Source organism: Mchenga conophoros, linkage group LG3 (assembly GCF_057382185.1).
Source record: "Mchenga conophoros isolate Kocher_MC1m ecotype Shallow Benthic linkage group LG3, M_conophoros_male_GT1.1, whole genome shotgun sequence".
Taxonomy (NCBI): domain Eukaryota; kingdom Metazoa; phylum Chordata; class Actinopteri; order Cichliformes; family Cichlidae; genus Mchenga; species Mchenga conophoros.
In genome coordinates, this window is record NC_140528.1 from 35,036,949 (window position 1) to 35,181,127 (window position 144,179).

General features: G+C 42.8%; 5 protein-coding genes across 8 annotated transcripts in view; 1 reads left to right on the forward strand and 4 right to left on the reverse strand.

Moving 5' to 3' along the window:
- Positions 1 to 2,583: 2,583 nt before the first annotated feature.
- Positions 2,584 to 50,326, reverse strand: LOC146578354 (uncharacterized). The gene is made up of 7 exons (XM_085267806.1): positions 50,273 to 50,326; positions 49,666 to 50,103; positions 48,197 to 48,395; positions 27,634 to 28,017; positions 7,190 to 7,534; positions 7,016 to 7,104; positions 2,584 to 2,709 (listed from the first exon to the last, which is right to left on the reverse strand). Exons 1-7 carry the CDS (start codon positions 50,324 to 50,326, stop codon positions 2,584 to 2,586), a joined length of 1,635 nt encoding a protein of 544 aa, XP_085123932.1.
- On the reverse strand, positions 19,039 to 22,210 carry LOC146578355 (uncharacterized). 4 transcript variants are annotated; one of them, XM_085258640.1, is made up of 6 exons: positions 21,542 to 22,210; positions 21,082 to 21,159; positions 20,843 to 20,967; positions 20,468 to 20,567; positions 20,253 to 20,362; positions 19,039 to 20,020 (listed from the first exon to the last, which is right to left on the reverse strand). In XM_085258640.1, the coding sequence occupies exons 2-6, from the start codon at positions 21,092 to 21,094 to the stop codon at positions 19,832 to 19,834; spliced, it is 537 nt and encodes a 178-aa protein (XP_085114766.1). In that variant the 5' UTR covers positions 21,095 to 21,159; positions 21,542 to 22,210; the 3' UTR covers positions 19,039 to 19,831. The 4 variants fall into 4 exon arrangements, 2 of the variants coding, with proteins under 2 accessions (XP_085114766.1, XP_085114757.1); XR_014890107.1 differs by lacking the exon at positions 20,468 to 20,567 and having other exon boundaries at positions 21,542 to 22,200; XM_085258631.1 differs by lacking the exon at positions 21,082 to 21,159 and having other exon boundaries at positions 21,542 to 22,207.
- Positions 50,327 to 54,090: 3,764 nt separating the features above from the next.
- Positions 54,091 to 84,511, forward strand: LOC146578356 (NACHT, LRR and PYD domains-containing protein 3-like). Its single transcript, XM_085258272.1, has 15 exons — positions 54,091 to 54,162; positions 57,204 to 57,285; positions 58,177 to 58,308; positions 58,393 to 58,494; positions 58,622 to 58,762; positions 58,878 to 59,021; positions 60,717 to 60,795; positions 63,880 to 64,090; positions 64,267 to 66,040; positions 71,127 to 71,288; positions 71,432 to 71,605; positions 71,792 to 71,965; positions 77,952 to 78,113; positions 79,331 to 79,377; positions 79,522 to 84,511. Exons 3-15 carry the CDS (start codon positions 58,220 to 58,222, stop codon positions 80,094 to 80,096), a joined length of 3,834 nt encoding a protein of 1,277 aa, XP_085114398.1. The 5' UTR covers positions 54,091 to 54,162; positions 57,204 to 57,285; positions 58,177 to 58,219; the 3' UTR covers positions 80,097 to 84,511.
- Positions 84,512 to 110,829: 26,318 nt separating this feature from the next.
- LOC146578357 (putative C-type lectin domain family 20 member A) lies at positions 110,830 to 111,978 on the reverse strand. The gene is made up of 4 exons (XM_085258587.1): positions 111,651 to 111,978; positions 111,213 to 111,554; positions 111,039 to 111,127; positions 110,830 to 110,955 (listed from the first exon to the last, which is right to left on the reverse strand). Exons 1-4 carry the CDS (start codon positions 111,976 to 111,978, stop codon positions 110,830 to 110,832), a joined length of 885 nt encoding a protein of 294 aa, XP_085114713.1.
- A 28,990-nt stretch (positions 111,979 to 140,968) lies between these two features.
- LOC146578358 (E3 ubiquitin-protein ligase TRIM39-like) overlaps positions 140,969 to 144,179 on the reverse strand; it is a 5,413-nt gene continuing 2,202 nt past the window's right edge. The window contains exon 3 of the mRNA XM_085269441.1: positions 140,969 to 144,130. Within this exon, the coding sequence (XP_085125567.1) occupies positions 142,964 to 144,130 (1,167 nt within the window). The 3' untranslated portion in view covers positions 140,969 to 142,963. The remainder of the gene's footprint in view (positions 144,131 to 144,179) is intronic.

A 144,179-nucleotide genomic window follows, 5' to 3' on the forward strand; every position in this document is an offset into this window, starting at 1 on the left:
CGATCTTTGATCAAAGCCGAAACCAGTTAATTGTTACTTTACCTTATCTGTTTCATCTTATTCTCTCTATAAACTTCACAAGATGCTCAGTTGAACTTTCCCTCCTCCAAGGTAAACTTTTATTAAACTCTTAATAAACAGTCATGAGTCTCTGCTTCTCACCTTCCGGTGTTACACTCTGCAGACTCCGGGTGGAACACACAGGTAAATGCAATTCCCATTGCTACATTATCTTCTCTGATATGCTGAATGGGAAAATGTTTCAACTTAATGCTAAATAAATGTTAACACTTGTTTTAACACAGAGAGCAGCAGACTAGGGCTGGCTGTTGTCACTGATTTCTACAACTGATTCAATTCTGATTCACAAGGTCAAATTCCATCCCAGATTTAATTCAATTCAATGGATTAAAATCAGTCAGAAATATTATGATTATGACCATTTATCATTACCTATATGGTAATTAACTGGTTCTTATCCATTGAGCACACAATCCTGCACAATCTATCTCACCCATGCGCATGATTGCTTTCTATCTATGTATTTGCACACACATTCATATTTCAATGGATACGTCAGAGAGCAACTTGGGGTTAGTATCTTGTATCTTGCCCAAGTATATTTGGCATGCAGACTGGAGCAAACCAGTCAGTAGGTGGAGGGTTGGTTCATGGATGGATGAGCTACATCCATCCATGAAAAATGTTTTGTGACCGCTGCATATCCTGTTTGTTCCCCTGGGTTGTGTGATGCTGAATCATCCACAAAGACCCTCAGAGTTAGTCGGTAGTGCATGGGTCAGCTCTGGGTAGACAGATTCCAGAAATTTCTCCTATAAAATCATATGGTTAATCATCTGCTACTGTGGGAGAAGTGATAATCTTTTAACTGTGACATTTGGCTTTTTACAATAATAAAATAATGTGATGTTGAGATTGTGTAATGATTGGAGACTAAATACACCTTACTGTTTCTGTTATTAATGTTTTACAAAGAATGAAAGTATTTACAAATGGCACAAATCAGCTCTGAAAAATACGACACAGTTTCCCGAGTGTTCACTGAAGCCGTTTAGTGTTTAGCTCTCTGCATAAGCCAGACAGAGTCAGATGAGGTCAAAAGGTCTGTGTACTAATTTAATTTATTTAATGTCTTACTCTTGGTCTGTTTGATTCTGATGTGTTGCTGAGTCACTGATGGAAATGCAGATAACACAGAATAAACATCACACTTTTCAGCCAATTATTTTCAATCCACTTTGAACTGTGACAAACTGAAGCATTCATGTCTTTGGATTTTACAATAGCAGTCTAACGCAACGTTAGACTGCTATATTTTTATGTTCTTTGTACTGTCGATTTTTCAGTGAAATAGTTGCCAATAATAAGGATCCTTTTCTGTAGAAGAGCATGATGATAACCTGCTGTGTGTGAACGTTTATCATGTTAGGGTCAGTGAATCGAGGTAATGGAAAGATATCCTGGATATGCTGAACTTACCCCGTGGTATACAGGACCCATGCTGATTATTGAAAAGAAAACCACAAACATCAGATGTTAATAAGATTTCATTTTTATTCTACTAATAATCACAAATATTACACAAAGACTTCAAAACTTATAACAGCCAGCTGGTGTTTAGAATACAGCTGAATAAATGATTTTAAAAGAGATAATTGAATCTTTTCCGAAGCAGGTTTGACACCAGACTTTCGAATCTATGAACAGACAACATGCTGTGACCAAAATGTTCTCTTTCCTCCTTAAACAAGTTTTCCATGTTGGTTTATTTCAAAATTCATGTTTGAAACGAGTATAACACGAATGAACATCAGGGAGTAAAGATCTGATAGAAATAACCTATAATTGAGTCTGGTGTTCGACATACAGCGCAGGTTGTGCAATCTATATAACTTGAAGAAATGTGAAAGACCCAAAAACAAAAGTACACAAAAATGATAGCGTAGCTGGGAGAAAAATTACAAAACTAAGATTCCAACAGTAACTATGGCAACATCAGTGCAAGCTTTGCTCTCTTATTTATAAGTTGGCTTCTTGTGTCTTTGTTTGCTCCTCCAACATTAATCAAGTTTAAGTGTCAGATATGAGGACATCCAGCATGCACTGCAACTACAGTCCCTTGAAAGGGATCATCCATATTAAAATCAAGTAAGGCTTGGCACTTCTGTGGTGCCATTTACGGCTGCCATTGAAATGGTTGTCAAACATTTAAAGCAGAACCAGGACATAAACAGTGCAATGTTTTGTTGTCCACACTTTAAGCCAACCGAGGCCACTCTCAATGAAACAGATCTATGGTTCCTATTAAACATCCTGCACAAATCGCCTGTGCGGTTTCTTACATAGGACAGTGTCTAAAATGATGAATCCAAGCTTTTCATGAAAATGTCAAGATTAACCACAAAACTATTGGCCAGATCTAATAATTTCTGCCAAACTACAACCTAAACTAACTAAATTGGTTTTAGTAGAACTTTACACTCTGAAACAGATTTATATACAAAACAGCTCAGCACAGCATGTTATTAACTTCACACATGAAGTCTGACTGGTTCAGTCCAGTCAGTCTTCAGTTTTGCAGTCATCGTCCACATCCTGCTTCTTCAACTGGTCGTCACGGTAACTCTGGACTTTCCTCCAACGAATCCTGAAGTCTGTCAGTCCTTCTGACAGCATGAGGCCTGACAGCTGGACAAAATGTGCAGATGATGAAAAACATGAAGCATAGTTTGAACTTTCTACCAGCATGTTTTGTGTCCAATGAGAGGGGATCGTATTTTGGATCACTGCTACACGCCATACAAGCAGGGCTACAAAGCTGTCTCACACCCGGCTTTTGGGAAGTCTGACCACAACGCCATCTTCCTCATTCCCCAGTATAAACAAAACATGCGGAGGGAAGACGTGACCACGAGGGAGGTAAAACGGTGGACTGCCCAATCAGAAGCTACGCTACAGGACGCACTCAACGACGTCGACTGGGACATGTTCAGAGCATGCGCAGTCGACATCAACGAGTTTACGGAAGTAGCAGTATGCTTCGTCAATATGCTAGCCAGGAGATTATCCCCACTGCGAGAGTCACCACATTCCCAAACCAGAAACCGTGGGTGGACAGATCGATCCACACTGCAGTAAACGCCAGGACCGCCTCCTACAACGCGGGTCAACGCCACTGGTGATGTGAGCGCCTACAAAGCGGCCTCATACGGCGTGCGGTGAGAGATGCCAAACGGCGGTACCGGGAATGTGTAGAGTCCCACTTCCACCAGGGCGACACACGGAGTATGTGGCACGGACTACGCACTACAAAGCCAGGGACACTGCGCCGATCAACGCCGACTCTGCATTCACCAACGAGCTGAATCCGTTCTATGCCCGTTTCGAGGTTAGCCAGGCAGCTAATGCTATCTACCGCCTGACTACCGAGGACAGTGACATCATCAGCGAAAGACCAGTGACCAGCATCGCGGAGCATGACGTCCGAGCGGCATTGAGGAGAGTGAACACAAGGAAAGTGGCGGGGCCAGATGGCATCACCGGCCGTCTGCTGCGCTGCTGTGCTAGCAGGTGTGTTCACTTACATCTTCAACGAGTCCCTGGCGAAGTCTGTGGTCCCCACATGCTTCAAAAGATCCACCATCATCCCTGCGCCCAAGAACAGCAAACCCTCATCCCTGAACGATTACCGGCCAGTTGCACTGATCTCGGTAGTAATGAAGGTGTTTGAGAGGCTGCTGAAGAACATCATCTCATCCTCCATCCCAGACACCACAGATCCGCTGCAGTTCGCCTACCGATCCAACACATCCACAGAGGATGCCATCGCCCACGTCCTGCACACCACTCTCAGCCACGTGGACAAGAAACAGGGTAACTATGTGCGAATGCTGTTTGTTGATTACAGTTCAGCGTTTAACACAATAGTGCCCTGCAGACTGTTCACAAAGCTGAGGGATCTGGGACTCAACAGCCGTCTGTGTGCATGGGTGTTGGACTTCCTCACTGGCAGAACTCAGGTGGTGAGGGTAGGTAGATGCGTCTCTAACAGCATCACCATCAACACAGGAGCACCTCAGGGATGTGTCCTCTCGCCACTGCTCTACTCCCTCTACACTTCAGACTGTGTGGCCACCCATGGCTCCAACACCATTGTGAAGTTTGCTGACGACACAGTGGTGTTGGGTGCCATCTCCAACAACGATGAGGCGGCCTACATGGATGAAGTGAAGAATCTGGCATCGTGGTGCCAGGACAACCACCTCCAGCTGAACGTCAGCAAGACCAAGGAGCTGGTGGTGGACTTCAGAAGGGGTCAGCACAGAGACTACAAGCCCATTATCATCCATGGAGCTCCAGTGGAGAGGGTGCAGTCCTTCAAGTATCTTGGTGTCCACATCTCCTCAGACCTGACATGGGCTGCCCACATTCAGGTCCAGACCAAAAAGGCTAGGCAGCACCTGTATCACCTACGACAACTGAGGAAGTTCAGGGTCTCTCCAAAGATCCTCAGGATTTTCTATACAGGCGCTGTGGAGAGCATCCTCACACAGAACATGACATCGTGGTTTGGGAAGAGCTGTGTGAAGGACCATAAAGCTCTCCAGAGAGTGATCCGTACAGCAGAACGCTGCTGCAGGATTGCTCTCCCCCCGCTTCAGGACACCTACACCAGGAGATGCCAGACTAGAGCAGCGCAGATACTGAAGGACTCGTCCCATCCTGGCAACAAACTGTTCCAACTTCTGCAATCTGGTAGAAGGTTCCGCATCATCCGGGCAAGGACAGAGAGACTCAAGAGGAGCTTCTATCGCCAAGCCATCCGGGCCCTAAACACACACACCCGCCCTCTCACATCATCTATAACTGACTGAGACAGGACTCTCTTCCAGACACTCTAAACCAAGGCACAATGTACATTTCAAATTCCTTTAATTGTAAATATGTCAATATTGTCTATCCTGTAAGATCGTCAGATGTCTATTCATATTATTGTACAGAATTCACCTGGTTGCTGCTACTACTGCACATTCACCCAATGTACATATTCATATATATATATATATATATATATATATATATATATATATATATATATATATATTAGGGGTGCAACGATACACAAAATTCACAGTTCGGTTCGGTTTGATACTTTGGTGTCACGGTTCGATATTTTTTCGATACAAAAAATTTGTCATTTATTAAGATTATAAATATATATTTTAACTCAAAAGTACAGTTTTTAAATTTAACCCTGACCCTTGTGCGTGTTTTTTATTTTGACAGCGAATGCGCACCTGCGGACCACTTATGTGCAGCCCTGGTTATTTAGCTCGTCATATTGCAGCCACAGAAATTCCTTTGTCCATGAAACCATAAAGCTGCACTTTCTTTTTGCCTTATAGTCTGATTTGTCATAACTTCTCCGTTTTGTGGTAAGCTTTTCTTTGGCTGTCACTTCTTCACCCTGACCTGTCTTATTTGGCTCAGCAGAACTAAAATATATGTCCTGCTGCTTTTACACACACACTCACATAAGCTCAGCGATTATCTGTGCGATCAACCTCTCACATGTTTAAGCTTGCTGCGGGAGATTTCACTTGTCATGTTTGCATAGTAAGCTAACGATTAATAAGACGATGTCAGAGGAATTGGTGCACAAATTATCATCACTCACAGATCAGTGCTGTCGCTCTCTATACACAGTTCACACGATTGCAAAGTGAAAACAAATTCAAACGCGATTTCAATATGTCACATATTGACAGTGGCTCACCGATGCCAATGACATAATTACCCAGCTACATTTCTGAAAGAATGCAAAAGCATTGACATATATTTTTCCTTCCTACAATAGCCCGACGGGCAGGGAAGAGATAGATTTGGGTAGCCTGACTGAAAAAAATCGCTAGCCCCGGGACGTCGGGCTAGCGATATTGCGAGCCCTGTATCTGATTGAGGAATCACTCATCTTTGGAAAAGAGAGTTTATTACAGAGAAATGTCTCTTTCCAAAATAAAAGCTATACTATCCGCTTCTTCTGGGCTATATTCTCAGCAGCATAAGGAGAATCATGTGCTAACAGCTGTCTAAATGACTCGGCTAAAGTTAGTAGCATGCTTGCTTGTTTTTGTCTGCTTCCACTTGTCTTTGCACTAGGATGATGTCGGCGTAAATGTGCAGTCATATTCGTTGTGTTCCCACTAGTGCTTTCAGGTTAATCTCATTGAAATGACCTCAACGCCACAACACGGCAAATCTCTGTTAACGAGCTACCGCCGATCGCCCCATGCATGGGGCTAGACAGCCAACACGTTAACGAGCTAACTGCGCTAACACACTAGCTCCCACCCATGTAATTGAGCATTGCATGGCACATCCAACATACTGTTTTACTTTAGTCCATGACTCGCTTACCTTCAGGGTCATACGTCACATGAAAACCAAAATAAATAATTCCAAACGCCAGATCTGAATGAGGGTGGGGGAGGTCCATGTTGCAAGGCGAGCTTAACTTCTGTCTCGCTAGCTTGCCCTGCGCTCTTCCTTCTGACGATGCTGTCTGTGTTGAGCGCTCAGTGGATCTGCGCTGGACAGTGCAGCCTAGGCAGAGTAGTCGAACGCAGATTCACTGAGCGCTCAACACAGACAGCATCGTCAAAAGGAAAATTGATAAAATAAATTACAAATTTTGTATTGTTCGATACATATGCGTACCGAACCGAAAGCACTGTATCGAACGGTTCAATATCGATACGAATATCGTTGCACCCCTAATATACCCCTACACCCCTAATATATATATATATATATATATATATGTATATATAATGTTCTTCCTCTACCCCCCCCCCCCCCCCCCCCCCATTTTTGCACATGTTGAGGAGCGTGTCAGGCTACATTTCACTGTGTGTTATACTTGTATGACTATGCATATGACAAATAAAGAAACTTGAACTTGTGTCAAGTTTGTGTTGGTGACTGAACTGCTGACCTGCTGTGAAACCTGCTGCTGGATCTCTGTGCTGTGCATGTCTGCCTCTGACTGAAGCTTCATTTTCAGCACTGTTTGCTTTGTCACTGCTAAAAATGAATCACATATAAAAACACAAACATTAGTGTTTTACATGATGACAGGATCTTACAGTGTTTGCATTCTGGACCTCACCTCTGAAACAGAAAAAATAGCTTTTGTAGTTACAGGAGCCATCAGCCCATTTCCCTGACATTAAATTAAATGCTCCACAGTACTGATTCGAATTGAGGTTATCAGGCTGACCAGACATCCAGTTAGTAAATGTGGAGGTTGTGTTGTCAGACCAGGAGGCCCAGGGATCCCTGTAGAGACCAATCCACACATACTGAACCCCTGATCCGTTCAAAGTGAGGATGATGTTGGATTTCTCCTCTTTGCTTCTTATACTGGTCAGGTCTGTGTGGTATGTCCTGCAGTACGACTGAGCCGCTGACCAGGTTTGGTTCTCCATCACTAAGATGTAACTTGTGTTTTTGGCTGTGAATGAATAAAAAGGATGAATTTTCAAACACACATTATGAATCTCATAAAATTGTAGGGATATCAAGAGCAAGAAATCTTTTTTCCTACCATTGTAACACAGGAAAGGGTAAGAATCTCCACAGGGTCTATCATTAATCTGTGTTTGTCCCTGAAGAGCCACACAGTATTCCTTTGCATTTACAGAGTCTGGTTGGCCGTTAGCCCAGATCAAAAATTCATGTGTACTGCCAACATAAAAAAGTTTTGCCTCCATGGACCACTTCCAGCTGTAACGATCATCATAGAGTCCTATCCAAGCCCAATCATTAATTTTGTTTGCCATTGCGACAAAGAGTTGGTTGATGTTGCTGTTGTAGATGGTGGCCAAGTCAGTGAAATTTGCTCTGCAATAATTTTGAGCTACAGTCCAGGTCACTGTCTGGTTCACAAAGTGGTATTCTCTGGAGTGGGGAGGAAGAGTGGAAAGTCCTCCTGAGAGAAATAATTTTTTTTGGTGAAACTGGGTTTCTAAACAAATCACAGAAAAAGGCAAATTCACAAACATAAAAATTTGAAATATAAACCAATTACCTTGCTTCTGTACAATAAAAAGATATCTGTACTTTTACTCCTAACATTTCCAACATAGGGCTCATTACTTTTGGTTTAACACATTTGAGGAAGTTTGTATTTTCACATTACTCTGAGCCTTCAAATATCAAACTTACTATGGTGTATCCATCAGTAGCGCTTATCACACTCATCACATTCAAAGACATAAAGGAGGCAAGAACTTATAATTCATGGTTACATTTTGAACATATTTTTAAAGAAAGAAAAAAAATACAACCATATTATTAATTCTATTTCCTAATATTTCACTTAACATTGTTCAAGCTGAGTACATAAATTATTATTAAAGTTTAGAGTGATATTGTTTGTAGCCTCAGTGGAGGTGCTGAACATAATCATATAAAACTGAATCAAATGGAAATGTCTCTTTTAAAGAATTGTTTCATTTGTTTTAATCTTTTAACTTCATACACATTGGTTCTAGCAAAAATGTAATTATATGCAACAGTCTTTGACTTGAAGAAATTTGTTGAACATTTAAACCTATTTTCTGCACATTCCAGCATATAAAATAAAGATTTTTGTGTTTACACTCACTCTTTCAAATAGATGCAAGTAAAACACAGCAGAAAATAAAATAAAATCAAAGACTCAGTGGCACTAAATCCTGTCTCTCTTAAACCTATTTTCACCCGTTTAACTGAAGTGGGGCAGTTGGAGGTTTGACCGGTGCCACAGCTGTCATGTCAGCGTCTGGGATTCCGGGGTTTCTCTGTGAATTTCCCATTCCCGTGGCAGAGTACTCGGTGCTTGCTTGGAAGTTTAGGGGTTTTTTTCGCTGTAAAAAGAAGTTTTCTTCCCACGCAGTGAACAGCAGTCGCTAATGTTTTTGTCACTTTTTACGGAATCAACCTCAAAGTAAGGTCAGTACTTCCACGCTTTAAATGCTGCACGCTCATACTCTCTCCTGCACTCGATATTATCCATTGTTGAGCTGCATGTCTGTTACCATTAACGTTGCATGTGCTTACGTTATTGCCATGAGACACTCTCAAAAACAAAATCACGGTTTGGTAACTCGGTAACGCAGCATGCGTACAGGAGTTGTGCCTTTCTCTTCAGCTTTAATCACCCTCGAGCTCTCGGCTAGCTATAGAGCAGGTGGATAACAGACATCTCTGAAAACGTCGGAGCACTTTTACAAATATGTGATACTCTCGCCTGAAAATATGTTAAAAGTTTATTTTGTGATCCAGAAAGATTAATAAGAGTAATATTAAAAACTTAGTAGCGGCCGCCATTGTTGAAAACTGGAATTGCCTGAGCCGCGCTATGAATTCTAGGATATGGTGGGCCACAACGGACACTCCCAACCCCTCCCGCCTGGCTCATCTTATTCATCTTCTTCTTCTTGGTTTACAACCAATATTAAGGTGCATTAGTGGCCCCTGGCTCACAGCACAGTGGACGCTCGTGCTGCATACAACTCACTCACCCCTCGCTCCCGGTTCTCAGCTGCTGAGCGCGTTACCGTGGAGAGTCGCTCCTTCACCTGAGATAAAATCTAATAGTCTGACTGATGCAATATTACATTCAGTCTACACTTTGGTTTTTTTTGCAAAGATTATAAGTAGACAAAAGGAAAAAATATATGAACTCAGTTCCAAAACTATTAAAACAAACAATTTCATTGATATTCTACAGAAAAAAAATAAATGTTCCCTTTACAAATCTTAATTTTCTTGCTCTTTTTTGCTCTATATAATAGTTTTCTTTTTCAATCAATCGTCTTAGCAGTAGCATTTACATGAAAAGAGAAACAAATGAAGCTTGAGTGAAAATGTACAGTTTTTGCACTCTCTGGGCAACTGATTCAGTGACTCAGATGATTCAAAAAAACAGATTTATTTTGCTGAGTGACTCATTCAAACTGGATTTAGTAAAAGGAATCAAATCTACCATCACTACAGCACACACTGAACGGTACAGAAAGCTCTTATGAGCCAAGCTGCTTTATTGGGGAACATGATTAAGCTTAATGAGCCAATTGAAAGCAAAATTAATTCCTCTTCTCACATCCAAATTTGGTATTAAAATTTCCTTCTTATCTACAATTTGATCTGACAAAGACTTGATGCCAGGTGCCAATCCTGACACAACTCTCCTATCCGGGCTAACCGACACTAGGACTGTATTGTGATTGATGACAGTAAAAATGAAAATGAGGAGAAAAAGAAGTAGAAGGAGGAAAAAGAATTATAACTGTGCTATAGCATTCAAAACATGAACAACTATTTAGTTTGATATATGATCATAGAAACTATAACACGTTTTTCGCTTCATCAAAATATAAATATTGTACAAAAAACCCTTGCATTTAAAATAAATGTAGTTATTGTGATATGAAATAAATGCCTGTTCATGTAAACGGATGACCCAAATGTCTCTTCCAGTATATTTATAGGCTACGGTTTCAATTTCAAGATATTACAATTACTGACCTGAGAGCAGCAGGATGATCAATAAACAGGCTTTTTCCATTCTTGGCTTCTCTGTAATGAATAGAGTCATCATGATTATTACTGTATCATAATTATAATCCATAGTATAATATGTTATTTAGTTTATAGTTTAGTGCACATCTCTAAAATAATTATTTGCAATATTTATTCAACTCTATCATGTCTTTAAAAAAATCAGAAACCAAAAACATGATCGTGTTCATATTTTAAAATGTTTAAGTCTCATTAATTGAAAGATAAATGAGGAGTAACTTACCCGACAGCCTCTCTTGTCAAGTGGTGAGTGAAACTGACTTTTAAAGAAGTCTGTGTTTGATCCCTTCATATATTTCACTATCAAATGAGGACACCCGAAGGAAGTGAATTTCAATAGAAAGCATGGTAACATACAGTGAAGATGAGTTAGTGTGTGAGGGGAAGTAAAAATAATTTAGTGAAAGAGAACTGCGTACTTTATTTGTCTATGTTTTAAGCTTGTGTGGAATACTGTATATGTCAGCTTTGATATCCTGTGTAAGTGAGCCAGTATTTAACTTTCTATGATATATTGACCTACAGTCAAAGGATACTGAAGGACCCGTCCCATCCTGGCAACGAACTGTTCTGGCAAGGACAGAGAGACTCAAGAGGAGCTTCTATCCCCAAGCCATCCGGGCCCTAAACCAACCCCCCTTTATTTAGATAAAACTTGATGATTTAAGACTTTTCCTGACAAATAAACCAACATGTAATTTTGGAAGTGTGGTCAGGGCCAAAACCAAATATCATGGTATTTTTGGTTATGTGACCATACAAAAAAAATGGCCTGCATTTGTATAGCGCTTTACCTATGGAAACATACATTTTGTAAATGAAATGCCTCAGACAAGGTTACCAAAATCATCCACACCTCTAAACCTGACCAAGAGCCAAAACCCTTACTTTCCACTTTCTCCATGTAAAGTTTAGCTACGATGGCTGACACTAGGGAGCCTATGGCACATCAATGTTTTTGTCTGTAGGATCTCTCCACTGAAGCAAAGCTTCTTGGATGGGAGCCGAAAACTTCTTCAACAAGCTCAAAGAAGTACAGAAACTTTTCTTTCCAAGCTCCTTAGAGATATCTAAGAGATATAGCGAATAAAGAAATATAACAGATGATTTTCAAAATTACAATTTCTATATATGACATGTTGACAAGTATTTTTAATTATTTCATGTTTCTGAGATATTGACCAACAAATGTATGCATTTCATTGACTTAAAGATTAAAAATAAACCAACATCTACTTCTGGATGTGGTGCGACTGCCACAACTGAATGTGGTGGTATATTTGTTCAAGTGACCTGTTTCTATCAAACATAAATCCTGTAAATAATGTGCTTAAAGGCTTAAATAACAATAAGCCAGGTTACACAAAGGTGATTTTACTTCACCAACATGCAAATCAAATGAAAATCTAAGCTCAGACCAGTTTCTGAGGAAGAGACAACAGAGGTGAAAATATTCATAAGCAAATAAGCTCAAATGTGGTTCTTGGAACACACAACATGAGAAAAACAGAGAAAAAACGCATGCAAATGACTAGTTTTCAAAATGTGTTCACACAGGTATTATTACTGACATGCGGGTCCCGGGTCATGTGGTCGACCGGCCAGTCAGCGGAGCAGTTTTGTGTTCTTTTACTAGCTTTAATGCTCTTTTTGTTGTTGTATTCTTTTCCTTTTTTCCTCATTTTTTGATTTTGTTGTTTCCGACACTTCGACATCACCCCAAGGCTCACCTACACCAGGGGCTCCCTCATCCAGCTGTGGCCACAGCTGTCATGGTCCTGGGTCGGTGACCCAGCGCTTTAAGTTTATTATTATCATTTTCTAGTTTATTATTATGATGATTATTATTGTTTGAGTTCTCTTCGGTCTGCCTCTGAGTCTGCGTCTGTATCTCTGTCTGTCTATGGTGTCACCCCGTCTGTTTGTGAATCTGTCTGTTCAGTTCAGCGTCTTGTCTGGTTCCCTGTGTCTGAGTTTCCTGTTTTATTGTGAAGGTCTGTGTCTTACGTGAGTGTGCTTAGTTTCGTCTGTGTTTCTCCGTGTCAGTCTGCGTTCCTTGGTGTGCTGCTTTTCCTCTGCCTCTCTGCCTCTCATCCCTTTGTTGTATGCTCCCAGGTCTGTTTTTTTAGTTCTCCCAGTTTAGGTGTCTTCAGTTATTTTGTCATGCCCCACTGCTTGTTTGCCACTACACCTTGTAAATAAACTTCACTAGTATTTTCATCCACTGCTTGCATCTTGGGTCCTCCTTCCTCCACACCACACGGCTCGCCTCCCCAGCCGTGACACCGGCTTTTCCGCTCCGCTTCCACGGAACTTGGTTCAGGAAGAGTGAAACTCCACTCCAGGCAAACACCTGGATTTGATTGCATATTAAAACATTAATAAGGTTGTTTTTATTTCTTTTTGAAGCTTTCTCTCAGATTAATGGAAAGGCGTGAAGGTTTCAGAGAAGCTAACAATTCTGCTTTGGGACTTGATGTTTCTGATAAACTTACACTTGTAATGTCTCCTCAGTGACAGTGCTGTATATTGGTCCTAAACATCAGCACACTCACACTTTGATGTGTGGGTCAAGGTGTGGTGTGGGAGAGAGTAAGAGGAAGAAAATGTAACCAAGCAAACATGTAAGAAAGCCACTCATAAACATCAAGCAAACAGAAGTTCACAAGAAATCAGTGGACCATATTATGCAATTAGTTTGTAAATCCATGTTTGTGACAGTTTTTGCCTAATGATCATTTAATTGATCACTTGATCATTTCTTCTTGCGAAAGCCTGGAACGTGTTCAGATCAGACAGGCGGTTCCTTAAGATCCTTGATCATGAAGAAAATAAAATAAATAAATATAAGTAGCAAATGTATAATTGTTCCAAATCCATAATGAAAAAATAAAACAATCAAAGCTTCTCTGGAAATGAGCAGAACATAAACTGAAGCTATAACTAAATCCAAACGAGAATAGCTCCCAGCCCTGATGTTAACATAATTATAGATCACAAACAGCTGCATGAGAGTCGTTACTGTTTCAGCATCTCATCAGTTATTCAGGGTCAAAGCAGAACATCCTCCTTGCAACCCTCGGATCATCAGGGTGTCATTTATCTGAAGATCTGAATAAGTGATTGTTGTAAAATGCTCCACAGTTTTCTTTTATTACTATTTGAGTGGGAATGTTGTATTTCTGTTTGTTTTTTTTAATGTTCATGAGTTTATTGTAATAAGCTGAGATGATTTTGTCTGAATGCTTTTACTCAGTTACTGTGAGATGAATTGTGATGTAAAAGTGTTTACCGGGGAATCTTAGTTACAGATCAGAGTCTATAGAACCATGAAATCAGTGTCTTGTAGTGACTTTTACAGAAACATGTGACTCCCTTGCCTGAGGCCAAAAACATCTATAAATCTGTGTTGCAGTAAACACAGTAGTCTTTCCTCTGTATGTTTGACTTCATAATTTGATTTATTGTAAGCAACACCAATGCTAACAGAGGGGGAAGTTTGCTGAAGCACACTGATCACTACAATTACATCTTCCTGGCTTTAGCAGTCTGATTATTTTTATTTCCTTGTTTGAGGATTTCTATAAAACCTGTGATGATCACAGTTATTAACAGTCTAGTATAATAAATAGATTAGTTCTGAATTTTGCAGGTTCGTCTGTGTCACTGTTTCACAGAACAGCATCATCAAGATGTGGCGATGCCAAAGTGTCCAGCAGGCATCACTGTGGAGATGGTTTCAGGTTGTTTCAACCTCAATACGATTCTGGCACAAATGCTTCGAATTTTTCAGCATTTCACAAAGTCTTGCCTTGCCCATCACTAGAAACAGGTGAGTGGAAGCAGAGGAAGAGAAAGGTTATAGCATAAAAGGTAATACAAGGAAACTTGGCTTAGCCTACTTATCGCACTATGATGGCAGATAATCTTGCAAAGACTGTTGTTGGTGAGGCTGATGAGTTACAGGTGGACTGACTGTGAGCGGGAAATGCAGAGCACCACCCCAAAAGGATGGAGTCTGCCTGCACGACCCAACCTGGACTTGGAGAGTTAGTCCATAACCTGATATTGTTGCCATACTCTTAAGGTTATGTTGGGAGACACAGAAAACCCTGTTGCAAGTAACTAATTAAGGAAATCATTATTTAGGGAAATTTTTATATTTTTCATGATTAAAATGACATGTATGTGTAAATTTACATATCTAAAACACATATTACATTGGATGTCATCAAATGCCTTGCAAATGATGTTATTTATTTAAATATAACTGGAATGTGCAAGATTTAATAAAATTCAAATCAAAGAATAAAACACACATAGCACCACTTTTCTGACATTTTAAGCCTGATTATAATGACATTTGCATTAACCACACTGACGATGCAAACAGTAAATACTTTCCCTTCTACAGATAGGGAAAATCTCTGGGCTGATGTGGATCTGGTCCAAACAGGTGTAGAAACACATGGTTGTTATGGGATACAGTGTGAATCTAATGTTTTTAATCTCTCTTGGCTAGGTGATGTCATTTAAGTCAGTGAGGGTTTACTGATTAATGATCTTATGCTGCACATTGGGACTGGACCAAAAACTAAACCTGTGAAAAATAAAGAATAAAGCAGAAATACATCGTCTTAAATTTACATTGCGTTAATATTTTTTCTATCACTGTGTGTAGAGATATTGTGTTTTAGTGTGTGAGTTCAGTGCTTTGATATATCACGGGATGTTAGCAACCAAAAAAATTATTTCTCATTGCAGATTTGTATTTTTTCTTTTCTGCTTTTTCTTTTCTCTCCAAACTATTTAAGGGAGAGTCTGATACGAATGTCTTCTGGCTGGAAAATAGCCAACAGTCAAAAAACAACAAAAAACTGACAGGATGTGAAATGTTTCACCACTAGGTGTGAGTAGACTACAGTCATGTGGGATCTATATTCTTACCCCAATTCGACTGCACAGTCCTAGAATAGATATCCAGCCCACTGGTGTTTTTCTACTACTGTGGGGACCAGATCTGGATCCACACCGGAGTTTTTCTAATCTGATGAAGGCTCATATTTTTTCAACTCTCTTTGAAGTGGATGTAACGGTGCTGGACTCTGACAAACAGTTTCATTACTTTCTAACAGTATGTGAGTTCATTGACAAAGTGTCAAAGGGAGAGTGTTAAGCTGGGATAATGTTAACTTTAAACCAGGTGTTGTTGTTTAGCCTGCTCTTGTTAGCTGTCCAGAGACATCCAGAGATCCTATTCCTCAAAGTCAGCAATTTGAAATGGGGACAGCTTTAATGTGTCAGTCTGTGAGTAAGATGGTTGTAATGGTGGTTGTAGGGATTGCTGTGCTAACTCTCCAGAGCCATGTCAAAGTGCAACAATACATTTGTTTCTGTTAGTGATGGTAAATTTGATTTTTTTTACTGAATCGAGTTTTAATGAGTCACTCACCAAAGTGAATCAGGTATTTTGAGTCATTTGATTCACTGAGTCAGTTGACCAGAGAGTGCAAAAAATGTACATTTTCACTCAAACTTAATTTGTTTCTCTTTTCATGTAAATCCTACTGCTAAGATGAGTGATTCTAAAAGAAAACAACAAACATTTTCTAAAGGGAATATCTATTTTGTTTATTTTTATTTTATTAGTATTGTTATAACCCGGCTCTGCTAGGCGACACGGGATGTAACATAAATGAGTCCAGAGGCAGGAGGGTTAGATAAAAAAAGAAAATAGAAGGTTTATTACCACAACTGAACACCATTAGTGAAACAACTCACAATGGGGGTGATTGAAACAAACACAACAAATAACTCATGTATTCAAATAACACTATTAAAACACTAATAATCTAAACATCTCACAGGCAGCTACTCAAAAACAAAGGTGCAGAGGAAGGAGGGACAGTCTGCACAGTCTATTCAAATCAACAAGTCCCCCACGAAGGAAGACTCCTCAGCCTTTTGTACTTCCCAGTAAATGCAGGCAGGCGTGTCATTGGTCCGTCGTGTTCAAGGCTCCTGCAGCAGCCAATGGTGTGTGTGGACTGGCACACTCTGATCTGCATGAAGTTGGGCGGGCATAGGTCCCTGGCCAGCCAATCACCTGTGAGTCCTGGAACACTTTGATTTCCATAGAGGAAGGTGGGGCCACCCGAGGCCAGAGGCCGTAACAGTATTTTCCTTAAATGTGTTAAATATATATTTTCTCATCTAAATGTCCACTGAGCTGTGAGCCAGGTGGCAGTAATGCGCCTTAACATTGGTTGCCAAGCAAGAAGAAGAAGAAGCTGTGTACCAGGAGGGAGGGGGTTAGTGAGTCGTGAGTGATTCGCTTACGCTACGATTCAGCACAGGAAATGAGGGGGTGAGTAGGTCAAATGTGCTGTTAGCATGTTAGCAGAGCAATGCTACTTTGAACCGAGGAGCTATTGTCTTGATGTGAGCTTCTACTCGGGGTTTTTTTCTTCCAGTTCAGAGCAGAAATGTTTTTGTTAAGATACTGGATGTTGTGTTTTTCTCCACAATTTTAATTATAAGCTAGATATATTTCTACTAATGAAATTAGTTTGCTAACAGCAACAGGGATGAGTCAGTTGGGCTTGTGCATCATGATTCATGAGTCAGTAAAGTGATTCTCGAGTACTGAACGATTCGTTCATGATTCGCGCATCACTAGTTTCTGCAGTCTTCTGTCCTATACCTTCTCTCATGTGAATTACAAGCTGAAAAAGATCAAATGTAAAAAAAGAACAGTTCAAGCCCTCTATCTTATTTTATTGATGATCAGTGACGTACAGCAATGCATTTTTATATCTGTTAAATTTTATTTTTTCCATGTTTAGAGGACGTGTTCAGATCTGCATTGATTCTAAGAAACATGTCTGAGAATTTACCAACCTTTCGCTGATGACGGTGTTATGACCCAGTGATGTGTTTGTTGGTATTGTGCCTCCCACCGGAGGATGGCTGGTGGTATTTTCCCTTTTCTTTTTTTCTCTCTCCTAGGAGGTGGACACCTGGGCGTGGCTGCTAGGTATCCGGGTGGAGTCTTTACCTATCCTCGGACTGGATAATTGATGGACCACCTCCAGTACTTAATGTCCGGATGACAGTCACCTGGCAGCGCTTTTGGGAACCCCGTTGACTCGATCACGGAGTTGTGTGTTGTGTTATTGTAGTGCAGGCTGGAGTATTCACGTGTACCTCTAGCCTTGCCATGTAAATAATTATAAATAGGTTAACAAGTGGCGGTCACTTTTTGTTCCTTTGCTGTATAACTTTCACTGTCGCAGCCTAGTAGGCGTGAGAAGCCGTTTTCTTTTGTTGAACAAGTTTTCTCCTGTTTATCGTTAGATAGTTAGGTAAGTGACTTGTCTTTTGTTTTTATTTTTATTTTTGTGTAGGGAAGTGTAGGGAGTGTGTTTTAGGGGGTTTTGTTTATTGTTTTGGCATTGCTCACTGCCGATGAAAATAAATGGCTGCTTAAATACTTGAAAAAGGTGTCTTTGTTGGGGTTTGTGCGTGGGTGGGAAGTGAGTGGGGCAAAACTTTTGTTGCGTTCGATTACTTGCCGGGACCAGAACGTAACAACGGAGACAGCGTTCATCTATAACCACAAATTCTCTGTAACCACCAAGGCGGTGTCCATTGTTTATTCTGTGTCTTTTAATTGCACATATACAAACATGTCAAATGTGTCTTGCCATGCAACTTAGTGTTCTGCCAGCCACTTAACCATCGATCATATCTATTTGCCTGAGCCTGAGCACTCTGGCAGAAATTGAGAGAATTATTTCACAAGTCTTGTATTGGTGTTCATTTATGAAAGGTGCATTGCTATTCATGTCTACATCTACATATACCTGTAAATGAACTTCATCCAACTGAAAGAGATGATTTTGATTCCTCTAAGAGGGAGCCAGTTCTAATTGTCTGGAAATTTTCCTGTGACTTGCTCATTTGGCAGCACCTGAGAACATACCAATGAGTCAAGTAAATTGGACCCTTAAACATCAACATTATTTGAAAAGATAATCACAAAATTAAGTATGAAGAAAATAATAATAAAGGAAAAGGGGTTAATGCTGCCTCTTGCCTTGATAATATAGAACTATTTTGTTATATTTACTACATGCACTACACTGCAAAAACAGCTATACTTGAAACAAGCCAAATATTCTTAAATCTGACAAATTTTTCTTGTTTTGAGCAAAAAAATCTGCCAATGGGGTAAGCAAAAGTTGCTTGACTAGAATTCTTAAAACTAGCAAATTAATCTAACTGCCATATGCCTTTTAACTAGACAAAATTGTCTAAAATGTATGCTTATTTGAAGAAAATGTGACTTATTATAAGTAAAAGACACTTTGATATTAAGAAAATCTGCACCTAAAATGAGTATTATGCTTTCTTGAACAAGCTGTTTTCAAGAATTATTTGCTTACTTTAAGATTCTACACCTTAATTTAGATTTTTCACATTAAAAAAAACACCTTACTATAGGACAAATTTTCTTAAAACTGAATTGTTTCTTTCTTGATTGAGCTAACTATAAGAATTATGTTTCGACTCTGAGAACAATAATCAGCAAAAATTCCTGAGAATAAGACACCATCTCTTCAAAAAGCTACTAAAAATAAGGGAATTCATCTTAAATTAAGACAGCAAAAGCACTCTTAGATTTTGCGCTTTTATTGACACAGCAATGGGTCAGTAACTCACTGAGGTCTGTTCCAGGAGAATCATGCCTAAAATTATACATTTCAGCAGGGTACTGTGTAACATGGCCAATATAAGAAGTGCATATTCCAGATACTCTTAAAATGAATAATAACAGTATAACACACTCATGGCTGGTATCAAAAATAAATTTTGCTGAAGCTTAAAACAATCACTATTTCAAATCCTATATTACATAACATTTTAGAAGAACAAGTTTAACGACCACACAAACAAACATGTGTTTTACATTTGAACAACTTTTCTATAGAAAAAAAAACAACCTCACTGACTAACACTGAGTCTGATAAACAAGGCAGATGGAGTCTGTCATCTGGGAGACTCACTCAATGAATGACTTCCACTCACCAAGCGCCTTCTTGTAAGAGGGGGTTGAATCTCGGTCATGGATGGAGTCTTTGAGTATTTCAGTTTGCAAGACAGACAGCAGCGTGGAAATGCACTATGGATATGTGAGGTGGAGGGCATAGTAATATGCCATCAGATAGAGCAGTCCCTCATTAAGATCCTTCCGGTCAAAAGTGCTCACCGGTGTGGTTCCAACAGCTATCATGCAGTTGCCTTCAGAGACAAGCAGAACTGGACAAGCCAGGGGTCGCTGACGCAGGTAGCCTTCAGGGTCTTCTGAAGTCTACATGACAGAAAAAAAGAGTATTAGAACAAGACTGTAAGAAACACAATTTTTGAGTTGCATTACAGTTTAAAATAGATCAACTTTTTTTGTAGGTTTTATTAACATCAACATGTTATGGGGATCTGAACTTTAAGAATATTTGACTGACTCCACAGTAAAATATATAAAATGAAAACATGAGTAACTGCAAAATTCAACAATATATACACATAGAATATTGCAGCCTTACCTTTAGGACATGGAAAAAAGCCTCACTACAGATGCCCAGCTTCTTAGGTGGTACTGTGCTGGAAGGGAAAAGCATGGGAAGGGCTCTGAACACAGCTGCTGCATGTTCCACTGGTTTGAAAAAAGAAAAATAAGACAGGGCAACACCATTAAACATTGCAAATAATGTAATCTGCAAAGCATAAATGTAGACAAATCAAGATACTGTAGCATTACCTCCATCCAAAGTTTTTGGATGGAGGTAAGTGCTGGGTTCCTCTCTGAAGAAGTCACCATCTCCAGTAGTTGTTAGCGTTTTTTCAGCAGCAGTCTTGTTCTAAAATACAGTGTACATAGGGCTAATTTCACATAAAATTGCACAAGAACTTTAGGTCTCTAAATATGAAAGATAGTACAACAAAATATCAGTAAAGTGTTGAACAATAAAAAATATGTATATTTAATAAATGTGTAGGCCACTTGATTTAAATCAAAACTAAAGAAGATTCTACTGTCTATCTGTTAAGTGAGTATTGGTGGAATTATTTGAAACTGCATAAAACAAGCTGGTGTGTTCTCAGTTTTGTCACACAGCGATAGGACAGAACTTACTTCTTCACATTTGTGCACTGCAAGCCATAGAGCCCGACGCCTGAGGCAATGTTCAGGACCAGGAAACAGATCTTTGATGTCATCTCGTGAAAGTGATGAGAGCAGGTCTTCTCCAACATTTGCTTCTGCAATACGAGTTTCCAATTATCACTACATTGCATTATCCTCATGTGCAAGCCAGCTGACAGCTTTGCTTGGGTAACAGACAGGATACATAGGAAACATAATTTAATATTTACCATTTAAAACCATGACTCTATTCCATTATTCTCCCTCCTCACTGCTCCACAGGTTCTAAATTACCTTCCTCCTATTGACTGGTAAAAGTAATATATTTATGATACATCAATTAAATGCATGTATACATATAAATGTATTTTTTTTTTTTGCTTCCTGGGCTAAAGTATATAATGAAATAACTTCACTAATAGAAATTTGAAACTCCCACAATTTCTGTAAAACTGGCATTAACTTATGGCACTTTGCACACTTGTTGAATAAATTCACAGACACTGAAACTAATAACTGGACATGAATTCTTTCATAACTTTCTGCACTAGCATATTTAAAAATGCTAATGCAACTAAGCTAACCGCACAGCTAAGCTAAGCTAACAACCGGGTATAGCCTGCCATGCTAGCGACTTAACATGCAACATACCAGAACACAAAACATAGAAAAAACAAAACAGTCACATACCTTTCAGGTTGGCAATTGTTATTTCGTCCAGTTTTTCCATAGCGTGCCTTAATTTCTTCACACTGTACCAACTGTATCGCATCTACACCCAGACCCCAAAATCCTGCAATCCAACCGCTTAGGCACGGAGCTAGAGGCGGGAAGGTGGGCTGTACCAACTCAGGAGTATGGGGTTGTGTACGGAAATGGTTTAGTTCGCTCTTTTATACCTATAAAATGATATATATTTAAATATTTGACTATTTAGTTAGATTATGTTCTGTAAATACTGACGTGTGGGTGCTGTTACTTACTACAGCTGTTATAAGGCACTGAATTAGGATAGCCATTCCTACCCCATAATGGAATAATCCTGGTTATCTTGACTTTATGGGAAAAGTAGTTCACAGACCAGTAAAACAAAATGATTTGGCGCTGTGTTATCTACATCGTTTTTGTGGGTCTGACCCTCAAATCCCTACTGAGTCATATTAATTCTGCACATAGCCATAGTCCAGATTTCCGTGAAGATTGTGGCATAGATGGATGTGTCAAAGAATATCGTGTTTACAGCTAATTTTGGTATCACATTCTTCGAACACACTCCGACCACCTTGCCAATGGACGATGCAGCGGATCGATTAGGACACAAAAATCTGTAAGGTGAGACTGACTATATACTTTAATATCTTTGAAAATAATCATATAAAATATTCATGTTAGATTCCTACTTGTTTTTACAGCTTAACAGTAGATATGTTAATGCTTATTCCTTATAATCCACAACAATGCTATCTATTTATAAAGAATATTCTGATAGTGTTTAATTTCTTCTACTAGAGAAAACAACATTTTGTATTTTTTTAAACTTTTGTTTTAAATAAACCGATTGTCATGGTCCGCAGTCTCCTTGGTTGTTTGTGTTTATTAATATTCATTGTGTCAGTTAGTTTCCTAGTTATTTGTTAATTATTTCCAGTGTTTAGGTGTTCTCTGTACCTCCCTTGTCTTCAGTGTATTGTCCCTGGTTCGATATTCGTGTTTATTCCTGTTTTACTTTGATAGTCCCTGCCCTGCATCGGTGTATTCTGTTTTGCTTCCTCCTGGTCTCTTCTCATCTGATTAGTGTCAGCTGTGTTTCGTGCCTGTCTGCCAATTCCTCGTTTCCTTTTGTGTGTGTATATTTAGTGTGTTCTTTGTCGGATCGTCTGTATTCTCTCCTGTGTTATCATCTGTGTTCCCTCCCTGATGTTTTCATGTCTTATGTTCCTTGTTCAAGGTTGTAAGGTTTTTGCAACATTTTCCATGTTTCCTGTGTTCTTTAGTTTAGCTTTCCCATTTTAGGTTTTTGAGGATTTTTCAAGGCTTTTAAACTACAGTTAAGCTGCCAAATAGCAATGAGCATTAAATGAATATCCATTTATTAAACTCAGCTTGAAAACATGCATATTTTAGAGTAAATTATAAAATGCAGTATATTTCTGACATTAAAATTTTTTAGAAATTATCAGTGTACCTTGTATTTAATTTCCTTATCCGCAACTAGTCAATTAATCAACCAATCTCAATTGCAGTTCTAGGAGGGAACCCTCATCAGCAGTGAACAGAAATCTGAGTAACATGTGGGCATACAGGACTGATTCAGTGGTGGAAAGCCAGCCAACAATGATATGATATGAGATTCCATTCCATATTACAGTTTCACACACAAAGATATGACATGTGCGGTCATGAAATATTACCTGGGTGATGTAATTGGACTACACGTGAGGTCAACATATGTTTTATAAAAGGTACACTGCTTTACATGCATGAACTGTATTTTCAGGTTATTGTTTTGGACAGTTTTGTGACAATTTTTAAAATGAAGTTGTTGTTTTCCTATAAATTCTGACAGTTGAATGCGATTTTAGCATTGCCATAGTATAGATATACTGATGCTGATCTATTATTCTGTTTGACATGGCCTAAAGTGAATGAGTTGTGCTGTTTCTGTTTTTCAAATGGGCCTGTATTTCATGTTTACCATGTGCTTTTAGTTCCTGCCTTTGTTCATATACTGCATATTGTGTCAAACTTGACAGCAATTATATTAAACTTTAGTGTCAATAAATACATTTCTTAAACTGAGCAGCTGTTTAAATGCCCTTACTCTTGAAATGAGAAAAATAATCTTATTTTTATTCTGGAAATTCAACCAAACCATTGTCATGCCTTGTAACTGGTAAATAAAGCTCAAGATGAGCTGAAATATCCTTTTAAGGAAAAGTTAGACATATTTTCCTAGAATAAGCTTTATTTTCTTGTCCAAAACTTGCTTGTTAAGAATATATTTTCTTTTTAGGCAAAAAATAAGAAAAAATGTCCATAAACAAGGTTTTTTTTACTTTCTTGAAAATCGTTTTTTGCAGTGTACATTATCATGCATTATAAATTCTTTCTTAACCACGGAAATCATTTTCATCTTATAGTAACAAACAGGGCATCTAAGCTTCTTCTTTAGCAGGTGCTTCTTCTGCAGCCATTTAATGAGCCTCAGTGCCTTATATTTAGTTTGCTTTCCTTCCATTCTGGTGTGCAATCTTATTCCCAAAGACATTCAGGTGGAAATAATGAGTAATTTAAAGTGGCTTGGAATAGTATTCGGCCCCCTTGAACCTTTCCACATTTTGTCACATTACAGCCACAAACATGAATCATTTTTATTGGAATTCCACGTGAAAGACCAACACAAAGTGGTGCACACGTGAGAAGTGGAACGAAAATCATACATGATTCCAAACATTTTTTACAAATAAATAACTGCAAAGTGGGGTGTGCGTAATTATTCAGCCCCCCTTTGGTCTGAGTGCAGTCCTGCTAATGACTAAACAGAGTGCACCTGTGTGTAATCTAATGTCAGTGTAAGGGCACATATTTACGACCCTTAGAAAATGGTCACGGGGTTGTTTACAGCCTGAATCAGCCAAGAGGAAGCGACGTAGCGTGAAGAGGACGAGCATGCGCAGTGAGAGAGAAGATGAGCGGAGCAAAACAAAGCACATGTGTCCGGACAAGAGAAGACGCTAGGAAAGGGCCGCAGTCAGGGAAAGACCCGAACAAAGTGTAAACGGGAGGTTAGCGAGACAGTGTACAATACCGCAGCGAGTCTAGGCTGGGTTTCCGCCCATGTATGAACTCTGACTCCGGCTACAGCGGCCTTACGGGTGCATCGCCGGGGCGAAGTGTCGGCGGAGATAGCGCTAGCAGAGGGGCTAATCGAGAGCTAAGGCTAGCGGCCGCTCCCCTCCAATCTGCCTCAGTTTCCTGGCGTTACCGGTAGAGTTTGGCGGTTAAGAACGTTCAGAAAGCGAGACAGCACGGCTGGCTGTCTGGCGAAGGACCAGCGAGTTTCCGGGAGAAGAATTTTGGGCCTCAACGTCGGCGGTGTTTGGAGTACCCTGCCACCCAGACGACGCTCCGGTTGTTCACCCTGCTTCAGCTGGCTGTATGCAAAAGCTTCACCTACCCGTGGGTTCAGCACGCTCCATTTCAGGAGGGGCGAAGGTACAGTTTCTGTGTTTTATTTCCTTGTTTTGTGTGGACCGGAGAATGGACATTCTATTCCGGCTGTGGAAGTTCTGGACAGCCTAGCAGACTGTAACTCCAGTTCACGACACCTACCCCTTGAACTATCTATCCGTCCCACCCCAGAGACAATTTACTGGATTAAACTGTAAAGACTGGAAATGTTCTTTTGGTGTGTCTGACATTGTAAATGATGCGATGAGATTGTGTCAACAATTCTAGACAGGATAATTGCTGTGTTAACCTTTACTGTTCTTCTGTATTGTGAGTGCTTTTCCTGTGACTAGGGTGGGTTGTGCGGAGTCGAGGACTCCCAACACTGGGTCTCACCAGCCTGTTTTGATTTATTTTACCTCATTTTATTTCTTTCATTTCTTTGGTCCTGGGGAGGCTCCTTGCTGTTTTCCCTTTGCTCTCCAGGGCCCTGTGGACATTGTTAACCAAGTTTGGGTTTTTTTTTTTGAGGGCTCTCCAGACAAATATAAGGAGCCACGTTGCTTAAAAGGTCGTTGTTGAATGCTTTTGTCCGACCCAGGTTGCCTTGGAGTAGGGGCACCCGAGTTATTTGGTTAGGCACAGGACGATGGAGTTAAGTGGGACCGTGCTAGTATTCCGTGTGCAGGTGCTGCTATCATTGCAGGTCCGAGCCTGGAGTCTTCCTTTTGTACCTACTGTTACCAGGTAACTAACCCCATTCTTACAGAAGTAAGTGTCCGGGTCAATTGTGCTAGAGGGGGTTACGGACTTAGATCCCACCACCCGCTAGTCGTTCAAGGCAGCCTGTGCGCCCCTCTACCCCTACATAGCCGGGCTAGTAGCCCCTCACAATTGGCGTCACGAACAGGATTCATCAGTACCAGAGATGGGCAGTAACGCGTTAACGCGTATATCGATTGTGGGAGAGAGTATGAGCGTGCAGCGTTTAAAGCGTGGAAGTACTGACCTTACTTTAAGTTTGATTCCATAAAAAGTGACAAAAACATTAGTGTCCGTTGTGCGTGGGAAGAAAACTTCTTTTTACTGCAAAAAAACCCCCTAAACTTTCAAGCAAGCACCGAGTGCGCAATGACGTAATGGGAAACTCACAGAGAAACTCGCGGATTCTTCCACTGACCGCTGCGGCACACCTGCACCAGGGTAAACCTCCGCCTACCCTGCTCCTGCTTTACAGGAGAAAATAGAGCGACAGGACCGCTAGTCTTTGACTTAATTTATTTTCTGCTGTGTTTTACTTGCATCTATTTGAAAGACTGAGTGTAAACACAAAAAATATATATATTTTATGTGCTGGAATGTGCAGAAAATAGGTTTAAATATTAAACAAATTTCTTCCAGTCAGAGAATGTTGTGTATATAGTTAAATTTTTGCTTGATGCATAAAGTTAAAAGATTAAAACTAATAAAACAAGTTTTAAAAAGAGACTTTTCCATTTGATTACATTTTGTATGATGGATTATGTAGAAAAAGTAGAATTGGGCTGAAAGATCTATCGCTTTATCACCTATTCAGGTTGTAAATCATGTTTTTAAAAAGTAACTAAGTAACTAAGTAATTAATTACTTTTGAAAATTAGTAATCAGTAAAGTAACGGGATTACCTTTTTGGGGAAGTAATCAGTAATTAGTTACTGATTACTTTTTTCAAGTAACTTGACCAACACTGGTCAGTACAAATACAGCTGCTCTGTGACGCCTCAGAGGTTGTCTAAGAGAATATTGGGAGCAACAACACCATGAAGTCCAAAGAACACACCAGACAGGTCAGGGATAAAGTTATTGAGAAATTTAAAGCAGGCTTAGGCTACAAAAAGATTTCCCAAGCCTTGAACATCCCACGGAGCACTGTTCAAGCCATCATTCAGAAATGGAAGGAGTATGTGTAGGAGTGTTTAGCTTATTTTAGAGTTTAGAAATGTGTAAACATAGAATGTAGAACTATTGTAGAGACATTGACACTGCCCTCAATATAATAAAGGCTGACTGTGTCGTGAACTTAGGTGTAGATTGTAGGAGACCCCTCCCCCACTTGAACTGTGAATGTAAAACAGAGTGTCTGTGAAGGTTCTCAGTCATCCAGGTCATCGTAGTCAAAGGAGCTTGCAAAGAAAGACAAAACGCCAAAACACAGACTTAACAATGTGGTGTATGCTGTACAGTGCAGCGAGGAATGCCCAGACCTCTACATTGGAGAGACCAAACAGCCACTTCACAAGCGCATGGCACAACATAGAAGAGCCACCTCCACAGGACAAGACTCAGCAGTCCATCTGCATCTAAAGGTCAAAGGTCACTCTTTCAAGGATGCCAATGTTCACATTTTGGACAGAGAGGACAGATGGTTTGAAAGAGGAGTGAAAGAAGCCATGTATGTCCACTGCGAGCGACCATCTTTGAACAGAGGCGGCTCTGTTCAAAGATGGCTCTCCTTCACTAAGATATAACTTGTGTTTTTTGCTGTGAAAGATTAAAAAGGATGAATTTTCAAACACACATTATGAATCTCCTAAAATTGTAGGATAACTATGGCAACAAGTCATTTTTCCTACCATTGTAACACAGGAAAGGGTAAGAAGCTCCACAGGGTCTATCATTCATCTGTGTTTGTCCCTCAAGAGCCACACAGTATTCATTTGTATTTTCATTGTTTGGTTGGCCGTTAGCCCAGATCAAAAATTCATGTGTGCTACCAACATAAAAAAGTTTTCCCTCCATGGACCACTTCCAGCTGTAAGGATCATCATAGAGCCCTATCCAAGCAAAAGCATTGATCCTTGGTGACATTGAGAAAAGCAGTTGGTTGATGTTGCTGTTGTAGATGGTGACAAAGTCAGTGAAGTGTTCTCTGCAGTAACTCTGAGCTTCAGTCCAGGTCTTCAGCTGGTTCACAAAGTGGTATTCTCTGGAGTGGGGAGGAAGAGTGGAAAGTCCTCCTGAGAGAAATGAAAAGGTTTTATTGTGGAAACTGAATCACTGAAAAAGACTGAAAACTTACAACCATTGAAATAGTCACATAGTGTTTTGTTTAGTATTCAACCTTATTGTCATTACACAGCGAAATACAGTTTGCAACTAATCAGAAGTGCAAGTGCAATAAGAGAAGATCATATGCAGATAAGAAGAGAGCAAATATACAGATGTACTAAGGGCAAATCTATAGATATACTGATATATACAGATAAGGTTAGAATAATGGTATAGTTATGAACAGATTATGGGGCAGGGATAGCTCTTTAGGTAGAGTGGTGGCCCCATGATCGGAAGGTCGGGGGTTCAACTCCACTGAACAGCTACCCTGAGGTACCCCTGAGCAAGGTACCGTCCCTACACGCTGCTCCCCGGGCGCTGCATTGGTGGCTGCCCACTGCTTCACTGGGTGAATGGGTTAAATGCAGAGGAACTATTTCCCTATGGGGACTAACACGCACACTTTACACTTTACAGAGAGACGAATTATACAGATGAACTACAGAGTAATGTACGGATGTGCAGCTGTATACAAATGTACAGATATACAGATATCTGTATAGCATAGAGATGTTCTATATTGCTATACAGATGGGCACATATACGGATGTTCTATGAACAAATATACACATGTGCTGCATATATACAGATGTACCATGTGTGTGTTAAACAGATCTACAAAGTCCTATGAATAAATCTGCAGTAGTTGAAGTGAAACGCTCTGAACAGTGTACGCACTATAACAGACACTATGCTATGTCGGTATCCTAAAACTATAGAAATAACCAATGTGAGCATGAATGTTGAGAATGAATGGCAGTCATGATCACAGGCATTGGGAGGGATAAGGGGGAAGAGGAGTGTAGAAGTGCTAATGATCGTGGAAGGAAAGGCGGGAGACACAGGGGATACAGTTGGGTGACAGCTGTGGGGAAGACGCTGTTCCTAAATTTGCTGGCTTTAGTCAGTGGGGTCCTGCAGCGTCTTCCAGAGGAAAGGAGCTGGAAGAGTTTATTGTCAGGATGGGAGAAGTTCCTTAGAATGATGCATGCTCAGCGTAGATGTCTCTTCTTGTGGACATCCTCAATAGCAGGAAGTGGAGTCCCTGTGATGTGTTGGGTGGTTTTCACCACCCACTGCAGTGTCTTTCAATCAGCAACAGAGAAATTCCCATACTTGTAACACAGTTGGTCAGGATGCTCTCTGCACACAGCGGTAGAAGTTACCAGAATGTCAGTATATAGGTGGCTCTTCTTCAGTGTCCTCAAGAAAAAGAGGCGCTGATGAGCCTTGACCAGGATAGGCTCTCAGATATGTGGATCCCCAAGAAGTTGAAGGTGGAGACCCATTCAACAGCTGTGCCCTTTACGTAGATGGAGACATGGGTGTCTCTCTTCTTTCTCCTGAAGTCCACAATGAGCTCTTTGGTTTTTCTGGTATTCAGGAGCAGGTCATTGTCAGCGCACCACATAGCTAATTGCTTTACCTTTTCCCTGTAGCCAGACTCATCATTGTCACTGATGAAACCAATCACTGTCATGTGATCTGCACAACTGATGAATGAGTTAGATCCATCCCTAGGTCTGCAGTCATGGGTGAAAAGGTGATAGAGGAATGAGCTCAGCACACAGCTCTGTGGAGTGCCAGTGTGATGGTGGTAGAGCAGTTATGGGCTGACCTAAGATGCACATAACTTAACACGACATTACAATTCATAAGTGTCCTGTTGTCAGTGATCCACAGTTGTAACTCATCCATTTTATTCACCAGGGGCTGCATGTTAGCAAGCAAAATGCTGGGTAGAGAAATGCGGCATGGTGTTAGCCTTAGCTTAGCTGTTAGCTGTCCGCATTTCCCCTGCCTTTGTTTATGATCCCTGTGCTGTCTTCGAGCACTTCCAGTCGACGGAGCAGCCTGCGAAGCATCTGGTGTTCTTCATATTTCAGGGATAAGCCAAAGGTTACTGATAAAACAGTTCAAGTTTTGTAGTCCTAATGTCACGGCTGGGCGGGGTGAGCCGTGTGGTGTAGGAGGAAAAGGACCCAAAATGCAGGCAAGCGACTGGTGATGAGAGAGCCTCTATCTATTGCCAGTAACTTAAACACTTTCTTTATTTCATCTGTTAAGGAGATCAGTCAGAGCTTTGACTCAGTCGTATGCTCTGATAATGTGAATGATGTTGTCAAAATTTGTTCACCATAACTTTCAGACACTGAAGTTGCTAAACTAATTACAGGTTTAAAACAATCAAAAGCACTTGATGTATATGGTATTAACACAAACTTCCTAAAGGAACATATGGATTTGCTTGTATGTCCAACAACTCATGTTTTGAATATGTCTTTCAAACACTCCATTGTTCCAACAGATTGGAAAATTGCTGCAGTTACACCAATTTTCAAAGCAGGTGTGAAGACTGACATGGCTAATTATTGCCCCATAAGCATACATCCCGGTCGTATCTAAAATAGCTGAGAAGTGGGTGGTTAAACTCCTCACTGCTCACCTAGAAAACACCCAACCCTCATTACATCCATTGCAGTTTGGCTTTCGGGCACATCACTCCACAGATACTGCCCTGTGTATGTTAGTGGAGAACTTGAAGAGCTTGCTGGACAAGAGTCCCTGTGTTGGAGCTGTATTTTTAGATCTGAGGAAGGCTTTCGACTCTGTAAACCATCAGATATTGTTGTCCAGATTGACTCGGTTTAATATGTCCAGTTAGGCTCTTCAGTGGTTTGCCTCATATCTCTCACACAGGAAACAGTGTGTGGTGTTGGATGTGGTTAAATCTCCATATTTAGACTGTGATACAGGGGTTCCTCAAGGATCTGTTCTTGGGCCCTTATTGTTCTCTCTTTTTATCAATAACTTACCTGAAGTCTGTCCAAATATATTTACTCAAATGTATGCAGATGATGCAGTTATATATACGCAAGCAAATAGTGTCCAGCAGGTGGCAAAAGATCTTACAGCTGCTTTAGCATTAATGCATAGCTGGCTGGAGGACTCATGCCTAATGTTGAACACCTCAAAAACTGTCTGTATGTATTTTTCAAAACGCCCCTTAAACTTGAAGCAGTCAAACATATTCCTGGATGGAGTAGAGCTTGAATTAGCTCCAGAATTTAAATATCTTGGGGTCATTCTAGACCCAACATTATCCTTCAAGAGTCAAATAAATAAAATGTCCCAGGTACTTAAATTTAATAATCGAAATTTTAATCATATACGTAATAATTTAAATATGAATGTTGCAAAAACTTATTTTTACTCAATGATCATCTCTCATATGGACTATTGTTTGACGTCCTGGTCACTTGCTTGTCCAACAACACTTAAAACTATTGAAAAAATTTATAAATGAAGTTTAAAACTACTTGACAAAAAACCGACTTCCCACCACCACTGTCATGTGTTAAAAAAAACATAAATTACTGAACTTCAATAACTTAGTGAAACTTAAAAGAGTGAGTTTAATATATAAAGTCTTACACTCCCTTGCTCCACCACCACTAAAGCAGTTCATTAGGCATAAAGAAATCTCAGACAGGACCACTCGAGCTTCAATCCGAGGAGACTTGTTTATACCCCACAGACGGAAAGCATTTGGGCAGAACGTCCTTTCTGTCCAGGGTGGCCATCTGTGGAACAGTCTTCCTCAATCCATAAGAGAATGCTCTACACTCAATTTGTTTAAGGCAAAGGTTAAAAACTGGTTATGGACAAATCAAGTGTGTGATCATGTATGAGTTGTATAGTTTTAATGTTTTATTTGGGAACACAATGGTGTGTATGTGTAAGTTTGGTGATGGACAACAGATGGAAATTAGCCCTTGGCTATAATCTGGTATGTTTACATTCATGTAATTTTTTCTTTACATTTATGTTCATTAACATCCACTGTCCTAAATAAATAAATAAATATAAATATTTACAAAGTGGCAGTGGCAGAAACAGGTAACGAAGCATGAGAAATTACTAATGGAAACCTAAACTGGGAAAAACTAAAGAGCAAACCTGAAATCATAACGGAGCAGAGAGACGCAGACTAAGGAACAGGATACCAATGAACGTAGACGAGCCAACAATGAACACAGACCGACATACACACACAAGGTAATCGGGTAATCACACACAGGAGGGAAGAACAGCTGAACCCAATACACATGAGGACTGGAGGAGACAAGCTGAACACAATGACAACAGACACAGACTTTCAGAACAAAACAGGAAATCTAGAACCCAAACCGGACACAAGGAGGGAGGACACAGAATAACTAGAACAGAGGAAAATAATCACAAAACACAAAACGCTGGGTCAATGACCCAGGACCATGACACCTAAATCCAAAAGCTCTTGTCAGGTGTAATATGTAAAAGTTCTGAATGAGCAGACACGAAATGAGCGGGAAAAACACAGCAAATCGGTACAATCTGAAGAGACGCTGGGCCTCACATGATGTACATGTGGCCATCTTGGTGTAAGGCTAACCAGAGGCAGGAAGTAAAAGTAACTAAAAAAAGTAACAAAGTATAAGTAATTTGTTATTGTACTTAAGTAGAATTCAGGTATTTTGCTTTTACTCCTTACTGTTTTAGATAGATTTCTGCCCTTTTTGTTATAGCCTTTGATCTATCACATTTCTTTGTTCAACATATTTGGGGGAAGTTTGTATTTCACATCACGGCGCGCCTTCAGACATCAAGCTTCTTTGAGTCTAAATGGAGGGAAAATAACATAAAAAAGTCTCCTGGTGAGTGACCTATACTTTTAATTATATTTTAGTTCTATTTCTTTTTCTCTTCTCTGTAGTTAAACTGCAACAACTATGTGTAGTGCAACCATGTACAACTAATATAGTACAAATAATAATACAAGTATTACAGCATTTTTGGAACATAACTTAAAAGGATTGAGTCATTTTTTTGTTTAGCAAAACTCAATATTTCTTTTTCACTTTTGTATTTTTTTTTTAATTACACAAAAATCAAAGATCTGGACATGAAAAAATTCAAGAAACATGTCAGAGAAAAGGTCAAAATTTTAAGGCAATCAATTGCTTCAGTACCCCACCAACCAATCTGTTCTGTTCAAAAATGTTTTGATTGAACAATCAGCTGAAAGGAGGAAAAATTGGGTCAAAATTCGTACTGGTAAGCTTATTTACAAGTACAAAATATTTATGACCACACTTTGAGCCCATAAGGTTGATCTGGCCAGCAACCCGACCTAAGGCTTCGCAGATGTCACGGCTGGATAGCCGGTGTGTTTAAGGTACGGACCCAAACAGCAGACACAGGACAACTGAACTGAAGTTAAACAAAAAGCGAGCCTTTATTGTGGCTGTTAAAATGAACATCAAAACTCAAACAAAAGTAATCAAGCGGAGAGCTTTTTTTTTTACAATGTTTATGTAATATTTCAAAAAAGAAAACCAATAAAAACAAAAACTAGAAGGTACTTGGGTGCAAAATAGTTGAAGTTGATCAAAAATAATAAGTTGAACTATCTCAAATGAAGGAAAATAGATGATCTTGAATATAATTACAACATTTTAATTAATTAAAACAATTTTATTCAGCAGCATTGTTTTTTAAATTAAGTTTACATCGTTAATTTATTTAATGCCAGTACCAATGTTTGTACCTTTATTGTCTGCAACACACCAGCCAGTTCTTTCCATTTACAGTCAAAGTCACTATATTCAAAATCCCTACTCTCACCATCATACTGCCTTTCCTTTACACACATTCACCTATCCTCCTCCTGTGCCAGCACCAAGCTCATCAACAGCACTGGTGTTGGCAAGTGTTAACTCGGGGTGCTAACAATCCAGTATGGAAATGTAATTATTCTATCTGGGCTTAGGACTGGCAAGAGGGATAAACTGGCTGTTGTTCATGACAGTAATTCACAGTAACTATTTGGTTCAATAGCTATCATAGAAATAGCTGTAAAAAAGTAAATAAATAAATAAAATACACCCAAATAAATAAATAAATAAATCCAATATTTATTTTTTTATATGTAACATAACTTAAAATGAATATAAGAATCATGGTATGGTGAGGCAAAGACTTTCTCTCTGTTCTTGTGGTTGATGTGTTAATGAATAGACGTTTTTTTTTTAACTCTACATGTAATCTGATTACCTAAATCACATCAGTGTTCTTTAGTGTGTTTAAAAGCTATATTTCAAATGTTGAAGATATTAATATTACTGACCTGAGAGCAGCAGGATGAACAGTGAACACCTTCCATCCATTCTTGGAATCTGTATAACAGATATAGTCATAATTATTATTGTACCAACATTTTTATCACACATTTTTAACATTAAGGTTTCTTATCTCCAGTCTATTAAGTTTTTTAGTTAAGCTCACAGTAAAGCAGCTCATCTGATCATCTGCTGACTGGGGCTGACGTTTAACAAGGTGTTTATTTGATGTGCGGTGCTCTGAACGGATAATTGGAGGTGAGCTTCCCTCCCTCCAAGACATCTACAGGAAGCGCTGCCTGAGGAAAGCGGGGAGGATCATCAAGGACTCCAGTCACCCCAGCCATAAACTGTTCAGACTGCTTCCATCAGGAAGGAGGTTCTGCAGCATCCGGTCCCGTACCAGCAGACTGAGAGACAGCTTTTTCCATCAGGCCATCAGACTGCTGAACACGTCATAGACACCTCAGCTTCACTACTGGAACTTCAACATTATGCACTCCATACTGTATATAAATGCCACTTGTTTTGCACATATTCAACTCTGTATATTTTATATATTTTATTATTATTATTATTATTATTATTATTATTTTATTTTTTTTTATTTTATTTTTTTACTATTTAATTTGTAAAAATGTGTATACACACACACACACACACACACACACGTAGGAAAATATTTAGTATACACATCCAGAAATGCATACACTATTATATATTGTACATATATTTATTAGTTTCAGGTTGGCCATTCTTGTATTTTGCTCGTTTGTGTTGTTGTGTTTGCACATCTCTGTTGCTTGTGGGGCTCGCACACAAGAATTTCACTCGCATGTGCTGTGCCAGTGTGCCTGCACATGTGATGTGACAATAAAAGTGATTTGATTTGATTTGATTTGATCTCTTAATATATTTTACTGTCAAATGAGGACATCAGGAGGGAGTGAACTTTCTGTGGAAAGTGAAGACGTGTGGAGTTATGAAAATGGTATGGTAATAAAAATGTTTTAAGAAATGCTAATTAATAATATTATTGTATTCGTGTAGATAAGCAAATGCTATAAACACTTTAATCTAAACTATTGCAGTATTATGTTTAGTGCATTTTCTGAACTTTGATCAAAGGCAAAACCAGTTTATTGATTATCACCTTACCTTTTCTAATTCTGGCCTATCTGTAATTTTTAAAAAGGTAACAAGTGGACTTGCAGATGTTCTATAAAGCCAACAGGTTTTTTATGTCATTAAATGTTTTCGCAGTGGCACCAAAGCAAACTTTAAGCTTTTATTTAACGTGTTTCTATGATATATTGACCAATAAAGCATTCTATAATGCTCATGTTTCAAAGAGTTTTATTGACAATAAAACAACTACATGTAGTTGTGTTGCTCTGAAAACTAAATATAGTGGTATTATTGCCCATGTGTTCATACCTGTGCTTCTCCAAAAGAAAACATATCTGGAAATGACGCACCTCTGGGCTAAAAAGAAACACAAGCAAGGTTATCAAAGGTGAACCTACTTCACCAACATGCAAATCATTAGGGAAATCAAGCTGTTAAAGCAGGTAAAATCCTAAAAGCAAATAAGGTAGACGTGTTTCTAGGAACAGACAACATGGTGTGAGTAGCAAGAAGTGGGGAAGGATTATGGAGTCTGTGCTTGTCATTTGTCTTTATGATTCATTGCACTGTACAGTTTATTAGGGGGAATTCATTGTTTTCATCTTTATGTCTTGTTTTCAGCAGCAGCCAATGACTATGATTGTGCCAGAACACATTTGAATCAACACCTTGAGCATTTCAGATTTCACACAGGTGGTTAGTTGTTACACTCTGTAAATGGAATGAAGGTGAGTGTAATTGACCCTCTTTGTGCTGCATCTCCAAATCACATCACTGATTTGAGCTGACATAGCAACAAGCTGCAGCAGAGGACCCGAGTTTGAAGGATAAACCGCCCGCAGGGGCGTGCTGGGTGTTGTTTATATATATATAAAAACAACACCCAGCACGCCCCTGTGGGCGGTTTATCCTTCAAGCTCGGGTCCTCTACCAGAGGCCTGGGAGCTTGAGAGTCCTGCGCAGTATCTTAGCTGTTCCCAGGACTGCGCTCTTCTGGACAGAGATCTCCGATGTTATTCCCGGGATCTGCTGGAGCAACCCGTTCTCACTCCCAAAGCGTAACATTTTACGCTAGGTGACAAATCGTCACCATATTACGTTTTCGGCTACCCACCACGGTCCTAAATGACGACCTCGGAAAAAGAGGAAATATGAGAACCGTCTGGACTGAACCTACACATGTTCGCTCTTATTCTTCAAATCGCTTAGAAACACGCTATTTAACATCATTAAAGTCCTGGTTAAGGTCAGGAATAAGGTTATGGTCAGGGCTAGGGATAAGGTTAGGTTTAGGGCTGGAATACAGGGCTGGAACGTCTACTCCCGCGGGAGCGCCATTGCACTGGATTCCAGCCATAACCCGCCGCGTACCATAAGAACGCCGAAGGTCTCCTTTCGCGTTCCTCAGGAACGCCGCGGGACGTGACAAAACGTCGACATGTTACGCCTCGGGAGTGAGAACGCTCTGGCTGGAGCCACTCGCCTAGCTTGGGAGTCACCGCACCTAGTGCTCCGATTACCACGGGGACCACCGTTACCTTCACCCTCCACATCCTCTCGAGCTCTTCTCTGAGCCCTTGGTATTTCTCCAGCTTCTCGTGTTCCTTCTTCCTGATATTGCTGTCATTCGGAACCGCTACATCGATCACTACGGCCGTCTTCTTCTGTTTGTCTACCACCACTATGTCCGGTTGGTTAGCCACCACCATTTTGTCCGTCTGTATCTGGAAGTCCCACAGGATCTTAGCTCGGTCATTCTCCACCACCCTTGGGGGCATCTCCCATTTTGACCTCAGGACTTCCAGGTTATACTCGGCACAGATGTTCCTGTACACTATGCCGGCCACTTGGTTATGGCGTTCCATGTATGCCTTGCCTGCTAGCATCTTGCACCCTGCTGTTATGTGCTGGATTGTCTCTGGGGCATCTTTACACAGCCTGCACCTGGGGTCTTGCCTGGTGTGATAGACCCCAGCCTCTAAGGATCTTGTGCTCAGAGCTTGTTCTTGTGCTGCCATGATTAGTGCGTCTGTGCTGTCTTTCAGTCCAGCTTTGTCCAGCCACTGGTAGGATTTCTGGATATCAGCCACCTCCTCTATCTGCTAGTGGTACATACCGTGCAGGGGCCTGTCCTTCCATGATGGTTCCTAGTCTCCCTCCTCTTTCTTGGGTTTCTGCTGCCTGAGGTATTCACTGAGCACTCGGTCAGTTGGGGCCATCTTCCCAATGTACAGGGAGTGCAGAATTATTAGGCAAATGAGTATTTTGTCCACATCATCCTCTTCATGCATGTTGTCTTACTCCAAGCTGTGTAGGCTCGAAAGCCTACTACCAATTAAGCATATTAGGTGATGTGCATCTCTGTAATGAGAAGGGGTGTGGTCTAATGACATCAACACCCTATATCAGGTGTGCATAATTATTAGGCAACTTCCTTTCCTTTGGCAAAATGGGTCAAAAGAAGGACTTGACAGGCTCAGAAAAGTCAAAAATAGTGAGATATCTTGCAGAGGGATGCAGCAGTCTCAAAATTGCAAAGCTTCTGAAGCGTGATCATCGAACAATCAAGCGTTTCATTCAAAATAGTCAACAGGGTCGCAAGAAGCGTGTGGAAAAACCAAGGCGCAAAATAACTGCCCATGAACTGAGAAAAGTCAAGCGTGCAGCTGCCAAGATGCCCCTTGCCACCAGTTTGGCCATATTTCAGAGCTGCAACATCACTGGAGTGCCCAAAAGCACAAGGTGTGCAATACTCAGAGACATGGCCAAGGGAAGAAAGGCTGAAAGACGACCACCACTGAACAAGACACACAAGCTGAAACGTCAAGACTGGGCCAAGAAATATCTCAAGACTGATTTTTCTAAGGTTTTATGGACTGATGAAATGAAAGTGAGTCTTGATGGGCCAGATGGATGGGCCCGTGGCTGGATTGGTAAAGGGCAGAGAGCTCCAGTCTGACTCAGACGCCAGCAAGGTGGAGGTGGAGTACTGGTTTGGGCTGGTATCATCAAAGATGAGCTTGTGGGGCCTTTTCGGGTTGAGGATGGAGTCAAGTAGGACTCCCAGTCCTACTTCCAGTTTCTGGAAGACACCTTCTTCAAGCAGTGGTACAGGAAGAAGTCTGCATCCTTCAAGGAAAACATGATTTTCATGCAGGACAATGCTCCATCACACGCGTCCAAGTACTCCACAGCGTGGCTGGCAAGAAAGGGTATAAAAGAAGAAAAACTAATGACATGGCCTCCTTGTTCACCTGATCTGAACCCCATTGAGAACCTGTGGTCCATCATCAAATGTGAGATTTACAAGGAGGGAAAACAGTACACCTCTCTGAACAGTGTCTGGGAGGCTGTGGTTGCTGTTGCACGCAATGTTGATGGTGAACAGATCAAAACACTGACAGAATCCATGGATGGCAGGCTTTTGAGTGTCCTTGCAAAGAAAGGTGGCTATATTGGTCGCTGATTTGTTTTTGTTTTGTTTTTGAATGTCAGAAATGTATATTTGTGAATGTGGAGATGTTATATTGGTGTCACTGGTAAAAATAAATAATTGAAATGGGTATATATATATATTTTTTGTTGAGTTGCCTAATAATTATGCACAGTAATAGTCACCTGCACACACAGATATCCCCCTAAAATAGCTAAAACTAAAAACAAACTAAGAACTACTTCCACAAACATTCAGCTTTGATATTAATGAGTTTTTTGGGTTCATTGAAAACATGGTTGTTGTTCAATAATAAAATTATTCCTCAAAAATACAACTTGCCTAAGAATTCTGCACTCCCTGTATTAGGGGTGCAACGATACACAAAATTCACATTTCGGATCGGTTCGACACTTTGGTGTCACGGTTAGATATTTTTAATAAATTTGTCATTTATTGAAATTATAAATATATATTTTAACTCAAAAGTACAGTTTTTAGATTTAATGTTGCTAAAACAACAAAGTAATAAAATAAATAAATCTATCTGATCGAGGAATCACTCATCTTTGGAAAAGAGGGTGAATGAATGAGGGTGGGGGAGGTTCAATTTGCCATGTTGCAATGAGAGCTTAACTTCATTCTCGCTAGCTTGCCCTGTGCTCAGTGAATCTCCGTTCGACTACTCCGCCTAGGCTGCACTGTCGAGCACAGATCCACTGAGCGCTCAACACAGACAGCACTGTATCGAACGGTTCAATATCGATACGAATATCGTTGCACCCCTAAAATATATATACAGTGGGGCAAAAAATATTTAGTCAGCCACCGATTGTGCAAGTTCCCCCACTTAAAATGATGACAGAGGTCAGTAATTTGCACCAGAGGTACACTTCAACTGTGAGAGACAGAATGTGAAAAAAAAATCCATGAATTCACATGGTAGGATTTGTAAAGAATTTATTCGTAAATCAGGGTGGAAAATAAGTATTTGGTCACCTCAAACATGGAAAATCTCTGGCTCTCACAGACCTGTGACGTCTTCTGTAAGACGCTTTTCTGTCCCCCACTCGTTACCTGTATGAATGGCACCTGTCCACAGCCTCAAACAGTCAGACTCCAAACTCCGCCATGGCCAAGACCAAAGAGCTTTCGAAGGACACCAGGAAAAGTATTGTAGACCTGCACCAGACTGGGAAGAGTGAATCTACAATAGGCAAGCAGCTTGGTGTGAAAAAATCAACTGTGGGAGCAATCATCAGAAAATGGAAGACATACAAGACCACTGATAATCTCCCACGATCTGGGGCTCCACGCAAGATCTCATCCCGTGGGGTCAAAATGATCATGAGAACGGTTAGCAAAGATCCCAGAACCACACGGGGGGATCTGGTGAATGACCTGCAGAGAGCTGGGACCAAAGTAACAAAGGTCACCATCAGTAACACACTACAACAGCAGGGAATCAAATCCCGCAGTGCCAGACATGTTCAAAGTAGAACTTTTTGGTATAAACTCAACTCGTCGTGTTTGGAGGACGAAGAATACTGATTTGCATCACAAGAACACCATACCTACTGTGAAGCATGGGGGTGGAAACATCATGCTATGGGGCTGTTTTTCTGCCAAGGGGACAGGACGACTGATCCGTGTTAAGGACAGAATGAATGGGGCCATGTATCGTGAGATTTTGAGCCAAAACCTCCTTCCATCATTGAGAACTTTGAAGATGAAACGAGGCTGGGTCTTCCAACATGACAATGATCCAAAACACACTGCCCGGGCAACAAAGGAGTGGCTCCGTAAGAAGCATTTGAAAGTCCTGGAGTGGCCTAGCCAGTCTCCAGACCTCAACCCCATAGACAATCTGTGGCGGGAGTTGAAAGTCCGTGTTGCTCGGCGACAGCCCCAAAACATCACTGCTCTCGAGAAGATCTGCATGGAGGAATGGGCCAAAATACCAGCTACTGTGTGTGCAAACCTGGTAAAGACCTATATTAAACGTTTGACCTCTGTTATTGCCAACAAAGGTTATGTTACAAAGTATTGAGTTGTATTTTTGTTATTGACCAAATACTTATTTGCCACCCTGATTTACGAATAAATTCTTTACAAATCCTACCATGTGAATTCATGGATTTTTTTTTCACATTCTGTCTCTCACAGTTGAAGTGTACCTCTGGTGCAAATTACTGACCTCTGTCATCATTTTAGGTGGGGGAACTTGCACAATCGGTGGCTGACTAAATACTTTTTTTCCCCAAGTTGAACAGCCACAAGGGGCAGTACCCTCCATGGAGAAGGAGGCTAGAGGGCAAGATCAAAGTAGCATGGAGGGAGGTTAGCCAACTAACGGAGTTGCAGAAAGGTGCGACAAATAAGGTGCATAAGAAATACAGCAAGCTGTCCATACCTGAGGCCTTGGAAACTGCCAAGCAAAGACTCACAGCCTTGGCCAGCCGCTTGAGGAGGTACACCAGAGAGATAGAAGGCAGGAGAATAAACCAGCTGTTCTTCACAGAACCAGCAAAGGTGTACTCTCAGTGGCAAGGGAACAATAATAAGAGAACAGCACCACCAAGGCTGGAGACGGAGCAATACTGGAAGAATAGGGGAGAAGGACGCAACCCATAACGGCAATGCTCAGTGGCTAGTGGATCTGAGGGCAGACCACAGCGACCTCCCTGAACAGGGTCCAGTAACCATCACAGTGGCAGATGTCCAAGAAAGGGTCTCCAGTATGAAGAGTTGGACAGCACCAGGGCCCGACATGGTTCACGCCTACTGGCTAAAGAAGCTGACTGCACTCCACGAGCGTCTGGCAGCACAAATGAACCAGCTGCTAGTTAACGAGAGACACCCGGAATGGCAAACCGAAGGTCGGACGGTCCCGATCCCAAGAAGGGACCGGTCCCCTCCAACTACCGACCAATAACCTGCCTCAGTACCACATGGAAGCTCCTGTCAGGCATCATATCGGCTAAGATGAACAGGCACGTGGGTCAATACATGAGCGGGACACAGAAAGGAATTGGCAAAAATACCAGAGGCGCAAAACACCAGCTACTGGTAGACAGAACAGTCAGCCGAGACTGCAAGACCAGACTGACCAACCTGTGCACTGCCTGGATTGATTACAAGAAGGCCTATGACTCAATGCCCCACAGCTGGATACTGGAATGCCTAGAATTGTACAAGATCAATGGGACCCTAAGAGCCTTCATCAGGAACTCAATGGGGATGTGGCGTACAACACTAGAGGCCAACTCCAAGCCCATAGCACAAGTCACCATCAAGTGCGGGATCTACCAAGGAGATGCTCTGTCCCCACTGCTGTTCTGCATAGGCCTGAACCCCCTCAGTGAGATCATTAACAAGACTGGCTACGGATACCTGAGCAGTTGTCAGCCACCTCCAGTACATGGATGACATCAAGCTGTATGCCAAGAGTGAACGAGACATCGATTCACTGATCGACACTACCAGGCTATACAGCAATGACATTGGAATGTCGTTCGGACTGGAGAAGTGTAGTCGGGTGGTAACAAAGAGAGGGAAGGTAGTCAGAACTGAGGGGATTGAACTACCAGAAGGCAACATTGCAGACATAGAGGACAGTTACAAGTACCTGAGGATCCCGCAGGCAAATGGGAACCATGAAGAGGCCGCTAGAAAGGCTGCAACCACCAAGTACCTGCAGAGGGTCAGGCAAGTCCTGAGGAGTCAGCTGAATGGTAAGAACAAGATCCGGGCCATCAACACGTACGGCTGGCCAAAGGAGGAGATAGAAGCCACTGACATAAAGACAAGAAAGCTCCTTACCATGCATGGAGGGTTTCACCCCAAGTCCAGCACATATACATACATATATATATATATATATACATACACATATATATATATATATATATATACATACACATATATATATATATATATATATATATATATATATATATATATATATATATATATATATATATATATATATATATATGTATATATGGCAATACTTGGGTTGCTACCTTCTTATATATGTTCCCTTCTTGTAATGAAACATGCTGGTCGGTATTCTCTTCATCCACATGGTTACTTCTTGCTTTCTGTTTAATTTGCCTGAACTGAATTTGGTAAAAGACCTTTTGTTCATTTAGCACCCTTTGCTTGGAACAACCTGCATGAATGGAAAATGACTGAATTCATTTTATTAAGTGCTTTTAAATCTAAACTATGAATCCTTGAGCCAAGTCCATAACATGCAACCGTTTCAATTAGATTGATTGTCATTTTAACTGCTTTTTAATGTTTATTTGAATTTTACTGAGTTTTATTGAATTGTATTTTTATTTTATTTATTTATTTCATTTATTTTTTGCATGTGTGTTGTTGCAGCCTGTGTTTAATTGAGTAAGGTGTAAGGAGGTAGGAAGGAGGTGGCTCTCTATGAAAGCATGGCGAGGGCGTTAAGACCAAGGTTATTATCGTTAACGAAAACTAGAAGTGAAAAAACATTTTCGTTAACGGAAATAAAAATAAAAACAAAAAAAGGAAAACTAACTAAAACTGTAATGAGTGTTCACAAAACTAACTAAAATTAACTGAATTTATAGCAAAAATGTGTTTAGTTTTCATTGATGTGTGCGTGTCATACAATAGTCAAGGGTGAAAATGAAGTTTAGTTTCCAGAGTTTTTTGTTGCTGTCTAATTATGCCAGCAGGTGGCAGTACGTTAGTCGAGTTGTCATGTCAGGAAAAGTCAGGAGAAAGTGCCATGGCCAATTTGGGATTACTTTGAATATGACTGTGTTTTGGATAAAGCAAGTGTCTTGTAGTGGAAAGAGACAAATTATGAGAGACATTTCTAAAGGGAAAAAAATCCCACAAACCTTAAAGTGCACTTTAAAAGCTCACACAAGAAGGCTAACCTAGCTTACCTTGAGAAGGTAAGGGAGCACACTTGTTAGAGGAAAAATGATTCTATGTTTCTTTACCTTCTTTTAAATGTACAAAGATGCCCTTTGTCTGTGTTTAGATTAGTTTAGAAGTGTCTTTTTAGACTTTCCCAGCAAGGACATATTGTTTCAGATTGTTTTATCTATCCCAGCTCTCTGCTGACGAGACTAGCACCATATATGGAGTTGTTTATTTTATCTGTTTATTATTTTCTTATCCTGTTCTCACTGTCTCTGTGATTTGTGCCTATAAAAATGCCAAGCCACTGTCCATGGGTGTGGGTTGTTTTCAGCAGCTCACCCGTGTACACGTTAAGCATAAAAAAGTAACTTTGTCTCATTGTGTCTTTATTCCTCCTGGGTTTATTTTGCAGGGTTTTCTCCCAACAACACTCAACCCTCATCCCCAGAAAACAGAAGCTAACCCCAGGCAAGGCAGCGTGATGCATCCCGAGACAACAGGACTGGGATATCGACATAACTGTGTGAGTCAATTGCCTTCAAAAAGTTTATCAATTCACTTGAACCAAAATTACGAACACCCGGTGCTGCGAGAGTTAATAGTCTCATTGGGGCCAAGATATACATTTTATAGTTGCCTGGTATCAATGGTTGTTCATCTGCCTTTATTTATTTATTTAAAGAACCCATAGGTGGGTGTTACGTCCCCTGGCTAGTCTAGGGGGTTGAAGGGATGAACATAAATGTGGATAGAGAAGGAGGAGCCAAGATGGTAATTTTAGAAGGTTTATTTAATACTGGTGATGGGATTTGGGTTCAGACCGAGGTATAACGTCAGGGAGAGCCAAGGCCAACATAACAAACAAAACATCCCTGACGTAGAAATAAAAGAAACTTACCTAGCTCCAAAGAAACAAAAATATACAACCTATAACCATAACCTACCTAACAACACATAAACAGGAGAAAACAGGGTGTCAAAACAAAAGGCAGCTCTCCCCTACAAGCAGTCTGAACATGAAGAAAACAACAATGCTCATACAAGATACAAAGGCCTACACAAGTATGGCAACCAAAATGGCCAGAGGGCCCAGAAACACAGCTCCGCAGGCCTTAAATAGTGCTCTGCTGATTACCAATTAGCCGGACTCTGCGCAGCATCCAATCAGGACAGAGGAGGTGGAGCCTGGACAAAACAAAGGGTTAATAGGGAGGAGAGACATCCTCCTGGGGATGTAACAGTGGGAATGTGAGTTGTCTGTCTCTGCGTGTTAGCCCTGCGACAGACAGGCGACCTGTCCAGGGTGCAGGGTATGGTAGCTGGAATAGCAAAATATCCAAGGATAAGCAGAAGAGAATGACTGATATGATGAAACTGGGATTTTGTTACACTTAATTATTGCAAACACAGCAATTATTGCAAAAGCAGAAAGCTTTTGACGTGGTTCAGCACACACTTCTGGAGCTGAAATTGGTTCTCAATGCAGAAAAGACAAAGCTAATGCTGTTTTCAAACATGAAGAGATTTCCTCAAACTGTCCCTTTGGTGTCCACTCTTGAGGGAAACCTCATAGAAGTGGTGCATACGTATAAATATCTTGGCTTTTTAATTGATGAGTCTCTGACCTTTAAATCTCACATAGACAATCTTGTGAAAAAACTCTTTCGAAACAAATTTTGCTTTTTTTTTGAGACAAAAAAGCCTCTTGTAAATGCCACATTTTTATCTGTTTTAGATTATGGTGATCTGCTGTACATGAATGCTTCCGCCCAGTGTCTTCATAAGATCAGTATATCATGCCTCTTTATGGTTTATTACAAACTGCAGGGCCTTGACCCATTGTTGTGATCTGTACGCTCGAGTGGGATGGCCTTCGTTGTCCTCCAGGAGGTTTGTTCACTGGTGCATCTTTATTTATAAGGCCCTGCTTGGACAAATGCCCACCTACATTTGCGATCTGCTCACACGGAGAAGTACTGCTTCTTACAGCCTGCGTTCAAGCGATCTTTTTTTGCTCAATGTTCCATTTGTCAGAACTGAACTGGGAAAGAGGGCTTTTACTTATGCTGCCCCTTTCATATGGAACATGATGCAAAAAGACTGGAAGATAGCAGATCTTATTTCATTAAATACTTTTAAGTCCAGATTGAGAGAGTCAGAGAAAAATGTTTTTAAAATGTAATTGTTACTTATAATATGTATATAACTTTGTAATTTCAACATGTTGTCACCTCTTGGCCAGGACTCCCTTGAAAAAGAGGTTTTTAATCTCAATGGGACTTTTCCTGGTTAAATAAAGGTTAATAATAAAAAACACAACTAAAACTATAACTGAAACTAATCAAAACTAAACTGAAACAAAGGATTTTCAAAAAAATAAAAACTAAACTAGCAAACAATTGGTAAATACTAATTAAGACTGATATAAAATTGAAAATCTGAAGTCAAAACTAAATAAAAATAAAAACTAATGAAAATTGCAAAACTATTAAAATGAGCTTCAACAGGTGTCATTAGAGTGAAGATGAGGATGTTAAACAGTCCCTGTGTTAGAGGAAGTCTCCTGGAGGTGGTCCTTACTGAGGTCACATGACTTATTTTCGATGATGGGACTGGTTGGACTTGTTTCTTTGGAGAACACACAAAGACTTGTTTCATCTCCGACATCTTCTTAAAGTCACGGATCACTAACATCTCGTATGATTTCAGTTCCCCGCCTACCCTGTAGGTGGCCTCATTATGTTCCCACTGTTTCCAGTCACCTGATCCCTCCTCCATCAGCACACCTGTTCCCTGCTCCTCCTCCTGCATGTACAGGAAATCTAAACACTCTGTGGTAGTGATGGCCAAATGTAGCTTTCTGAAGCATTGAAACTTGTGTTAAAAACGGTTCATTACCCGAGACTTTTTAATACAGTCCTCTCTGGTGACATCTGGTGACCAACACATGAATAACAGCTTGAATCTTCAAATAAAAGTGTACTGCTTCATTATGCCTGCCCACTCTACAGAGTAGAGTTCACAATTCTGTCTGATACTGTCACGGTCCGCTGTGACGGACCGAGTGGAGAGTGCGTGGAGGACTCAGGTGCAGACATGAGTGATAAGGAAGTGAACTTAAACAAAAGCGAGCCTTTTATTGTGGCTGATGAATACAAAAGAAGCAAACCAGAATAAGGGCAGCACAAGAGCAATAACTAAACAGAAACCTAAACTGGGAATAAACTAAGGTAAGGCTATGACTTGGAATACAATAGACCGGGCATGGAAACACGGAGGGTGGGAACACAGACGACGCGACACAGACTGTACGAAACACAGAGACTAAATACACATGAGGGATGATCAGGGGAAGTGGATGCACACGGGGAACACAGGTGACACTGATAATCATAACAAGACACGGCAGGAGTGAACGTAACACTGATGGGAGATGGGCAAAGTAAAGCAGGAAGTACACAGAGGTTCAAACAGGAGGAGAGAGAGCACGGGGAGAACGCAGACATAACGGGCTGGGGAAAACATAGAATAAAGCACAAAGAGAGACGAGGGCTCATAAATACACAGAGGGGCACACAGGGGGTAAGAGTCACGAAGGGAAAACACATAAGGAACAACGTAACAGATCAACCCAGGAAGCATGGCCTAAATAAAGAACAAAATACAAAAATACATGAAAACTAAGAATACTGGGCCCACATGGCCCAGGACCATGACACCACCCCCCCCTAAAGGGCTGGCTCCCGACAGCCCAAACCCGAGAAACAAAACACAAGCGAAACAGAAAACACCCCACCCAGGGCGGGAGGCGGGGGACCAGGACGGAGGGAACAAAACGAACCAAAAACAAGGAGCACGAGAACAAAACTGAGTCCACAAATACACAAAAGAGTCCAGAACAGGAAGGCGAATGTCCAAAGAGGCCCGAAGGCCAACCCGAGAGGCGACAACACAAAAGTCCAGTCCAACCGTTCCGGAGGCCGGCCACGGGAAAGGTGGCCACGGTGACAGAACAGATCCGGAGGCCGACCGCGCGGAAGGCAGCGGCGGCGGCGGCGGCGAAGCAGTTCGGGGGGCCGGCAGTGCGCAAGGCGGCGGCGAAGCAGTTCAGGGGGCCGGCAGTGCGCAAGGCGGCGGCGAAGCAGTTCAGGGGGCCGGCAGTGCGCAAGGCGGCGGCGAAGCAGTTCAGGGGGCCGGCAGTGCGCAAGGCAGCGGCGGCTCTCCAGTGTCAGGCGTACTGGCCGAGGCCCGGTGGGCACGGGACCAGTCGAGGCGGGACCAGACGAAGTACAGGCTGAGGCGGGACCAGACGAAGCACAGGCTGAGGCGGGACCAGACGAAGCACAGGCTGAGGCGGGACCAGACGAAGACTCTGAGGCAGACGAAGACTCTGAGGCAGACGAAGACTCTGAGGCTGCGGCAGACGAAGACTCTGAGGCTGCGGCTGACGAAGACTCTGAGGCTGCGGCTGGCGACGACTCTGAGGCTGGAGCTGTGGCTGGCGACGACTCTGGGGCTGGAGCTGCGGCTGGCGACGACTCTGGGGCTGGAGCTGCGGCTGGCGACGACTCTGGGGCTGGAGCTGCGGCTGGCGACGACTCTGGGGCTGGGCCAGGCGACGACTCTGGGGCTGGGCCAGGCGACGACTCTGAGGCTGCAGCAGGCGAAGCACAGGCTGGAGCTGCAGCAGGCGAAGCAGAGGCGGAGGCTGGACCAGGCGTGGCCGAAGCAGGAGCTGGTGCTGAGGCTGGACCAGGCGTAGCAGAAGCAGAAGGTGGCTGGATGGGCGGCTCGGGCCCTCCAGCTGACGTGGCATGGTGCTGGACGGGCTCCTCGGGCCCCCCAGCTGACGTGGCATGGTGCTGGACGGGCTCCTCGGGCCCTCCAGCTGACGTGGCATGGTGCTGGACGGGCCCCTCGGACCCTCCAGCGGAGACAGGCGGCTGAACGGGCCCCTCGGACCCTCCAGCGGAGACAGGCGGCTGAACGGGCCCCTCGGACCCTCCAGCTGACGTGGCGTGGGACTGGACGGGCTCCTCGGGCCCCCCAGCTGACGTGGCATGAGGCTGAACGGGCCCCTCGGACCCTCCAGCGGAGACGGGAGGCTGAACGGGCCCCTCGGACCCTCCAGCGGAGACGGGAGGCTGAACGGGCCCCTCGGACCCTCCAGCTGACGTGGCATCTGAGGAGGCCCTGGGGAGAGTCTTAAGCTCAGAAGCGACTGGTGAGGCAGCACATAGAACACTGTTAGCATGACAAGCTTTGAAAACATAATTTCTCAGGTCATGAACACTTTCGGTAACTAGAGTAGTAGATGCCAACTCCCTGTCGGTATTGTCAACACAATAGTTCATGGTAGGATTGCACATAAGTCCGTAGCTGGATTCAGAGTCACATAAAGAGACAGGCATGCTTATGGCTGGCCTAACAGTCTGCGACTGAGAAGCAGTAGCATCAGAGCTCACGTTCCTGTGCATTTGGTCTTGAGCACTGTCTGCAATCCCACCATAAGGGAATACGGAACTAGACTCCACTACGATCTGCACGCGGGGGTAACACTCCGTCTCGGCTGTACGAGTTTGCTGCAGTAGATAACAGTCTGAGGCGGAGAGAAAGCTCACGCCATTCCTAGCAAGCTCAGAAGCAGACTGTACAGCCGACGTGTGAACCCCTTTCGCTGTCTCATGAACCTGGGCTTCATGTGGTACGACTATGAGAGCAACGCTAGAAAAAGTCCTGGATTCTACAGAGACAAGAACATGGTCTGTGGTTTCGTTGTGTGCTCCTTCAAAACAGTTACACACAGTTCTTTCAGCTCTGGAGCCCAATTCCGTTATAGTCTCCGGTCCCGGCAAATCAACACTCATCTCACTCTGCTTCATAGAAGGGACGTGAGGCGCAAAAACGCAGTCACTCACCGGAGTTAGTGCGGTGCAACGGCGGCGCCGGCGCCGCCCCCTTCTGGTAGCTGGCGCGATGGGCGCTGATGCCACCACTGCAGAGGGTGGCGTAGCGGCAACATCCTCCTCTGCCCATATCCTCGCTAACGGCGAGGCAGGGGAAGCGAAGTCTGAGCGGGTTGGAGACGGCGAGCGGCTGGTAGGCAGTGCAGCAGGTGAGAGTTCCTCCTCTGGGATGAGCCAGGGTTTCCACCGGAGCTCGTCCTCCCGATAAGCCCGTAACACCTGCTGACGCTCATCGTCCCCGAAGTCTATGGCCTCCACCGCCTCCGTGTGCCGGTTAGTGCAGCATGACGGTGGCGGAAACGAGGAAGCCGATCCACGGTGAGGCGATGGCTGAGTGGAAGTGGGCCTCAGCGTTCCCCCTGTCGCAGCCTCTGGCTCATGAGGCAGCGGCTGCGACAGGAACCTTTAATGTAACCCGACACAACCAGATCCATATTTGGATATTTACATCATTTCATTCACACAACAACATCTTCAATAACAGAGTCTGAATGAAGGTCAGGTGTTGATGCTGCTTGCTGATTGAATGGTTGGTTTCAGCTCTCCTCTCAGTCTTTACTGCACAGGTGAAGGTAGAAAGTTTGACTGTCTCTGACTGGAAACAGAGAAACATGCTGAACATTTAAGCTTTGCAGTAGAAATGTTCATATTACAAATAAAGCAAACAGTTTGTCAGCAATGTGCTCACACTGGCAGCTAAAACGAGATTTCGTATCTTCACTGTGAATCACTGTGAATATTTGCAGTTTAAAGATTTATGTTCCAAATAAAGTGAATAGTGTGGTTGTGTCAGAGCTGTGATCAGTGTGTTCAGCTACAACAGAGATTGATGTTTTCACACATCAGGGCCCTATTTCAGGAAGCCGGTTTAGAAAACTCAGAGTGAAAAACGATACGCAGGGTTGAGTAACCCCGAACTGTCCAACTCGGAATATTCGGTTTCAGAAAGGCTGATAACAATTAGTTCAATCAACGCGGAGTTGCTTTAACCCCAAGTTAAGTGCGCGCACGAGGATACATAAAGCCCTGATTAGTGGAGCACAGATTAAGCGAGTCACCATGGAGACGGAGGGAAAGAAGGCGCGGTCAATGTATCTTACAGCGCTTGAGGCCGAAATTCTGATGGCAGCATATGCCGATAACATGCAAATTTTGCAGAAAAAAGTAACACAGCCTCAGATGCCAAAGAAAGGGAGCATGCATGGCAAAACATAGCCGACAGAGTCAATGCGTGAGTGTTAATTTAAACATTGATCTAGGGATTTCCACCCATTTAACACATTATTTTATTATATTTTATTTTATTTTTTATTTTATACATTTTATTTTGTGATGTGATGTGAGCGCAGGTGCAACCCAACAGGCCCCAAACGTGCCTGGCAGCAAGTAAAAATGAAATATAAAAATATAGTCCAAACAGGTAAGGTGTAATTGTATTATGAGCCATAGTGCTTGGTCTGTTTGTCCCATGTAAATCAATTGCAGTTAGAGGCTACATTAATTTTCTTTCTGTAAGCACTTATTGAAATTATCTGAGCACATTACAAGTACATATTTGCTTACTCTGTATGCTCAAATGTGGCCCGTTATAGCCAACAGAAAAAAAGCGGAGGCCCGAAAAACAGGTGGGGGTCCTCCACCACCACCACTCACAGAGGCTGAGCAGTTGGCCCTCAGCCAAAACAGTGGGCGCCCTGTGGCCGAAGGCATCTCTGCGGGGACATCCTCTGAGTCAATAACCCCACAAGACACAAGTGCCTACATAAGAGGTAAATTCAAAATAATACATGATGTGCATACATCCTTTCTTCACAGTCACCTTTGCAGTGCTACTCATTCATTTGATAAACTCTTTACCATAATGAATTATTTTGTAGTGAAGTTATTTTCCTACTCTTTTGCCTTCCCTCAGTCTTGGTTGTCTTTGAGAGCATAATGACAATGAAGTGTAAGGTGATTGGTATGTTTGTTAATTGCCATTTGGTCCCTTGTAAGTTATAAGTGACCTGTATAAACCTCATATTCTATCAGTTGATGGTGATGGTGTACTGCATCTGGTGCAGCCTCCTGTTGAGCCAGACCAACATGCAGTTGTGAGTAATACTCCACAGATTATATGAGGTTACAGTAGAACAGCAATGTTGTTTATTTCTTTACTACAGGAAAATAATGAAGAAACATTGACAGCTGTTACAGAGGAGGAAGCAACAGAGACACTTTATGAGGTTTACATCTTACAACGGAAAATATAACAATTGAATAAAATGTGGTACTATAATAAAACCATGGACTTTCTATGTCTCTAACAGAGTGATGATGGAAATGAAGAGGAAGAGGGTCCAGCCACTTCTCCAACAAACCTTTCCTCAGTAAGATGTTCAGCACTGATTTACAACCAACCTAAGTAGGCATGTACTATGAATGCCAGTGCTATTTTCTGTGTTTCAATAACTCCCTGTAAAGCAGCTGTACAAGACCTATTTGATCAAGAAAATAAAAAAAAATGCGACTTGGATTTGGAACACTTCAAGCAGCAGATCCAAAAGACCAAGATTGAGATTTTACTGCTGGAACATCAGTTAAGGGTGGGTGAAGTGGTCAGAGATGGACGAATTATTTCAGTGTTTGAACAACATAATAATATACTTATTAATACTTTGTGTACAGGAAACACAGGCGACCAACAAAGCCAGTTGAACAAAAAATCTGTTTATTCTTCTTTCAACATGTTGAGGTGATGGGTCAAAGGAAATGATTGTGACATATGGTGTCTCTGACTGCGCTTCCATCTTGTATGTCCATGGGAGGGTCAGGATGTTCATGGTTTGGATCACTGCTGATGTTTGGTTCAGAAGGACAGTGTTCTCCTCTAATTGTGGCAATGTTGTGAAGAATCACACATGCCACAATAATGTCACATGCCCTTTCTGGGGTGACCCTGAGTCTTTGAAGGCACTGGAACCGGGCCTTAAGCAATCCGATAGTCATTTCAACTCTGGCTCTTGTCCTGCAATGAGCCAGATTATATCGCTGCTGTGGGCCCGGTTCAGGGTCAGGGTAAGGGGTAAGCAAATAGGGTAAACATGGATACCCCCTATCACCAAGCAAGTAGCCAGTGAACTCTCCTAAGACAGAAGGATACACTTCAGTTCAAATGTCCCTGTAGCAATTGGTCTTTATATATTTTAAAGTATTTTCAACTCACCATGTCCAAATTTTGTGCTCAGTGTACATTCACGGAATATTTGTGAGTCATGAACAGAGCCTGGCCACTTGGCTTCCACATTTGTGATAATGTTGGCAGCATCACATATGATCTTCACAGTGCAGAGAACACAAATTAGCATCCATTACTATAATGAAATAATTTGTTAGTTTGAAATTCTACAGGGAACTATGTACCTGTACATTAATGCTGTGGAAAGACTTCCTGTTCACATAGTCTCCTTCATTTACTGAAGGAGCAATGATTGGAATGTGAGTGCCATCTGTACAGCCAATCACGCCTGGGAACCCTGAAAATAAATGTAAAATTTAAGTAATAGTTCAAGTATCACCACATGAATTAAGTTTTGTTCATCCTGCTACCTGCAATTTTGTGGAATCCCTCTTTGATGAATCTTGTGGGTCTATGACCGGGGAACACCACAGACGAGTACAGGAGACGTTTCAGTGCAACTGTAACATTCCTGACTGCCCGACAGACGGTAGCCTCGGAAACGTGCTCAGCGTCACCAATATTATACAGGAAGCTCCCGTTTGCAAAAAACTGAAGTGCAATACAAATAATATGTACAGAACTCAGAGGATGTCCGCGATGTGTCACATGAGCAATATTAGGCCTGAGGATGTTATTCAAATGAATTATAGATTGTGCTGAAAAACGGTAACGTTCACACAGGAAATCATCAGGAAATGATAAAATGTCCAAACGCGCTCTAATCACTCTCTCCCGGCGGAGAGCTCTGCGGAGAATTTGGGCTTCAACATCTACTGGCTCTTCAAGGAAGGGGCACGCCATGTCTGACACTTCCTACAGTCAGGTTTCCGACAAAGCGGCGGAGAAAGTCAGGGTTAGTTGAAGTAAACCTGCTAGGGGGCAGGTTAGCTTCACGGAGTGTGTCGTCATAGTAACTCACTCAGAATTAATCTAAACTCGCTTTGTGAAACCGAAAACCCAGAGTTTTCGTTAACTCAGGGTATACTTACTCAGAGTTTGCACTAAACCGGCTTCCTGAAACAGGGCCCAGCTTGTGAACTTTACTCTGACTTAGACTCACTCTGAGCAGTCAGGCAACATATTTGTAAATCAGCACATGGAGGTGTGGCCCTCTCACACTCTTCAGGTTTAGTTCCGCCTCCTTCCAGGAAGCAGCTCACCTGTGTGTCTGTGTTTATTGTCCAAGTGTGGATTGGAGCTTGTTGTTCGAGTATCTGTTTGAAGAAACTGTAAGTTTGCTTTGTGTCGTCCTTTAACAGTTTGTCTTTAGGAACTTTACTGTTTGTTTCTGCTCTGTAATATTAGGACCAGATGTTTAGCTCTTATTTCAGGACAAACTTTGGATCACTCTTGTACTTGAAGATAAATCCACATGATTATAGATTATTGATTGAGTGGAATCCATACTGGTTAACTCTGCACTGAAACATTTGTTACTGTGATAAAGAGTTTAAATGAATCTGTTTGACACTGATCATCACTCATGGGACGTTTTTCCTTCTTTAACTGGAAACAATCAGATATAATCATTCTGTTCTTAGAAGTCGACTTTCAGGTTTTACTGAAGTGACATTGAAAAACAGAAAGTGAATCATCTCCAGCTCAGGTCAGGTTTACTGCAAACAAAGTTAATGAAAATGAAATCTAGAAGTTTACAAACAACATGAACAATTACTGCATTTTTTTTAAATGAACTTTATAATATCTGCATGTGGAGGCTGGGATATTGTGCAGGAAAGTATTTGGATTTGTTTTTGCGTTGTGTCGCTGTCATGTTCACTTTGTACTTTGTGTTTTAATCAGTGGATTTGAGTTTTCGTCTTCTAGTGTTTGAAGTTTTTAGTCATTAATCGTTGGTCAGAGTGTGGTCTCTTGTGTTTTCCTGTTTGTTGCCCTCTTTTATAGTCGTTGGATTTTTTGATAAACATTTTGAATTTTGTTCCTCGTGAACAGTTTTAAGTCTGAATGAACGTGTGCTGTAAGTTATTTGAGCCAGTTGTCCTGGATTTGGCTTCAAAACTCTGCCGGCTAATGAAAATAGTCTTTTGTTACATTTATAGAGTCACTCAGTGGTACGTTTTCATGAAATAAAACACTGAACAGATACATGTTAAAATTATGTCAGTTGTATTAAAATAAACACAAGTAACTGTTGATAGATGATTTTTGGTGGTTTTGTGTCCCTTTGTGAATTTTATTTCTTAGATAAGACCAGAGGCCCACTGACTCTTTGCACCTCTAGTCTGGTCTCAGTAGTCAGTTCATTATTCTGTAAAAGACTGTTGTTGTTTTAGAGCAGGTAGTCATGTAAAGGTTAACATCGTCACACAGGATGCAATCAGAAGCTCAAGTAATGAAAATTAAGCATCACTCAGTACTGATTATCTGATATCAGAGTCATTATACATCAGACACTTGGTGAACTCGGTAACATCACACAAAACATTTTAATTCCTCATGTATATGATGAAAGCCAGTGAGGGAACTAATGCTGACTTAAATGAACAGCTCAGGATCCACTTCTACTCTTCTTTTCTATTGTAAACAATATTATGGGGATTGTATGTAAATATTATAAGGATCTTTCTAATGTTTTATACCTTAAAGGTTTTTGAAACATCTCTTTATGCCTGTGTCTGTGAAAGAACTGATGTCTGCACATGGATTCTTTTTCTATCAGTAAAGACTATTAATTCTGATGATATTATAGCTACTCTTCGTCGGTCTGTCTGTCAGCTTTATATTTAGCTACCTCCACCCTCAACCAGTTAATGTTGCTAAAGGCAATATTTCCAATCAAGGATGGTGGAATAGAACACAGCCAAAACTCGGTCTCCTCCTCTCTGATGTGTTCAAAGGTGCTCGTCAATCATCTGTAATTCTTCTGTGCCTTTAAAAAAAAAAAACAACAACATAGATTTAACAATAGAGAAAAACTTTTGTTCATTTGACTGAATATCCACCGAAGTGGGTGGACGAGATGGCGTCTTCAAGCACCAGATTCTGTTTTAAACCAACAATCAGAAGACGTTGGATTAGAGACAAGGAGGGGAACTGAACTGGCTTCCAGACAGAGGATGAACTGGATTAGAATAAAGACAGAAAATAAATTATTATTTTGAACTTATAATCACATAAATTTATTCTAATCACTAAATTCACAAAAAGTATACACTAAAATATAAACCCCAGTTACAAAAGAAAAATCAAACAATAACAGAAGTTTTCACAAAAAAAGCAAAGCTTTTTTGCTCAGCTAGAGCAAGTGAGAACAGGAAAAAAAGATATTGCAATATTATGCAGCTCTTACATAAAAGGCTAAATATTATGAGTCACCAACAGAAACATCTCTTCTTTTAAGCCCAAATATGTACTTACTCCAGTGAGTAACTAAGTAATGTTCTGCATTACTTTTAAGAAAAGGAACCAGTAATGTGTAATATTTTCTTTTCTTTTTGAGTGACCACCCTAACAAAGCATGTGAACTTTACTCTGACTTAAGTCTGAGTAGTCAGACAGCTTTTTTCTGGAGTGAACACACACACACACACACACACACACACACACACACACACACACACACACACACACACACTTTATTCTGGGCTGATAGACTATGAGGTCTTTTATTTATTATTCATTGCTGTTGAACAGCGGTGTGGACAGAGCCTCTTCTTGGTGGGTCCCACTCTTGATGATGACTTATGCCATTGGCTTGAAGTTGACCTCTACTGTTATTCATCACATTCACATTGAGTTCCTGGTGAAGAGTCTTGGGTTCCTGTTGTACAGTTTTAGGCATTCCAAGCTCCAAGTGTGGGGCATTGAGTCAGGCCTTGTAATAAATCCAGGCAGTGCACAGGTTGGTCAGTCTGGCCTTGCAGTTTCGGGCAACGGCTCTGTCTACCAGGAGCTGGTGTTTTGTTCCTCTGGTAATCCTACAATTCGATTTTTGTGCCTCGCTCATGTATTAACTGTAAATGTTGAAAAAAAATATTCGTTGAGCAGCTCTTGGAGCTTTTTTGTTTCAACAGTTTTCTGAATTCTCATCCTGATCACCAGCTTCATGCAGTTCTGTCTGGTGTTCATGGGCTTACAACAACATAATAAATCGATTATTTTTCAGGGTTAGTAATTATCACTTTATTGAAAGATACAAACTCATTATGTTATTTTAATAATAACCAAAACTGCTCGGTGAATAATTGAATTAAATGATACAAGTTGAATTCGACTTTAAATCTGCCTCCTCCAACCTGTTCTACTTCAGGTAGAGTCCCTCCCCCTTCCATGAAACAGCTCACCCGTGTGTCTGTGCCTGAGCTTGTTCTTCGTGTGTCTGTGAAGAACCTGTAAGTTTTATTTTTTTCCTCTTTTAACAGTTTGTCTTTAGTAACTTAAGCTTTAAATCTGTGGACTCTGTAGAAAACAACTCACAACTCTATTGTGTTTGGTTACCTTTTTTCTGATTGCCAAACTCCTGATGTCTCTTTTCCTTTCTACAGCTCTTTAATAACCTTTTGTTTCTGTTAATGCTTCGAAAAGATTGTGCGTGCTGCAAACTGAAACTGTGCTGCATGCAGTTTCTAGTTTTTCTAGTTTAAACATGTGAGGAATGTTTCCCTAGCTGCAAACATTGATAATCAGCTTTAATGTCTGCATGTGATTCCTACTCTTTAAACTCGAGGTTGTGAACTCTGCAGATTGGGAGTTTTGCTTTTCTCTGTTAAAATCCCAGAACCAGAAATGTGTGAGGCTCTGCTCTGAGATCCAGAACCAGATCACATCTGGGTAGATTTTGGCATAGAAAAAGTGTTCATGTGAATTTGTGAGAACCCCTGATGTACTCATTTCTAATTTACTCACTTGGCCTCGCTCAGTGAAAATTTTACTACACTTAGTTGTCACTAAATGTTTCCTTCAGTCTAAATTAAAGCTACACAGTCAAAAAACACCAGTCTGGCATGAACTGAATTCAAGACCAGTTCTCTTACTGTGAAGTTCTGGCTTCTCCTTTCTCTGACTGGCTGTTCACATTAACCCTGAACTGACAGAGTGTTACTGGATGGAAGAAGATTGGTATTACCAGTGAATCAGTGTGTGTATAGCTCTCTGCAAACTCAGCAGGAATAGTTAGTCTGAAGCTTTTAGCTCTAATGATCCTAAAGGTTTTTATCATGGATCGGCAGAAATGTTTGAAAATGTTGTTATGTGCACATGAATGATTTGTGTTTCCTCTGCAGGTGAAGGCAGAAAGTGTGTGTGAGCTTATGTGAATTCAGCAACATGGATCAGTGTGAGGACAGAGAGGAGGGAGTCCCTCCCTCTAAAACCACTCTGTGTGGGGAACATGAGATTCAGACCAAAGCGCAGAGGTGAGATGACCATCTCTAACTGTCCATGACTCTTCTCCATGTCACAGCTCAGCACTCACATCACTGCTCCATCATTATTCACAGGAACCAACCTGGACCTCCACCCAGCTGTGTGTCCTTAATGAGTGACCAGTCTAAAGATGAAACCATTGAATTTAAACACCAGCAGGTGTCTGCTGCAGAGAGGTGAGCAGTTATTAACATGAACTATTTGAATGTCAGCTCGGTGTCTGAATTAAATGGTGATGCTTGTTGTATTTTATTTTTTTTTTTTTTATTAATCTTTCATGGTTTCATAAATGCATCTCTGTAGGAGACCACTGGCTAAAAGGACATACACAAAAAAACAAGGAACTAAATGTAAACATGAGCCTGAACTCAGCTGTTTGTCCTTAAGGAGTAAACAGTCAAAAAGTGACCCCATTGAATTTCAACAGCCGCCTGCTGCAGAGAGGTGAGCTGTTAGTAACACTCTTTCATGTCAGTACAGTGTCTGATTTAAATGATGATGCTTATTTTATTTTTTATTTTTATTAATCCTTCATGGTTTCAAAAATGTATCTCTGTAGGAGACCATTGACTCAAACAACATGCAGGAGAAAACGAGGAACTAAACGTATAAATAAACCTGGACCCAGCTGTATGTCCTTAAGGAGTAAACAGTCAAAACATGACCCCATTGAATTTAAACATCATGGGTCTGCAGCATACAGGTGAGCTGTTAGTAACATGAAGTCTTTGAGAGGTATCCTGATGCATACTCAGTCATCCATTTAAGTTAATCCCAAAAAGTTGATTCTGTTCATCTGGATGTTGTGTTTTCAGTGGTAGAAACATGTTGTCACTCATACAAGTGACTCTTTTTGGATTTACTTTCTTGGATTATTGACTGTGCATCAAGACATTTTAACCCACTTTGTCAAGTACTGGCTTAAGGTAACATGACTATGAGCAAACAGCACTGAACCACCTGTTGTTCAGCCTGAGATGCAGACAAAACAGGATTACTCCTAGAAGTCTGCAGATGAGCTCTTCAGTTAAGGGCCTTGGAGCAGCAAGAAATCTTTAGGGAGACGCAGAACTAGCTCCTCAATGAATGTTTCAAAGAAACAAATTTTATCATTAATGTGCTAAAATCTGAAGAGGAGTGGATGCCACAGAGACTTACAATGCTTCTAGATGAGGATACTCCTCAAAGGGTGTTTGAATTCAGTAAGACGATTGAACTAGCACAGCATGAAAAGTCCAAGACCAACAAAGGACATTTTACTTAATTGTTGTTTATCAGAAACCACAACAAATTGAGTACTGAGAGACTTCCTGATCAATGGTTCTTGGTCAATGGTCATGACATTTTGCATATAAATGATCAAGTAACTGACCTCACAGCCCATTGTTCATTCTGTGGACATTTCAGTCATTGTACAAAGGTATTGTTTATAAGGCTTAGGAAACCTGCAGTCAGCTGAGACTGAAGTATGAGTGACGAAATGTTTCTCCCATTGAAAATGCTACATCCAGATGAACAAAATCAACTTTTTGGGATCTTTGAGAGGTAAATAACTACCTGATGTTGTTGAAAAGAAGACTGTAACTGGGTGTAAATTTACACAAATGTGAGAGTTCTAAAAAAAGTGATACATTTAACTCTGTCTCTTAAGCTGGATGTAAACAAAAAATAAATGTTCAAAGTTTTAGAACATGTTTAGTGCCATCTTTGAACATTTGAGCCTGCTGCTAATAGACTTGCATTACATTATTTCCTGACTAGTTACAGAATCAACAACAATAAAACTAAATATCAAGTTCAATGCTGAGTTGCTGAAACAATGAATTTATGTTCATAACAAGGATATACTCTCCACTTTCACTTGTTTTTCACTGCGATATCAGTTTTGCCAGTAGTTAGCTAACATTATGTTTTGTAAATCTATTGGCAGCAACCTACATGGTGACATCTTCTGTAACAGCAAAAGATGGCACTAAATACTTCTAAATCTAGTGTTTCAAACAGTATTTAAATCTAGGACAGTATTTAGAGCAGGGCTCTGACAAAAAAAAAGTAGAGACGAAAAGCCCTGAGGAACTAAACATGAAAGAAATTAACTCCACAGAAAAATAAGCTTAATCATGGGCAAAACAAACTCAACAGGCACACAGGAATCACACAGGAGCTTATATTCAAAATAGCAGCTGGATACACTACAAGCTCTAATTTACTTTGCTCTTGGAATATAAGCCAGCAGATTGGCTACTTTTTTCCTGGACTGGATGAACAGCTAAATATTGTTTAAGAGTTAAATTATATTGATGAGATAAACGTCACTAGAAGTATCTGTGTCTTTTCCTTTCCTTGTCTCTCTGGAGACAGATTTCATGGGGACTAACTCTTCATGATTCCTCCACAGAGTGGATCAGGAGAGCTCAGAGGTTCCGAGGGGTCACTCTGCCCAGCAGCATCAAACACAGCTGGACTCCATATTTATGGTCCGTACATGTACAACACTTACTTTTGTCTGTGAAGGTTCTCAGTCATCCAGGTCATCGTAGTCAAAGGAGCTTGCAAAGAAAAGCGTCTGGACTTCTTTAAGTTGCTTGAAGACGTTTCACCTCTCATCCGAGAAGCTTCTTCAGTTTTAAGGTCAAATGGTGGGGAGTCCCAGATTTAAACCTAGTGGGAGAATATCCCCCCAAAGAGGGAAAAAAGGAGCCCCTGATGATCCTCCAATCGCCTGAGCCAAGGTGTGAAAATGGGTGTGGGTCCCAATCAGCCAGAGTTTCGGGTAAGCTCATTGTGAAACCTGGCCCAGGATGTGAGTGGGCGTTAAGGCGTCTGGGGAGGGCACTCAAAACTGGATTATAGATGGCAGAGAGTTGGTGTCGTAAACCCCCGCCTCTGTTCAAAGATGGTCGCTCACAGTGGACATAGATGACTTCTTTCACTCCTCTTTCAAACCATCTGTCCTCTCTGTCCAAAATGTGAACATTGGTATCCTCGAAAGAGTGACCTTTGACCTTTAGATGCAGATGGACTGCTGAGATGAGATGATGAGATAGCCTTTATTTGTCAGTTGCAGGTCTTTTGCCCACAACCGAGATGACAGACCTTGCCGACCATACATACAATACACAAACATCACATTGGGGAGACAGGTCAGGTTAGGTAGCAAGGAAAAAAAACATCAAAATGTGTAACACAAAAGGATAATACAGGAATGCACAGATATCAACACACCATAGCACAATAAACACAGACAAGCAACATGGGAAAGAGTTCCAGTGTGTACATCTGATCTGGGACCACTGCAATCTTTCGACTGCGCCTCCAACTGACCCGATGTCCACATCAGAGGGGAGGTAAGCGTTGGAGGTGGCGTTGGATCCGGGGTAGGGAGGGTGATGCGTCGGTGAGTCCTTATCAGTATCAGTATATGTATGTGTGTGCATGTCCATAGTTCAGCTGAGACAGTGTCCTTCACCCTGCCAGGCAAAGTAAACAGTCTTCCAGCCAACCCAGGTGGCCTTGCATGGAATGGGAAGGAACAGACTAAACACAGTCGTTATCAGGGAGTTGTTGTTCAGCTCCGGCCTTGCAGCTGGCGCCGAAGGGGTATCTGCATAAGTGATGTTATTTTTTACTTTAGTGCGAACAGCTCATATGAATTTCAAAGCAGTTCTACAGTCCAACACTGGTCTCTCAATCTCCCGTTGGAGAGCCGCGAGTTTCGCCATACTTGCGTTCTGTGATGTTGTCATTTCTTGTGCTCAAGGAGCCAATTTCTGAGAACTCCACAGCGTGGCTGGCAAGAAAGGGTATAAAAGAAGAAAAACTAATGACATGGCCTCCTTGTTCACCTGATCGGAACCCCATTGAGAACCTGTGGTCCATCATCAAATGTCAGATTTACAAGAAGGGAAAACAGTACACCTCTCTGAACAGTGTCTGGGGGGCTGTGGTTGCTGCTGCACGCAATGTTGATGGTGAACAGATCAAAACACTGACAGAATCCATGGATGGCAGGCTTTTGAGTGTCCTTGCAAAGAAAGGTGGCTATATTGGTCGCTGATTTGTTTTTGTTTTGTTTTTGAATGTCAGAAATGTATATTTGTGAATGTGGAGATGTTATATTGGTTTCACTGGTAAAAATAAATAATTGAAATGGGTATATATTTGTTTTTTGTTAAGTTGCCTAATAATTATGCACAGTAATAGTCACCTGCACACACAGATACCCCCCTAAAATAGCTAAAACTAAAAACAAACTAAAAACTACTTCCAAAAACATTCAGCTTTGATATTAATGAGTTTTTTGGGTTCATTGAGAACATGGTTGTTGTTCAATAATAAAATTATTCCTCAAAAATACAACTTGCCTAATAATTCTGCACTCCCTGTACAAGAAAAGAAGGCCGTCGCTTCCCTGAGCCAAGACTACAGCATCACTGTTTTACCAGCTGATAAGGGAAGATGCACCATGGTCCTAAACACTACAGATTACCACACAAAACACCTTGCTACCATCCTTGCACCTCTCGTGGGGAACGCCCCACACCACATCAAGAACTCCACCGACTTCACCGAAAAGGTCCAGAAACTTACCCTTGATTCAGATGAAACCATGGTGTCCTTTGATGCAGTCTCTCTTCACTTGCATACCCACCACAGAGGCCGTGGAGACTGTCAGAAAACGACTACAAGATGACAGCTCCTTGGAAGACAGGACCAACTTCACACCCGATCAGATCTGCACACTGTTAGACCTCTGCCTTACCACAACATACTTCAAATACAACGAAGGCTTCTACAGACAAAAACATGGCTGCACCATGGGCTCCCCCGTGTCACCTATTGTAGCCCAGACCTCTACATTGGAGAGACCAAACAGCCACTTCACAAGTGCATGGCACAACATAGAGGAGCCACCTCCACAGGACAAGACTCAGCAGTCCATCTGCATCTTAAGGATAAAGGACACTCTTTCGAGGATACCAATGTTCACATTTTGGACAGAGAGGACAGATTGTTTGAAAGAGGAGTGAAAGAAGCCATCTATGTCCACTGTGAGTGACCATCTTTGAACAGAGGCGGTGGTTTACGACACCAACTGTCTGCCATCTATAATCCAGTTTTTAGATCCCTCCCCAGACGCCTTAACGCCCACTCACATCCTGGGTCATCTGACCTCAGGAATTCGCACGATAAGGTGGGGCCAGGTTTCTCAATACGCTCACCCAAAACCCTGGCTGATTGGGACCCACGCCCGTTTTCACACCTTGGCTCAGGCGATTAGAGGATCATCAAGGGGTCCTTTTGTCCCTCTTTGGGGCGATACTCCCACTAGGTTTAAATCTGGGACTCCCCACCATTTGACCTTAAAACTGAAGAAGCTTCTCGGATGAGAGGTGAAACGTCTTCAAGCAACTTAAAGAAGTCCAGACGCTTTTCTTTGCAAGCTCCTTTGAACACTTTCTTTTACATCTTCATGCTGCTCTTTATGCAACAGTGGATAATCCGTATTTGGCTCCATGATTTCAGTATAATTGGGTCATTCATGAAGTATTCTGTTCCAGCTGCTGGAGGACAACATCATCAGCTTTGTGAAGAAAGAGCTGAAGAAGATCCAGAAGGTTCTGAGTCCAGGCTACCCAGAATGCTTAGAGAGTCAGAGGGAGGAGGAAGAGGAAGAGCAGAGGAGGAGCAGCAGAGAGGCATTTGTGAAAATCACCCTGGACTTCATGAGAACAATGAAGCTTGATGAGCTGGCTGACCGTCTGCAGAGAAGTAAGTGGATTTCACTAAAGATTTAAGTTGCTGGTGTAAAGAATTTACTAATTTCAAAATACATAGAACAACACATAATAATGATGATATATGGAATTTAAATTGTCTATACATTTTTTTTTTAAACAGTACCTTATGTTGTACATTTTTTTTGTTTTTTCTCTGAAAACTTCTAGATGCCATTTGTCCTCACAAACTTAAATCTACACTAAAGGAGAGGTTCCAGTGTGTGTTTGAGGGGATCGCTAAAGCCGGAAACCCAACCCTTCTGAATCAGATCTACACAGATCTCTACATCACAGAGGGAGGGACTGCAGAGGTCAATGATGAACATGAGGTCAGACAGATTGAAAAGGTATGCAGGAAACGAGACAGACCAGAAACATCAATCAGAGAAGAAGACATCTTTAAAGCCTCACCTGGACGACTTGAACCAATCAGAACAGTGCTGACAAAAGGAGTGACTGGTATTGGAAAAACAGTCTTAACTCAGAAATACATTCTTGACTGGGCAGAAGACAAAGCCAACCAGGACATCCAGTTCATATTTCCATTCACTTTCAGAGAGCTGAATGTGATGAAAGAGAAAACGTTCAGCTTGGTGGAACTTGTTCATCACTTCTTTACTGAAACCAAAGAAGCAGGAATCTGCAGCTTTGAAGAGTTCCAGGTTGTTTTCATCTTTGATGGTCTGGATGAGTGTCGACTTCCTCTGGACTTCCACAAAACTACAATCCTAACTGACCCTAGAAAGTCCACCTCAGTGGATGTGCTGCTGATAAACCTCATCAGGGGGAAACTGCTTCCTTCTGCTCACCTCTGGATAACCACACGACCTGCAGCAGCAAATCAGATCCCTCCACAGTGTGTTGACATGGTGACAGAGGTCAGAGGGTTCACTGACCCACAGAAAGAAGAGTATTTCAGGAAGAGATTCGGAGATGAGGAGCAGGCCAGCAGAATCCTTTCTCACGTCAAGACATCACGAAGCCTCCACATCATGTGCCACATCCCAGTCTTCTGCTGGATGACTGCTACAGTTTTGGAGAATGTGCTGAAAACCAGAGAGGGACGTCTGCCGAAGAACCTGACTGAGATGTACATCCACTTCCTGGTGGTTCAGGCCAAAGTGAAGAAGGTCAAGTTTGATGAAGGAGCCCAAACAGATTCACACTGGAGTCCAGAGAGCAGGGAGATGATTGAGTCTCTGGGAAAACTAGCTTTTGATCATCTGCAGAAAGGAAACCTGATCTTCTATGAATCAGACCTGACAGAGTGCGGCATCGATATCAAAGCAGCCACAGTGTTTGCAGGAGTGTTCACACAGATCTTTAAAGAGGAGAGAGGACTGTACCAGGACAAGGTGTTCTGCTTCATCCATCTGAGTGTTCAGGAGTTTCTGGCTGCTCTTCATGTCCATCTGACCTTCATCAACTCTGGACTCAATCTGCTGGAAGAGCAACAAACCACCCCCCAGAAGTCTGAAACAACAGAATCGACTCACTTCTACCAGAGTGCTGTGGACAAGGCCTTACAGAGTCCAAACGGACACCTGGACCTGTTCCTCCGCTTCCTCCTGGGTCTTTCACTGCAGACCAGTCAGAGTCTCCTACAAGGTTTGCAGACACAGACACGTACAGAAGGTAGTTCACTGACCATTCAGGAAACCATCCAGTACATCAAGAAGAAGCTCAGTGAGAATCAGTCTGGAGAGAAAAGTATCAATCTGTTCCACTGTCTGAATGAACTGAATGATCGTTCTCTAGTGGAGGAGGTCCAGCGGTACATGAGTTTAGGAAGTCCCTCAATACGTAATCTTTCCCCTGCTCAGTGGTCAGCTCTGCTCTTAATCTTAGTCTCATCAAAAAAAGATGCAGACCCAAAGACATTTTCTTCAGAGGACGCTCTTCTGGAGCTGCTGCCAGAGGTCAATGCCTCTAATAAATCTCTGTAAGTAAATATGTGCTGATGCCTTTATTTAGTAAATGGTTATTCTAGTTAACATCAGTGTTGGGTAAGTTACTTTAAATTAGTAACTTAGTTACATTACTAGTTACTTCTATCAAAAGTAACTCAGTTACTTCAAGTTACTCGTTACCTTCAGAGTAACTAGTTACTAGGGAAAGTAACTTTGGTTTTACTCATAATTCTCTTGTTAATGTGTTGCTTCCGTAACTGGATACCCAGCAAGATTGCCAGTCTTCTAGCTTGCTTACTTGCCACAAGTGCACTGTGCCACCTATAGAAAGGAAAAAATAATGTGCACATTTCCAAGAGAGAAATCCCACACCTGATTCTATCCTAGCCATTCTATCCTCGCTTTTTACATCCAACACAAAAACTGCAGTCGTGGTGCTTTGATTGTACTCAGAACTCGGAAATTCTGCCTTCTGAATAGGAAGATGTAGGTAACACCAGACTGCAGATGAGCTGCATACAGAGCTGGACTGGGACAAAAAAATCGTCCCGGGCATTTTGACTAGAGACCGGCCCACCATTATAGCAAAGATCATAAAGCCTTTGAATGAAAACAAACGCTGTTGTGACAGTGATGTACACTGTTCTGATGGTATATATGTATCAATCTATCAATTGTTTGTTGTAAGACTCAGATAATTATTTTTTTTAAAGTGAGACATTTTAAATGAGAATAAGAAAGTATTTCTTTGTGCCCCCCTCTCCCTTTTAATGCCCTACATGGACCCCTGGCAACACTTTGCTAGACCCGCCCCTGCACAGTTACCAGCTGTCAGCTACTTAGAAAAGGATCCTGGTGTTATTTGTCTCTCAGAAACAGTTCATAACTTCCCTTCAACTCATTCATGTCACCTAAAAGGTAAACCTGTTTCTCCATCACAGCTCTGATGATTCAGTAAGGACATCTCCTGGTTTCATCTTCATGTTTCCCTCTCATCACATAACCAAACAGACATCATGACCAGCAGGTTTACAGCTGTGGCTCCAGCAAACATCAGCTGATACTAGAAATTAATATTAAATAAATTCTAACAACAGCTGATCAAGCTTAAAAGTGCTGCTGTTGTGTAACGCGACATCCGCTGGTTTCCTCTTTCTGGCGCAAAGTGGGCGATAAATAAACGAGAGAGAAAAGCCAATCAGCTGATCATTGATCAGTTTCATGATTGAAGTAGAAACAGGAGAGGGAGGGTGAGAGGATGAGAGAAGAAGAGGCAACTGTGCAGCATAAAGACGCAGAAAAACTCTAGCTTTGTGTCTTTTCCATTGTAGCTGAAGTCCGGGACAAACTGTTCCTTTTCACCTCAATACAAAACGCGTAATATTTTCTCTGAATACGAGACGATTCCGTTTTTTACGGGATGGTTGGCAACTCTAATAATTAACCTTATGAACAAAATAAAGTTCAACATCAGTAACATAGCACCCACCCAGCTGTATAGAAACTCCGTCATGCTAGCTAGCACGCAGTACGAAAAAGTCAGCATAACGAAAATAAACTCCACCTAAACTTGGTTTATATCTGACCCAGATGGACTGCAGGTTATAACTTCTTACCTGAAGTTCAGTTCACCTGACACTCTCGGACCGGCGGTGTTAGGATGTCTGGGTCGTTGACCCAGGGTTTTTGAGTTTATTATATTATTTATAATTTCTAGTCTTTGGTTTCTTTGAGTTCTGTCTTATGGTTTATGTCTCTGTCTTCTCTAGTTGCTTTGTCTCCCCTGTCAGCTGTATCCCCTTGTCTAGTTCGCGTCTCTGTGTATCCTTAGTTGCTATATCCCCGTGTCCAGTCAGTGTCTGTGTTTGCCCTGGTCCCACGTCTCTGTTCCCTCTGTTGTAGGGCCTGCATGTGAGTCTGTGTCTTTTGTTCAGTCTGTGTTATGGGTTGCCTGTTTTACTTTGAAAGTCCATGTCTGATGTTAATGTGTCTGGTTTTGCTTCCCCTTGTCTCGTTAGGCCTGATTTGCCCCAGCTGTGTTTCCCTCCTGTTACACATTCCCTGATTGCTCCCTCTGTGTATTTGAGCCCTGTGTTTCTTTGTGTCTGGGTCGCGATCTACCGTTTACCTAGCTGTGTGTTCTGTCAATCCTCCGGTTTAAGTTTATTTTGATTTTTTACAGTTATTTTATAATTTGAGTTTTACATTAAAGCTGTTTTGAGTTCACGACTGTCTCCGGAGTCTGCACCTTGGGTCCTATTCCTGTCTGCACACAGCCACTCATAACAGGCGGCCGCTTCGGGTCTCTCCTCTTGCCTCCCTTTTCCTTCATCTACCTGCTGGCTTCCACCACTTGCTAATGTTATTGAATCTGTGGAAGCTCCGCGATAGCCACCACACGAAGTAACGAATAACGAGCCTATCTAAATCCCAGTAACGAGTAACGCGTTCCCGGTTTTGGCATAATAACTAGTTACCGTGCTCGTTACCACAATAATAACGTAGTTACTGTAACGCGTTACTTAATAATGCGTTAGTCCCAACACTGGTTAGCATAAAGCAGTTTTAAAAAAACTAATGGTTCAGGGGTTTGAAAAATATATAAAACATTTACATTGTCATCAGTATTCAAACCAACTGTTAATGCATATGAAGCAGCAACAATTGTCAGCATTTCTGACAAAAAACTAGGTGCAGTTGTTATTAAAGTAATGTGCAGACCCACCCTGTACTGAATACACAAGTGCTAAACATAAACTCTTCAAAAACAAATACAAAAAAAGAAAAAAATAATCACACATTTTTTTCATACCAAAACCACATAGACTAAAACAGTGTTCTGTTACTGCATTGTTCACTCATCAGTTCTACCTCATTTCCAAAATACTGCTCTGCTACAATCGGCCTTGCTTGTACAATCACCCAAATTTCACCAGCTGCTGATGAACTGAATCATTTTCCTCATGTTGCTTGTGGTTCCTGGTTCCAGTTCTAAGAATAAAATCTCACTGTCTTTATTTTCTACAACTTTGCCTCATTTCCCTCACCCTTGATTCCTCTACGCTGACTAGTCCTGTCCTCCCTTTCAGTCTTTGTTGTGGTTTTGTATTCAGTTTGATATTTAATTTCTTACTGACTTCTATCAGTCAGTGAATTGCTTGCTTGTTTAGCCTGTATGTCCTCTGCATCCTGCACTTTGGGTCAGTCCTGGTTCCACAAACTGTGCGATTCTTGACAGATTGGGACAGAATGCCATGACCAGTATGGACCTGTGAAAAGGTACCATTAACACTTTGGATAATAAGGCACTAGACTGCTGAATTTATCTTGCTCCTCTGTGGATGACCCTCATGTAAGCATTTTGGTCATTGCTCTATCTGCTTCTGCAGGAATAATTGCCAAGAAGTCTTTACTACTCCTAACCTTGGAGCCTTGAGTGGAGGTCACACTCTCTGGCTTTGTCCACACTAGCCCGAATAAAAACACGTAGGTTCCAGTCCTGCGCATGCAAAAAATTGAGTGAGAATTAAAGAATTTGAAGAATCTGGAGCATGTACAAACCGATATTAATCTGATATTAATCTTTTTTAGGGTTGTCAAAATTGAGAGCAATCAAAACAACCGCTGTAACAAATGCCCTCCACTATCTTTGTTTATTTGGTCACATGACTGCATCAAATGACTAAAATACGTCATTGTTTTAGAAAGTCTGCATTTCCGTGTGTCTCACTGCAACATGACAGCTCAGTTTTGAAATGTATGTGTTTTCCGAGTGTCCACACTGTGACGGGACAGCTGCATTTTGTAATGCATGCGTTTTCTAGAGCGTTTTTAAAATGCTGCGGTTTTCCTTGACAAAAGCGCCATCTCAGTGTGGACAGGAGGCCAAAACGGAGAGAAAACAATGCATTTTCGTTTGAAAAACTTTGAAAAAGTACACAGCAGTTGTTAGCGTGACGTAGCCTTAAATTGGTACTAATGTGCCATTTTGTCCACTCCTGTCAACAACTCGGCCAGCAGGTTTCAGAAACTGTGGCAGAGCACTACAAAGGATGCCTTATTGTAAGGCTAAAAAAAACTAATTCTCATACAAATACATTTTACTTGCTGCTTTACTTTTGGTTTTGCCTGAGAACAATAATTTCCCTCTTAAGTTGATATTTTTGCTAATTTTCTTGATGTAAACATTTTAATCGGTACACTGTTTATATGAAGTGATTTAGTTTAATCAGTTCAGTTCAGTTCAGTTCATTTTTATTTCAAACATTTCAAACATGTGCCTTCACAATCATTACAAAATATCATTCCATTATTTGTTTGAAAAGGAGTAGGCTGAAGTATTTACTTATTTGTCCCTACCCCCACAAGTTTTACCTCTCATTCATTTAATTTTTTTTGTCTTAAATTAAACAAACAACATATGAAACATATGAAGTAAAACAAAACATAACATACATAAATCAAAACAAGAAATTAGCAAGCCCCACCACAGTATATTTTCTTTCATATGAAAAATACAGAATATGTATATTTGCAGATACACAAGTTATGGAAAAACAACAAACCAAAACAAAACAAAAAAACCAAAAAAGAACCGCAACACCATTTCCAGCAACATTACCGTCCTGGGTTAACCCCGTTTTCTTCATTCTTATACTTATTTAAAATTTGGTTTTTATATTTTACTTTAAACTGTTTTATGTTTTGACTGTCTTTTATTTCTTCTGTTAGACTGTTCCATAATTTAACTCCTGCAATTGAGATAGACATAGTTCTTAAAGTTGTTCTAGCACTTTGTATTTTTAAATTCCATCTCCCTCTTAAGTTATACCCACCTTCTCTTTCTATGAACAATTTACAGATTTCTTTGGGAAGCAGTTTATTTCTTACTTTATACATTATCTGCGCTGTTTTAAGCTTCACCAAGTCTTGGAATTTGATAGCTTGCATTTTGACAAAGAGTGCATTTGTATGGTCCCTGTACCCTACATTATTTATTAATCTAATGGCCCTTTTCTGTATTATAGTTATTGTTTGTGTGTTACTTTTGTATGTGTTTCCCCAGACCTCTACACAGTAGCTCATATATCAAAATCACAAACTGCATTACTTTTTCAGACTGAGTCTCTGTAACCTGTCAGAGACAAACTGTGAAGCTCTGTCCTCAGTCCTCAGCTCCCAGACCTCCAGTCTCAGAGAGCTGGGCCTGAGTAACAGCAAGGATTCAGGAGTGGAGCCTCTGTCTGATGGACTGAAGAGTCCACAGTGTAAAACTCTCAGGTCAGATCAAGTGAAAAAAATATATATTATGAATTGTCAAAATGACTTTGAGATCAAAGAAAAATAATAAAATTTACATTGCCAAATGTCGTAGTTCTTTAGTCCTGATGACTCTTAAGCAGTTTTGTTTGTTTGTTTTTCAGAGTGATGGGCTGTAACCTCTCAGAAAGAAGCTGTGAAGCTTTGTCCTTGGTTCTTAAATCTCAGTCCTCTAGTTTAGGAGAGCTGGACCTGAGTAACTCCAACCTGCCGGATTCAGGAGTGAAGTGTCTTTGTGATGGACTAAAGAGTCCAAACTGTAAACTAAATACTCTTAGGTCAGACCGAGCTATATGTTTTTTTTTTTTCAATCTGATGACAGAATTAATAAGTTAAATGTTTTAGCTAAAGGAATTACAAGGTAAAGAGAAGAAGCAGGATTAGATATTTCTAAAATAATAATACAGCATTTCACTTTAACAAAAATGTTATTTTATCATGTTTGTTAATCTGTTATCTTTCAGACTGAGTCACTGTAGCCTCTCAGATGGAGATTGTGAAGCTCTGTCCTCAGTTCTCAGCTCCCAGTCCTGCAGTCTGAAAGAGCTGGACCTGAGTAACTCTGACCTGCAGGATTCAGGAGTGAAGCTTTTGTCTGTTGGAGTAAAGAGTGGAAACTTTAAACTGGAAACTCTCAGGTCAGGTTTTAAACTTTTCCACCGATTATCATTTAGAATCTATATTCTATTGTTCTATAAAAAAAGTGAACTTTTAAAGAATTTTATTAGACTTTCAATTATTGTTTGAGATTTTTCAGAGTCACATTTCTTTAGTGATGTATTCAAAGAAAATTACTTAACACTGGTAAAGTTAGACATTTAGGGTCATTTGTCCATATTATATTTTTATTAAGAAAATATCCAAATCAGATGTTTAGGGGTCTATTAGTTTCCTTAATGCGGAAAAATCTATTTATTAATGCCACATCTGCACATTTAGATGTAAAACATTAAGAAACTAGACATCTTAACGCTCTATTCCCCATAAAGTTCTCAAAAATCAATCATCATTATAATAAAATTCTAACAGAAATCTGAGCAGCATAAACTCTTAAATATAGCTTTTAAAAAAACACTGGAGAATGTTGGTTATGAGTTTGTTTTAGATTGGATGTAAATTGTCATCTTTTTTCAGCAGATAAGATTCAAATCAAATCTAATCACTTTTATTGTCCCATCACATGTGTAGGTACACTGGTACAGTACATGTGAGTGAAATTCTTGTGTGCGAGCTTCACAAGCAACAGAGTTGTGCAAAGTACAATAACATAAGAACAAGCAAATATAATGGCTAAATCTGAGAATTATATGAATAAATATATGTACAATATAAGAGTGTATGCATATTACTGAATGTGTATACTAAATATGTATGTCTACGTGTGTGTGTGTGTGTGTGTGTGTGTGTGTGTGTGTGTATACATATTTTACAAATTAAATAGAGTAAAAATAAAATACATGTATAAAATATACAGAGGTTGGTAGTTGGATATTGTGCAAAACAAGTGGCATTCATATACAGTATGTAGTGCATAATGTTGAAGTTCCAGTAGTGGAGGTGAGGTGTCTATGACGTGTTCGTGGCCTGATGGAAAAAGCTGTCTCTCAGTCTGCTGGTACGGGACCGGATGCTGCAGAACCTCCTTCCTGATGGAAGTAGTCTGAACAGATTATGTCTGGAGTGACTGGAGTCCTTGATGATCCTCCCCGCTTTCCTCAGGCACCGCTTCCTGTAGATGTCCTGGAGGGAGGGAAGCTCACGTCCAATTATCCATTCAGAGCACCGCACTACTCTCTGGAGAGCTTTGCGGTTGTAAGCGGTGCTGTTGTACCAGGTGGTGATGCATCCAGTGAGGATGCTCTCAATGGCACAGTGATAGAAGGTCCTGAGAATGCGGGGGCTCATGCTGAATCTTTTCAGTCTCCTGAGAAAGAAGAGGCGCTGCTGCGCCTTCTTCACTGTTTTGTTTATGTGTACTGACCACGTAAGATCCTCAGACAGATGTACACCAAGGAAGCAGAAGCTGCTCACTCTCTCCACAGCAGCGCCATTGATGGTGATGGGGGTGTGTACTTCTTTGCACCTCCGGAAGTCCACTATCAACTCCTTTGTCTTTGCGACGTTGAGGGTGAGATGGTTGTCTTGACACCAGTGGGTCAGGGCGCTGACCTCCTCCCTGTACGCCATCTCATCACCGTTGGTGATAAGACCCACCACTGTAGTGTCGTCCGCAAACTTTACAATGATGTTGGAGTTGTTAGTGGCCGTGCAGTCGTAGGTGTAGAGTGAGTACAGGAGAGAGCTGAGTACACACCCCTGTGGTGCACCAGTGTTCAGTGTGATGGGGGATGAGGTGATGCTGCCCAGTCTGACCACTTGGCGTCTGTCAGACAGGAAGCTAAGGATCCAGCTGCAGAGGGAGCTGCTCAGTCCTAGATCCTGCAGTTTCCTTTCCAGCTTCGAGGGAACGATGGTATTGAATGCTGAGCTGTAATCTACAAACAGCATTCTCACATACAGTGGGGCGAAAAAGTATTTAGTCAGCCACCAATTGTGCAAGTTCCCCCACTTAAAATGATGACAGAGGTCAGTAATTTGCACCAGAGGTACACTTCAACTGTGAGAGACAGAATGTGAAAAAAAATCCATGAATTCACATGGTAGGATTTGTAAAGAATTTATTCGTAAATTAGGGTGGAAAATTAGTATTTGGTCACATAAAACAAGGAAAATCTCTGGCTCTCACAGACCTGTAACGTCTTCTGTAAGAAGCTTTTCTGTCCCCCACGAGTTACCTGTATGAATGGCACCTGTTTGAACTCATCATCTGTATAAAAGACACCTGTCCACAGCCTCAAACAGTCAGACTCCAAACTCCGCCATGGCCAAGACCGAAGAGCTTTCGAAGGACACCAGGAAAAGTATTGTAGACCTGCACCAGACTGGGAAGAGTGAATCTACAATAGGCAAGCAGCTTGGTGTGAAAAACCAACTGTGGGAGCAATCATCAGAAAATGGAAGACATAAAAGACCACTGATAATCTCCCTCGATCTGGGGCTCCACACAAGATCTCATCCTGTGGGGTCAAAATGATCATGAGAACGGTGAGCAAAGATCCCAGAGCCACACGGGGGGACCTGGTGAATGACCTGCAGAGAGCTGGGACCAAAGTAACAAAGGTCACCATCAGTAACACACTACAACGGCAGGGAATCAAATCCCGCAGTGCCAGACGTGTTCCGCTGCTGAAGCCAGTGCATGTCCAGGCCCGTCTGAAGTTTGCCAGAGAGCACATGGATGATACAGCAGAGGATTGGGAGAATGTCATGTGGTCAGATGAAACCAAAGTAGAACTTTTTGGTATAAACTCAACTCGTCGTGTTTGGAGGAAGAAGAATACTGAGTTGCATCCCAAGAACACCATACCTACTGTGAAGCATGGGGGTGGAAACATCATGCTATGGGGCTGTTTTTCTGCCAAGGGGACAGGACAACTGATCCGTGTTAAGGACAGAATGAATGGGGCCATGTATCGTGAGATTTTGAGCCAAAACCTCCTTCCATCAGTGAGAACTTTGAAGATGAAACGAGGCTGGGTCTTCCAACATGACAATGATCCAAAACACACCGGCCGGGCATCAAAGGAGTGGCTCCGTAAGGAGCATTTGAAAGTCCTGGAGTGGCCTAGCCAGTCTCCAGACCTCAACCCAATAGAAAATCTGTGGCGGGAGTTGAAAGTCCGTGTTGCTCGGCGACAGCCCCAAAACATCACTGCTCTTGAGAAGATCTCCATGGAGGAATGGGCCAAAATACCAGCTACTGTGTGTGCAAACCTGGTAAAGACCTATAGTAAACGTTTGACCTCTGTTATTGCCAACAAAGTCTGTGTCTGTGAAGGTTCTCAGTCATCCAGGTCATCGTAGTCAAAGGAGCTTGCAAAGAAAAGCGTCTGGACTTCTTTAAGTTGCTTGAAGACGTTTCACCTCTCATCTGAGAAGCTTCTTCAGTTCTAAGGTCAAATGGTGGAGAGTCCCAGATATAAACCTAGTGGGAGAAACCCCCCACAGAGGGACAAAAGGACCCCCTGATGATCCTCTAATCGCCTGAGCCAAGGTGTGAAACTGGGCGTGGGTCCCAATCAGCCAGAGTTTCGGGTGTGTTCATTGTGAAACCTGGCCCCACCTTATCATGCGAATTCCTGAGGTCAGATGGCCCAGGATGTGAGTGGGCGTTAAGGCGTCTGGGAAGGGATCTAAAAACTGGATTATAGATGGCAGAGTTGGTGTCGTAAACCCCCGCCTCTGTTCAAAGATGGTCGCTCACAGTGGACATAGATGGCTTCTTTCACTCCTCTTTCAAACCATCTGTCCTCTCTGTCCAAAATGTGAACATTGGCATCCTCGAAAGAGTGTCCTTTAGCCTTAAGATGCAGATGGACTGCTGAGTCTTGTCCTGTGGAGGTGGCTCTTCTGTGTTGTGCCATGCGCTTGTGAAGTGGCTGTTTGGTCTCTCCAATGTAGAGGTCTGAGCATTCCTCGCTGCACTGTACAGCATACACCACATTGTTAAGTCTGTGTTTTGGCGTTTTGTCTTTCGGGTGAACCAGTTTCTGTCTGAGCGTGTTGCTGGGTCTGAAATGCACCGGGATGTCATGCTTGGAGAAAACTCTCCTGAGTTTCTCTGATACACTGGCTACATAGGGGATGACAATGTTGTTGCGTCTGTCCTTCTTATCCTCCCTCGCTGGTGTCTGATCTTCTTTTCTGTGCCTCTTTGCTGACTTTAAGAACGCCCATTTAGGATAGCCGCACGTTTTGAGTGCTTTCTTTACATGTGTGTGTTCCTTCTTTTTTCCTTCAGGCTTAGAGGGAACATGTTCTGCCCGGTGGTGTAGGGTCCTGATTACTCCAAGTTTGTGTTCCAGAGGGTGATGGGAGTCAAAGAGGAGGTACTGGTCCGTGTGTGTGGGCTTCCGGTAAACTTCGATGTTGAGTTTGCCGTTCTCTTCAATGTGCACAGCGCAGTCCAGGAAAGGCAAACAGTCGTCCTTTGTGTCTTCCCTGGTGAACTTGATGTTTTTATCCACAGCGTTAATGTGCGCAGTGAAGGATTCCACTTCTTGTGTCTTGATTTTGACCCAGGTGTCGTCTACATATCTGTACCAGTGGCTGGGTACTCTTCCTTGGAAAAGCCAAGAGCCTTCCTTTCCACTTCCTCCATGTAAAGGTTGGCTACAATAGGTGACACGGGGGAGCCCATGGCACAGCCATGTTTTTGTCTGTAAAGCCTTCGTTGTACTTGAAATATGTAGTGGTGAGGCAGAGGTCTAACAGTGTACAGATCTGATCGGGTGTGACTCTCCACCATTTGACCTTAGAACTGAAGAAGCTTCTCGGATGAGAGGTGAAACGTCTTCAAGCAACTTAAAGAAGTCCAGACGCTTTTCTTTGCAAGCTCCTTTGGCCAACAAAGGTTATGTTACAAAGTATTGAGTTGTATTTTTGTTATTGACCAAATACTTATTTTCCACCCTGATTTACGAATAAATTCTTTACAAATCCTACCATGCGAATTCGTGGATTTTTTTTTCACATTCTGTCTCTCACAGTTGAAGTGTACCTCTGGTGTAAATTACTGACCTCTGTCATCATTTTAGGTGGGGGAACTTGCACAATCGGTGGCTGACTAAATACTTTTTTGCCCCACTGTACGTGTCTCTCTTCTCTAGCTGTGACAGGGCAGTATGTAGTGTCAGGGCTATGGCATCATCAGTAGACCTGTTGTGGCGGTATGCAAATTGTAGAGGGTCCAGTGAGTCGGGTAGTGCAGAGCAAACAAAGTCCCTGACCAGCTTCTCGAAGCATTTGGTCACGATGGGGGTCAGGGCTACAGGTCACCAGTCATTCAATGAAGACATGGTGGAGGTTTTGGGTACAGGGATGATGGTGGCCATTTTGAAGCAGGCTGGGACTACAGACAGAGAGAGGAAAGGTTGAAGATGTGTGTAAACACTCCAGCCAGCTGAGCCGTGCATGACTTGAGGAAACGGCCGGGAATCCCGTCCAGACCAGTAGCTTTGTGCGCGTTCACCTTCCTGAAGCACTTCCGCACATCCTCCTCAGACACAGTGTGCACTCTGATGTCATCCGCGGCGCGCACACTGTCCGGTCTCATGGTGTTCGCTGTGTTTCACAATGTCCTTGAACGTGGATTTAAAAAATGTGAGCGTGGATGGATTCGTTGACACTGAATCATCCCTTAGTTATGCTGCTTTAGTGTCAGGCTTTTAGTAGAGTTCCCATGGTGCTCTGCTTTCTTCTCCATTCCCCCATTTTCACCCCTGATGCTTTTATGTGCCACTGGTGCATGTGCTTATCTCTTTCCTTAATTTGTATTTTGTTTATTGGGGTTTTTTCTCTCTCTCATCTCTTCTTTTTGCCCTCACTCTGCCACCAGTCATGGGAGATGGTCCTTTTGGAGAATGTTTTTATTGGGAATATATTTGTGTATAAATAAAGCAAAATTAAATACTACACAAAGAAGTAAATACTGAATAATGTTATTGTGTCTGAAAAACAGAAATTTGTTGTTCACAGATGGATTGTTGTTTTGTGTGTCTGCAGTCTGTCAGGCTGTCTGATCACAGAGGAAGGCTGTACTTCTCTGGCCTCAGCTCTGAGCTCCAACCCCTCCCATCTGAGAGAGCTGGACCTGAGCTACAATCATCCGGGTCACTCAGGAATGGCTGGATTGAAGGACCCACCCTGGAGACTGGACACTCTCAGGTATGGAGGGAATGTCTGATAGAGGAGGAACAGCTGGAAACATTTCATGTGTCCTTCACTCACTTCCTGTTTGTTTCATACACACATCACATGAAACGATCCATAAAGGTTAGAGATGTAGGAGACCTACATGTTTCAGTATTATTAACAGTTCAGATTACAGAAATATTTATCCCTGAACAAAACAACTGCTGGAACTGTTAGAATAAAATCATTCTTCTATTTTTGAGCTGTGGTAGAAACTGACAACTACAGGGAGATGGACAAAGGTCGCAATGGGATTTTAAAAGCCAATACACAATATACAATAATTGAACTGGAAACAGTCCAATATCTTGACACAAAGCAAATCATCCAGGTAAGTAAATCTCCAAAATATGATTCCACTGATCAATGGCCATGAGTAGCATTCACAAAGAGTTGGGGAATGGCTGCAATCACAGCATTGTAAGATGGTGACAGATTATGCCCCCTCCTTGATTCAGAGATGGTCTTTCCCTTTTCACGTAAATGGCCTGCATGACTCTGTGCTCAAACCAGCGTTCCTGCCTGTCCAGGATGTGTACATCCTCATGAAAACAACCCAGTAGAAATGCTCATTTGGAGAAGAGCCCAGTGAAAGCTGTAGAGGCAGGAAGGAAGTGAAAAAGTGAAGCATGGTGGGATCAAGAATGTAACACAGCAGTAAAGGACAGAAACAGTATTCAGAGATCTTACAGGAAGCACAATATAACAAAGGTCATCACATTGAAATGTTAAATCTGAAATATCCTGGAGAAGAAGATGGTTCAAAGCAGCTCTTAAATCTATGACAATTATTTCCTGTGGGAAGGATCATGATGCTACATCATGATGAAGCGTTTTGAGAGTGATGACTGAATATTCTGCTGCTCTTCTACAATTGAATATGGCAGGACATAAACTATTCACAAACAAATACATGGCTCACTGTTTGTGTGACACAGGCAGACATTTTTCTGTGAGAGAAATAGGATCAGAACATGAATAGTTTTCATATTTCATTCAACACAGTGGCATACTGACAGATCCAGGATCAGTAGAAATCATCATCAGTTTGATCCACGTATGGATTGAAGTGAATTTTTAAAAATGTTGGACTGTTCCTTTATCAGTGTCTAACAGTATGTGTGTGAGAGCCGTGTAATGTCCATGTGTGCATGCTGATTGTGCTGGTCTGACCCTCCTCCTCCTTTCAGGGTGGAGCCTGCTGGAGCCCGATGGTTGAGACCAGGTCTGAGGAAGTGTAAGTGTGTTTTTAATGTGATGCATGAAAACAAAGCAGCACTCATTCACATCTCTGATGTCAGGAGTCGTCATCAAAGTGTCAATCAATGAACAGATGATGGATCAATAACTGCAGCTGGATTGTGTTTGTTCTCTCCATCAGATTCCTGTCAACTCATAATCGACACAAACACAGTGAACAGACACATTAAACTGTCTGACAACAACAGGAAGATGACACATGTGGAAGAGGTTCAGTCATATCCTGATCATCCAGACAGATTTGATTATTTTTATCAGCTGATGTGTAGTAATGGTCTGACTGGTCGCTGTTACTGGGAGGTTGAGTGGAAAGAAACGGTTGAGATATCAGTGAGTTACAGAAGAATCAGAAGAAAAGGAGATAGTTATGACTGCGTGTATGGATGGAACAATCATTCCTGGAGTCTGATCTGCTCTGAAGATGATCCTCATTATGTCATGTACAATAACAGAGTGACATCCATCTCCCCCTCCCCTCCCTCCTCCTCCTCCTCATCCTCATCCCCCACCTCCCCCCCCTCCTCCTCTGTCTCTAACAGAGTAGCAGTGTATGTGGACTGTCCTGCTGGCACTCTTTCTTTCTACAGAGTCTCCTCTGAGACTCTGATCCACCTCCACACCTTCAACACCACATTCACTGAAACTCTTTATCCTGGGTTTGGGTTCAATCCTGGTTGCTCGGTGCATCTGTGCTGAGTTGAGTGTAAAGAGTGTCCTTTTGTTAGAGAGACACTCTGACTGTTGAACAGTTCAGTCTGTACATGTTTGTCTGTTTCACTCAGAAACATGTTTTCAGATTCATGGATTCAATCAGTGGATGTTTTAAACTGTTCTAAATGATTGCTTGTAAACTTCTTCCTCTTCAGTCCTTTAGCAAACAAATGTTAATATGTAGATACTAGACTAAGATGAAGCATTTCATCTGAATTCAGTGAATGTGAACTTAGAGTTTTAGGAAATTAACTTTTTTCCAATCGTCATTTTACAAAATTTGAATATTTCAAATCAATCAAGTGTAATTGAAATGTCAGATATAAAATGAAATTCTTGAAATGTTTGTTCCAGGTTGTAAAAAGTCTAATGTAAGATGTGCATTTCAGGAAAACTGAGTGGAGTGCATTAAGCTCTATATGTACTTTAATATTAATGTTAAACCCATGATTCAAAATCCTGCTCCTCACATACAAGGTCTTAAATAATCAGGCCCCATCTTATCTTAATGACCTTGTAGTACCATATCACCCTATTAGAGCACTTCGCTCTCGCACTGCAGGCCTACTTGTTGTTCCTAGAGTATTTAAAAGTAGAATGGGAGGGAGAGCCTTCAGTTTTCAGGCCCCTCTTCTGTGGAACCAGCTTCCAGTTTGGATTCAGGAGACAGACACTATCTCTACCCCTCTGAGTACTATCCTGGCCATTTGTGGCCACTTTGCTTTTCGCTTTTCAACCATTTTTGTTCTGTTAATGCAAGTGGAATGAAACTTCCCAAAGGTGTGTATTTTTGTCAGATTTTTTAATTTTCAACATCAGCTCCTTAATAATGTCAATAATATTCACTATACACTGAATAGTTCCTCTTGGTTCTATCGTGGCCATTTGTGGCCAATTGAAACCCATTATAACCACCTTTTTTGATTCCTTGTTACTGACAGTACTATATCATGCAATTTAGGTAAAATTGCTTTCATTCTAAAGTCAACACATGAAAATTGTAGTTTTTAATGTTTTTTACCAAATGACATCATTTACCCATTTTTGGCCAAGCAAGCAATTTCATGTAATATTCTGAGTTTCTAGTAGCAGCCTTTGATGGTCTACCACACTCCAATGGACCAAAATAATGAAACAATTTTGACATAGGTTTGATCTTAAGGATCTAATAGTTTGTGTTTATGCATGACATTGCAGTACAAACATGTATTTGCAAGATAGACTGGAATAAATTCAAACATTACATAGGCTGCAGTGAATTTCTGTGGATGCAGGATATTGAGCTTTGAGGTTCCCAGTCACTTAGCTTTGAAGCACATGCTAAAAGCACTTTTACTCTTGTATTTTTCATCAAAAGATACCATACCCAAAATATCAACTCTAGAAATAAAAACAAAAACAAAAAAAACCCCAATCACAGGACATTTTGCAGAGTTCAAACCTGCAGCTGCAGCTGGAGCGCAAACAACAACAAACACTGTTTGTAAACGTGTCCTGGAGTTTCTGCAGGTGCAGACAGAGCTACTGCTGTAAGTAAGCCTAACAGCTTCCAGATCATTTATTCTGGCAATATGGCAAGAAGGTCATCACTGCTTCAAGCACTGCCTATATGATCTGGTCAGAGAGCAAGGACAGCAGCAGTCATCTGTCCTTGATGAAAATACATCTGCCCAAGATGAAGAAACCTCCTCTCCAGAAGATGAGGGGACAATCTTCAAAGAGGCTGACTGCATCACCACTGATGTTGAGTTCTAGCCAGTGCCCGAATCCTCTTCTTTGGGGGAGGATTGGGGTTGGGGGGCATGGAGGTGGAGCCCCCCCCCCAATGATTGGAGGGCTCCACTCACTCCACTCCACTCAAGACCACTGGAGGGCTCCACTCACACCCAGTTCTCAGGAAGTGTTGTTGTTGTGTTTTGGAGTGAAAGTGTTGAGTTCTGTGGTGATGAGCAATAAACGAGCAGTGTTTATCGAGAGCTCTCGTGTCGTCTGTGTTTACCTCCACATTGGTGACCCCTGACTCGAACATGCTGCAGTCCGCTGGTGGCACCGACTCCGCTCTGGATGCATCAGCAGCCGCCAGCCCTCTGCCTCTGGCTGCAGCTACGTTTGCTGTGGAGCTGCCGGACCTTTGGCTTCACGATCCCCCGTTGTGGTTCGTGCACGTGGAGGCCCAGTTCGCCCTTCGTGGCATCTCGGCTGACGACACGAAATATCACCATGTGGTGGCTTCTCTCGACCCGCTAGCAACCCGTCGTGCATTGACGCTCCTCCGGGACCCACCCACCCGAGTACGCCGCCCCTAAGGAGCTGCTTCTTCGGCGCTATGCCCTCACCGACGCAGAGCGAGCCGAGAAGCTCCTCTCCCTCTCAGGCCTGGGTGGTCGTACGGCTCTCGAACTGATGGAGCACATGCTATCCTTTCTCGGACCGGACGACGGGGGATTCCTCTTCGCCCACATTTTCTTCAGACAGCTGCCGGCGGCCGTGAGAGCCGGCCTCGCCAACTCTCCGCTTCCGGGCACGAAGGATTATCGCTCCCTGGCTGAGGACGCGGATCGTATTCTCCGGCTCAATATTGAGCTCCTTTATTTGGTCATTAAATTGCCTCACTGGCCACTAACACACAATGTGTGACATTGCTTTTGGCCATTCATCTCTCTCCCCCCCCCCCAAAAAAAGAAAGAATAAATAAATAAAGTAAAAATAAATCATTGTAACAGTTACTGTTACTGACCTGCAATGATGATAAAAAAAAACATATTAGGTTTCACCATTTATATGCTAAAAGATGTGAACTTTATTACTATTTTTACTATAATAATACATAACCTGACTGGTATTCAAAGGGTATAATATCAGAATTTGAATTATATTTTGGTTTTTATGACTAGAAGCGGTGCTAATTTAAAAAATCAAGTCAATGAAAGTAGAAAAATGTTTTAATATATGAATTTTATAGCATTTTGTAAATGTAAACAGGGGGTGGCCATTTTTGGCCACGAACAAGCTGAGAGGGATTTTTTTTTTGTTTTTCTCTCACTGCACAAAAAAACAAAGATGCATAAAACTCATTGATACTTTTAATTATTGCTATGCATCTAACCTTCATCATGGTTAGAAAATAAATCAGTTTGCATGTATTATTTAGAAAAAAATGGGGATTTTATGCTTTTATCCCTATGTAAATCATTACAATTATGTGATTTAACTGGTATTTAAAGGGTTAAAATTATGAATTTGATTGAAATTTTGATTTTCATGAACAGCCCTGATGCTAATCTAAAAAATCATGTAAAAAAAACTGGACATTTATAGCATTTTGTAAATGTAAACAAGGGGTGGCCACTTTTGGCCACAAACAGTCTGAAAGGGTTTTTTTATGTTTTTCTGCCACTGCAGAAAAAAACAATGTTGCATAAATGTCATTGATGGTGTTAATTATTGCTATGCATCTAACCTTCATCATGGTTAGCAAATAAATCAGATGGCATGTATTATTTAGAAAAAAAAACTGGGATTTTATGATTTTCTCTATTTATGAGTTGTTATGATTATGTGCTCTAACTGGTATTTAAAGGGTTAAATTTCAGAATTTTAATGAAATTTTGATTTTGATGAACAGCCCTGATGCTAATCTAAAAAATCATGTAAAAAAAACTGGACATTTTTTCTTAATATATAATAATTTTATAGCATTTTGTAAATGTAAACAAGGGGTGGCCATTTATGGCCACGAACAGTCTGAAAGGGGTTTTTTATGTTTTTGCTCTCTCTGCACTAAAATAACAATGCATTATAATCAATGTTGATGTGAATCAATTACATGCCCCAGACTACTATTAATAATACAAGAAATTTCAGTAGCAATGCAATTATATAAAATTGCGAGATTTGAGGTTGTCGTCCAGCTGGTGCAGTGGACAAACAAACTGGTGTTTAAAGGGTTAAAATATAAAAAAGTAATAATTATTTTATATTTATGGAAAGAACTGAAGTTACTTAAAAGCTTTATGCAAAAAAAAAAAGGCAAAAAAACAAAAATAATAAAAAATTACAGACCTAATCTGTAGGTGGCCACTTGTGGCCACGAACAAGCTGAAAGGGTGGTGATTTTGAACAGATTCAGAGGGCTACTTTTAAGATTAGGCTTAAAACTTTCCTTTTTGCTAAAGCATATAGTTAGGGCTGGACCAGGTGACCCTGAATCCTCCCTTAGTTATGCTGCAATAGGTGTAGGCTGCTGGTGACTGAGTGTTTCTTCTTCATTCACCATGTTTGTATACAACTCTCTGCCTTTAATTATGAGTTACTGTATTATTGTCTTTACCTTATAATATAAGATATAAATATAAAACACCTTTAGTTAATTGCTGTGCTATATGAATAAAATTGAACTGAAGGCAACACTGTAATGTGTGTGTCTGTGTGTGTCCTGGAACTACCTGCTGTACTGTAAGACAAATATGAAAGCTACTGGACCAGTTCTAGGTTGGCAGGAGTGGTGGAGCAAAGCACCGTGAAAAGACCAGAACTGGAAACCTTTAAACGAAAAGCCGGCATATTTAATAAAACACAAAGAGAGAAACTGTCATGGTTCTCAAGATCTGGAGAGGTCGTGGTGTGTGTATTGTTTGTCTTAACCTCTCCCACCAGGGCGGAACTGGACCTTGGTTCCCCGCCTCTGAACCCACCCTGAACACACACCTGTGGCTCATTCACACTGATCCTGGCAGACTACTTAAGATGGCAAGAGAGGCTGCTTCCTCGCTGGATCGTCACATTACCAAGTGTCAGTGTAGTGTAACCTATGAAAATGTTCCTTTGATCCCCTAGAGTTTCCTCCTGACTTTGTTTTTTCCTCTGTGTACAGGCCTTCTAGACTCCCTGCCCGTCTTCCCTGCCGTCTGGATTTCTGTGGATGTGTGTGAGTGAGCGTGAGCTTCTTAGTGTGGACATTTTTGAGTTACGGATCGAGTGGAAGAAGAGCGTGTGTGTACCCCCGTCTTGGACCTTCCCTTCGGACCCCGCCCTACTCCCTGGAGCCCCGTGTTATCTGTTCCACTGTATATATGTATATATTCTCACTTGGTGTCACATTTCAAATAAACCCTCACCCTCTCTCTAAACTTCAGAGTCCTGCAAGTGAGTCCTCTGCCTACTAATCTGTGACAGAAACAAGACAAATCAGTGACAGTTGAGTAAGTCACACTTAACCTTCCATGGATAAAGATCATTTTAGTTATTCCGATGAGCAGGTTCTGTCTTTCCTTGCATGAGCTCTAAATTGTTCTCAAACCCAGTTTGGTGCATTGGTGCTTAAACACAGAGTTCCTATAGAAAAAATATTTCAGCTCAAAACAAGAAAATATCATCATCATATAACATGAGTCAACAGTCCAAATAATCACACTTTTACACAGTTTAGTTCTTTGTCACTGTGATCAGATCAAATCCACAGTTTTTCTTTGAGTAAGAAGACCTTTGTGATTTCCAAATCCCGGATTTTTCTCTCTGGAGTCACTAGATTTATTTATTTATTTATTTTTTCACAAAGCTAACTCTCTCTTACAAGAAGAAGTGGAAAAGGTTCCATTAAAGGAGCAAACATAGCAAACACAAAACACTCGTTCAATCAGAACCTGTTTTCTAGTTTTAACAAGAATTTTTACACACGTTTGTTCAATTGTTTACAGCATGAATGTGACTCACGATGACTTTCTGTTTAATCATATTTATTCTTATTTTTTGTATTGTATCATTTCCTGTTGTATTATTGTAACAGTTTTATCCATGGTTACATGTGCGCCTCATAAGTTCCACACTGTGAAACAGCGTCCCATCCCTTTTTCGTGTTTCCTTCCTTCTCAAAGTTCCTCTCTTCTGAACTTGGTCTCCCAGGTGATGATCTCTGTGTGATCCTACATGTGAAGCTGTTGGGAGGAGTTTCAGCTGCTTTCTCTTCATCTTTTCTTGATTTCACTTCTGCACTCACTTCAACTCAGAGGTCGCCTCACACTTTCTCCTTATCGTCTTTTTGATGGACAGGGTGGGAAAAATTCCCTCATGATGTAATTTTATCTCCATTTCAAAGTCAAAGTCAACTTTATTGCCATCTCTGCTATGTGTATTACAGTATATAGAGAGATGAGACAACAAGGCACCAGTTCCATTCAGTGCAAAAAACCCCAAAAAACAATAAATATAATATATAATATAAGAAGAGTAAGAAATAAATATGCACTTTAAGACTAGGGTAAGGCAAAGGGAGTAAATAAATATACACTTTAAAAAGGATCAATAACAGTTCTGAATTTACAATTTACAGTTGAATTAATATTTTTAACAAAAGTTGTTTAAAAGCATTATCATTTGAAAATAAGTGATGTACAAACAGAGTGAGCATTTCTGAGGCCACAGAGAGAAAAGAGGAGCACAAACACTGTGAGCTCACCAACACACACATTTACACTTGGTTTGTCTTCACAAAGAAAAATACACTTCCTGCTGCTAATGTTTCACAATAAAAGCCTCGATAAGAAACAGAAAAACTGTAAAAACATTTGATTCTATTGGGGAAAATGTCTCAATGTGTCTAGTATTAAAATAAGTATGTATAACTATAACGAGTGTCTAACTTGTATAAGGATGATTTACTAAATGTGAATATAACATTTCCATGGTGACGAAGCACCATCATAACAACGAAAAAGAAACCCACACAGTTATACCTGAAGTTATGTCGCTGAGTAACTAAGAGAGTGGTCACTGTCAGTAACTACAACTCTCCACATAAGATAATACTGACATTAGGACACATTCACTGCAGCGTTTCACCACTACTGTTAGTCAGTGTGATAATGATGCTTTACATGTGAACTGTGGAGATCAGGGAAATATTTTACTGCTACTATTCATAACATCATCATTACCATTACATTAAATATCATTTCATCAAAGCATTTATTTAATAGATCACACATGTTCTTAGTTAAGATTGTTACACCTATCACAGAGAGCTTCTGTCTGGTAAAAGGTTAGAAGCGCCGACGGGCGGGGTGAGGCTGAGTGCGTTGGAGGTTGAGAGACACACACACACAAACAGTAGTTAGACTCATATTTGGGTAAGAGTTCAAATAATAGTTGGCAAACGCTTGTGACTGCAAAATTGTGTCTGCCTAAGGGACAGTTTGTTCCAGGAGATAAGCGAGAGTTAGAAGATTAACAGGAAGCACCTGGCCTCGAGACGGAGAAGATGTCCTTTTAAATGTGTCAAAAGTCGTCAACAGAACATTTGTGGTTTTGAAACTTATGAATGTATTGTATCTGCTTTGACGCATGAGGGGGCGTCATAAATAATATCCCGATGTTATAAAAAAAACTGCTTGTGTATCATTGGGCGGAGATCGATGCTGTCTGCGTACAGTGTTCATCTGCCACGCGTGCGTTAATTAAAATCATTGTTTGACCAACTCTCCTGGACCAGTTGTTGTTTCTGTGCTCACCCTCAATATTTGAACTCGTAACAGAACACAAAAATTATTAAACTGATAGAAACACTGACACTGTCAGCAGAGACATACTGTCTGAAGACGGCCTTCTGCCCTCAGGTGGTCACCGTGAGGAAGTGCAGTGATAGGTGCCGTCCTTAATGAAGAGCATTTAAAACCAATACATATATCCCAACAGAGGGCAATAAGAATCATCAGTAACACTGGCTTCAATCAAGCGTCTGACTCACCCTTCATCAAATTAAAAACACTTCAATTTAATGAGCTGCTCGAGCTTCAAACAGTCCAAATTATGTAGAGAGCAAGACGACAATCATGAGGCCAAATATTCAGAATGAGTTTCAAGTCCAATAAAAACATGACGCACTAAGACGAAACTCCATGTTGAATAAAGCATCTCTAAGAACCAATAGTAAATATCACAGCATTACACTGCTGCTTGTGTGAGGACTTCTCCCAAGCACTCTATGCTGTCTCCTTCCAGTCCATCCCTGAGCCTGGAGGACCCAGGCCTCACGATGGAGGCAGGTCACATGACTGAGAAGATTAATCAGCTGTTGTAGAAGATGGAGAAACAGGTTGGAGACAGGATGCTGCTCGTTCTTTGAACCTGAGATCAAACATGTGGTACTGTTCATGTGCTTTCAGCGTGACGCAAAGAAACCATGGAAGCAACAATGCTGGGCAGCATCTCCATGGAGACAGACAGTCACAGTTTATCTTCTCACCACCAGATGGCAACAAATTAGCCTCAATGGAGCACCAACCTCCTTCACAGTTAACGTTCACTACATCAAATCAAATCAAATCACTTTTATTATCACATCACATGTGCAGGTACATTGGTACAGCACATGCGAGTGAAATTCTTGTGTGCGAGCTTCACAAGCAACAGAGTTGTGCAAAATACAATAACATAAACAGGCAAAATATACGAATGGCTAAATCTGAAACTAATACATATATGTACAATATATAATAGTATATGCAAAAAAAAAAATTCTGGATGTGTATACTAAATGTTTTTCTACGTGTGTGTGTGTGTGTATACACATATTTTACAAATTAAATGGAGTCAACAATAAATAAAATACATAAAAATATACGTTTGTTATATTAGAGCTCTGTATTTAAACATCGTCACCAGAGTTTGTCCAGTTAGATCAATGAACTAACTAGTGTAAATGGATTCTTTTATGTTCACTATACAATTTTAAAATGGGCTCATCTCATTGAGGAAGACTCCGAGGAAGGAGAGAAGCGTAAGGAGGATGAGACAAGGTACTGATGAAAGGAAGCAGGATTGAAGGAGGAGATGGGTGGAAAATAAAGCAAGGATACAAGGAAATAAGTAAAGGAAGGAGACAACAAAGGAAAAAAGAGGAGGTGAGAAAGAGGGATAAAGAGATGGAAGCTTGATGGAGATAATAGGAAGGACAGAGAAGACATTGAAGGACTAAAGTAAAGAGGACAAAGTATAGGTGTAAGGAGTAAGGAAGGAGGTGGGTCGTCTCCATGACACCATGGCGAGGGCATTCAGACGTTCTTGTCCTGCATCTCACAGGAACATCTGCTTCTCTTTAAGGTGGAGAAACACCTCTGAGCTTCAGCCGGCTCGTTTCCAGTCTGTTGCCTCCATTTACATAGAAAAACGTTTGTCGTGGTAGAAAATCATCCTTCCATGTTTGTATTTATTTCACACAACAACATCTTCAATAACAGAGTCTGAATGAAGGTCAGGTGATGATGCTGCTTGCTGATTGAATGGTTGGTTTCAGCTCTCCTCTCAGTCTTTACTGCACAGTGGAAGGTAGAAAGTGTGACTGGATCTATAGACTGGAAACAGAGAAACATGCTGAACATTTAAGCTTTGCAGTAGAAATGTTCATATTACAAATAAAGCAAACAGTTTGTCAGCAATGTGCTCACACTGGCAGCTAAAACGAGATTTCGTATCTTCACACTTCAACTTGTGAACTTTAGTCTGAGATAGACTCAGTCTGAGCAGTCAGACAACGTATTCTGAAATCAGCACATTAAGGTGTGGCCCTCTCACACTCTTCAGGTGGAGTCCTGCCTCCTTCCAGGAAGCAGCTCACCTGAGTGTCTGTGTTCTGAGCTTGGAAGAAAAAAGCATCCAGACGCTAGGATCCATAGACTATGATGACCTGGATGACTGAGAACATTCACAGGCATACTACTATATATACTATATACTGGTTATCTGATACCGGAGTCCTTATGTATCAGACACCGAGTAAACTCAGTCTGTTTTAAGTCACCTGGAGATGTCCAGGTGTAAAGATCTAAACCACTTTAACAGGGATCAGATGGTTGTGTCCAGAAAATCAGGTCTGACTCTGTCTGAGACCTTGTGGTGCTGCAGAGGTGAGGACCTGCACAACAGAAGGTAGTGTGATCCACACTATCCGTGCTTTTATTTAACAAGGTCTCAGAAACAGAAGAATAGCTTTAAAAACAGAAGGAATACAGTAGAATACAGTTTTAATAACTTGCTCAATAGTCTGACACACTTAAACATGAGAAAATGTTCAATCAAGCCTTAGTCTGCTTTTGTTTGTTTTTTTTGTTTTTTTCCTGTCCCGTTTGGCTCTTTTGCCATCAGAAATATTGTCTAAAGGCGAGGAAAAATGCCCAACGGATTTACTTTACCAAATTGACCATCCCAGCCTTGCCGTGATGGTCCATTTGATTCACCTTTTATTGTTTATTTTATTTTCATTTGCTGAATGCAGGACAGACTTGACTGGGGGAAAGAAGGGGAGAAAGAAAGAGGGAAAGAGAAACAGCTGAGAAGAGGGACGGGGGAGAAGGGCAAAAAAACAGAAACGGGCAGAAAAAAAAAAGGAAAGAAAAAAAATGCATCTATCAATCACCTGGATCACCTGTTGAGAAAGAAAAAAGAAAACAAGCAGAAGAGAACAAGAGTAATAGAATAAACAACATCACAATGATATATGGGAATATGACAGTAAATACTAAATATTAAACATTATTGTGCAGCACATAAGATCAACAGAACACAGTGTGCTTTGAGGTAGGAGCCAAAAGGGCTGTAGTTTGTGGGTGTGATCACCCGTGTGTACACCTGTGAGCATGGACGCGCTTGTTTTTTTAAAAGGTTCCTTCATGTAATGATCTGCTAGAGGGTGTGGGGGGGCCACAGCCCCGTCCTCCAGGGCATGAAGCAGGTATGGAGGAGATCAACACTCCAGACATCCAGAGGCCCCCAGAACACAAGAGACCAAGGAAGACCAACAGAGGGGCAGCCGCGCCACTGTCCCAGAAAGAGCTGAGGAGAGTCCCAGATGAGGGGTCGCTCAGCAGCCGCGGAGCAGAAGCCAGGGGGAGTTGCAGTGACGCGCCCGTGAGATCCGCCGGCAGCCAGCTGCACCTGAGTGACCAAGCCCCAGGCCGAGGGGCCGGGGGCACCCCACCTCCGGAGTGGCCCGAGCGAGCCCCAGGCTCCAGGCCCCGATAAGCGGCCGCCAAGGAGTGAGCCGGTGTGTACCTGGACGCCCATCCCCGGACACAAAGAGCCACCAATGCACCGATGTCCGAGGGAATCCACCACCGGCAGGGGAAGTGGTGGTGGGGGGAGAAAGGCCTCCAAACCTTGGAGGGCCTGAGATGTCCCCAGAGAGGTGGCGTGTGATACCCAACCTTACATATAGACACAGACATACAAGCACACACAGATACAAGCATCCATTCCCACCCTCATGCTCTCATATGCACTTACTCCACACTCAACCAACGTGGAGACAGACATAAAGAGACGCTGTACACACAATCACACTACCCAAGCATACTCTAAGAACCGGGTCTAGGTACCCTTGCCCCTGGAGGGGGGAACTGCACCCAGACCCAGGTGGTGTTACCCTCCTGCAAGATGTGACAACCTCCCTTACCAGTTGAAGAGCCCCCCAGGTGGCTCGACGCACCGGCTGCACCCTGCGCCAGGGCTGGGCCCCCATACACCCACCCGCCCACAACCCCGGCAACCACCAACCAGAACCCAAGGCCCCGAGGCCCGGCCAGGGCCCCAGCCCAGAGCCGGAGCGCCCCAGAACCTCACGCCCATCCCGGACCCACCCTGGGGCAGCCAGGCTACCAGGTCAGTAACCCATGTAAGTCAGCATAGACCCTCCCCTAGCCCCGCTGCACGCATCCATGTCACGGCGGGGCGAGCTACGCACAGTAGCTCGGCGTGCCTGTGTAGCGTGCTGACTAGACCCAAGCGCGGCTACGGTTAGCGGTGGGTTTGGAGCAGACACGCAGTTATTCTAGTAACGATCAGTGCACGAAGCGTGGCTTCGGAACTGTCGTTACAGACAGAGAGCGAGCGGAGCCGGGAAGAGAAAAAGGATTGAAGGGAAAAACACTCACGGTTGCTGAATCAGGTGGAGACTGACGTCGGCAGAGTTTCGGAGCTCCTGACACGAAGAGAATGATGTCTGAGCGGCGAACAGGTGGGTGGCGTCTCTCTTTTAACCCCGGCCCCGTGATCAGCTGATCACAGCTGATCACCGGCTGACAGGAACCCCCCCCCCCCCCCCCGAGGACCGGCACCCGACGGGCCAGGACGGCGGCAACGGAAATCCGAGATGAGGGAAGGATCCAAGATGAAGCGGGACGGCACCCAGAAGCGCTCATCAGGGCCGTAGCCAGCCCAGTCCACCAAATACTGGACCCCCCGGCCCCGGGGACGGGAGTCCAAGATCCGTCGGACAGTGTAGACAGGACCCCCATCGACGATCCTGGGCGGGGGCGGGGCCCGGGAGGGGGGCGCCAGCGAGGAAGTGACCCACCGCTTAAGCTGCGAGACGTGGAAAACCGGATGGACCTTCATGGCGGGCGGAAGCCGGAGACGGTAAGCCACGGGGTTGAGCCGGGCAGTGACTTTGTACCGAACCGGGGAGTGAGCTTTTTGGACTCACCGCGCAGCCGCAGGTGCTTTGTGGAGAGCCAGACGCGGTCCCCCAGTTGGAAGGGGTGACCCGGGCGGTGGCGGCAACGATGCTGCCGGGTGTACAGAGCGTTGGCCCGGGTAATGGCAGCCCGCGCCTTGATCCAGGCCTGACGACAGCGGCGGACCATCCGTTCAGCAGCAGGCACGTTGACCCCCGCTTCCTGATGGCTGAAGATAGGAGGATGAAAACCATGACAGACCTCAAAAGGGCGAGAGACCGGTGGCGGAAGAGACGTGAAGGTTATGAGACAACTCAGCCCACACCAGGTAACGAGGCCAAAGCGACGGTTGGGCGGAGACGAAGCACCGTAAGAAGCGCCCCAACTGTTGATTGGTCCGTTCAACCTGCCCATTGGTCTGAGGGTGATAGCCGGACGAGAGGCTGGGAGACGCTCCAATCAGGCGGCAAAAGGCTTTCCAGAACCTGGCGGTGAACTGGGGCCCCCGATCGGAGACTATGTCCTTGGGGAATCCGTGAAGCCGGACGACATGGTCCAGGAGGAGCTCGGCTGTCCGTTTGGCGGAGGGGAGGCCGGCCAGGGCGACCAGGTGCACCGCCTTAGAAAACCGGTCCACAAAGGTGAGGATGGTGTCAAGACCGTCCACAGATGGGAGGCCGGTAACAAAGTCAAGACCGACATGGGACCAAGGACGTCTCGGCACAGGGAGAGGGCAAAGGTCGCCAGCAGGCGGCTGGGTGGAGGACTTGGCCCGAGCACAGGTGTCACAGGTGGAAACGAAGTCATGGATGTCCCGAGTCATGGAGGGCCACCAGAAGGCATGACGGAGGAGCTGGAGGGTCCTGTCGGGCCCTGGGTGACCAGAGAGCAGGGAGGAGTGAGCCCAGAGCAAGGCCTCCTGACGGCACCGGGATGGTAAATGATAAATGGTAAATGGCCTGTATTTATATAGCGCTTTTACTAGTCCCTAAGGACCCCAAAGCGCTTTACATATCCAGTCATCCACCCAGTCACACACACATTCACACACTGACACACACACAGGTACATAGAGCCTCCCAGCCGGGGTGTCAGGCGGAGGCGGTTCGGCGGTCAGGGCATCCCGGATAGAGTCCTCCAAGGGCCACCGAAGGGGGGCAGTGAAACAATGAGACGGTAGGATAGGTCCAGGGTCTGACGTGAGGCCGTCCTGGGCGAACTGCCTGGAGAGAGCGTCTGCCTTGGTGTTCTTGGAGCCAGGGCGGTAGGCAGAAGGGCTTGGGCAGGTTAGCTGGTTTGGTGAGGGATGTCAGTGGGGCGACAATGGTGCTGAAATTGCGGATAAAGCGCCGATAGAAATTGGCAAAGCCCAGGAAGCTCTGTAGCTGCTTAAGGCTGGAGGGCTGAGGCCACTGGGTCACGGCTTGGACCTTTTGCGAGTCCATGGTCAGGCCATTGGAGGAGATGGTGAAGCCCAGGAAGGTGGTGGACCGCTGATGGAAGGCACACTTTTCCAGTTTGCAGAACAGCTGGTACTCGAGCAGCCTGCTCAGCACGGCCCGCACATGGCGAATATGGTCCACTTCGGTGCGGGAGTAGATCAAGATGTCATCCAGATAAGCAAACACCCACCGGCCCAGCATGTCCCGCAAGACATCGTTGATCAGATGTTGGAAGACAGCAGGGCTGTTGCAGAGGCCGAAGGGCATCACCAGATACTCCCAGTGCCCGTTAGGGGTGATGAAGGCCATCTTCCATTCGTCCCCTTCCCTAATCCGCACCAAATTGTAGGCGCTGCGTAGGTCTAGTTTGGTGAAGATGCAGGCCTGGGAGAGGGAATCGAGTGCGGTGGATAGCAGAGGAAGAGGATGGCGGTTCTTAACAGTGATTTTATTCAAGCCCCGGTAGTCTATGCAGGGGCAAAGCCCGCCGTCTTTCTTCTTGACAAAGAAGAATCCCGCAGCTGCAGGGGAGGTAGAAGGGCGAATGAATCCCTGTTGGAGAGCCTAAGCGACATACTCCTCCATGGCTTTGTTCTCTGCGGGTGACAGCGAGAACAGGCGACCACGAGGAGGGACCGCTCCCGGGAGGAGCTCGATGGCCATGTCGTAGGAGCAATGAGGAGGGAGAGCAGAGGCTCGCTTCTTACTGAAGACCTCAGATAGGTCATGGTAAGCCGGAGGGATCTTATCCAGATCAATGGGTCTTCAGACAACAATTCTGATGGCTAAAGAACCAAATGGGACAGGCAAAAAAAAAAAAAAAAAAAGATCAATGGGTGACGCCTCTTCTGACTTTGAGTCCTTTCCAGTCTGGAAGAGAAGGCAGCGGCGTGAAAACTGGGGACCCCAGTCCAGGATCTGGCAGGAAGACCAGGAGACATGGGGGTCATGTTGACGGAACCAGGGGTATCCGAGGATGAGAGGAGAGGAAGTGGCCGAGACTACTAAAAACCGGATCTCCTCCTGATGATCCCCGACAGACATGCGGACTGGCTGGGTCTGGAACTGGATCGGGTAGGGTTGGAGTGGTCACCCGTCTACTGAGGTCACAGGGAGGAATCGGTCGACGGAAGTCAACAGAATGCGAAGCAGAGAGGCCAGTTTTTGATCGATGAAGTTCTCAGCGGCTCCGGTGTCCAGGAGGGCTTCAGATGAGAGCCGTTGGTGTTTCAGGTGAAATGTTACCGGTAACAGAAAACGAGAGGGGTCAGAGGAGTGGGAAGGGCCAGGTGGGACACCCCCGCAGTCTACCTGGCGTCGTCGTTTCCCGGCCGTAGCGGGCACTGGGGACGACGGTGTCGAGCTGATCCACAGTAGGCGCAGAGGCCCTCACGCCAGCGTCTCTCTTTCTCCTCTTTGGGGAGTCCACCCAGCTGCATGGGCTACTCGCTGGATGTGCTGCTTGGGCTAGCCGTGGCTCCATCAGAGGGGGGAGGAGGTCGCGAAGACGTGGTCCTCTGAGGCTGGAAGGGTTTGAAGGCCCGAGGGGTATGGCGAGGCCGCGACATCACACGTTGGTCGGTCTTCAGCGCGAGGTCCACGGCCTCATCCAGGGTTTTAGGGGCCTCACGGCCGGTCATCTCGTCTCGGATGTAGTCAGCCAGTCCCTCCAGAAAAATAGAGCGCAGAGAAGCGTCTCCCCACTGTAGCTTGGCGGCCAGGGTGCGGAATTGTGAGGCAAAGTGACAGACGGGTCGGCTGCCCTGGCGTAGATGAAGCAGCTGTGACTCCACTTCCACTTCGCTGCTCGGGGGAACAAACGTCTTTTTAAATTCCTCCACAAACAGGGCATAGTCATTGCAAGCTGCCGATTTATTGTAGTAGAGAGCCGCGGCCCATTCCTGAGCCTGGCCAGACAAGAGAGAGGTTAGCAGTGCGAGCCAGGAAGAGAAAAAGGATTGAAGGGAAAAACACTCACGGTTGCTGAATCAGGCGGAGACTGACGTCGGCAGAGTTTCGGAGCTCCTGACACGAAGAGAATGATGTCTGAGCGGCGAACAGGTGGGTGGCGTCTCTCTTTTAACCCCGGCCCCGTGATCAGCTGATCACAGCTGATCACCGGCTGACAATCCACGAGGAAACCGTCACCTAAGAGCCAACAGAGCCCCTAATTGGCCATCTCCCCAAGGAAGATGCCCCCAAGGAACCCCCCGACGCCCTAAGCCTGTCCCTACCCCCACACCAATCACAACAGTGAAGGCGGGACCAAACTATGACCCCCCACCCCCACTAGGTGATGGAGCTGATCAAAGGAGCCCAGAGCAATTGATCTGATGTGGTGGCAGAGGCTGTATCAAGACTAATGTAATCTAATAGATAATTTCTATATTGGTTAGAATTAAGATTATTTTTATTTTTCCAGTTCATGAGGACTGTTTTCTTGGCTATGCATAGGGCAGTGAAAACCATATGGGCTATATTCTTTTCTGAAGTGACATTATCTAAGCTGCCCAACAAACACACTAAGGGGGAAGTTGGAATGTTACATTTCAGACACATTGATAAGTCTTCACATATCTCGCGCCAAAATTTCTGAACTGGTGGACAGAACCAAAGAGCGTGGATATAATTGTCCGGTGAATTGGTTTGGCAGTGTGAGCAGTTGTTGGTAGACGTAAAGCCCATCTTGAACATCCGATGACCTGTATAGTGCACTCTATGTAATATTTTGTATTAAATTAATTGAAGACTGGGATTTCTAATTAGCTGAAAGGTTTTTAAGCAAATCTGAGACCAGAAGTTTAGGTCTAAGTTAACTGATAAATCCACTTCCCATTTTGCAATAGGAAGTGATATTGATTCATCTGTTTTAGAAAGCATTCTGTATATTTTGGATAGTAATTTGGGGGGTTTAAGAGTAAGAAATTGAACCACACTTGGTGGTGTTTGTAGTTCACCTTGACCCGGTTTAAATTTCCTTTTTACTATGGATTTAATTTGTTGATATTCTAAAAATCTTTTCTTGTTGATCCCATATTGTGTAACTAGTCCATCAAATGAAATAAATTCTGTTCCTTCTAGTATATGTTCTAAATATTTGATTCCTTTACCACTCCAATCTGAAAAGTTTATCATATTATTGTTTTGTAATATGTCAGGGTTGTTCCAGATAGGTGTACGTTTGCATGGGATTAATGAAGACGCCGTCAATTTTAGAAACTCCCACCATGCTGTCAGAGAAGAGCTGATGTTAATGCTTTTAAAGCATTCATGTCGTTGGATGTTTGAGCTGATAAATGGTAGGTCTGAGATCTCTAGATTATTGCAGAGTGCTTGTTCTACATCTAGCCAAGGTTCATCTAAGAGGGTATGTTTTAGCCATCCTGAGATAAACTGAAGCCTGTTGGCTAAGAAGTAGTGCTGAAAGTTAGGTAGTTCTAGTCCTCCTCTATCCTTGGTCTTTTGTAGTGTTTTTAAGCTTATACGTGGGGGTTTATTTTTCCAAAGGAATTTGGACATACATGAATCTAGAGATCTGAACCAATCTTGTGGCGGTTTAGTTGGGATCATTGAGAATAAATAATTTATTTTTGGTAAGACCATCATTTTTATAGCGGCAACCCTTCCCATGAGTGATATGGGTAGACATTTCCATCTAGCCAGATCTCCTTCTACTTTCTTTAAAAGTGGGATATGGTTTAATTTAGTTAGATCTGCAAGCTTGGGAGAAACATTAATACCTAAATATTTTATATTTCCCGATTGCAGTGGTGTAGAAGAGGAATTATGGAGGGAGTAATTAATCGGTAGGACTGTAGATTTTGACCAGTTAATTGAGTAATCTGATATTCTTGCAAAAGAGTTTATCAATTCAATCACCCCAGAGGTATTGGTTTGTGAATTTTTGGAGAAAGAGTAACACATCATGGGCAGCACGGTGGCACGGTGGTTAGCACTGCTGCCGCACAGCAAGAAGGTCCTGAGTTCAATTCCACCATCAGGCCGGGGTCTTTCTGTGTGGAGTTTGCATGTTCTCCCCGTGTTTGCGTGGGTTCTCTCCGGGTACTCCGGCTTCCTCCCACCGTCCAAAGACATGCAGCTTGTGGGGATAGGTTAATTGATTAATCCAAATTGTCACTAGGTGTGAATGTGAGTGTGAATGGTTGTCTGTCCTTGTGTGTTAGCCCTGCGACAGACTGGCGATCTGTCCAGGGTGTACCCCGCCTTTCGCCCTATGACAGCTGGGATAGGCTCCAGCGCCCCCCGCGACCCTGAAAAGGATAAGCGGAAGCGAATGGATGGATGGAGTAACACATCATCCGCATAAAGGCTGATTTTATGTTCCACGTTCTTGCATTTTATGCCCTTAATCAGAGGTGTGGACTCGAGTCACATGACTTGGACTCGAGTCAGACTCATTAATTTTATGACTTTAGACTTGACTTGAAAAAATGTTCTAAGACTTGTGACTTGACTTGGACTTTTACACCAATGACCTGGGACTTGAATTGGACTTGAACCGGTTTACTTGAAAAGACTTGATATTTCACCCCAAATATAAAATTTAACATGCATATTATATAGAGATTGAAAATGTGATGTCATTCAGGGGTAAAACCGCAAAGGATTCTGGGAACTCGTGGCAAGAGGTACTAGCACACGCAGGCTTTCAATTGAAATCAGTCACACAGTGATAAAAAGAAACACAAAAATGTCAAGAAGCTGTTGTATTATTAACTGCAATAGCCGGTCGCATGACAGCCACGGGAAGCCGACGGGTAAAGAGATCGGTTGTTATCGGATTACGACGTTGAAGAGAAATTGTTCGAGCCATGTTTCCGAAGTAACAAAGACGCGACGGATGGCCTGGATTTCAGCCATTCAAAGATCAAATATAACGTCCCAGAACACTCCAGCTCACAGGTTAGTCTGCTCCAAGCATTAACACGAAGGTCAGTGTTTTTTAGTAGTTAATACGTCATTTTCATAACATAATTGGTGATATAGGTTACAAGTAAGTCTGGCGCTGAACAGAAATTGTCGCGCTATGCTCCTTTGTTTATTGTGCATAAATAGTGAATTGTCCTGACACAATATTGCGTTTCGCCTCTGTTATTATGGTACATTGACAAAAACATATACGTTTATTCACAGGATAAAACAGGTTTTTGTATCACTAATTGCCCAGTGCGATTACAGCATACAATATTATTGTCACTGCTACATTTCTGTGATGCTACCAGAAATTATTTCCACTACTGATTAATTACCGTTGAGCTCAAAGGTCCTATTAATAAACGGTTAAGGAATGTGTATTTATGACGACGATTTGTGAGACTGGTAAACTTATGATACGTACGATGGTCTTTCGTTCTACACGGTGCGTTTCAAGGTCCTGTACCCATCCGTCGGTAAACTGTACCTGGGCTTGTTGCAGTGACCTGAAGTTACTAAACTTCATGAGTGTGTGCACTCACTCCAAGAACCGTATAATTATAAATATGCATATAAATATGCTACGATGAGATAGCTGACTTCATCTAACTAGCAAATGTTGTCCAGGCTACGTTGGTGATGCAGTTTTTTTTAATGTGTATGATATTTTTGTCATGCGATTTTAAAGCTGGTCCTACAACCGCATCCAAGAATAACATGCAGCTTATCTCAGAACTGTCGGTGAAAATTATTCTTGGAGCTAGGTTTAATTGAGCTGCATTTTATAGAGGTGCAATTTCACAATTTGTGTATATTTTCTAAGTTCACTATTTTGTCATGTGTTGAGAAAAACACAGATTTTAAAATTACATGGTCTAATATTTACATTTAGCATATAACTGCAACATGCTTTTTTTCGGGTTTTTTTAAAGACTCGAAAGGACTTGAAATTCAAAGTTTAAGACTTGTGACTTGACTCGGACTTTTACACCAGTGACTTGAGACTCGACTCGGACTTACCTGACATTACTTGAGACTTCACTTGAGACTTGAGGATAAAGACTTGAGACTTACTTGAGACTTGCAAAACAATGACTTGGTCCCACCTCTGCCCTTAATTACTGAATTCTGTCTAATTGCTGCTGCTAGTGGTTCAATAAAAATTGCAAACAGTGAAGGGGAGAGTGGGCATCCCTGCCTGGTGCCCCTCAAGAGACAGAAGCTGGAGGATGTCTGGTCATTTGTTCTAACACAAGCTGTTGGGGAATTATATAATATTTTTAACCAGTTAATGAAAGAGGATTCAAAATCAAATTTGTGTAAAGTTGCAAATAGAAATTTCCAGTTAACTCTGTCAAATGCTTTTTCTGCGTCTAAAGAAAATATTGTAGTTTCTAGGTTTTTACTGTATGAGTAGTCTATCAAATTAAGTAATCTACGTGTATTTGTTGATGAGTGCCTACCTTTTACGAAACCAGTTTGTTCAGGATGAATTAAGAGGGGGGTTATTTTCTCCAGTCTCTTTGAGAGAGCTTTGCAGATTATTTTAAGGTCTACATTTATAAGGGATATTGGACGATAGCTTGAGGGATATACAGGGTCTTTGCCTGGTTTTAGCAGGAGATTAATGTTTGCAGAATTCATATTTGATGGAAGTCTGCCCTTTTCTTTAATTTCCAACAACGTTCTGTAGAAAACTGGTGCTAGAATCGACCAGAATTCTTTGTAGAATTCTGCAGGAAAGCCGTCTGGACCTGGAGCCTTATTATTGGGCATACTTATCAGGGCTTCCTGGAGTTCACCTGGTGTCAGTGGTGAATCCAGTGCCATTGCTTGAGTTTCTAATAATTTTGGAAGAGTTATGTTGTCCAAAAACTGATCAATTTCCTTTTTAGATGGGTTTATTTGTGGTGAATACAATGTTTTATAGAAATCCCTGAAAATGTTGTTTATTTGTATCGGTTCATATATTGTGTTCCCAGATGAATCTTGAACAGCACATATAGTTGTTTTTTCTTTATTTATTTTTAGCTGGTTTGCTAGAAATTGACCGGATTTATTACCATGTTCATAATTTTGTAGGCGTAGTCTTTGTACTAAGAATTTTGTTTTTTTTATCAATTATCTCATTTAATTCTAGTTTTGTTTTGCGTATTTTGTTTAATGTTTCCTGATCTTGGTGGGACGCGTAGGCTTCTTCTAGTGATTTGATGTTTTTTTCTAATTCCTGAATATTTTTGTTTTCTTTTTTCTTTTTGTGTGATGAGAAAAAAATCATTTTACCTCTCATCACAGCTTTCCCTGCTTCCCATAGAACAGAAGCTGATGTTTCGGGAGTGTCATTATAGTCCAAATATGAAGTGAATCTCAGTGTCTGAAATGTCGTTCAGCAGTGAGCTGCTGACCAAAAAATAATCCAGACGAGAGTAGGAGTGATGGACATGTGAGAAAAAAGTATATTCCTTACTGTTGGGGTGAAGGGAGCGCCATGCATCGCAAAGACCAAAGTCGCTCATATACTGTTTGATTATATTTGTGGACTGCCCAATTTTCGTCCTGGTCGCGGAACACTGGACCAGCTCTTTATCCTCTCCAGGATACTTGAGGGTGCATGGGAGTTTGCCCAACCAGTCTACATGTGTTTTGTGGACTTGGAGAAGGCATTCGACCGTGTCCCTCGGGGTGTCCTGTGGGAGGTGTTGCGGGAATATGGGGTGTCTGGCCCATTGCTACGGGCCATTCGATCCCTATACAACCGTTGCAAGAGCTTGGTTCGCATTGCCGGCAATAAGTCGGACTCGTTCCCGGTGGGTGATGGGCTCCGCCAGGGCTGCCCTTTGTCTCCGGTTCTGTTCATAATTTTTATGGACAGGATTTCTAGGCGCAGCCAAGTGGCGGAGGGCTTTCGCTTTGGTGGCCTCAGAATCTCATCTCTGATTTTTGCAGATGATGTGGTTCTGTTGGCTTCATCGGGTGAGGGCCTCCAGCTCGCACTGGAACGGTTCGCAGCCGAGTGTGAAGCAGCGGGAATGAGGATCAGCACCTCCAAATCTGAGGCCATGGTTCTCAGCCGGAAAAGGGTGGAGTGCCCACTCCGGGTTGGGGATGAGTTCCTGCCCCAAGTGGAGGAGTTCAAGTATCTCGGGGTCTTGTTCGCGAGTGATGGGAGAAGGGAGCCGGAGATCGACAGACGGATTGGGGCTGCAGCTGCAGTAATGCGGACGCTGCACCGGTCAGTCGTGGTGAAGAGGGAGCTGAGTGTAAAAGCGAAGCTCTCAATTTACCGGTCGATCTACATCCCTACCCTCACCTATGGCCACAAGCTGTGGGTAGTGACCGAAAGAACGAGATCGCGGATACAAGCGGCAGAAATGAGCTTCCTCCGAAGGGTGGCTGGCCTCTCCCTTAGAGATAGGGTGAGAAGTTCGGCCATCCGGGAGGGGCTCAGAGTAGAGCAGCTGCTGCTCCACATCGAAAGGAGCCAGCTAAGGTGGTTCGGGCATCTGACAAGGATGCCCCCTGGGCGCCTCCTGGGTGAGGTGTTCCAGGCATGTCCCACCGGGAGGAGGCCCCGGGGCAGACCCAGGACACGCTGGAGAGATTATATCTCTCGGCTGGCCTGGGAACGCCTTGGTATTCCCCCCAATAAGCTGGAGGAGGTGGCTGGGGAGAGGGAGGTCTGGGCCTCTTTGCTTAGGCTGCTGCCCCCGCGACCCGGCCTCGGATAAAGCGGATGAAGATGGATGGATGGATGGAACTTTAGAAAGACTTCTGTTTGACTCATAACATTTAATGTTATAAAAAGATATATTATATATTTTAAATAATCTTAAAATGTTAGTCTACAAAATGTGCAGCAATTTAATGTATTTATTCTCTTTAGCTGATAGTTGGTGGGGCCCAGGTAGACTGTATAACTGCATCTCTACCAGTTTCTGTGCGCTCCAGCCTCTTCTGTGCCATGTGAAGGGATTTTCCATAAGGCTCGAGAAATTATCTCCACGAAAAGGAACAGGTTCAGCCATCGCACAGAGGAACAAATTCTCTTCTTAAATAAAAATGAAAAAGGGTTACCTTAAATGCATCATGTTTTTAAATTGCAAGTTCATAAGCATTTTCCCTTTCCATTTCACAATCAATTCTACCCCCAGGTCAAAATATGTATAGGAAAATTTCCCTAATGTAATATTATTCATAAATATACCCGTCTAGCGATTAATTGCACAAGTACATGGAGGCGGGACCTCACAGTATGTTATGAGAGTGCACTGAAAAAACCGTGAAAGAATGAGGGATCATCAACATTTGATCCCTCATTTGGACCATATACACTTACAATACATAGCTTTTTATCAAGTATAGATAGTTTAATGATTAAGAATCTGCCCTCTGGATCTATAACTGTATCGAGTACTGTGAAATTAATATTTTTACGTATTAAAATTGCTGCTCCCCTTTGTCTAGAATTATAACAAGCTGAGAACACATTAGGAAACTCAGGTGGTTTAAGTTCATTCGAACCTCTAAGAGGTCTGTGGGTCTCTTGTAAAAGGATAATATCTGCCTGTAGTTTTTTGAGTTGGTTAAAGGTTTTTAACCTCTTTTCTCTGGAGCCAGCTCCATTTATATTCCATGTAACGAACCTCAGTGTACCCATCAGGGCCGTGCAGAGAGGTTTAAAGGGGCGGGTGCTCAAAGTTAAAAAGGGCCACATTGAACCAGGCTGAATAACAACAACACACATTCATCAAGAATCTAATATGGGAAGGGCAGGGCTGTGTTGATCTTAGACTGTAGACATTAAAAAGTCCATAGGAGAGATGGTAGCTGATTAAACAAGTGTCATGAGATAATAACAAAATGCAAAGATTGGTGACAGCGCTTGGAACCATAAGGCAACAAAAAACTGTGAAAAATAATTTAGGCTCTGCCTGTGAATCACTCTTTGCTTCTCTTCTTCCTTCCATCCCATAATTTCATATATCACTCTCCACTTGCTATGTGAGAACAAGGCACAACTTGCTATTGCAATAAACTATAATCTAATTATCCACACCTAACAACTCTTACACTTAATCTATAATAAAATGATGACAGAAAAATGTTATAGCCCTGCCTTTAGTAGCCTCACACAGCTCCTACTGTTTCCTCCTCATGTCCTTACCAGCCATGTCTGCACAATGTTATATCATGAGTAATATTTTTTTTAAAATCCATCTAAATAAAACACGCACATGCACACACACACAATGACACTTTAGACCTTCTTCAGAATACTGTATATACTGTGGGCATCATGGAGCTGATCCAGAATCCTTACATTATTATTTATTACTAGAGCTACAATAATAAAGCAATGAGGAGGGGGAAGTAATAAATATGAAATAATGTCATTATGATGATTCCATTTGTTTCACTATCCACTCTGTGCAGGGCAAAGCTTATTACATTTTTAAACTGTAGAGATACAATAATTTTACTGCTGTAAAATCCAAATTTTGTCTTATTTAAAATATAAATCTGATATAATCTGCTTCTTAATGTATGTTCTTTAAAATACAGCTTGTGTTTTTAAATATATTACAATTATAATTATTATTATGTGGACATGCATATTAGATCGTTTTTTAGTGAAATAGCCCGGAAACTTACTTTAAAACTAAATATGTTCCCTAAAACGGTGACAGAGCTACAGACCCATGACAGCCTTACACAGGTAGCCAGCAGCTGTGACCAGCACAACCTGTGCAGTTAATAAAAGGACAGGTAATGTTTGTCGCGCTGTTGCACACACAGCACGCTCGTTTGTTTCAGTTCGTCAGTTGCCACAAGACAGCTTACCAACGTGTACGTAATAAGCCAATACTCCTGTGTGCTACACACTACAGTGTGCGCTGTACACCTACTTACTGGTTGTGTCGCATCAGTCTGTGTCTCTGAGTTAACTTGTGTTTCTCCTACAGCTCCGGACCGCTAAAAATGCGCGTGCTCTTTGTGAGCTCGTTCCCGGCTCGTAACCAGCGCGTTCTGCCATCAAGGGCGATCATTGGTTAAATGTGATCACGTGACTGATGCAAGCCAAATCCTTTTATTTAGCAAAATTGTGATTAATAGTTAAATATTGTTGTTGAGGGGCACAGACAGGACTCTGCATGCACACACACATAAAGAAATAAATAAATAATTTTTTTAAAAAGTTGCCTCAACAAAAGGGCACTTTGGGCACCCATCAGGAAAGGGGCAGGTGCTCAAGCCCCTCTAGCCCCCCCCCCCCCCCGCACGTGCCTGGTACCCATAGATGTTTGTGTATAACTAGGGATGTATGCTATGTGCGTCGCTTAGACAGGTGAAGAGAATACGTCACTTGTTCATAAATAAAGAGAAGGAGAGAGAGAAAAAATGTGTGGCGAGATGCTCCCTGAGTCTGACTATGTGTGTGCATATTTACTAATATCAGTAGGCTTGGCTTAAGTGTGTGTATCCTATACGACTGTGTGCGCTGTCTGACTGATGTAAATGTGCTGCCGTTGAGCGCATGGTGCGTATGTGTCGAAATAAAGGATGTTGTTTGTGGATGAGTGTCGAAGCAGGTGATCGAGGCAGTGAAAGAAATAAAGAAAGAAACCAAGGACAGGGGTGAGCAGCATAAAACCAAGAGGGGGAAAAGAGAAGAAAAAAAATCGAGAAGAAAAAAACCCAAAACGTAAACATTCCAATTAAATCACTGATGGAGAGTGACGGTGTTAATTCTGCTATGAAATCACACTTTAAGACGCGATTTGATACCGGTAAGTTAAACAGATGTTAATGCAAGTTAGTGTGAGTGGATAGGGAAATGGTGTAGCTGATTCTTATCTGGTGTGAGGTTAATACAGCCACGGAGTGATGTCGGGGTCGCGGTGGAGCTGTCCGCTTTCGTCTGCTGATAGCTGACGATAAAGAAATATTCTGTTTATAAAAATATTAAATGAATGCTTCCTACAGTTATTATAAATTGAATGTATAATGGGATGACAGCCCATTATCTCTAATGAGTCTTAAAGGCTTAACAGGTTTTTCAGGAATGGTCTCAAACTGTAGTCAGTGGTCTGTAAGTACTTCTGTTTACCATTTGGGGAAAGTTTGTTTTGGACAGGTGTTTGCTGTGTTTGAACAAATTGTAATGTTACTGATAAAATATACAGACTAAAAACATTAAAGCACGTCTGTTAGTGGTTCTTGCACTTGTGTTACTTTCTTGTACAGTTCAGGTTGTTTATGTGGAGCCTTAATGTTTTTGTTTATTGAATCCAACACAGTGTGATTATCATTCTCCTCAGACACAGGAGTACCTTCTACCCTCAGCATACTTTACACTGTAAAAGTAGTCAATAACTTGGCTGTGCAGGAGAGTAAATCTCTGATTCAGTTCTCTAGTTAAACATGTGCATTGTTGCACTTTTTCGACCAGTCGAGTTTTGATGCCTTGTTATTGCTTCGATCCCTTCAGGCCACTGCATTTTTGCAGCTGAAAATGTCCTGGGAATTCCCCGGGACTTGCCTTCCTTAAGTGTATTGTCATGCTGAAAGTAGCTAGGCAAGTGTATTTGGGTCACAAATTATGGAAAAAAAAAATTGTTTGTGTCTTTGGCAAAAGGATCATTGATGCAGAAGAGTCTTGAGTTGAAAAAGCTACTGGGGGATACTTTGATCTGCCTTTTTTTTATCTCGTGTGTTTTGGCCTGTAAGAAACTGCACAGGAAGGGTCATATCCTCCTGTTTAGGTGTTCTGAAAATCTCTCATCTGCTCTTGTGGTTGTTCACCAATACAGGATAACAAGTCCCGTTCTTTTTATTTCGTGGTTCACACGGTGCATTTTCTCACAACTGTCAATTTCCATTAAATCAAGCTCAACATAATCCTCCCCATTCATGTTTTCATCATAATAACAACAATGTATACTTTATTTATCCTGTAGGAAATTGCTTAGTCCTCTGCATTTAACCAGAGAAGCAGAATAGACATTCGGTGGATTTGAACCACAGACCTTCCGATCATAGGGCAAGCTCCAGTTTATTGGCAACAGCAAGCGCTGGCATGGATCCATCTAGCTACAACACAGAATTAACGCCATCCCCGCAGACAGAGCTGCCAGGAATGCAGAAGAACATCATATTAAGAAGGCCCTGAGTAAATGTGGTTATCCCTGCTGGACATTTGTAAAAGATGTGAAGACACCTAAAGAAAGCTCCAGCCGATCCAGGAGAGAACGACAACCGCAGCCTAAGTGAAACCCTGCAGTGATCCCGTATGTGCCAGGAATATTGGAACAGTTGGATCTCTGTGAATTTCAAACCAATCAAATTCAATCAAATTGAATATAGTGAATATTTAAAAGTTAGAAAGAGACAAGCACAAAAGGCCAAAAGAAGAGGAATCTAATTGAATATTGGATATTGATCTATTGATTAGCATTCAAACATCTCAGTGAATATTCACTGAGATGTTTGAAGAGGAATCTAATGGTGGTTGAATGGTTTGAGTTGAATGGTGTTAAAGGAGAAAACGTATACAGAATTAACTGGAATAATATTAGAGATTTGGATAACAATACTGTGAATGCTTAATCAGCATTCACACTACTAACCATCTTGAACTCATCAGCTCCGCTCACACCGACATCTTCAATGGAAACACGTCCAGTTTACTCACAAGGCCAATGAATGAAAATATACTGCGAGTGAAAGTTTGTGTGAAGTTGTGTATGTGTGTGTTAGTATCATGAGAACGACAGCTTTCTTCTTTTCTTCTCTAATGACAGAGCTGTGACAGCTGATGGTGACCATGATAAATATTTACCTTCATCAAACCATATTTTCCATAATCCAGACTGTATGTCTCCCTTCCTCTGCACAGTCTCTGGTAACACACCCAGTCTCCACCATGTACTGTCTCCAACCTTGACATCCCAGCTTTAAGTACCAGAGTTAAAGCCCTCAGAGCAGGGATTATCAGGAAGCTGCTCAATACCTCCACTCACACTAGTCAGATCTCCAGACAGGATGAGTGTTTGGGTCCAGAATGAGAGGAGTGTAGGAGACCGTGTCTTTGATGTTGTTCCAGATTTTGAAGGTGTCAGGAATAAAATAATTAGCTAAAGCTCTTTTTGCAATTTTTATATACACATTGCAATTGTGCTCATTAAACACTCTGTTTAACAAAGTTCAAAAGCATCAATACAGTGCTATAATTGGATTGAATTATTGAGACGAACACGCTGAGCTACAGAGATATTTGTCCCGGATGTAACAGTGTTTATATGGTATTATTCCACTTGCCAACAAATCTCAGTGTAATTGGGAAACAGCGGCTTCCTCTTGGTGTGGCCGATTAGGTGAGGCTGGCTGCAGTAATCGCTGCCAGTCTCCTGTAGCCATACCAGAGGTTAGTTGTGTTGTTCCACACATAACATAGTTAAGCATTATAGATACATAAAACTTGTTTGAGCAACTGACGGGCACAGATTGTAATAAGTGCTTAGTGGACACGTCCAACACCAGTTTTATATATTTTTCATTTGTTTAATATCGTGTAAAACTGTATGCTAAAGCAGAATGGGATATGTTGCCATATTGTGCTGTGTGAAATTGTGTGTCATGAGCCATTTGCACTGATCAAACACCGTTACATTTCCATTCAGGAAATGAATTAGCAACAATCAACCTGAGTCTCCTAGTCTTCTTAAAAACACAACACAATGCAGAGCAAAGGAGCCTGTTTGGGACGAACTGTTACAGCAGGGTGAAGCAGATGGTTACAAAAACTTGGAGAATAAGTAGAAAACAACAGACTGAGAATTGCTAGATAATATTAATGTAGCAAGGTTAGAAAAGAAAATCTCTTTCAAGGGGAAGGAGCAGATGCAGACGAGGTCAGACATGGATGAAGTGCAGAAGAAGATCCAGTCGGGAGATGGCAGGACCGGTTGCTTGTTTCCCAGAAAAGAGTCATAATAGTATTTGTTTTTGTTGTGGTATTATACTGTATTGCCCACTTACAGGGTCATCATGTTTGTGAAGCAGACCGCTGATTCACATTGAGGTCCAGCATGCTGGAACTTCTAATTTCAACTGCTGAAATGAATTAAATCTTTTAAAAGGTAGTCATTGTCCTGTACTTCCCAAGAGAAAGAAAAAACAAAGAACACTAACAGAAGTCAGGTTGCCCAGGTGTTTGGCCTGGTCTATCAGAGATCCTGAGGGCAGCTGTGGATCATCCAGCAGGGGCCAGCCTTGTAGCTATCGGAATATGAATGTGAGTGAATGTTAGATAACCAGCATTTATATAGAAATAAAAGCTTAGAAAAAGTGCGCGTGTGAATGGGTGAATGAGGCAAGTTGTCCAGGTGTCTTCCCTGCTCACCCTGATACGAAGAAATCTGAGTAGTCTCACTTTTACTGCACATGTGATGTGACAATAAAAGTGATTTGATTTGGGTCAAATCGTATCAGTCACACCTACTATGGCAGCTCCCCTATTGATCATGGCACTTTGTTTTTTATCTGACTTGGTTTCAGAGGCTGGACAGCAGGCCATCAAAGATAGATATTACTTGGAAAGGCTAAAGCAACTTATTTGGATTAATATAGATTAATAGTCATATTCATATATATGATGTTTCATAAAAGTTAAAAAAGGAATGTTCATTATTTAGACTTTTTGTCTAGAAGATTGTATTAAAGCAACTTAGAGCAAAACAAAAGCAAAACTGATTTTAGAAAAGGATGATAGAATCACATCAATTCGACTTATTAATTTAATCCACTATTTAATCTCCACTCTTTGGAGGGAGAGAGATTGGTGGTGATATGGAAGAAAATGTTTTCCACCTCAGTGCTCTGTGGAAATAAGAGCACATCTTCTTAAACTTATACTTTTGCTTTTCCACAGGGAAAACCTTCAAAATATCCCCTCTGGATTGTGACAAATTAATGTTCAGATTTTTACCCTTACTGTTTCATAAATGGTTGAGAGAAAATTAGAATTTTTTTTTCACAAATGAAATTTTAATTGCAGCAATTTTTTTAAAGAATTGTAGCAGGACAAAAACAAAAGAAGAATGAAATGATAATAAAAATCGAATAATAATCAAATCACATCAATTACAATTGTCTAACTAATCTACTCTGAGCTAATGCTGACTCTGTTCTTATCTTTAAGAGGTGAGAGGTTGGAGAGGAGACGGGCACATCAGCCCTGAAGATCTGTTATCTCAGTGTTCTAATGAAAATAATCCATTAAGAAAACAATAAATCCCTTCTGAAATAATCCATCACAGCCACTTTCATAAGCAGAGAAAAATCTAATTCAATTAAAGTGTCTGTCAAGATGACGTCCAGCCTGCATTAAAACTGCACACAGTTGAAAGTGAGCGTCCAAATTTAAATCGGGTAAGGTCTGATACTCTTATGGTTACATTTTTGTGGTTATCAAACAGTCTGAGCAAAAACAGGAAATAAACAGTACAACGTTTTGTTCAGGGGAGTTTTTTTTTTTTTTTGCTTCGCATCTCCTCACTTTCATGTTTACCATTTCTTTAAGTCAGCAGAGGTTACTGTCACAATCAAACAGAAATATGGATCCTAATAAACTGCTTGCACAAAAAGCCAGAACAGTGTCTGTAGTGCTGAGACAGGTGAATTCAAGAAACTACAGCCTATAAAAACTTCTAGATGAACAACAAAATTAGTGCAGGGACCTCTAATTAAAAGATTTTCTGAAAAACTACAACCGCACCTGAACAAACAAGTTATTGGTGGCACTTCTGCAATCAATATACTCTGAAATAAAAGATTTAAATGATGAGACAACTCAGCACAGCATGTTATTAACTTCACACATGAAGTGGTTCAGTCCAGTCAGACTTCAGTTTTGCAGCCACCGTCCACATCCTGCTTCTTCAACTGGTCGTCACGGTAACTCTGGACTTTCCTCCAACGAATCCTGAAGTCTGTCAGTCCTTCTGACAGCATGAGGCCTGACAGCTGGACAAAATGTGCAGATGATGAAAAACATGAAGCATAGTTTGAACTTGTGTCAAGTTTGTGTTGGTGACTGAACTGCTGACCTGCTGTGAAACCTGCTGCTGGATCTCTGTGCTGTGCATGTCTGCCTCTGACTGAAGCTTCATTTTCACCACCGTTTGCTTTGTCACTGCTAAAAATGAACCACATATAACAACACAAACATTAGTGTTTTACATGATGACAGGATCTTACAGTGTTTGCATTCTGGACCTCACCTGTGAAACAGAAAACATAGTTACTGCTGCTGCAGTGGTCATCAGCCCATTTCCCTGACATTAAATTCAGTGCTCCACAGTACTGTGAGTTGTAGTTATTAGGTTGAGAAGACGCCCAGTTAGCTAATGTGGAGGTTGTGTTGTCAGACCAGAAGGCCCAGGGATCCCTGTAGAGACCAATCCACACATACTGAACCCCTGATCCATTCAAAGTGAGCGTGATGATGGATTTCTCCTCTTTGCTTCTTATACTGGTCAGGTCTGTGTGGTATGTCCTGCAGTACGACTGAGCCGCTGACCAGGTGTAATTCTCCATCACGAAGATGTAACTTGTACTACTGGCTGTGAATGTTTAATAGAGGAATTATATTTAAAATAGGTGAACTATGAATCTTGTAAAATTGCAGACATAACTAGGGTAACAATCTATTTTCCTACCATTGTAACACAGGAAAGGGTAAGAATCTCCACAGGGTTTATCGTTCATCTGTGTTTGTCCCTGAAGAGCCACACAGTATTGATTTGCATATCCACAGTTTGGTTGGCCGTTAGCCCAGATCAGAAATTCATGTGTACTGCCAACATAAAAAAGTTTTCCCTCCATGGACCACTTCCAGCTGTAACGATCATCATAGAGTCCTATCCAAGCAAAAGCATTGATCCTTGGTGACATTGAGAGAAGCAGTTGGTTGATGTCGCTGTTGTAGATGGTGACCAAGTCAGTGAAGTGTTCTCTGCAGTAACTCTGAGCTTCAGTCCAGGTCATCAGCTGGTTCACAAAGTGGTATTCTCTGGAGTGGGGAGGAAGAGTGGAAAGTCCTCCTGAGAGAAAGGAGGCATTATTTTAATTGGTGAAATTGGATTTGTAGACAATTCATGGATGTTAAGTCCCCTGGCTAGTCTAGGGGGGAAGGGGGGGGGGGGGGGGGGTGAAAGGACGAACATAAAGGTAAATAGTGAAGAAAGAGCCAAGATGGTAACTTTAAAAGGTTTATTTAAAGCTAGTTATGAACTTTTGGTACAGACTGAGAGTTAACTTCAGGGAGAGCCAAGGCCAACATAACAAACAAAACATCCCTGATGTAAAAATAAAGTAAACTTACCTAACTCCAAAGAAAACAAAATATACAACCTATAACCATAACCTACCTAACAACACATAAACAGGAGAAAACAGGGTGTCAAAACAAAAGGCATCTCTCCCCTAGAGGCAGTCTGAACATGAAAACAAAAATGCACATACAAGTCACAAAGGCATGCAAGCCTGTAAGGTATGCCAACCAAAATGGCCAGAGGGCACAGAAACACAGCTCCACAGGCCTTAAGTAAATGGTCTGTATTTGTATAGCGCTTTACTTGGTCCTAAGTACCCCAAAGCGCTTAACATTATACACAATCATCCACCCATTCACACACACATTCACACACTGGTGATAGCAAGCTACAGTGTAGCCACAGCCGCCCTGGGGCGCACTGACAGAGGCGAGGCTGCCGGACACTGGCGCCACCGGGCCCTCTGACCGCCACCAGTAGGCAACGGGTGAAGTGTCTTGCCCAAGGACACAACGACCGAGACTGTCGGAGCCGGGGCTTGAACCGGCAACCTTCCAATTACAAGACGAACACCCAACTCTTGAGCCACGATCGCCCCAGTGCTCCGCTGATTAACAATTAGCTGGACTCTGAGCAGCATCCAATCAGGACAGAGGAGGTGGAGCCTAGACAAAACAAAGAGTTAGTAGGGAGAAGAGACATCCTCCTGGGGGATGTAACAATGGAAAAAGGTCAATTTACAAAAGTAAAAATTACAACAATCTCAGTAGTCATACAGTAAGAAGCCAGGTTTTGGAAGAAGCAGCCTAAGCAGAGAAGCCCAGACCTCACTCTACCCAGCTACCTCTTTCAGTATATCTTGGAATACACCGAAGTACTCCCTGGCCAGTTGAGAGGCATAATCTCTCTGGCGTGTTCCAGGTCTTGCCAGGGGACTCCACCTTGTGGTATATGCCTTGAAGAGCTCCATCCAGGTCAAGGTAGGTGCTCTACCTTGACCTGCCTGGCAGCTCCATCTTCATCATCTCACCACATGTCTAAACCACCTCGGCATCACCTCTATAACTTTGTTTTCAAACTCTTTATTCCCATTTTAGTCTTGTCAATCCTGGTCACTCCTAATGAACATCCGAACACCTTCAGCGCTGCCTTTTGCCGTTTTGTTAGTGCAGCTGTCTCTAAACCATACATCATCGCGGATCTCACTACTATCTTGTAAACCGATAGAAACACGTCTACACATCTAAGAAGTCTAGGTTAGTGGAAGATGAGTGTTGTGTGTATAAAATAATACAATAATACAAATAAACAGCAATGGGGTACAGGTGTATCACTGAGGTGTATGGGAGCTATTCCTTCTCTGTCCCCTTCTGGCCACCTGTGCCTCAATTTTATTCTACAACCTAGACATCCACATTACTTACACTCTCAGAACACATAGGGCCATGGGGGTAGGTACGCTTTTGGGGGGCTAGAGGACGGTCTGTCAATTTTAAATGCATGTAGACATTGAGAGGTCTCAGGAGGGTCCATGCTGACATTTGCTGCTTTCTGGCAGAAAGCACCATGCCCCTCCCATGTTTTAAATGCACTTTAGAACAGCATGTAGCAACACCACATATGAGCAGGCAGAGAGAGGCATGGGGTCTTCACACCCCTGTTCTCTGGAGGAGGAGTTGGCGATCAGATCTGGGTCTGGGATGCTAGACCTCCCTGCTGCTGCAGGACCGGGGGCGGACTGCTTGTCTCCACCCCAGGGAAGAGGGCAACATCTCCTGAGTCTTGGGTCCCCTCTGGGGACAATAGTTCTGGACATGGGGTATAGAGTATATTTGGGGAGTGTGATTGTGTTTATTAATTTCTGTTTGTCTCCACATTGGTCCACTCTGGTGCAGCTGGCAGCTGGCAGAGCCCGCAGGCACGTCGCTGTAGCCCCCTGTGGTTTCTGCACTCTGTGGCTGCTGGGTGACTCCTCATCTGGGGCTCTCCTCAGCTCTTTTCTCAGGAGGGTGGCGCGGCTGCCCCTCTAGTGGTCCTCTCTTGCTCTGAGAGGCCTCTATATGTCACATGGGTGCTCACAGACACACTATATCTTCCTTTGCTGCTGCTGCTTTATAGCATACTGTGTGCTGTTGGTCTTGCGTGCTGCTCAGTAACATTCAGTATTTATCATTTACTGTTACTTATACTTATCTAGACTGTTGCTGTGGAGTTTTGTGGTCTTTTCACACTAGACTTTTCCCCTCAGCTTTTCTTTCTTTTCCTGTCTTTCTTTCTACTTTCATTGTCCGGCCGAGTCTGAGTAACTTTCCACAGCGTCAGCTCTCCTATATCTATATATATCTGGCAGCGCACACAATGAGTCTTTGCCAGATTGTCTGCTAACCTCTGTTAGTTCACAGCCTCATGTTTCTGTGTATCTCTCAGTGTGCATTACTAACCTCTCTCTTCCTGTCTCCTAGTCGGCACCTGGACTCATCATCCAAACCCTGCCATAGCCACGCTTCCGGATTCTGGTCAGCTTAATCCTTTTCATGCAAACTGCCATTCACACCTGCCTGCCTCCCTGCGCACCCGTAAAGGACTCAGTACTCGCCCGGACCTCGCCTCACCTCCACCTCCAGCTTATCCCTGCCTGTGAACACGTAATCCATCTCAGCTTATAAAACTGGGAAACTCTCCGAACTCCTTGGACCGTTCTGATTATCCTCTCCTTCGTTTCAGTGCCCCTGGTCTGCCATAGTTTCCACCTGCCCCACCCACTCCAGCCCTCAGCAGTTTTTGTGACCCGACAGTTTCATGCCTAGCCTAAGCCCAGCACTTCATAGGCACCACGTTTGTGCACAAAATTAAATCTTGTTTGTCTTGATTATCTAAGTTAGGAATTCTTGTAAATAAAAATTTTGTTTTTGCAAATCACGTCAAGCCCCCGGTCTTTTGGTTCTGTGCATGAGTCCATTCCACTTCACGGGCCTCTGAGCCATGACATCTACCTTTCCTATCCCCCAGTCATGTCACGGCTGAGGAGGCGAGCCGTGTGGTGTGGAGGAAGGAGGACCCAAGATGCAAGCAGTGGATGAAAATGCTAGTGAAGTTTATTTACAAGGTGATTTACGAGCAGTGGGGCATGACAAAATAACTCAAGACACCTAAACTGGGAGAACTAAAATAACGGCCCTGGGAGGATATGAGGAGCAGAACGCAAAGGAACCAGCAACAGGCAGGAGAACACACAGGGCTTAAATACACACACTAGTAATCAGGGGATGAGAGACAGGAGGGCAACACAGCTGGGAGGAATCAGGGCTGACGGGACAGGGGGAGCACAAAGCTGAACGCACTGACATAGGACACAGACCTACAAAATAAAACAGGAAGCACGTGCCAGACAGAGACACAGACTCGTAAACAGGCATAATGACGTCATGGACAGACAGAGGGACATACAGGCAGAGAAGACTAAGCACAGGCGACCTAAACCAAACATGAGGGCAAGATAACAAAACCTAAACCAGAAATAATCATCGTCATCATCATCAACAGATAGCTAAAGAATCTGAATATAATTATAATCAAAACAGTATCACCAGAGAATAAGAACTAATCCATAATGCAAAAATAAACCAGAACATAAGAAACTCAAAATGCTGGGTCGAACCGACCCAGGACCATGACAAGTCATGTCTGTCCTGTTTGTATTAAATTAAATTAAATTAAATTAAATTAAATTAAATTAAATTAAATTAAATTAAATTAAATTAGCGATTCCTCCTTGAATCGCTACCTTATCGTGGTGGAGGGGTTTGTGTGTCACAGGGATCCCAGGGGCTATGTTGTCTGGGGGCTTTTGCCCCCTGGTAGGGTCTCCCATGGCAAACTGGCCCTGGGTGAGGGACCAGACAAAGAGCGATGCCTTATGAAAAGGACACTGAGGGAACAGTTTACCCTGCCCGGGATAGGGTTACCGGGGCCCCGCCCTGGAGCCAGGCCCGGGGAGGGTGCCCGAGGGCGAGCGTCTGGTGGCCGGGCCTTAGTCCGGGGCCCGGCCGGGCACAGCCCGAAGAGGAGACATGGGCCCATCCTCCCGCAGGCCCACCACCCGCAGGAGGCGCCATAGGGGTCGGGTGCATTGTGTGCCGGGTGGCGGCCAGGAGCGGAGGCCCTGGCGGACTGACCCCCGGCTGCCAAGACTTGCAATAGGGACATGGAATGTCACCTCTCTGGTGGGGAAGGAGCCTGAGTTAGTGCATGAGGTTGAGAGGTACCGGCTAGATATAGTCGGGCTCACCTCTACGCATGGCTTGGGCTCTGGAACCAGTCTCCTGGAGATGGGCTGGACTCTGTCTCAGTCTGGAGTTGCCCTTGGTGAGAGGCGGCGGGCTGGGGTGGGTATCCTAATATCCCCTCGGCTTGCTGCCGGTACGTTGGGGTTTTTCCCGGTGGACGAGAGGGTTTGTTCCCTGCGCCTTAGGGTCGGGGAACGGGTCCTGACTGTCATCTGCGCTTATGCGCCGAGTGGCAGTTCAGAGTACCCAGCCTTCTTAGAGTCCCTGAGGGGGGGGGGGGGGGGGGGGGGGGTGCTGGAGGGTGCTCCACCTGGAGACTCTGTTGTCCTGCTGGGAGACTTCAATGCTCACGTGGGTAACGACAGCGAGACCTGGAGGGGCGTGATTGGGAGGAACGGCCTCCCTGATCTGAACCCGAGCGGTGCTTTGTTATTGGACTTCTGTGCTAATCACAGTTTGGCCTCCACCTCCAGCTTATCCCTGCCTGTGAACACGTAATCCATCTCAGCTTATAAAACTGGGAAACTCTCCCAACTCCTTGGACCGTTCTGATTATCCTCTCCTTCGTTTCAGTGCCCCTGGTCTGCCATAGTTTCCACCTGCCCCACCCACTCCAGCCCTCAGCAGTTTTTGTGACCCGACAGTTTCATGCCTAGCCTAAGCCCAGCACTTCATAGGCACCACGTTTGTGCACAAAATTAAATCTTGTTTTTGTCTTGATTATCTAAGTTAGGAATTCTTGTAAATAAAAATTTTGTTTTTGCAAATCACGTCAAGCCCCCGGTCTTTTGGTTCTGTGCATGAGTCCATTCCACTTCACGGGCCTCTGAGCCATGACATCTACCTTTCCTATCCCCCAGTCATGTCACGGCTGAGGAGGCGAGCCGTGTGGTGTGGAGGAAGGAGGACCCAAGATGCAAGCAGTGGATGAAAATGCTAGTGAAGTTTATTTACAAGGTGATTTACGAGCAGTGGGGCATGACAAAATAACTCAAGACACCTAAACTGGGAGAACTAAAATAACGGCCCTGGGAGGATATGAGGAGCAGAACGCAAAGGAACCAGCAACAGGCAGGAGAACACACAGGGCTTAAATACACACACTAGTAATCAGGGGATGAGAGACAGGAGGGCAACACAGCTGGGAGGAATCAGGGCTGACGGGACAGGGGGAGCACAAAGCTGAACGCACTGACATAGGACACAGACCTACAAAATAAAACAGGAAGCACGTGCCAGACAGAGACACAGACTCGTAAACAGGCATAATGATGTCATGGACAGACAGAGGGACATACGGGCAGAGAAGACTAAGCACAGGCGACCTAAACCAAACATGAGGGCAAGATAACAAAACCTAAACCAGAAATAATCATCGTCATCATCATCAACAGATAGCTAAAGAATCTGAATATAATTATAATCAAAACAGTATCACCAGAGAATAAGAACTAATCCATAATGCAAAAATAAACCAGAACATAAGAAACTCAAAATGCTGGGTCGAACCGACCCAGGACCATGACAAGTCATGTCTGTCCTGTTTGTAATAACTTAAATTAAATTAAATTAAGGGAGGGTGCATGTGTCATAACCCCCCCCCCCCCCCCATGTGCATAACGAACACCCTGTTCGAACATAAGAGTGTCCATAAGTGCACGTGGCACCAGGACGCTCTAGGCCGTAGGTCGATGATCGATTTTGTAATCGTATCACCAGACCTGCGACCAAATGTTCTGGACACTCGGGTAAAGAGAGGGGCTGAGCTGTCAACTGATCACCACCTGGTGGTGAGTTGGATCAGGTGGCGGGGGAAGACGCTGGACAGACCTGGTGCACCTAAACGCGTAGTGAGGGTGTGCTGGGAACGTCTAGCAGAGGCCCCAGTCCGCGAGATCTTCAACGCACACCTCCGGCAGAGCTTCAACAGCATTCCGAGGGAGACTGGGGACATTGAGTCCGAATGGACCATGTTCAGCGTCTCCATTGCCGAAGCTGCTGCATTGAGCTGCGGCCGCAAGGTGGTTGGTGCCTGCCGTGGTGGTAACCCCGAACCAAATGGTGGACACCAGAGGTGAAGGGAGCCACTAGGCTGAAGAAGGAGTCCTATCGGGCTTGGTTAGCCTGTGGGACTCCGGAGGCAGCCGACAGGTATCGACAGGCCAAGCGGAATGCGGCTCGGGCAGTGGCTGAAGCAAAAACTCGGGTGTGGGAGGAGTTCGGAGGGGCCATGGAAAAACACTTTCGGACTGCCTCGAAGAGATTCTGGCAAACCGTCAGGCGTCTCAGGAGGGGAAAGTGGTACTCTACCTGCACTGTGTATAGTGCTGGCGGAGCGCTGCTGACGTCGACTGAGAAAATTGTCAGGCGGTGGAAGGAATACTTCGAGGACCTCCTTAATCCCACTGACACGTCTTCCGAGGAGGAAGCAGAGTCTGGGGATGAGGGGAATGACCCGCCAATTTCCGGGGGCGAGGTCACTGAGGCAGTTAAACAACTCCTTGGTGGCAGAGCCCCTGGTGTTGATGAGATCCGCCCCGAGTTCCTGAAGGCTCTGGACGTTGTAGGGCTGTCCTGGTTGACACGCCTCTGCAATGTTGCGTGGAGATCAGGGGCAGTACCTGTGGACTGGCAGACCGGGGTGGTGGTCCCCATCTTTAAGAAAGGGGACCGGAGGGTGTGTTCCAACTACAGGGGGATCACACTCCTCGGCCTCCCTGGGAAAGTCTATGCCAGGGTGCTGGAAAGGAGAGTTCGTCCGTTAGTCGAACCTCGGATACAGGAGGAACAATGCGGTTTTCGTCCTGGTCGCGGAACACTGGACCAGCTCTTTATCCTCTCCAGGATACTTGAGGGTGCATGGGAGTTTGCCCAACCAGTCTACATGTGTTTTGTGGACTTGGAGAAGGCATTCGACCGTGTCCCTCGGGGTGTCCTGTGGGAGGTGTTGCGGGAATATGGGGTGTCTGGCCCATTGCTACGGGCCATTCGATCCCTATACAACCGTTGCAAGAGCTTGGTTCGCATTGCCGGCAATAAGTCGGACTCGTTCCCGGTGGGTGATGGGCTCCGCCAGGGCTGCCCTTTGTCTCCGGTTCTGTTCATAATTTTTATGGACAGGATTTCTAGGCGCAGCCAAGTGGCGGAGGGCTTTCGCTTTGGTGGCCTCAGAATCTCATCTCTGATTTTTGCAGATGATGTGGTTCTGTTGGCTTCATCAGGTGAGGGCCTCCAGCTCGCACTGGAATGGTTCGCAGCCGAGTGTGAAGCAGCGGGAATGAGGATCAGCACCTCCAAATCTGAGGCCATGGTTCTCAGCCGGAAAAGGGTGGAGTGCCCACTCCGGGTCGGGGATGAGTTCCTGCCCCAAGTGGAGGAGTTCAAGTATCTCGGGGTCTTGTTCGCGAGTGATGGGAGAAGGGAGCCGGAGATCGACAGACGGATTGGGGCTGCAGCTGCAGTAATGCGGACGCTGCACCGGTCCGTCGTGGTGAAGAGGGAGCTGAGTGTAAAAGCGAAGCTCTCAATTTACCGGTCGATCTACGTCCCTACCCTCACCTATGGCCACAAGCTGTGGGTAGTGACCGAAAGAACGAGATCGCGGATACAAGCGGCAGAAATGAGCTTCCTCCGAAGGGTGGCTGGCCTCTCCCTTAGAGATAGGGTGAGAAGTTCGGCCATCCGGGAGGGGCTCAGAGTAGAGCAGCTGCTGCTCCACATCGAAAGGAGCCAGCTGAGGTGGTTCGGGCATCTGACAAGGATGCCCCCTGGGCACCTCCTGGGTGAGGTGTTCCAGGCATGTCCCACCGGGAGGAGGACACGCTGGAGAGATTATATCTCTCCGCTGGCCTGGGAACTTCTTGGTATTCCCCCGGATAAGCTGGAGGAGGTGGCTGGGGAGAGGGAGGTCTGGGCCTCTTTGCTTAGGCTGCTGCCCCCGCGACCCGGCCCCGGACAAAGCGGATGAGGATGATAAATTAAATTAAATTAAATTAAATTAAATTAAATTAAATTAAATTAAATTAAATTAAATTAATAATAATAATAATAATAAAGATCAACAGGTGAAACGACATGGCAAAGCTGTAATGATCCACTTGGAAAAATACATCAGTTAGTCACCTTTCTTGGCTTTCAGACAATAATTCTGATGCTAAATTAATGAACAGGACAGGCAAAAAAAACCCAACAACCCCAAAACAACAACAACAAAAACCCAAAACAGAACACTGTCAAGGCTCCCTCTTCCCTCTGATTCCACACCTTTTTGTCTCTGTCTCGCTCTCTTTGTGTTGGGTCTGTGTGGAGGGTTAATTATTCTATTACTACCTCTTCCCTGATGCTATCATATATTTTTCACATGTTTGTACTTGTTTGCTTGAAATATGGTATTTGGATTTTACTTCATATGTCCTTGTGTGTTGTGTGTGTTTTGCCCTTTTTCTGTCTTTTTAAATCTCAATTTAATTCTCAATGACACATTCACCCTAGACAAATAAAGAATAATAACTATCACCTACTTTTCGGCCCTGTGCAACATGGAATGACTTACCTGTTTACTGAACAGTGACAGAAAAACACATCCAGAACATGCACTCAGCAGACACTGACCCAGTACAGAAAGGTCATGAGCCAAGGTGCTTTAATCAAGCTTCACAAGCCGTATGTGTGCAAAACTGCACCTGGCACCCTGCTAGTCAGCAGTGTTAACCTGGACTACTAACAATACAGTTTTTAAATTTCATTAGTATATACAATTACATTTCCGCAAAGATTTCATGGGACTAGAATCATACTGGCTAGTGGAATCGTAGTGTTCTAATAGAACAGTAAAAAAAAAAAAATTAACAATTTAATTAGATAAATACAATATTATAGAAATAGTACAAAAAGCCTTTAAATAAATCAGTCTTATTGCGATACAATGAGAAACTTACATTTCAAAATGAATGGAGCTATTGCACAATGAGGAGGTAAATGAGTTTCTGTCCTTGATGGGTTATCAAATTGTTTGACAAAAACAAAACAACATAAAGATGTAACCTGATGACCCAAATGTCTCTCAGTATATTTTTATGCTATAGCTCCAAAGATTAAGATACTAATATTACTGACCTGATAGCAGCAGGATGAGCAGCAAACTGGTTTCTTCCATTCTTGGATTAATAGAAAGATTAATGGTAGATAACATACCTGACAACCCGTATTTTCATTTGTTGAGTGAAACTGACTTTTAAAGAGGTCTTTGTTTGCACTTTTCATAAATTTTACTGTCAAATAAGAAAACCCGGAGGTAGGAGTTATGGTAATAAATGTCTTTCATGGATGTTAGTAAATCATACTAATAGACTCATTTAGTTGTGCTAATCCTTTTAATATGAATTTATCTAAACTCTTGCATTTATGGTAAATGGTAAATGGCCTGCATTTGTATAGCGCTTTACTAGTCCCTAAGGACCCCAAAGCGCTTTACACCACATTCAGTCATTCACCCATTCACACACTGGCAATGGCAAGCTACATTGTAGCCACAGCTGCCCTGGGGCGCACTGACAGAGGCGAGGCTGCCGGACACTGGCGCCACCGGGCCCTCTGACCATTTATGAGGGGAAAGAAAATGTACTGACAGAGACATCTCTTCATTCTTCATGTATTGGCTTCCCTTTATTGGCTCCCTTTAAAATCCTCCCCCTCATATACAAGGTCTTCAATAATGAGGTCTGGATTTAATCATGAATTATTATTAATCTCTGGCTTGATTTCACAGCATATCTTTTGTTCTGTCTTCCTCCTCTTATCCTAACTGGTCACATGTGGCTGCCCCTCCCTAAACCTTGTTCTTGGCTTCTTCTTGTTGGTTCCTTTTCACCATCGCCAGGGGTCATATGATTGGTCATATGATTGTCGAGACTCTTCTGTATTATTGTATGGTTTTTACCTCGCAAGATAAAACAGCCTGAGGCAACTTTTGTTGTGTGTTAGGCATCACTCTCTGGAAATTCATGACTTTCGCTTTTGCCACTCCCATACCGCTTTGACTGGTGAAGAAACTAGGCAATAGTCCCTGTGTTGTATGTACAGTCTCTGAAATCTGAGCCACTGAAACTTTTGACTCCTTCTTAAAGGTCACAGATATCTTGGTGGCCTCGATAATTTACCTCCTGCCCAGACCCTCAGTTTGTGAGCACAGTTAGCTACTCACTCTCACCAATAGGGATGAGAGGGATGACTTGCCCATCACTAGGGGAGAGGCCACGAAGGTAGTTAAACAACTCCTTTGTAGCCAGACGCCTGGAATACACGAGGTTTGTCTTAAGTTTCTAAAGGCTCAGGATGGTGTATGATTGTCCTGGCTGTCCTCTGCAATATTGCTTGGTGATCAGGGGCAGTACCTTTGGAAAGGCAGAAGGGGTGTTGATCCCCATCATTAAGAAGGGGGACCAGAAGGTGTGCTAAACATTATGTCCAGAGGAAAGCCGACTCATTCATTGTCAAGTTTATACCATTCAAATGTTTATGCATGTTTCTTTGAAAACTAAAATGCTATAAATGTTATGTCCCAAGACTTAAAGAAAAATAAGTACGGTTACTAAAAGGTGACTCTCCCTCACCAAAATGCATATCATTAGTAAAATCAAGTTATTAAAATAAGAAACAAATGCAGCTAAGATCATTCGAGGTTCTGGGAACAGGTAAAATAGCATTTCATAATGTTTATGATTAAAAGACGTTGACAAATAAACCAACACAAAAGTGGGGCCTCTCCCAGAACTGATTAAAGTTGGATTTTTGTTCATGCGACCATACCTATGTTTCTTAAAAAAAATAAAATTCTGTGAATAATATTTCTCAGGGCTTAAAGAAACATAGGTAAGGTTACCAGAAGGTGACTCACTTCACCAACATGCATATGATTAGGAAAATCAAGTTATTAAAATAAGAAACAAATGCAGCTAAGATCATTCGAGGTTCTGGGAACAGGTAAAATAGCATTTCATAATGTTTATGATTAAAAGACGTTGACAAATAAACCAACACAAAAGTGGGGCCTCTCCCAGAACTGATTAAAGTTGGATTTTTGTTCATGTGACCATACCTATGTTTCTTAAAAAAATAAAATTCTGTGAATAATATTTCTCAGGGCTTAAAGAAACATAGGTAAGGTTACCAGAAGGTGACTCACTTCACCAACATGCATATGATTAGGAAAATCAAGTTATTAAAATAGAAAATAAATGTAAATAGGCTTCTATAGGGTTCCAGGACCAGACAACATACAATGCCTATAAAAAGTATTCACCCCCTTGAATGTTTAATGTTTATTGCTTTATTAAATGAAATCATGGTCGTTATAAATTAGATTTTTTTAAATAGACATATTAACTAAAAAAGCTTATTTCATGTCAAAGTAAAAGCAGAGATTTAGAAGATAATATGTATAAATTAAAAATGTTTAATGTAAAATAAGCAGCTGGAAAAATATTCACTCCATTCAGGCTGCAATCACAGCACTTTGTCATGATGCATCTGTGGCGGCCCTGGGGCGCGGTGCCTGCCTGTCTGTGGTCACCTGATCTTCATGCCCACTCTCATCATGGCTGAATACACCAACCATATTTAAAGCATGGTTGGAATGGTGTTCCTTGCTGGAGCAATGTACATATTAGTGTTAGTGCTGCATGGCCTAGTCTCTTGTTGACCTCCCTGTGTTCCTGGGCGTATTTTCTTACGTCTGTCTCCGTCTCCCTTGTACAGACTTGCTTGGCCCTAAACCTGTCTTCCCTGGACCCTTCACTGTTGAGCGTGAGTGAGAGAGAGAGCACAGTGTGTGTGGCCTTGGTGATCTTGACTGTACATAGTGGATTGTAAGCAAGAGTTCCCTTTTTCCCTGCCCTGGACCAACCCTTGGAATCCCTGGACCCCTCTTCTCTCTGCCCCACTGTATATATGTACATATCACTGGTGTTGTAATTAAACCAACTTGATTTGACTGCACAGTTCAGAGTGCTTTTTTTTTGAGTCCCACACCAGCCAACGTGGCACACTGTGCAGATATGTGTTAATGAGGTAGTGATTGGTGTTTGGACCCCTGGGTTGGTTTTGGTTTGCCCTGAGTTCCTAAAGGCTTGGGATGTTGCAGGGTTGTACTGGTTGACACGTCTCTGGAACACTGTGGTCATCGGAGACCATAACTTTGGATAGGCAGACTGTGGTGTTGAGGGACTGGAGTGTGTCCTTCAGTTACATGGGGATCACACCCCACAGGATCCCCAGGAGCGTCTATGTCAGTGTGGTGGAAAGGAGAGTTTGTACCTTGTTAGTCGAAGTGTGATTCAGAGGGAAAAGTGTGGATTTCATCCTTGTTGTGGAACAGTGGTCAGCTTTTTATCCAGTATGGATCAATTTATACTACTTTTTCCCACCTGTTTTGTTGGGAAAACTTCCATAATTACACAACATATCTGTTATTTCATTATCAAAACCAACGACAAACTGCTCCTCCCATTCAACACATGTCAGTCCATATCCCAGCAAACTAAATCATCTCCATTTACACATCAAATAGAAACATGAATCACTTGTAATGATTAGAAACTTGATAGAATTTCAAAGCTAGTTTGGGGAGTCATTCAGTGAGAAACAGTGAAATGATTTTCCATGTGAAAAGGTGGACAGCAGAAACAGAAAGAAAGAGTGAAACTAAAAGAGAAACAAAGAGCTTTGGAACAACGAGGCAGCAGGAGGACAGCTGCAGTTTAACAGCTTCAACTCACTGACAGGTATCTGTACTTCTACATAAGTACACAATGTCTGTATTACTGAGGCTAACACACAACATTTGTAAAAGTACAACAACTGTGTGTAGTGCAACTATGTACAACTAATATAGTCAACATATACAGATGTCAGTGAATACTTCATTGTCCAATAACATCTTATCAAATGTGCATTTATTAATACTAACACATGTATTACAACTGCTTTGGAAAAAAAGAAACTTGACACCAAAGGAGCAGCTGCAAATAATGAGTCTCACACACAAAAGAAAACTGCGACGCATCTGACATTTCCTCCTGCCTGGCAGCTCCATCTTCATCGTCCTCTGTCGAGCATCTCTACTCCCCCTCTTGTGCACAAGTCCAAACCATCTCTATCAGGATCCTGGGTCTCCTGACCCAGCGTTTTTAGTTCCTTGTGATTTTTGTATTTTGTACTCATGTGATTTATTCTATAGTTTCTTGTTTTGATCCCTTGCCCTTCCCTTGTTTCTCTGTGCCCCCTCTGTTCTGTGTAAGTCTGTGTTTCTTGGTCTGTGTCTTTGCATGTTTTGAGTTTCTTGTGTTTTCTGTCACTCTGGATTGTGGATTATGTTCTCATGGTTGGTCTTTTGTTGCTCCCTCAAGTCTAGTTTCTTGTGTTCCATGCTGAGTATTTCCCTCTGTGTATTTTGGTTCTTAGAGTCCTCTGCTTTATGGTTTTTGTCTCTGTGTTTCTTAGTTGCTGTCTCCACCGTGTCAAGTTCACGTCTCTGCGTTATACTGTTTTATTTTGAAGGTCTGTGTCTTATGTGAATGTGTTCTGCTTTGCCTCCTTGTCTCGTCAGTTCTGATTTCTCCCAGCTGTACCCTCCTTCTGCATCTCATTCCCCTCGTTACTTCCCAGTGTATTTAAAACCTGTGTTTCTCTGAGTCAGTGTCGTGTTGTCCCTCATGCTGTGTGGAGTGCCCTGTGAGTTTAGTTGGCTTTCGTATGCTTTTTCCCTGCCAGTTAGTGATGGCCAAATGAAGCTTTCTGAAGCACTGAAGCTTGTATTGAAAAACGGTTCATTACTCGCTTTTCAACACAGTCCTCTCTGGTGACATCTTGTGGCCAAGAATATGACGAGCAGCTTGAATCCACAAAATGAAACCAACTGCTTCATAATGATTGCAGAGTGGAATTCTGTCTGATATTGGGCCGCTGTTGTGTTGCTTTGAACGTGTATTTTTTGGTGTTAAACAATGTGGTTTATTTGTTTAATAAATAATTTTGACCAGTAAAATTTCCTTGTTTAAACATGCACCATGGTGTGGTCTTTCTTTGCTTGTGACTTCTTGACTTCTTGATGTTGGTAAATACATTAATTGAAAAATACCACGTTACATATAACATACTGTGAGGTCCCGCCTCCATGTACTTGTGCAATTAATCGCTAGATGGGTGTATTTATAAATAATATTATATTAGGGAAATTTTCCTATACATATTTTGACCTGGGGGTAGAATTGATTGTGAAATGGAAAGGGAAAATGCTTATGAACTTGCAATTTAAAAACATGATGCATTTAAGGTAACCCTTTTTCATTTTTATTTAAGAAGAGAATTTGTTCCTCTGTGCGATGGCCGAACCTGTTCCTTTTCGTGGAGATAATTTCTCCTGCCTTATGGAAAATCCCTTCACATGGCACAGAAGAGGCTGGAGCGCACAGAAACTGGTAGAGATGCAGTTACACAGTCTACCTGGGCCCCACCAACTATCAGCTAAAGAGAATAAATACATTAAATTGCTGCACATTTTGTAGACTAACATTTTAAGATTATTTAAAAAATATAATATATCTTTTTATAACATTAAATGTTATGAGTCAAACAGAAGTCTTTCTAAAGTTCCATCCATCCATCCATCTTCATCCGCTTTATCCGAGGCCGGGTCGCGGGGGCAGCAGCCTAAGCAAAGAGGCCCAGACCTCCCTCTCCCCAGCCACCTCCTCCAGCTTATCCGGGGGAATACCAAGGCGTTCCCAGGCCAGCCGAGAGATATAATCTCTCCAGCGTGTCCTGGGTCTGCCCCGGGGCCTCCTCCCGGTGGGACATGCCTGGAACACCTCACCCAGGAGGCGCCCAGGGGGCATCCTTGTCAGATGCCCGAACCACCTCAGCTGACTCCTTTCGATGTGGAGCAGCAGCGGCTCTACTCTGAGCCCCTCCCGGATGGCCGAACTTCTCACCCTATCTCTAAGGGAGAGGCCAGCCACCCTTCGGAGGAAGCTCATTTCCGCCGCTTGTATCCGCGATCTCGTTCTTTCGGTCACTACCCACAGCTCGTGGCCATAGGTGAGGGTAGGGACGTAGATCGACCGATAAATTGAGAGCTTCGCTTTTACACTCAGCTCCCTCTTCACCATGACGGACCGGTGCAGCGTCCGCATTACTGCAGCTGCAGCCCCAATCCGTCTGTCGATCTCCGGTTCCCTTCTCCCATCACTCGCGAACAAGACCCCGAGATACTTGAACTCCTCCACTTGGGGCAGGAACTCATCCCCGACCCGGAGAGGGCACTCCACCCTTTTCCGGCTGAGAACCATGGCCTCAGATTTGGAGGTGCTGATCCTCATTCCCGCTGCTTCACACTCGGCTGCGAACCGTTCCAGTGCGAGCTGGAGGCCCTCACCTGATGAAGCCAACAGAACCACATCATCCGCAAAAATCAGAGATGAGATTCTGAGGCCACCAAAGCGAAAGTCCTCCGCCACTTGGCTGCGCCTAGAAATCCTGTCCATAAAAATTATGAACAGAACCGGAGACAAAGGGCAGCCCTGGCGGAGCCCATCACCCACCGGGAACGAGTCCGACTTATTGCCAGCAATGCGAACCAAGCTCCTGCAACGGTTGTATAGGGATCGAATGGCCCGTAGCAATGGGCCAGACACCCCATACTCCCGCAGCACCTCCCACAGGACACCCCGAGGGACACGGTCGAATGCCTTCTCCAAGTCCACAAAACACATGTAGACTGGTTGGGCAAACTCCCATGCACCCTCAAGTACCCTCAAGAGGATAAAGAGCTGGTCCAGTGTTCCGCGACCAGGACGAAAACCGCATTGTTCCTCCTGTATCCGAGGTTCGACTAGCGGACGAACTCTCCTTTCCAGCACCCTGGCATAGACTTTCCCAGGGAGGCTGAGGAGTGTGATCCCCCTGTAGTTGGAACACACCCTCCGGTCCCCCTTCTTAAAGATGGGGACCACCACCCCGGTCTGCCAGTCCACAGGTACTGCCCCTGATCTCCACGCAACATTGCAAAGGCGTGTCAACCAGGACAGCCCTACAACGTCCAGAGCCTTCAGGAACTCGGGGCGGACCTCATCAACACCAGGGGCTCTGCCACCAAGGAGTTGTTTAACTGCCTCAGTGACCTCGCCCCCGGAAATTGGCGGGTCATTCCCCTCATCCCCAGACTCTGCTTCCTCCTCGGAAGACGTGTCAGTGGGATTAAGGAGGTCCTTGAAGTATTCCTTCCACCGCCTGACAATTTTCTCAGTCGACGTCAACAGCGCTCCACCAGCACTATACACAGTGCAGGTAGAGCACCGCTTTCCCCTCCTGAGACGCCTGACGGTTTGCCAGAATCTCTTCGAGGCAGTCCGAAAGTCTTTTTCCATGGCCTCTCTGAACTCCTCCCACACCCGAGTTTTTGCTTCAGCCACTGCCCGAGCCGCATTCCGCTTGGCCTGTCGATACCTGTCAGCTGCCTCCGGAGTCCCACAGGCTAACCAAGCCAGATAGGACTCCTTCTTCAGCCTGGTGGCTCCCTTCACCTCTGGTGTCCACCATTTGGTTCGGGGATTACCACCACGGCAGGCACCAACCACCCTGCGGCCGCAGCTCAATGCAGCAGCTTCGGCAATGGAGATGCTGAACATGGTCCATTCGGACTCAATGTCCCCAGTCTCCCTCGGAATGCTGTTGAAGCTCTGCCGGAGGTGTGCGTTGAAGATCTCGCGGACTGGGGCCTCTGCTAGACGTTCCCAGCACACCCTCACTACGCGTTTAGGCGTACCAGGTCTGTCCAGTGTCCTCCCCCGCCACCTGATCCAACTCACCACCAGGTGGTGATCAGTTGACAGCTCAGCCCCTCTCTTTACCCGAGTGTCCAGAACATATGGTCGCAGGTCTGCTGATACGATTACAAAATCGATCATCGACCTACGGCCTAGAGCGTCCTGGTGCCATGTGCACTTATGGACACTCTTATGTTCGAACAGGGTGTTCGTTATGGCCAAACTGTGATTAGCACAGAAGTCCAATAACAAAGCACCGCTCGGGTTCAGATCAGGGAGGCCGTTCCTCCCAATCACGCCCCTCCAGGTCTCGCTGTCGTTACCCACGTGAGCATTGAAGTCTCCCAGCAGGACAACAGAGTCTCCAGGTGGAGCACCTTCCAGCACCCCCCCCCCCCCCCCCCCCCAGGGACTCTAAGAAGGCTGGGTACTCTGAACTGCCACTCGGCACATAAGCGCAGATGACAGTCAGGACCCGTTCCCCGACCCTAAGGCGCAGGGAACAAACCCTCTCGTCCACCGGGAAAAACCCCAACGTACCGGCAGCAAGCCGAGGGGATATTAGAATACCCACCCCAGCCCGCCGCCTCTCACCAGGGGCAATTGGGTTTAATGTTAAACCCATGATTCAAAATCCTGCTCCTCACATACAAGGTCTTAAATAATCAGGCCCCATCTTATCTTAATGACCTTGTAGTACCATATCACTGCTGGTGACTGAGTGTTTCTTCTTCATTCACCATGTTTGTATACAACTCTCTGCCTTTAATTATGAGTTACTGTATTATTGTCTTAACTTATAATATAAGATGTAAATATAAAGCACCTTTAGCTGACAGCTGTGCTATATGAATAAAATTGAACTGAAGGCAACACTGTAATGTGTGTGTCTGTGTTTGTCTGTGTGTTTCCTGGAACTGCTGTACTGTAAGACAAATATGAAAGCTACTGGACCAGTTCTAGGTTGGCAGGAGTTTTGGAGCAAAGCACAGTGAAAAGATCGGAACTGGAAAACTTTAAATGAAAAGCCGGCATCTTTAATAAAACACAAACAGAGAAACAAAACAAATCAGTGACAGTTGAGTAAGTCACACTTAACCTTCCATAGATAAGATCATTTTAGTTATTCCAGCTTTGTTCTAAATGACACACCGAGGTTGTTCTTTAAGCTTTATTTCTTGATTCACGAATAAGATTTAAACTAAAACTTTAGCTTCACAATGCACTTATTTAAGACAATATGAGGGTCTCAGACCAGTCTGTTCTGTAGGGCTAATAAAGCCACTTGGTGCTATGAGTTCATGGAATTTATGCCCACTACTAGTCACGATGAGCAGGTTCTGTCTTTCTTTGCATGAGCTCTAAATTGTTCTCAATCCCAGTTTGGTGCATTGGTGCTTAAACACAGAGTTCCTATAGAAAAATCTATTTCAGCTCAAAACAAGAAAATATCGTCATCATATAACATGAGTCAACAGTCCAAATTATCACACTTTTACACAGTTTAGTTCTTTGTCACCGTGATCAGATCAAATCCACAGTTTTTCTTTGAGTAAGAAGACCTTTGTGTTTTCCAAATCCCGGATTTTTCTCTCTGGAGTCACTAGATTTATTTATTTATTTATTTATTTTTTCACAAAGCTAACTCTCTCTTACAGGAAGAAGTGGAAAAGGTTCCATTAAAGGAGCAAACATAGCAAACACAAAACACTCGTTCAATCAGAACCTGTTTTCTAGTTTTAACAAGAATTTTTACACACGTTTGTTCAATTGTTTACAGCATGAATGTGACTCACGATGACTTTCTGTTTAATCATATTTATTCTTATTTTTTGTATTGTATCATTTCCTGTTGTATTATTGTAACAGTTTTATCCATGGTTACATGTGCGCCTCATAAGTTCCACACGGTGAAACAGCGTCCCATCCCTTTCTCGTGTTTCCTTCCTTCTCAAAGTTCCTCTCTTTTGATCTTGGTGTCCCAGGTGATGATCTCTGTGTGATCCTACATGTGAAGCTGTTGGGAGCAGTCTGTAATATTTCAGCTGCTTTCACTTCATCTTTTCTTGTTTTCACTTCTGCACTCACTTCAACCCAGAGGTCGCCTCACACTTTCTCCTTATCGTCTTTTTGATGGACAGGGTCGGAAAAATTCCCTCATGATGTAATTTTATCTCCATTTCAAAGTCAAAGTCAACTTTATTGCCATCTCTGCTATGTGTATTACAGTATATAGAGAGATGAGACAACAAGGCACCAGTTCCATTCAGTGCAAAAAAACCCCCAAAAATCAATAAATATAATATATAATATAAGAAGAGTAAGAAATAAATATGCACTTTAAGACTAGGGTAAGGTAAAGGGAGTAAATAAATATACACTTTAAGGTAAAAAGGATCAATAACAGTTCTGAATTTACAATTTACAGTTGAATTAATATTTTTAACAAAAGTTGTTTAAAAGCATTATCATTTGAAAATAAGTGATGTACAAACAGAGTGAGCATTTCTGAGGCCACAGAGAGAAAAGAGGAGCACAAACACTGTGAGCTCACCAACACACACATTTACACTTGGTTTGTCTTCACAAAGAAAAACACACTTCCTGCTGCTAATGTTTCACAATAAAAGCCTCGATAAGAAACAGAAAAACTGTAAAAACATTTGATTGTATTGGGGAAAATGTCTCAATGTGTCTAGTATTAAAATAAGTATGTGTAACTATAACGAGTGTCTAACTTGTATAAGGATGATTTACTAAATGTGACTATAACATTTCCATGGTGACGAAGCACCATCATAACAACGAAAAAGAAACCCACACAGTTATACCTGAAGTTATGTCGCTGAGTAACTAAGAGAGTGGTCACTGTCAGTAACTACAACTCTCCACATAAGATAATACTGACATTAGGACACATTCACTGCAGCGTTTCACCACTACTGTTAGTCAGTGCGATAATGATGCTTTACATGTGAACTGTGGAGATCAGGGAAATATTTTACTGCTACTATTCATAACATCATCATTACCATTACATTAAATATCATTTCATCAAAGCATTTATTTAATAGATCACACATGTTCTTAGTTAAGATTGTTACATCTATCACAGAGAGCTTCTGTCTGGTAAAAGGTTAGAAGCGCCGACGGGCGGAGTGAGGCTGAGTGCGTTGGAGGTTGAGACACACACACACACACAAACAGTAGTTAGATTCATGTTTAGGTAAGAGTTCAAATAATAGTTTGCAAAAGCTTGTGACTGCCCGCTATCACCGGCTTTAAAGGGTTAACAAAGTTCAAAAGCATCAATACAGTGCTATGATTGGATTGAATTATTGAGACTAACATGCTGAGCTACAGAGATATTTGTCGCGGATGTAACAGTGTTTATATGGTATTATTCCACTTTCCAACAAATCTCAGTGTAATTGGGAAACAGCGGCTTCCTCTTGGTGTGGCCGATTAGGTGAGGCTGGCTGCAGTAATCGCTGCCAGTCTCCTGTAGCCATACCAGAGGTTAGTTGTGTTGTTCCACACATAACATAGTTAAGCATTATAGATACATAAAACTTGTTTGAGCAACTGACGGGCACAGATTGTAATAAGTGCTCAGTGGACACGTCCAACACCAGTTTTATATATTTTTCATTTGTTTAATATCGTGTAAAACTGTATGCTGAAGCAGAATGGGATATGTTGCCGTATTGTGCTGTGTGAAATTGTGTGTCATGAGCCATTTGCACTGATCGAACACCATTATGTTTCCAAATAGTATATGAAATGCATATACTATTATATATTGTACATATATTTATTTGTCTCAGATTTAGCCATTCTTATATTTTGCTTTTTTTACGTTATTGTGTTTTGCACAACTCTGTTGCTTGTGAAGCTCGCACACAAGAATTTCACTCACATGTACTGTACCAATGTACCTGCACATGAGATGTGACAATAAAAGTGATTTGATTTGATTCAGGAAATGAATTAGCAACAATCAACCTGAGTCTCCTAGTCTTCTTAAAAACACAACACAATGCAGCGCAAAGGAGCCTGTTTGGGACGAACTGTTACAGCAGGGTGAAGCAGATGGTTACAAAAACTTGTATAATAAGTAGAAAACAACAGACTGAGAATTGCTAGATAATATTAATGTAGCAAGGTTAGAAAAGAAAATCTCTTTCAAGGGGAAGGAGAAGATGCAGACGAGGTCAGACATGGATGAAGTGCAGAAGAAGATCCAGTCAGGAGATGGCAGGACCGGTTGCATGTTTCCCAGAAAAGAGTCATAATAGTATTTGTTTTTGTTGTGGTATTATACTGTATTGCCCACTTACAGGGTCATCCTGTTTGTGAAGCAGATCGCTGATTCACATTGAGGTCCAGCATGCTGGAACTTCTAATTTCAACTGCTGAAATGAATTAAATCTTTTAAAAGGTAGTCATTGTCCTGTACTTCCCAAGAGAAAGAAAAAACAAAGAACACTAACAGAGGTCAGGTTGCCCAGGTGTTTGGCCTGGTCTATCAGAGCTCCTGAGGGCAGCTGTGGATCATCCAGCAGGGGGCAGTCTTGTAGCTATTGGAATATGAATGCGAGTGAATGTTAGATAACCAGCATTTATATAGAAATAAAAGCTTAGAAAAAGTGCGTGTGTGAATGGGTGAATTAGGCAAGTTGTCCAGGTGTCTTCCCTGCTCACCCTGATACGAAGAAATCTGAGTAGTCTCGCGGGTCAAATCGTATCAGTCACACCTACTATGGCAGCTCCCCTGTTGATCATGGCACTTGGTTTTTTATCTGACTTGGTTTCAGAGGCTGGACAGCAGGCCCCAAAGATAGATATTACTTGGAAACACTAAAGCAACCTATTTGGATTAATATAGATTAATATTCATATTCATATATATGATGTTTCATAAAAGGTTAAAAAAGGAATGTTCAATATTTAGACTTTTTTGTCTAGAAGATTACAGGGAGTGCAGAATTATTAGGCAAATGAGTATTTTGTCCACACCATCCTCTTCATGCATGTTGTCTTACTCCAAGCTGTATAGGCTCGAAAGCCTACTACCAATTAAGCATATTAGGTGATGTGCCTCTCTGTAATGAGAAGGGGTGTGGTCTAATGACATTAACACCCTATATCAGGTGTGCATAATTATTAGGCAACGTACTTTCCTTTGGCAAAATGGGTCAAAAGAAGGACTTGACAGGCTCAGAAAAGTCAAAAATAGTTAGATATCTTGCAGAGGGATGCAGCAGTCTCAAAATTGCAAAGCTTCTGAAGCGTGATCATCGAACAATCAAGTGTTTCATTCAAAATAGTCAACAGGGTCGCAAGAAGCGCAAAATAACTGCCCATGAACTGAGAAAAGTCAAGCATGCAGCTGCCAAGATGCCACTTGCCACCAGTTTGGCCATATTTCAGAGCTGCAACATCACTGGAGTGCCCAAAAGCAGAAGGTGTGTGTTACGACCCGGCTCAAAAGCCGCAACACAAAAAAAGGAGACGAACAACAGAGTGTGGGTGAGGAGAGGTTTCATCCGAAAATGGAAAACCAGGTTGGCTAAAATGGCTGGTACCACCAAGGCAAAGACTAGTGCACTGCCGGAAAGCTTGCCTCAGGTATGCTTTTATCCACACCTGACTAGGTGTGGCCAATTAGCACCAGCTGAAAACACTGAGACGATTAAAAGCTGCAGAGGGACGTAACACCTCCTCCCTTAAAAGGGTTCCTCTAGGACCCTTAAATTTATTAAAAGCCCCTCTGAAGCCTTCAGTTCCTTGACCCACAAACCTGGAATAAAAGTTAAAGCTAACAGAAGCACAGTGTTCACGTTATAGTTGGCATCTCTAAGCATGGATGGGCATGAGGATTTGAAGTTGCCACACTGAACAGACAAAAAGTAACATGTGACCAACACAAAGGAGCACAACAGTCACAAATCCAAAATGATTACCTGATCTGCTACAACACAAAACCAAAAGTAGCAACAAATAATCACAACCAAGTGATCTGTTGTCTCCACCACACAAACAGTCACATACAAGTGGCCCTATACCACAACAAGTTACTTTAATCCAAAAAGTTCAGTAAATCAAGCGTACTAGTGACCAACCACAAAATGGAGAGCTATGGCCACACAATGATCACATCAAGGGTGGCTCAGCACCCCACAGTGTTATTGCCATCACCTGGCCAACAACACTCACAAGTGATCCAACAAAATAGCCATATTCCCCACAACACTAAAGGTCACAGCACAAAACACTCACCTCACAAGGATCTCATTAGCATCCATCCACACTGACATATGCACACACAGGGTGTGCACACAATGCCAACTTAAAAACAGCCTACCTGCCTCAGCTACAGACCATAATCATGAATGGTCTCAAACCTCCTACCAAGTTTGGTGCCACTGATTTACTATGTGCAACTCCCAGCCTAAAACACTAAAAACAACAAAACCCTTACTTTTCCTACCCTAGTCTTCAGTGGTGTACCAGGCTCGAGGCAACTTTAAACGCGAACTCGAGAGCAGGCAGCAGACCAGAGATATAGTCTCCTACCAAACTCTGAAGCGTACCCCCACCCAGGATAGCCACCAAACACAATAAACTAAAACAATAAAGCAAAACAACAAACAAGTGCTTCGATGGAAGGGCAGCACAGCCACCCAGCTGAAACACACTTACTAAAGGGAGTTTGCACAATTACACTGAACACCATCACTCACCCACTTAAAAGCAAAACAAACTGACATTCAGTCTCCACTAAAATGTCCAAATATCCCGGACGTGCCACCACTTATGTTACGCCCCACTTAATGAACGGAGTGTCGACTGGAGTGAGGGGTAACACAAAGTGAAAGGGAACACATGAACTACTGGAGAAAGAGATGTCAGTATACAAGATTTATTGCCTAAAACTACTACAGTACAAAAACACAGGGAAGCTCTTTTCTTCAGGGTCTCCAAGGCCAAAACAATAAACAAAACACCCCCTTTTAGCTAGAAATCAAAACCAAGTACTCACTAACCAAAAACAAAATACAATGGCTGAGCTCCCTGTCTAACCAAACCAGGAGAAAATAGGTGAAACAAAAATGGCAGAGAACCCCTACCTGCTTCCACAATGACAAACTAATTATCACAATAAGGGCACACCTTCGCTCACAATAAAAGAAAGAAAAACCAAAGTTCACAGAGGGTAAGTTCTCACCCACACTCTGTTATTCATCTCTGTTTCTATGTTGCGGCTTTTGAGCTGGGTTGTAACATAAGTGGGGGGCTCGTCCGGGATTTGAACCCGGGACCTCTCGCATGCTGGAACTTCTAATTTCAACTGCTGAAATGAATTAAATCTTTTAAAAGGTAGTCATTGTCCTGTACTTCCCAAGAGAAAGAAAAAACAAAGAACACTAACAGAGGTCAGGTTGCCCAGGTGTTTGGCCTGGTCTATCAGAGCTCCTGAGGGCAGCTGTGGATCATCCAGCAGGGGGCAGTCTTGTAGCTATTGGAATATGAATGCGAGTGAATGTTAGATAACCAGCATTTATATAGAAATAAAAGCTTAGAAAAAGTGCGTGTGTGAATGGGTGAATTAGGCAAGTTGTCCAGGTGTCTTCCCTGCTCACCCTGATACGAAGAAATCTGAGTAGTCTCGCGGGTCAAATCGTATCAGTCACACCTACTATGGCAGCTCCCCTGTTGATCATGGCACTTGGTTTTTTATCTGACTTGGTTTCAGAGGCTGGACAGCAGGCCCCAAAGATAGATATTACTTGGAAACACTAAAGCAACCTATTTGGATTAATATAGATTAATATTCATATTCATATATATGATGTTTCATAAAAGGTTAAAAAAGGAATGTTCAATATTTAGACTTTTTTGTCTAGAAGATTACAGGGAGTGCAGAATTATTAGGCAAATGAGTATTTTGTCCACACCATCCTCTTCATGCATGTTGTCTTACTCCAAGCTGTATAGGCTCGAAAGCCTACTACCAATTAAGCATATTAGGTGATGTGCCTCTCTGTAATGAGAAGGGGTGTGGTCTAATGACATTAACACCCTATATCAGGTGTGCATAATTATTAGGCAACGTACTTTCCTTTGGCAAAATGGGTCAAAAGAAGGACTTGACAGGCTCAGAAAAGTCAAAAATAGTTAGATATCTTGCAGAGGGATGCAGCAGTCTCAAAATTGCAAAGCTTCTGAAGCGTGATCATCGAACAATCAAGTGTTTCATTCAAAATAGTCAACAGGGTCGCAAGAAGCGCAAAATAACTGCCCATGAACTGAGAAAAGTCAAGCATGCAGCTGCCAAGATGCCACTTGCCACCAGTTTGGCCATATTTCAGAGCTGCAACATCACTGGAGTGCCCAAAAGCACAAGGTGTGCAATACTCAGAGACATGGCCAAGGGAAGAAAGGCTGAAAGACGACCACCACTGAACAAGACACACAAGCTGAAACGTCAAGACTGGGCCAAGAAATATCTCAAGACTGGTTTTTCTAAGGTTTTATGGACTGATGAAATGAGAGTGAGTCTTGATGGGCCAGATGGTAAAGGGCAGAGAGCTCCAGTCCGACTCAGACACCAGCAAGGTGGAGGTGGAGTACTGGATTGGGCTGGTATCATCAAAGATGAGCTTGTGGGGCCTTTTCGGGTTGAGGATGGAGTCAAGCTCAGCTCCCAGTCCTACTGCCAGTTTCTGGAAGAAACCTTCTTCAAGCAGTGGTACAGGAAGAAGAATTTATTATTCTAATAGCTCTTTTTTGCAGTTTAAATATTGAATCCAAATATGTTTTGTATGTGGCACGGTTCTGGGTCAGTTTCGACCCAGTATCTTGAGTTTTGATTGATTAGTTTATTTTTGAATGCCGACTCCAAGGAGGAAGCGACGTGCGCGGCACCGGCGCGGCACACCACAGCCGGACTTCAGGATGTCAAAACAGCCGGCTGTGGTGGGTGAAACAGACACTCTTTCTGTTCCTTCTGACCCAGATACTAGGTCTATTTCTTCTGGAGCTATTTTTTGTGTCTCCTCTAAAAATAATAAGGATTTCTCTGTCTCACCTATGACCATTGCTCCTAAGACTGCCTTTGTTGAGCCGACTTTTCGTGTTAATGACTATGTTCACGCTGTTGTTCCCATGCCCGGAGTAGCTGAGCCTAGCACTACGAACATAGGGAATTTAAGTGTCAGGGAAGCTTTCTTGTCTCCGTCAGTCCCTTCAGGGAAAGCAATAAACCTTTCTGAAACTGTTTTTTCTGGCCATATTGTCCCATCCTCACTTTCACCCCAGTCGCCCTCAGTTCAGTCAGCAGCCCAGCTGCCCTCAGTTCAGTCAGCAGCCCAGCTGCCCTCAGTTCAGTCAGACACTCCACAATTTATTACACCTCCACTACAACAGTCTCCGCTACTGGTAGGTCAGTCTGTAGCCACTTCGCTGCCTATAGCTCTGTTGCCACCAGTTCAGCTGTCTGCCCACTCATTTGCCCAGCCACCATCCTCACCTTCTCATTCAAAGCAGGAAACACACTTCAACACAATATCTGCTGGTTATTTTAAGCTGGCCATCTCAGAGACAGTTGCCTCCCCAGAGGCAGTCAGTCACCAGCCAACTCTGGACCCCTAGAGGTCAAGACGCCAGCGCCAGCAGCTCACCCGGAGAACTCACCAGAACGGTCTCGGCTCTCAGCACCCCCTGAGAGATCAAGTGAGTTCACCCGTCCGCCTCCGTCCTCTGCTGAGTGTATTGGGGAACACTTGCAGCCCTCCGAGGACTGCATCCCACTGTTGCTGCCTGAGTCAAGCCACTGTGCTGCTCAGCCCCAGCCAGTGTCCACACTGCCAGGGGTCTCTGTACCTGCTGCTTCAGTGTCTATCTCCACTGGAGGGCCCGAGGAGCCCGTCCAGTCTCAAGCCACGTTAGCTGGGGGTTCAGGTGAACCCAGCCAGCATCCTGCCTCATCGGCTGGAGGGCCTGAGGAGCCCGTCCAGCTTCAAGCCACGTCTGCTGGAGGGCCTGAGTCGCCCGTCCAGCTTCAAGCCACGTCTGCTGGAGGGCCCGAGCCGCCCGTCCAGCTTCAAGCCACGTCTGCTGGAAGGTCCGAGCCGCCCGTCAAGCTTCAAGCCACGTCTGCTGGAGGGCCCGAGCCGCCCGTCCAGCCTCAAGTGTCGTCTGCTGGTGGGCCCGAGCCGCCCGTCCAGCTTCAAGCCAAGTCAGCTGGTGGGTCCGAGGAGCCCACCCAGCACCACGCCTCGTCTGCTGGGGGTCCTGAAGGACCCAGCAAGCACATCCTCACATCTGCTGACGGTCCGGGGAAGTTTGTTCAGCCACCACCTGCTGAATCAGCCCCTGTGATTTCTACACCTGTGCCTTCATCCACGCCTGGTCCAGCCTCCGTGCCTTCGTCTGGTCCTGCCTCGTCGGGTCCAGCCTCCGTGCCTTCGTCTGGTCCTGCCTCGTCTGGTCCTGTGGTTGCCACACCGCCGTCAGAGCCAGCTCGACCTGTTCCGCTTCGCCTCTGCCGGCCGTTTTCCAGGCCTCTAAGTTGGCATCATGGCCTTAGGGGACGGCCTCCGGAAAGAGTTCGACGCCACCGCTGGCATCGCGGCCGACCTCCGGACTTGCTTAGTGGCCGCCACTGCCTTCCGAGTGGTCGGCCTCCTGATTGGTTTTGCCTGCGCCGCCCCCGTGTGCACGGTCAGCCCCCAGAACTGTTTGCCCGTCGCCGCCGTTGCTGTGTGCACGGCCGGCCCCCAGAACTGTCTTGGTCCTTGTGTTGTCGACCCCCGGGTCGACCCCCTGAACTTTTCTTGGACTCTTGTTGAGCTCTAGTTTTGTTTTTGATCTGTTTTCCTGTGTTCATGGACTGTTTTCTTGTGTTTTTGGACTCTTGTGCCCCTTGTTTTTGGTTTCATCCACAGCCGTTGCAATATTTTCAATAGATTCCATCACAGCTAGAGATGTTGAGCGATTTCTTCTGAACGATGAATGAATGATCATTCAATAAATCATATTTATCAATAAAAGAATCTAGTTTGTTTGTAAATAGCTTTTCAAGAATCTTTGAAAAGTCCAAAGTATGGATGCCTATCTCCCCCCACCACACTCCCGGTGATGCCGTGAGACGTCGGTGTGTTGGTGGTTCTTGGTGGTGAGCGTTCAAGTATGCACACAGGTGTACAAACGGGTGTTCACAGACACAAACTACACCTTTCATGGATGCTACCTCAAGGCACATTGTGTGCTGTCGATCTTGTGTGATGCACAATAACATTTAATATTTACTGTTATTTACACTTAGCTAGACTATTGTAATTATGTTGTTTTCTTTTGCTTGTTTTCTCTTATTGTTTTTTCCTCTCTCAACAGCTGATCCTGAGCTGTGTGTCAATATGGCAAGGCCATAATAATCCACTTGGTAGAGCAAATCCAGTGGGTGCCTTCAGACAGCAATTGTAATGGTTACAGAACCACACCGGACCAACAACAAAAGAAAGTCTTTCTGTTCATAATATATAAGTATTTTTTTATTTAAAAATTTGTAAAATGAAATATATACCACAATTAAAAGAAAAAACACTTTTTATCTATATATCGTAATCCTTACATGTTTTTAAAAAGCGCAACAGAAGCAAACTGAATATTTACATTTACAAAAACAAAATGTCCCTTTTTCAGATGGTAAAACAAATTAATCTGAATAATTAACAAAAATGAATTATTCTTATTGGTTATCTGTTCAGGCATGGAGGATTATTGGATAATATGTATACCCATATAACTATATACACTACATATTTATCTGCATTGAAAATATATACTGTAACTTACTCGTAGACCCTTCCTCACCATTGTTTATTTAGGTGGTACAGTAACAGGGCCGTTAATGCCACTGAAAGTTCTCCTGAATAACTCGCTCTCCATCTCTCAATACTCACTCAGTCTCTTTCATGCACCACAACCAAAACAGTAACATTATAACAGAAATACTGAACCCATCACGATAAAATCACCTTAAGGATAATTTTAATGCTTTACAATCATACACAAAAACACTATAAACCCACACTGGGATATTTTATATATGAGGATAGAGCTGGGCGATAGAACAATAACGATATGTATTGCGATATAACTTTTTCTCAATAGAAAAATTAAACTATTGCGATAGACCTCGCCGCTCTTGTCCTCTTAAAAAAATAAAAAAAAAAAGAACAGCCAATCCAAATTAAGTAGCGCAGAGCCGAACCAATCACAGCCGCAGCGTCACGTCACGTGACTTGTTACGTACAGCACAAGTGCCAAGCCGCACATGTGTATTTGTTTGGGAAGCAGCCAGCCACCATACCGCCCGGGTAAGGAGGAAATGAGTGTGCCGACTAGAAAAATCAACCGAGCGTGACCGAAGGTTACCGAAGAGAAAACAGATGATGGTTCCAATGCCGGAGAGATTGTCGAACGGAAGAGCCACAGAAGTTCCGTAGTGTGAAGGTATTTCGGCTATTTCAAGTCTGACAAAAAAAAAAAGAGTAGCGTTCACTGTAAATTGTGCCGAAAGCAAGTCTGGAAATAGTCTCTGACTGGAAGCGCTAATTCGTCATTCGGCTTTTGTCAGACTAAAGTAACTGTTAAAACTGTTTGAAAAGCTCAGCTATACAACAAGGAGAGATTGAGAATTTCCTTTTAGTTCTCAGTTTATTTGATATTGACAAAAGTTAGTCAGTTTTGTCTGTTCTTCTGTAAAACAAACTAAGATTTATTTTTAGAATTAATATTTTGTTTCTAAGTGGAATTGACAATTTAGTAGTCTGTTTCGTTTGTTCTATTTTGAAACTTAAACGCTTTAGCGGCTGCCTTTTGTGTAGTTTGCAATATTTGCCTTTATCTGAAAAAGTCTCATGTTCCTTAAGTACATCTACCCTGTTGAACTTATTATGGGAAATAAATATTTAAATAAAAACAAGCTGCTGATTATTTCACATTTTACTTGTGAGCAACGGCACATTTAAATCTTACAAATATAGTTATTTGGCTTATATCGTGATATATATCGTTATCACCTGAAATGGAAAAAAAAACATATCGTGATAAGAAAAAATCTTATATCGCCCAGCTCTATATGAGGATCACCATAATATATGTATAATAAAAGATTATGCTGACTGCCTGTTGTAAGATTTAATATTTAGTATTTATGTGCGATGTTTGACCGTGTCTTGACCTATTATGATAAGCCAAAGCAAAGGGTTTCTGTCTGTCTCTGTGTTCCTTTGCTGCTTGTGCTAAAGGCTGTACGCCCCAGGTGGTTTTGCTTTGTTCGCTTTCTGCTGTATGTATGTTCTTGCTGTTCATATGATGCAGTGAATAAACTCTGTTTCAAGAATTCTAATCTTCTCCAGAGAATCTTTCTGAGTGCATTGATTTTAATTGGATCTTAAAAGCAATCCCGCTCGAAAGCTGTGCAGTCTTACAATTCATCACAATTGTATTATTACAATTTGTCATTGAGAGTACAAATACAACTTAATAAGAGGAAACAACATTAGAAATGTAATCATCCTCATTTCACCTGCTCCACTGACACTGACACCGTCAATGGCAACACCTTCACTTCTTCACGACTGCGAATGTATGGAAACAACTTCTCAGTAAAAGTGTCTCTGAAGGTGTGAATGTGTTTGTTAATATCAGGACCAGAGAACGACAATTTTCCACTGTTCCAGTTCAGATTCACTCTGATCCTCTGGAGCTTCTTTTGTACTACGAGAGCAGTGAGAGGAGCTGATGGTGAGTGTGCGTAGTATTTATCTTCACATAATTTTATCTTCCATAATCCAGCACATAACTCTTTCTTCTTCTCCACAGACTTTGCCAACACACCCAGTTCCCACCCTGTACTGTCTCCAACTTCGACATCCCAGCTGTGAGTCCCTGAGTTAAAGCCCTCAGAGCCCAGGACAGAGTAGAACAAATGAATCCTCTCTGGATTATCAGGAAGCTGCTGCCTCTCTCCTCCTCTCACACTGGTCAGATCTTCAGACAGGATGAGGTTTGGATGAGCAGTGTTTGGGTCCAGGATGAGAGGAGTGTAGGAGACCATGTATTTCATGTTCTTCCAGATGTTGAAGGTTAGGTTGCCCAGGTGTTTGGCCTGGTCTATCAGAGCTCCTGAGGGCAGCTGTGGATCATCCAGCAGGGGGCAGCGCTGGACTCTTTCCACTGCAGCCTTGTAGTTGTGCAGGAATGAGACGTCTTCAGCTCTCAGCTCCTCCTCTGTGGCTCTGACTGTGTCTGAAAGAGCTGCTATCTCTCTGCTCAGAGCCTCCATCTTCACCTTCATCATCCCACTCTTCTGCTCCTCTTCCTCCCTTACTGCAGCCAGCCTGTCCTCCTCTTCCTCTGCAAGAAACTGGTGAAGTTTCTTAAACTGCTCCTTAATCTGCCTCTCTGTGTGTCGGGCCTGGACCTTAATGTGTTCTGCTGTTTGATCAAACTTCATTTTAGCTTCTTCATAAACCTTTAACTTCTCCTTTAAGGGCTCCAGAGTTTCCTGAAGTTTCTTCTTGTATTGTCGTGCAGGTTCATCGATGGGTCTGAATCTGTGATTGGTGTGTTTTTCTGAGGCGCAGCAGATGTGACACACTGTCTGCTGATGGTCCAGACAGAAGAGTTTGAGTTTCTCAGAGTGCAGACTGCAGTGAGCCTCTGAAGCTCTCTGATCTCTCTCCTGGAAGAATGAGGAACACATAGTAATGTAAGTTCTTAACTTTGTGCAC

Coding starts and splice junctions, on each gene's coding strand:
- LOC146578356 (XM_085258272.1), top strand. CDS start 58,220: ATGGATCAGTGTGAGGACAGAGAGGAGGGAGTCCCTCCCTCTAAAACC. Junction 71,966..77,951: donor TTTAAACTGGAAACTCTCAG/GTCAGGTTTTAA, acceptor GTGTGTCTGCAG/TCTGTCAGGCTGTCTGATCA. Junction 79,378..79,521: donor GAGACCAGGTCTGAGGAAGT/GTAAGTGTGTTT, acceptor TCTCTCCATCAG/ATTCCTGTCAACTCATAATC.
- LOC146578355 (XM_085258631.1), bottom strand. CDS start 21,623: ATGCGATACAGTTGGTACAGTGTGAAGAAATTAAGGCACGCTATGGAA. Junction 20,968..21,541: donor AACAATTGCCAACCTGAAAG/GTATGTGACTGT, acceptor CTCGTATTGCAG/AAGCAAATGTTGGAGAAGAC. Junction 20,568..20,842: donor CAGTGCACAAATGTGAAGAA/GTAAGTTCTGTC, acceptor ACTGTATTTTAG/AACAAGACTGCTGCTGAAAA.
- LOC146578357 (XM_085258587.1), bottom strand. CDS start 111,978: ATGACCTGGACTGAAGCTCAGAGTTACTGCAGAGAACACTTCACTGAC. Junction 111,555..111,650: donor CCCTTTCCTGTGTTACAATG/GTAGGAAAATAG, acceptor AAACATTCACAG/CCAGTAGTACAAGTTACATC. Junction 111,128..111,212: donor CTATGTTTTCTGTTTCACAG/GTGAGGTCCAGA, acceptor GTTCATTTTTAG/CAGTGACAAAGCAAACGGTG.
- LOC146578354 (XM_085267806.1), bottom strand. CDS start 50,326: ATGTTTCTCTGTTTCCAGTCAGAGACAGTCAAACTTTCTACCTTCACC. Junction 48,396..49,665: donor GTTGCACCGCACTAACTCCG/GTGAGTGACTGC, acceptor CTGCAGCCTCAG/AGTCGTCGCCTGGCCCAGCC. Junction 7,105..7,189: donor CTATTTTTTCTGTTTCAGAG/GTGAGGTCCAGA, acceptor ATTCATTTTTAG/CAGTGACAAAGCAAACAGTG.